Genomic DNA, 136,450 nt, shown 5'->3' with positions numbered 1-136,450 from the left:
AACATATGGCCAAAGTTTACAGCAAAACTGGGCAATAATGTACACTGGGTGCCCAACATACAAGCCAGTAAGAACAAACCACCAACAGCCCCCAGAGGCTTGCATGGAGTCAGCACCTCTGCAGGAAAACAAGGAAGCAGTAGACCCAAGAACTCACTGGGAAGTAGGGCAGGTAATTCAGGACGGCAAGTGGGAGGAGGCAGCATTTTTTCTCACTCTCACAGTAGATGAATGTTAGGGGTCCATCATAAGCAGGAAGGTTCCATTTAAGACAGCAACACTAAATGTGGCACATGGCATAAGCAAAATTATACATATAGTCATTGAACCAGGGAAGACACTGGAGCGTCAGCTCCCGTGAACACTCAGCGCCCTCGGGGAGAGCAGGGACTTCCTTCCCCTCTCCTGGAGTGGCTTGCCAATGGAAGAGTGGCCCTCCAAGAGCTTCTTGCTCTCTCCTACTACTGAAGCGAAAACACCTTCATTCAGCTGCCTCATCCTAAAAATCCCTAGATCAGAGGTCTCCAGACCTGGACTTCATGTGTGGCTACCTGAAATCTCCAGCATTGCATTGCACTTCTCTGATTCTCCTTATTTGTTTGTTTTTGTACCAGGGATTGAACCCAGGGGCACTTAATCACTAAGCCACATTTTAATTTGTTTATTTTGAGACAGGATCTCACTAAATCGCTTAGGGCGTCACTAAGTTGCTGATGCTGGGCTTTTTTTTTTATCTTTTATTTGTAGATGAACACAACATCTCTATTCTGCTTATTTAGTTTTCTATGTGGTGCTGAGGATAGAACCCAGTGCCTCTTGCATGCTAGGCAAGCGCTCTACCACTGAGCCACAACCCCAGCCCGCTGAGGCTGGTTTTGAACTCGCAATCCTCCTGCCTCAGCCTCACAAGCCATTGGGATAAGAGGCATAAGCCACCTCACCCTTTGAAACGGGAATAATTTTAATGCGGCACTGTCCTATTTATCTTGAGAGACTGGGAGGGTGATCATTAGCGACCATGGGTGTGGAAGTGAGGGCGTCATGAGCGCTTTCCCGCTGTGATGATGAATTCAGATGGCCATTCTGTCCCTGCTGCTGTGGGATCCTAGGCAAGTCCCAGTTGGCCTCAGTTCTCCTCACCTGGAAAATGGTGTTCTGTATTATGGCGTTGCTCTAAGAGTGAAATGAATGACATGGGAAATGAGCTTAGTGGCCTCGGTGCCTGACGCTTCGCGAGCGCTCACTAAACGTTAACTGAGAATCGTTTAATGGTTTTCTTAATTAAAGCTCTAATACTATGAAGATTGTTGAATTCTCCTACGTTCTTCCCCCTCTAAGACGCCAGAGGGCGACATAGACAGCGGGACCCCCAGTCACTACACACCTGACGCAGCGCCTTCGTCGGCCACGCGGTGGCGCTAAGCCCCTGAATGTCTGTTTTCCCGCAGGTTTCGGGGAGCAGAGAGTTGACCCGGGAGAAGATGCGGGTAGAGGGGAGTCCTGGAAGACCAGGAGCCCTGATGGAAGGACCTGGGATCCCTGGGCTGAGTAGTTCAGGACACAGTAGGATCAGTGGACAATGAATGGTTCCTGCGGCCTTTATGAAAATGAGGGCTCCCCTTCCTCCCAGTCGGGTCTGCATCTTTCCCCGGGCCGGGGGGGGGGGGGGGGGGGGAGCGCGCTCCTCTGCTTGCTGCAGCTCATTCATCCGCGGCGCGGCACGCCGTTGCCATGGAGATGTGATGCAGACCGGGGGCGGGGGGAGGGAGGCCCCGGGTGACGTCCGCGCTCCTCGCAGCTCGTCTCCCGCGGCCTCCCAGTTCTTGCCTATTTTGGAAGAGAGCCGCAGCCCTTCTGCTGATGCGTGCGCGCTGGCGCCTTTTTAAGGCAACTGGCGGAGTGGTGGCTCCGCCAGAGCCCGGGAGCTGCCCCCGCCCCCGGCCGCGAGCTCGGGCAGGCGGGCCGGGAAGACCCCGGCGCCATCTCCCCCCACCCCCATCCTAGCGCCCTCCACCACTATGGGGACATTCAACCAAGGAGTGAGGAGGTCCTGCCCTTGCCCCTCGCCCTACCCCACCTCCCAAACAGGGGAGACTCCTGTAGGAACCTTGGAAGGACACAAGATGCCAGGCCTAGCGCGCTTGGGGATCCTCTGGACAAGGCCACAGTGACATCGGCAGGTGAGGATTTTGCTGCCCTCTGGGCGTCCCTTCAGCTTCCAGCCTTAGTCTTTTTCTCTTTGGACTCAGTCTAGAGACAGATTAGGATCTCAGGAAGGCTCAGTCCTCTTGTTAAACTGAAAGGGAAACTGAGGCTTAGAGGTTAGTGATTGACCAGGGTCAGGGGCCAGAGCCGAGGAGCCAAACAGCTCTGCCCAGCCCTGGCTGCCTCTTCCTCCCCGGCACAGCACAGATCCTAAGTGGGCGCCCTGGATCAATGATCACTCTGGACAAGCTTTTGGATCCCTCGGACTCCATGATCAACCATCCAAGTTGCTGCTTACAAATGTCTGCTTCCATTGAAGGTTTCCTGTAGTCATCAGCTTTCTGGAACTTTCTGAAATCAAACCTTTTTCAGAGTGCCGGCAAGTGCTGGTTGGCTTCGGAATGGAGATGTGGCCTGCTGAGCACTGGCAGGGCTCCCCAGAGCTATGTGGACCCAGGCCCTGGGACCCCCTGCCCGTTCCTGATGGCATCTGTACTCTCCCTCCAGCACCTGAGGAGGTGTTTGACAGGGACCCACCGAAGACAGCATGAAATGCTTGACAATTCCCAAGGAGCCGTGGAGCCGTGGAGGCTCCAGAAACTTCCAGGCCCCACTCTGCCACTCTGGTCCAGTATTGGGACCCAGAAGTGGATCAGATCCAGCCCAGCACTTGTGGGCTCCAAGTTTAGCAAAGGAGAGAGTTTCATGCTCTGGAACAGTTTGCCTTGGAGTCTTGAATGGCACTTCCCGGGAGGGCACAGACTTCAATGCACAGAAGGGGAAACTGAGGCAGCCCTCAGAAAGACACAATTTGCCAAGGTCACACGGCAAATCATTGTGTTTTTTTCCTGAGGCTAGGACCCACAACTTTGCATTCTGGCCCCAGGCTCTTTCTCTGAACTTTAACCCCAGAGGCCAGCCTTTGAGACATGTACAAGGTCACCGTATTATGAGCCAAAGACCTGGTTCAGAATCCACCTCCCCCAAGTATGACTGTGTCACTTGGGTCACTTCACTGTCTGCACTAGGCCTCTGTCCCCCAAGACAGATGGCCTCTAAATAGCCCTGGCTCTAATTGTGGCTGGCTATAGGTCACTGCCGAGGGGGCTTTCTCCCACCACTGACGCTAAGAAATGCTGGAGATGGTGGTTGCTTCAGCCACAGGCTGTGCGGGCCACTCTGAGGATGACCTGGGGGTCAGCTTTGCACACTTCGGACCCCATCGGACCCCTCCAATGGTGAGTCCCCCGATGAACTTGGCACCAAACTGTGTGAATGGCCCTAGATAGGTTGGGTTTAAAGAATGGAAAAGCAGGTCAGTATTGTACTTGCTGCCTCCCGGTCTACGCGGGCCCGATCTCCAGGGACCTGAGGTGAGCCTGCTCATCCAGTGCTCAGAACTTGGTCCTCTGGGAGACTACAGACCCCAGGGGACATGGGCTCATGCCCATCGGAAACTGAGTCTCAGGGTTGGAGCATTCCCTTTCCAGATCCTGAAGGTGCTGGGCTAGGTGGGACCTGGCTCAGAGATTCCCAGCGTGACAGAGTGGGACCCCCGTCCATTTTGCAAATAGGGAAATGGAGGTCCAGAGAACAGGGGGGCTTGCATGATCCCCAGAGGACTGGTGGCAAAACGAGGACCAGAATCCATGTCTCCTGATCCTCCTGTCCAGAACCGCTCCTCTGCATCGGACACAATCTGCTGACATCCACGCTGAGCTCACCTCCTCTTTTTCCCAGAGCTTTGAATCCTTGGCAGAGGGCGCCTCTGCACACCCCTGTCAGGTCTGGGCGATCGGGAGCTTTCCCTTCAACCAGATGGTTCTTTCCTCCGAAGCTTCCTGGTGTCCCCTCCCCGCCTACCCGGTGCTCATTCCTTCCTGGTTCCAGAAACTGCTCCGTCAACAGGCCACTGCTGCTCTTCCCTTTTTGCTGTAGTTCGGCCAGCTCTGCAGTTCTGGCACTCTTGGGGTGCAGATCCTCATCCTCCCTTGATTGAGGTCTCTCCTTGATTGCTCCGTGGGCTCCCCTCCTGCCTGTGGCCCAGGCCTACTCTTCACCTCTGATCCTCTGACCCTTATTCCCCATCCGTCTTTCCTGGGGTCCCCTGGACCATGCCCTGCAGACACCCTCCATGCTGGCCCAGGGCCAGTGGAAATAAGCAGCCCACACCTCAGAGGGGTGCTGTGAGGTTTATGGAGTTGGTACCTGCACCAGGTAAATAAGGCGCAGGAACATGCTGCGACGGTGAGTGCTCACATCTCCAGGTGCGCTCAGGTGAGATCATGGAAAGTCTCGAAGCTGGAGCCTGTGGCAGCCCAGGCAGCTGTGAATAGAAGGGGAGAGAGGAGAAGCAGCAGGAGGGGCTTTTGGTATGGGGCAGCAGTAGCTGGGATCCTGTGGGTTTCACCTGGGGGAGAGCATGTTCAGGTTGGCTTCTAGAGAACTAGCCAGGGGGCTCAGTTGCTGAATCCTGAAGGGTGTGTTGGGCTGAGCTGATTCTCCATCCCTGGACTTGGGGAGCACTATGGGGGGCACTGATGCCCAGGCCCAAGCCCTCAGGGTCACTTACCCTGTGTCCTTTGGCTTTCCCAGGACCCCACTGTCATCTCTGTCCTTTCTGCTGCAGCCCCCAGCGGGACCTACTCCATGTAGTTATCTCAGACCAAGCCCGGGACAGTGTGGCGAGGGCCGGCAGGTGCCAGCCCCTGCACCACTCTTGCTGAACCAGTCCAGGTTGGCTCTGCAGAATCTTGCTCAGAATCACATTTTTCAAGTTAACATCATAACAATACACGTTCCATCATCCAACACATGTTTTGCTCCTTTTCTATACATCAGGCTGTTCTCTAAGTGAGCTCACTGACTTCCTGCATCAAGCCCTCGACGCCAGTGCCATTGTTCTCCTCACATCCCTGCTGAACAGGAGGTAAACTGAGACACAAGAGGTTTCGTCACTTAGTTAAGTGTCTCAGACACTCAGCCCAGAGCCTGGTGCAGCCTCTGCCCCTTCTGCCTTGGGTCCTTCAGCCAGCCTCTCCTCTCCACGTAGACCATATCAACCCCTACTGCCTTCTGATGGCCCTTCAGACAGCCAAAGATGCCAACTCACCCTCTTAAGGTCCTCTCTTCTCTGAGATAAATATCTGCAGTCTTCCATCTTTTAGACTTTTTTTAAAAAAATAAATATTTATGTGCTTCTTGCTTCATGCCGGGGAGTTGATGGTGAGCAGAGCAGACCATTCCCTCCAGGTGGCTACAGAAGATCAGCTCACCTCTGGAAAACAGTGCAAAGTTACTATGGCAACAAGAGCTGGGAGAGGTGCAGGGTGCCTAGGAACCTGTGACTGAGGATTTGGCTTAGGAAAATCAGGGAAGGCTTTCTGGAGGAGGTGATGTTTGAGGTGAGACATCAGGAAAATGAGATGAACCAGGCCCAGGGGATGGCAAATGCCACCCCCACAGAGGGCAGAGAATATGCAAAGACAGCTCCTGGAGGGCAGCAGGGCAGCAGGGCCCAGGCTGGAAGAAACTGCCTGGAAGAAACTGGAGACGCAGATATGGCAGGCTGCAGACTTGGGGGAGGTCTGGGTCCCTCCTCAAAGGTCCTGGCCGTGCCTCTGCTCAAGGCTGGGCATCTCAGTACCGTCCCAGCACAGCTGGAGCCACACCTGGTCCACACAGGGGCTGCCCTCTGTGAACACACCCTTGACCTCCTTCGTGGCTGCCTGTCACTGTAGAGAGCCTTTTTCATGAGGCTGCACTCCCGGTCCCTCCCACCAAGCCCCCTGCCCAGCACAGCCCGGTCAGCCAGACACTCGCCCCCCAGCAGCTTGGCTCAAACATCTCCCACATGCCCCCCAACACCTTGCACACCTGCTTCACAGCAGTCTCCCCTCGACGGTGAGATGGGGTCCGCTCTCCCTCACCAGCTTGGAGGCTCCATAAGCTCAAGGCCAGGCCCGTTTCACCTTGTCACATCACCACAGAGGCTGCCCCCACTCAGCCCTCAGGGAGCACCTGTGACCTCCTCACCGGGCCCCTCTCCATGTCCGGCCAGTGCCAGGTGCTGGGGATATGGAAAGCAGCCGTAGATGCTGGTGGGGATGCAGTCAGGTGAACAGGGGACGACACTGCAGCGTGTGGGAGGCATGGGGTCCCTGCTGTGAACTGGTTTGGGTTTTGTTCTTGGTTTTGAGGGCCCATCTTCCTTCTCTTCTGGGCACAGGTGCCGCTCCTCCCTCTACTCCCGAGTCCTCCCCTCTCAGCCTTGCCCGAAGGTCAGCATCTTTTCCCACTGGGCTCCGCTCACCCCCTGCCACCCTTTGTATGGCTCCAGGTCCCTCATGGTCCCCGCTCAGCCTGCTCCCGGTCCCTGACCATTTCAATGCGTGTTTGCCGCACCCTCCCTCTTCACACGAGATTTGTTGATTTCATAACCATAAATAGATAAAATGTTCTGAATGCTTCCTTCCATGTGCTAGTAGGATTGAGGGAGTGATAGCATCATGAAAAGGCCTTAGGAGACAGAGAACAGCCTGCCAGGAGGCGCCGGAGACAGCCACCAGAGAACCAGCTCCACAGGAGGTTTATGTTTTCCCTTCACAGACATGGGGCCTGGGGAGCGGGCTAGAAGACCTGTCAGAAGACCTTTGCAAGGATTCAAATCCACCAATTCAAAAGAAAAATCTAACAAGACTGATCCAGTTAAAGATAAAACAGAAAAAAGAGAAGTGGGGAAACCTGGCTTCTAATTCTGGATCTATCTCCTTCTAGCTGTGTGACTCTGGACAAGTTATTTGACCTCTCTGAGCAGGTGTGCGGAGATTCTTCCCCTGGGTTAGTTTAGAGGCTTCAGAAGGCCTGGGATCCCACACTGCTGTCATTTTCCTTTCTGACAATAACTTGATCACCAATGTGGGATAAATCCCTCTTCCCGAAATGCAGTCCTGAGGGCTGGAGTTGGGACAGGGTGGAATGCAGTACCCTGCCTCTTCAATACCAGCTCCAGTTCATGTTGCCATGGGAACAGATGGGGAGCACCACTCCAGCCTGGGGAAGCCTCATCTGCACACCCACAAAGGGGGCTAGGCGTTGATGGGAGCCTATCCCATAGGGCTTCCCAACCTCTCCTCCCGCAACATGTACATAAGGAGCATTACTTCTCCAGGAACTTGGAAGAGTAAAGGGAGAGGAAATGATGGTTTGGTAAGCTCCAGGTTCAGAGAGTTTTCTGGGTGAGAAAGAGGGAAAAAGTGGAGATCTTCTTGGGTGAGCTCACCTTCTACTCTAAGGATGGCCAACTTTTTCTGTAATGAGTCAGATAGTAAATATTTGGGGTTTTGGGGGCGTATGGTCTGTGTTGCAGCTACTCAGCCCCGCCATTGTGGTGTGAAAACAGCCACAGACAATAGGCAAATGAATGGATGTGACTGTGTTCCAATAAACCTTTATTGACATAAAGACCAAATGGGTCAATCTGGCATTTGGGCCATAGTGTCTAGGCTCCTGGTGTTCCACAGGGTGCAAGAGAATAAGCCTGGGTTGGGAAGTAGGAGCTGGGCTTAAGGTGCAGCATTGCCAGTGCCTGCTGTGTGACTTTGATTAAGTCATCGTCCACCTCTGATCCCTACTTTTATCATCTCTCAAATTAGCATAGTAATATGAGTCAGATTGGTCATGAGAGGTTGTCTAACAGATCAGTGACACTCTAAGAGTTTTCTTCCCTCTCCTCCATCACTTTGAGTAGAGTTGCACCCGTTGCCCACTCCACCCCCACCTGGCCATGCCCCTGCCTGCGAGGGTGGGGGCAGCCTGCCAGAGCGGGAGGTGTCTCTCACCAGAGTCAGATTCCTAGTCTTCCTTCCCAACCCCCAGCCCCGAGTGGCCCCATTTCTGCAGCAAGTCTAGCACAGGAAGAAACGAGGAATCCCTTCTCTCCATCTCCCAGCCATTTGGCAGGAGGCAACGGTTCACTTGAAGGAGCGATGTGGCTGCAGTGGCTGGTAGCCAGGGCTTGGAGAAGGCCTCTGAGATTCAGGCTGGGGCTGGAGTCAGGAGAGATGAGCTTCTGTGCTCCCCTAGAACATTCCTCTATGGCCCCAGTTTCCCTGGGGCTCAAATTAAACAGCCACAGCTGGAATCTAGGGAAGGGCACCGCCAGTGGTCTGGCGGATCTTGAGCTTGTCCACCTGTCTGTCCTGGTGCTGGCCTCCTTGCTAAACTTTTCATCCTCCCTGAAGCCCATCAAGTGATTCATTCATGTCCCTTCTCTCACTTTCTGTTCCTCTTCTCCCCCTCCTTGTCTTCCCTTCATCCTTTCTTTTCTTTCTCATGGACATATTTATCCAGAGAAAGACAAGATATATGCAGACAGCCCTCTGTCAAGATCTTTGCCCCAAATCTTCAGAAAACTGCCCAGGAGTCCCCATGCTCCGCCGAAGAACCAGATTTCCCCCCCCACCTTCCAACTCCTTCCCAGGAGTCATTCTCCTGGAAATCTCTGGAAATGGTACACCTCTTCTGTAATGGAGGTTGAGGTGTGATGTCCCCCTAGGTTCCCAATAAAGCTATGCAAGACAGAAGCAAGGAATCCTGTGGCCTGTTCTTGCTATAAAAAGGCCTTTTTCGGAAAAAATAATAAAGAAAGGAATCAGCCAATCCCTCCTCGATGCCATCACCTCTTCTTGGTGATTTTTCGGGGAAGGAGTGGGCGGGTTGCCATGGCAACAGATGCGAGCTCTGCTCAGTAAGGAAGGGACCTTGATATTTTTTTCTCTCATTCTCTCAGTTGTGTGTCTGTGTGTGTGTGTCTCTGTGTGTGTATGTGCGTGCTACACATGACTGTGCCCACACCAGGAATTTTTTTTAAGAACTAAAGAAAGCCCTTCTCTTCTCTCAGCTCCCCAAATATGGAGTGATGGAAAACCACTTACTCCTGCAGGCCAGGAAGGATCAGGATGGTTCCAGAGAAAGGGGAGTGTTCCCATGGGGCTGCCTTCCTCCATGTTTTTACTAGAAACTGCCTGTGACAAAGAGACCTTTGCACATGGTTGGGGGCTAAGGACTGGAAAGAAGGGAAGATGCTGGGTGGGGAGAAGAGAGCAAAGGATAAATGGTGCAAGAGACCAACAAGGGACATCAGAGAGAGCAACCAAGGTATACTGAGCCTAGGGATGCATGCAAGTCCACACACACCCTCAGATGCTAAGAGAGGGGACAGAGCAGACTCAGAGAGGGACACAAACACACACGGAGACACACAGGAAACTGTAAAAATAAATATACACAGGCACAAACATATAACTACAAGCAATATAGGAAGGTGGAGAGTTTTTGAAAAGATGCACATCGATGCAAGCCTAGGAAAATACACAAACGCACAGAGATAGACACACAGCTACAAAGACACATGCATACACATAGATACAGACCTACAGACATGTTTGGACAGACATGTTCAGATGCAGACACACAGGGATGTACAATCTCAATCTAGTGAGCAAACATTCATTCATATTCTCTCTCTCTCTCTCTCTCTCTCTCTCTCTCTCTCTCACTCACTCACTCACTCACACACACACACACACACACACACACACTCCCTCTCTTAAATTGCCCAAGCATCCTCCAGTAATAGTGCATAACTGGGGTTGCTGGTGCTCATCCAATAGGTTTGGCTAGGAGGCTCTCGCTCCCCCTCCCCCATTCTTTCTACATATTCACCCGAAGCCCCTCTCCCAATTCACTCCCTTGCCCACTTTCCAATAGCCCATGGGCTGTGATGCCCCCTCACAGGCTCCCAATTCTTAGTCTGTTCTGCTGCTGCTGCTGCTGCCTGCCGCTTGGGGGGAGAGTGGGTGACTCAGCCAGGCCAGGATGACTCACACTGACAGTATTTTTAGCAGCGGCCAGGAGCTCTCTAGCGTGCCAGCCGCCCCCCTCCTCCTGCTTGCTATTTCTGAACCGTCACTGGTGATATAAATAGCTCCTCTCCCACGGCCTGAAGCTGCTGCCAAGCTATTTTTGGTTCTGCACAGTTAAAAATAGTTTCACGGAGGTGGGAGGCAAGAGGAGTGGGAGCTGGCCTAGGGAGCGGAGACATCCAGAGCTTCTCAACTTGAATCACAGTGGGCGAACTAGGAGGAGCCCTCCTCCGCCCCCTCCCGTGTCCCTTTCTAGACCCTTCTTGCTTTCTAAAGCGCTTTCTCTCCAGCCCATTCTCCTGGAAAAATCCAAGGACTCTTCCCTCAAGCCCAATTCTCCTCCCTTGTTTACTCAACTCCCAGAGCCCAGGAATCTTGGCCCTTAGAGACCCCCACCCATTTACTCTCATAGAAGAAGGGGTCAGCTAAAGGGGGCTTCACCCTGAGGCCTGTGTGGACGCGAGCCCTGCTTCGCTGTTCCAGGTGGCCATAATCTGACTCTGTGGCAATGATTTCAGCACCGTGGACAGCGGTCAGGGCACCGTTCTTTCCTTGTGAATCTGCTCCTCCAACTGCTGCAGACTAGCGGGACCCAGTCAACAGACAGACCCCTCTTGTTACGGAGGAGCGCCACGAATGTCTCCCAGCCAGGACCTAAAACAACAGTAGGTGAAGAAAACAGGAGGCCTGCCCTGGGTTTTCATATGGAAAGGGAGTCCAAAGATAAGGGGAACAGAAGCTGGAGTGAGGGGTGAGTGGGGACATTGGTAGTTAGAGATGAAAAATGCAACCGAGACATACATCCTGAAGGGACCACCTCTCCATCATTCAGGCCCACAGAGTTGGAGACAGACTCCTGCACACCATTCCCCCACCTCAATTGTGCCACTGACCCTAGGACGGTTTGTGTGATGGCCCAATCTCTGCCAAAATAGCACAAGACCATCAGGACAGGGTCTCCACAGCCACAGACCCCTCTTCTAGGACATCCTTATCCTCAGTTGCCTCTTCTTCCTCCCATGCTGCCTGTCTTGCTACCACCCATTTCGATGAGGACTGGGAGTTTCTTGACCCCAAACATTTCTTCTTGGTGTCAAAGTTCATATCCACCCTTCCTGTGTGACTCTCTACAATCAGGCCAACCCCTCTCCCTCAATTTTCATGTGGTTTCATTTCCAGTATTCCATATACCCCCCCTTCTCCCCCAAATAACTTTTCAGATAAAAATGTCTTCTAGACCACTCCCTGTTCCCTTTATGGGATCCTGGGGTAAGAGGCAACCTATTTCCCCAGTGGACAGCAGTCATGTGGGGTGAATAGAGAAAGAAGATAGTAGGGATATAAAGCAAAGAAAGGCCACACGATGTGGACACGACCTGAGAACGAAAAAAAGACAGACGTGATGGAACAGAAGGGGAACCTTAGGGGGCTAGGGGGCGCATAAACCTAGAACAGGCTACCTAGCATGCAATAAGATTTTAAAAACTGAGGGTTGGGGGGTGGAGAGTTGAAGATGGAGAGACAGCAAGGAAGCTTAGAGCTGAAGCTGGGGAGAGGGTTGCAGGGAGGCGTGGAGGAGAGCCCGGCCGAGTTTAAGGGTCCCTGGTAGGTGCTGCAGTCGCGGAGGACCCAGTGCGGCCCCCTCACTTCCCCGCAGCCTCCCCCTCTTCCCTGCCGGAGCAGCGGGGGGGAGCTCGCGGAGCTGCGCGGAGGCCGCCAGGCCCCGCCCGCCGCGGCGGCTGCGGCAGAGGATTCCTGTCCTAATATGGAGCTGGGATTCCCCCGGCCCCGCCCCCGCCCCCCGGCCCGTGGGAGCGATCGAGGCTCCCCGCGGGCGGGGTAACCGCTCGCTTTGGGGGCCGGCAATGCGGCGGGGGGTTGGGGAGGCCCCTGGGTGAAGACCGCACTGTGCCCTGGGTCCCTGCCTCAGTTTCCCCCCATCAGCGACTAAGGTTAATTGATCGACAGAGAAACGAAGATTCATTGCAGACTGCAGCGGTGGTATTTCTAGTCTCGGCTGTGGGAAAATAGGACCAAGGCCGGACTCCACTGGCGCCTTTCCCACAGGACCCCCACCTTTCCATCCCATCCTAGGGACTTAGACCCCCGTGTAACTACCCCTGATAAATCGCCAAGGCGGAGGCTTGGGAAGGGGAAGGGAATATTAGTATATTAATTCTTTGAAAACGGACAAGGGAATCCCAGACTGAATAGACCCCAGGAAGGAATCCCAGGTGTGACCTATCCCCCAAAGGCCAGGGAAAGTCCGTGCCCTCCCACTTGTATGACCTTGACCTTTGCCTGGCAAATGATGAGGGGGATTTGCCAATGACCCCGTTCCTCCCCATTCCTTTATCTCCTTAAAATTCGCTGTCGGCATCAGCCCCTTCTTGCCCTCTACGCTCTCTTGCAGGGGTCTTCAGACCGCCCTGTCCTGTGCCCTGTCCCTTCCCCCAACACACTGGGAAACCTGAGTCCCCACACCCCCGTTTCAGGCTTTTCTAAGGCAGCGCCAGGCTCTGCTCAGCTCCCGCCAGCCGCGGCCCCCTCCGCAGCCTGTCTTCTCCCCCTTCTCCCGGCCCCCCTCCCGCTCTTGTTCAACGTCATGGGATGACGTTGGAAGCCGGGGAGGGAGGAGGAGCGCCCCCCCTCCCCAGTTAGCGGCTCCCGCTGCAGCTTGCTTAGCCCAGCCTCCCGCTTTCCCGCCCCCCCCCGTCTCTAAAACGAGCCCCCCACGCCTGGCAGGAGCTATATAAGGCGGAACGAGGCAGGCGAGGGGGGCAGCGCAGCCGAGCGGAGCCCAGGAGAGGAGAGAGAGCGCGAGAGCCGGAGCGAGAGACTGGGAAGCCAGGAGGAGGAAGCCGCCGGTGCGTCGGGACAGGAACGCAGGTGTTCGGAGCGCCGGAGCTGGAGCTCCACAGCCGGCAGTCATGTACCGCTCCACCAAGGGCGCCTCCAAGGCGCGCCGCGACCAGATCAACGCCGAGATCCGGAATCTCAAGGAGCTGCTACCGCTGGCCGAAGCGGACAAGGTCCGGCTGTCCTACCTGCACATTATGAGTCTTGCCTGCATCTACACTCGCAAGGGTGTCTTCTTCGCTGGAGGTGAGCAACCTGGGGCTAGCTACGGAGACCCAAACTGGCGGGCACCGGGGACAGTGGATCTGAGGGAACTCGCTGGGACTGCTGCATGTCTAAGGCAGCATGTTGGCGAGCTAAGGAGAGAAGGGACTGGAGGGACTCGGAGGACTCGGGACTTCCTACTTCTCTTCCTGAGCTCTGTCGTCCAGACCTCACTTTAGTTTGGGATGAGGGTTAGAGAGCCTGAATGGTGTCCCTAGAACCAAATTTAGGGAAGGAGAAAAGCCAGGTCAGAGCACCCCGGGAATCCGGTGAGGGAAGCCTGGGAAGTTGTAGGGACGGAGACGCCAAAGCCTAGAGGAAGGGCAGCTGCAGTTTGCCACTCTGAAGGGCTCTACTGATGGCTCTGGGGCGCTGTCCGCGGTGCTGACCGCAACGATTGCATGTGAGGCGCTGTCTGCGGTGCTGAACCCAAGTCCACTTGGGAGCTCTGTCCACGGTGCTGACATCCAGGGCCGCTGAGGCTCCGGGACCCGCTCAGAAGCGTGAGGGCTCGCTGGCTGGGGAGTTCCAGCAACAGGTCCGCTGGCCAAAAGCTGCGGACAGCGGGTCAACAGGTGTTTGCAGAGGCAGGCTATGAGAAATTCCTCTGGCTTCTCTGAAACTCACCGAGCCTTCCTCACTTCTGCTTTGCGTTCCAGTCGTATCTTGACTCACCATGTCTTCTCATCCCACAGGCACTCCTCTGGCTGGCCCCACAGGGCTTCTCTCAGCTCAAGAGCTTGAAGACATCGTAGCAGCACTGCCTGGATTTCTGCTTGTTTTTACAGCTGAGGGGAAGTTGCTATACCTGTCTGAGAGTGTGAGCGAGCATCTGGGACACTCGATGGTGAGTACTGAGAGTGTCTTCAGCTCAGACTTGGGGTGTGAATTATGTACAATGAGCTTTCTACTCCTGAGAAACTGAGAGTTATCAGAGAGGGAGGGATCCTGCACTGGAAGATGCTATGGGCCAAAGATTGTCTCTTGCTGTCTTCACTAATAGTCATCTTTCTTTCCTTCAGGTGGACTTGGTTGCCCAGGGTGACAGTATCTACGACATCATTGACCCAGCTGACCACCTCACTGTGCGTCAGCAACTCACCCTGCCCTCTGCTCTGGACACTGGTAAGAACTGCCTTCTTCCTTCAGTCCAGTCTCCCTCTGCTCCCCTGTTCCACCCCATTGACCATCTTTCTCAGCCACCCACACTCTTAATATTTTTTTTCCTTATCCATCTAGATCGTCTCTTCCGTTGCCACTTCAACACCTCCAAATCTCTTCGGCGCCAGAGCGCAGGCAACAAACTGGTGCTTATTCGAGGCCGATTCCATGCTCACCCACCTGGGGCCTACTGGGCAGGAAATCCTGTGTTCACTGCCTTCTGTGCCCCACTGGAGCCAAGACCCCGCCCTGGCCCTGGCCCTGGCCCTGGCCCTGGCCCTGCCTCACTCTTCCTGGCCATGTTCCAGAGCCGGCATGCTAAAGACCTCGCCCTACTGGACATATCTGAGAGGTAAGCGCAGAGTTCTCAAACCTCAGGAGGAAGGCAGGCCAGAGATGATGGGACCCTAGATTCTGGAGTCAGGGGCAGGGAAGATGGGATTTAGTGGGCAGAGAACCTGGGAGGGAGTGAGGTGCATGTGTTCCAAGCAAGGAAAACACAAAGTTGAACTCACCCTTTCCACTTTCCCAGTGTCCTAATCTACCTGGGCTTTGAGCGCAGTGAACTGCTCTGTAAATCATGGTATGGACTGCTGCACCCTGAGGACCTGGCCCATGCTTCTGCTCAACACTACCGCCTATGTGAGTGTCCAGAGAGGCTGGGGACAAGACAGGGAGCTGGGAAAGGGGATAGGAGACCAGACCAATAATGGACTATGGTCAAGGCTGATGTTGGGGAGGTACCAGAGTAAACCTCAGGGTGAAGGGTCAAGGCGAGAATAGAACCAAGCTGGGGAACTCTGAGTGTCAAGGTCAAGGTGGGGAGTGAGAGGTGCAGGTTAGGGTAGTCAGAAAAGAAGTTGTTGGGCTCCTTCAATTCAGTGGAGAAATGAGCAAGGTGGGAGTTTAGGTGGTGTCACCTGGTGGGTATCCTAACCCTGCATCTCTTCTTTCTCCCCAGTGGCTGAGAGTGGAGATATTCAAGCAGAGATGGTCGTGAGACTCCAGGCCAAGAATGGAGGCTGGGCGTGGATTTACTGCCTATTATACTCAGAAGGTCCAGAAGGCCCTATCACTGCCAATAACTACCCAATCAGGTGAGCTGCAAAGACAGGGCCCTGGGGGGCAGCCAAGGTCTGTATGGAAGAGATGCAAATCAGAGAACGGCTCTGGGAATGGACACCAAACCCTTATGGCTGCCTCTTCTCTTCTCCAGTGACTCGGAAGCCTGGAGCCTCCGCCAGCAGCTGAACTCTGAAGATACCCAGGCAGCTTATGTCTTGGGCACCCCGACTATGCTGCCCTCATTTCCTGAGAACATCCTCTCCCAGGAGCAGTGTTCTAACCCACTCTTTACCCCACCCCTGGGGGCTCCCAGAAGCACTGGTTTCCCAAACACTCCTGGACTAGGTGTTGTCTCAGCATCAGAAGAGCTTCCTCGACCACCTAAAGAGCTGGATTTCAGTTATCTGCCATTCCCTTCTGGGCCTGAGCCTTCTCTCCATGCAGAACTGAGCAAAGATCTTGTGTGTACCCCACCCTACACACCCCACCAGCCAGGAGGCTGTGCCTTCCTCTTCAGCCTCCATGAGCCCTTCCAGACCCATCTGCCTGCCCCATCCAGCTCACTCCAAGAACAGCTGACTCCAAACACTGCAACCTTCTCTGATCAGTTGACACCCAGCAGCGCTACCTTCCCAGATCCACTAACCAGCCCACTCCCAGGCCAGTTGACCGAAACCTCAGCCAGAAGCTATGAAGACCAACTGACTCCCTGCACCTCTACCTTCCCAGACCAGCTGCTTCCCAGCACTGCCACCTTCCCAGAGCCTCTGAGCAGCCCTTCCCATGAGCAGCTGACTCCTCCCAGCACAGCATTCCAAGCACCCCTGAACAGCCCCAGCCAAACTTTCCCAGAGCAGCTGAGTCCCAATCCCACCAAGACTTACTTCGCCCAGGAGGGATGCAGTTTTCTCTATGAGAAGTTGCCCCCAAGTCCTAGCAGCCCTGGTAATGGGGACTGCACACTCCTGGCCCTGGCTCAGCTCCGGGGCCCCTTGTCTGTGGACGTCCCCCTGGTGCCTGAAGGCCTGCTCACACCAGAGGCCTCTCCAGTCAAGCAGAGTTTCTTCCACTACTCTGAGAAGGAGCAAAATGAGATTGACCGTCTCATCCAGCAGATCAGCCAGTTGGCTCAGGGCATGGACAGGCCCTTCTCAGCTGAGGCTGGCACTGGGGGACTGGAGCCACTTGGAGGACTGGAGCCCCTGGACTCCAACCTGTCCCTGTCGGGGGCCGGCCCCCCTGTGCTCAGCCTGGACCTGAAACCCTGGAAATGCCAGGAGCTGGACTTTCTGGCTGACCCTGATAACATATTCCTGGAAGAGACGCCCGTGGAAGACATCTTCATGGATCTCTCTACTCCAGACCCCAATGGGGATTGGGATTCAGGGGATCCTGAGGCAGAGGGCCCGGGAGGGGCCCCATCGCCTTGCAACAACCTGTCCCCAGAAGACCACAGCTTCCTGGAGGACCTGGCCACCTATGAAACCGCCTTTGAGACAGGTGTCTCAGCATTCCCCTACGATGGGTTTACTGATGAGTTGCATCAACTCCAGAGCCAAGCTCAAGACAGCTTCCATGAAGGTGAGTGCAGCCCAAAATATCAAGAATACGTCCCTGTCCTTCCAATGAGATTCAGGGTAGGCTTGGGGGAATCCGTTCCCCTCTCTATATATTAATTTTGCTAAAGGTACCAGCGAGAGTAAGAAAAAAACATTAAAATATTAATATGTAAGTTTTTGATCAGTGATGTGGCAGGCAGGGCCTGGGGATTGATGGCTGTAGAATCCTTTGGGAAGGTGTATGCTTCCTAACTCGGAGATGCCACCCCAGTTTACAAGTGAAGACAATCAGTGTCCCAGAGTAAAGAAACTGTCCTTAGGCCACATAAACATGGCTGAAAATTGATTCGAGTTCTGTCGATTGAGTTCTATCCCTAAAGGGGATGCCGAACAACAGTTTGTAGAAATTGAGGAAAGAAAGAGGATGAGGCTGAGCCCCTGGCTCCATCACTGTTAGTTCCCTGCTATGGCCCCATCATTTCCAAAACTACAACCACAGTTTCACGCCATCTGGACAAATTTCCTCTTGTCTGCTGAGCTTAGATGATTTGGTCATTGAGCCAACATATTTGACACCCATCCTATATACCAACGCTGTGCCACACTCTCAACCCTAGGATGCTCTTTTCTAATAGGCCTGACTGACTCTCTCCCTCCCTCTCTCTCTCTCTCTCTCTACAGATGGAAGTGGAGGGGAACCAACGTTTTGAATAAGTCTGTGACTTAACGTCGTCAAGTATGGCATATTGTCATCAAGACGTGGAGCCGCTCTCCACCCCCCCGGGACTGTTGGGGGGATTCTGGGGGCCAGAGGGGGATATATCTAATTTCCCAGGCCCTGAGAGATTTGGGGGGGTGGTGGGAGGGCAAGGGAGGGGAGCTTCTTTTTAAACTCAAGAGACTTCGAGCGATCCCAGTTTCCATTTCAATCTGTATTCACTCGTAGTGAGTTTCCTTGAATGCGATTTCAAGCGGAGAATGGGGGAGTCTCACTTCCCCCCGCGCTGCCCCATGGGCCTGGGCCAGTTCTCCACTCCTAGGGGCCAAGCCACCCCTGGGCCTTCGTGGGGGAAAGGCAGGGCCCACCTGGGCCAGCCTGTGCCCTGAGGGGCTCTTGACACCCACGTAGAATTCTCTACACACCAGTAACGGGATTTCAATTCCGATGGACTCCGCCGCCCTGGCGGCCCTTCCTGTGACTTTTGCGCCCCGCGCCTGGGGTGGGGGGTGCGAAGAGACGCTACGTTCCTTTCCGATGGAGGAAGGCAGACCTGCCGTCACACGTGTGCTTGCACGAACGCGTGTACCTGGTGCGGGATCACCCGGCCGCCAGACCGCCTGGGCCTGCCCAGACGGCCACCTCGTGGTGCTGTGGTGACTTTGTAGCCAACTTTATAATAAAGTCCAGTTTGCCTTTTTGGTAATTCCAGTGTCATGACTGCTGTGAAAAAGGAAGGATGGGGAGTGAGAAAGTGGGGGGCTGGGGAAACCTGGGGTCAGGATATAAACTCTGGACCTGCTTGGGCCCTGCATTTCTCCATGCGTGCATACCGCCGTGGCCCTCTAATCTGCATGTATCCTGTGGCACCTGCAGTGCCAGGACCTGGAGCATTGGATGAAGCACACGCCACTCCCTGCCCTTGAGGTGCTTGGTGTCCCATCCTAGAGGATATTGGGTTCTCCTACCTGCTCCAAGCCTAGTGTTCACAGAGTGGGAGCCAACAAAGGGCCTGGGATAACCTGGGGATTCAGCCTGGCCTTGGTCCTAGACGTGGTTTTGACACTTTTGAACACGAGTTCTTTCTTCTCCTGGGCTTGTGTGCAAAGTGACATCCTTGTGAGACACTGGAAACGACAACCACCTCTGTTATCCTTTCATAGGGCTTTTGTCCAGCAAACACCTCCACATCCCTCAGTCACAGCAATAGGTCTTCTTTTCACTGAAAAGAAACCGAGGCTCATAGGCTAAAAGCAATTTGCCCCCACAGTTGCTGAGAGGCGAAGGTGGGCAACATACCCACATCAACCTCATCCCAGCCCTGGGTTTATTTTCTCTGCTTCCAAAGCCAGAGAACCACTGTCTCAAATTATCCCATCCCAGGTTTCCCAAGAAGGGCTGGCTTGGACTGGAGCAGGGGCCTCTCCGCCAAGCGCAGGATAAGAAACCCCTTCCTTTTGTCCCTTCTAGGTCTGTAAGCAGAGGGGAGCAGAACTCAATGGATCAAGAGAAGAAAGTTTCAAACATGCTGTTTTCCTCTAAGCTTGAAGGCCCCAAAGCCACAGGGTATAGCTGATGAGGGTCAAATGAAAATTAGGAGACAGAAAGACTTGGATTCAAATCTCAGCTACACCCATTATTTGCTAAGTGGGTCCCAAACCCCAGTTTCTTCACGGGTGAAGTGAGGTGATGAAAGATTCTTGTCTCCCAAAGATACTCTTAGGACTGGATGGGCTCTCTCTTGAAGCAGATAAACACAGGAAAAACTTAGTTGTTGAGTTAAACCAGAAGACAATGGCAATCTGAAGGCCTACAGAAGCCTCTTTCTCAAGGAAAGAAATATGACTCTAAGCTCCACACAGGGCAGGATTTCAGGAGCTGGGAAGACATCCATGAGAAATCCCCTAACCTTCCTCTCATTCCAAAACCTCTGGCTCTGGGGCCAGGTTCTCCAGAGGATCCCTTAGGTCCTAGGGACCTGTCACCCCTTTCCCTCCTTGGATGGGTCCTTGGGTATAACAGGAGGGTGGAGTCTTGCCCTCTACCTTTCTTGTACATCTGTTCTCCATCTTGGACAAAAGAACTGTATTGTCAGCCCAGAGAGGATCCTCTCTTAACTCTGCTCTATCCCTAGCACCAAGCACAGGCCAGCCCATAGCAGGTACACAGGAAAGTATTCTGAGAAGACAATTTCTGAAGATCTGTCCAAGGGTTTGAGTTGAAAATGCCAATTTCTGCTAGAGAAGTATTGTTCCTAAGTTCCCAGAGAACAAAGAGCTATAACTTTTAGCTTGGAATCTTAAGTGATCATGATCCAAGACACATTGGTGTTACATCTGAAAACTGACCTGGTCATTAAAAACAAGAAAAGTTGGAGGAGTTATCAAAGCCTAGAGGAACCTAAGAAAACATTATGAGGGAATGTAACATGGTATACTGAGGGAGAGAAAGTGTGCGAGTTAGCAAGGAAATCTGAATAAAGTCTGGAATTTTTTTAAATTTGTAGATGGACACAATACCTTTATTTTATTTATTTACTTTTTATGTGGTACTGAGGACCAAACCCAGTGCCTCACACTTGCTAGGCAAGTGCTCCACTACTTGCCCCAAGTCTGGAATTCTTGTTAATAAAAATGTGTCAGTATTGGCTCATCACTGTGACAAGTGTACCATATCAGATGTTAATAATAGGGGAATCTGGGTGTGGAGTGTCAGGGAGAACTCTGCTATTATCACAACTTCTCTGTAAGTCTAAATCTCTTCTCAAACAAAACGTTTTTGAAATGAAAATTTTGTGTGTATGAAAAAAAGAAACACTACCCTGGCATTTGGTGATAGTAGAGAATCTGTTCTGAGGAGAAGACTCCACGTTCACATCAAGAGATCCAGCCCACCTGGGCCAGAGCAGGAAAAAGATGAGGAGAACCAATGGCGCCACCTGCTGGAAGAAGCACCTGCTGCTGTTCCTTGTTGACTGGTCCCAGTGTCAGAGCACCAATTCCATCTTAGAACAGATGGGAAAACTGAGGCTGAGGGCCAGGAAAGGACTTGCCCAATGGCACTCCTAGAGAGGCTAAAGAAACCATATCTGACCCTGGGGGTAACTGCTGTCCTGGGAGCAGAATGAATAAGAAAAGGCTCAAGTTTGGGGTCATGAAGACTGAGCTCAAATCATAGCTCTGCCCTCTCATTTTCTCATGTGACACCCGTGTGTGCCAGGAGCCGGGAAACCGAAGACAGACACAGTCATAGAGCTCATACCCAGGTTGTGGGAAAACACAGCGAAAAGTAAAATGTCTAAAAGGAGAGGGCAGCATGTGGGGAAGAAAGAACCCGGGCCGAGTTCCGTGGTAGAATAACCAGTTCAAATGGGAGTGAGGTGACATTGAACTGAGACCCGGAAGACAAGAAAGAGGAAGAAGGTGCCAATCAAAGGAAAGTGGGAGGAAGGGCATTAAACAAGAGTGGATTTGACCTGTTTAAAGAATAGAAAGGAAGTCAGTGCCTGGATCACAGCAAGCAGGAGAAGTGATCAGAGGAGAGGAGAACTGTCGCTCCACGTTCAGGAGGAGTCCCGCCAAACCTCCTGCTCCTTTGTTGCAATTTCCACGGTTGTTAACTATTACTTTTGTATGTATGTGAATAATTGTCGTTAAACTTCCACCTCTGAAGGCAAGACCTGTGTCCATCACATTGACAACTATGTCCTCAGTACTGGTGGCTCTGAACATGCAAGCTCAGACAAACTGTTAGACAAACAACATTCATTAGAGCAGGGCATAGTGGTACATGCCTGTAATTGCAGCGCTCTGGAGGCTGAGGCAGGAGGATCATGAATTCAAAGCCAGTCTCAGCAACTTAACAAGACCCTAAGCAACTTAAGTGAGACCCTGGGGAATGTGGCTCGGTGGTTAAGCACCCCGGGTTCAATTCCCAGTACTAATAAACAAATATTCATTATAAGTAGTTTGTAATTTTTTGAAAATGCAATCAATAAAATACCCAACAGTTGAAGACTTAGTTAAATAAATTATGGTCACCAAGAAGACAGGATACAACAGGGCTGGGATTGTGGCTCAGAGGTGGAGTGCTCACCTAGCACTGGTGGGGCCCGGGTTCGATCCTCAGCACCACATAAAAATAAAGGCATTGTGTTGTGTCCATCTACACCTAAAAAATATTTTTTTTTTTAAAAGAAGAAAACAGGATACAAGCCTTCACTGAAATTGTTTTGGTGACAGAGCATGGTGGAGCGTGCCTATAGTCCTCAAACTTAGAAGGCTGAAACTGGAGTGTTCAAGGCCAATCTGGGCAACATAGGGAAAAAAAAAGAAGGCTGGTCCTGGTGGCTCACTCCTATAATCCCAGCAATGTGGGAGTCTGAGACAAGAGGATCACAAATTCAAGTCCAGCCTAGGAAACAGCAAGACTCTGTCTAAAAAAAAAAAAAAAAAAAAAAAACAACTGGGTGGGGGGCGGGGGGGAGGTGTTAGGGTTGTAGCTCAGTGGTAGAGTGCTTGCCTAGCACATGTGAGGCAGGGATTTGATTTTTAACACCACACAAAAATAAGTAAATTTTAAAAAGATACTGTGTCCATCTACAACTAAATAGATTATATATATATATATATATATATATATATATATATATATATATATATATATATATATATATATATAAATAACCTGGGGATGTAGCTCATTAGTAGAGTACCTTTGAGTTCAATTCCCAGTGACAAAGTTTGAGAAAGATAATTAGTAATGAGACATGTTCTAAATAATTGCTAAGTTAAAAGTAGACTACAGAGCTGGGGTTGTGGCTCAGCAGTAGAGTGCTCATCTAACATGTGTGAGGCCCTGGGTTCGATCCTCAGCACCACATAAAGATAAATAAATAAAGGTATTGTATCCATCTACAATTTAAAAATATATTTTTTTTAAAAAGTAGACTATAAGATGGGCACAGTGGTACACGTCTGTAATCTCAGCAGCTTGGGAGGCTGAGGCAGGAGGATCACAAATTCAAAGCCAGCCTCAGCAACTTAGGGAGACCCTGTCTCAAAAAATAAAATGGGCTGGGGATGTGGCTAGTGGTTAAGTGCCTTGGGTTCAATCTCTGGTACAAAAAAAAAGTTGACTACAGCTGGCTGTGACTATGGGCCCCTTTTTTGGTTGCTTTTTGTAGTGCTGTGGATGGAACCCAGGGCCTCCGGTATGCTAGGCAAGCACACTACCACTGAGCTATGACCCTAGCTTCCAATCTGTTTTAAATATTTTTTAGTTGTATTGGACACAGTGGGGACAAGTGCATGGAGGACTGTATACATGGCATATGTTAAGGGCGTCTGAGTGGCAGGCCATTCCCCTCTGCTTAGTGCATGAGCGGCAGACCGCTTACCCCTTAGGCACAGCCCTGGGTGTGGGGCCATGGGTTGCAGTCCCTGTGCTTGCTCCATGGCCCACTCCTCCACTGGCCGCTGCAAGGGCAGTTAACAGACATTGCATTGGTGGCTGCCTGTAATCAGCTTAGCTACTGCCTGAGTAAATACACGTGGTAACTGCGCAATCAGACCTGCTTCCTGCTTGGTCTCCGGAGGTCTTGATTAGTGACTCCACAGCCACACTCTCCTCCATCCTGTTCCATGGACCTCCTCGCTGGACAAGAGAGCCCTCGCAGGACACATACCTTCACTTTATTTATTTTTATGTGGTGCCAAGGATCGAACCAAGGACCTCACATGTGCTAGGTGAGCACTCTGTAGGCTGAGCCACAACTCCAGTCCTCCAATCTGTTTTTTAAAAAACCTTACATATAAACAAAAATGCAGAGAAAAAAGCTAAAAAACATGACATCAAGTTATTGGCAGTAGTAGTATCTGGATGGTGGGATTATAGATTTTAATTTTCTTAAAGGTGTTTTTCTATACTTAACCAGTTTTCTCAGTGTGGACACAGCACATGCAGATGCCCAGTAAGTGCACATTTTTCCCTCCATTCCTCTTAGGACAAGAATTCTTGACATTCTGAATAACAGGGAAAATGGGGCCAAGGGCTTCCCAAGGATTTCTGGGGCAAGTACCTACTGAAGCTTTGATTCTTTTGCAGGTCTACAGTGGGAACCTGCACTAGTTCATGTTAACCTAGTTCAGAAGCTTGGGAGAGGGCTGGGTGTAGCTCAGTGGTAGCACACTGGCTTTACATGCTGGGTTTCCTACTCAGCATTGCAAAAAATAGACAAAATTCAGCTAAACAGAGGGGTTGCGAGTAGCCTCAGGAACTGGGGCGCTGAATGTAGTAACCCTGCCTGAGGCTGTGATCTGAAATCTCCCACAGGGTTGTTTCTGTTGAGGTAGCATTCCCTGAGAGATGAGACGTCTAATCGAAAATAAGCAATACTCTCGAGTCCTAGCATCCATGAACCCCCACTACCATACCCATCCTCTCCCCTCTGGGGAGGGAACAAAGACAAGATTGATTTAGTTAGTGGTCCTGAGGATTGAACCCAGAGCCCCACATGCCAGGCTACGGCCCTTCTACTGAGCTTCAGCTCCATGCCTGAACACAGGATTTCTTTTTTCTTTCTTTCTTTTTTTGTGGACACAACATCTTTATTTTATTTTTATGTGGTCCTGAGGATCGAACCCAGTGCCCCGTGCATGCCAGGCGAGCGCGCTACCGATTGAGCCACATCCCCAGCCCCATGAACACAGGATTTCTAATCGGAAGGCCTGGCTTTGGCTCCTGCCTCTAGCACCACCTCAGAACCTGACTGCCATGGTTTATTGCCCAAAGGTTCGCCAGCTGGAGGAGTGATTGACTGTGGCAGGATTAAGTGGTAGAAGCATTAAGAGGTGGAGCTTAGCCAAAGATAAGTAGGTGACAGGGCTCCACTCTCATGAATATATCAATGCTGATCTCTAGGAGAGAAGGGGTTGTCATACAGTGAGGCCAGCCCATGTGCTCGGTCCCTTCTGCATGTGTTTCCCTTCCTACTTGGCCATGTTGTGTCGCATCCAAGAGGGCCCTCACTAGACCCCAATGCCAAGTTGTTTGGACTTTACAGCCACCAAAATCATGAGCCAAATAAACCTCTCTTCTTTATAAAGTACTCAGACTCACATATTTTGTTGTAACAACATAAAAAAGACTAAGACACTGGGCAGGTTACTTTGCTTGGCTGAACCCCAGTATAGGCATCTGAGGGGCCTATCTACCTCACGGAGCAGCTTGCATTAATCCATGTTGATTACTCAGGGATGGGGTACAGCTCAGTGATAGAGAACATGCTTAGCATGAATAAGACCCTGGGTTCCATCCTCAGCACTACTAACAAATAATTAAATAAAAAGTGCTCGTCTCCTTCCCTAGGGTCCCAAGGCAGAAACTAACAGTGTGTGCCAACAAAAGATGTTTATTAGGGATTGATCCCTTGATATGGCCAGATATGTAAAAACACACATCATTTGAAGTCAGGAAAACACACATGTTGGTGTGACCTCCCTTCCCTCTGGCTCCCTTTCAGCTGCTTCCTTCAGACTCCTCAAGTACAGAGGGCAGGGGTCACTTCTTGGCAGCTTCTGCCTGGGCTGCCAAATCTGCCTCTTTCTGAGCAGCCAGAAATTCAGCTCGCTCCTTCTGGAAGGCTGCCAGTTCTTCCGCACTGAGGCTGCAGGTGAAGAAAGACAGATGGTTGATAAGTAGCCAGTCATAGGTGGGAGCTCTCAAGGGTTCCCATTGCAGAGCCCAGCTGGGCCTGGCCCCTTTTCTCTCCTGGACTTCCCAGCCTCCACACCACTGCTCATCTGCTTCTTCTGCCAGGAATGCCACCCATACTCCTGTACCCCCATCCTTTTATCTCCTTCTTAAAGCCCTCTTCATCCTGTGAGGCCTTGGCTATGCACTAGCCCAGATTAGCTGGCCCTTTCTCTGTGTGCCCAGTGATAGAGAACATGCTTAGCATGGATAAGACCTGGGTTCCATCCTCAGCACTACTAACAAATCATTAAATAAAAAGTGCTTGTCTCCTTTCCTAGGGTCCCAAGGCAGAAACTGACAGTGGGTCCCTGAGGGGGACCCAATCTATTCTTCTCTGCTCCCCAAAAAAGTAAAGTTTTGAAATAAGCTGAGTCTATCTCTGTTCCAGGATCAATCCCACTCCTAGGAGAAAAGTGTCGGCCTTGGTGGGGCATGACGCGCACAGCAGGAGACTGCCCAGAGCTCAGGCTGCTCTTGTCCCTGCTGTGGTCTGGGCCAGACACCTCCCACCCAATGCCTACCTCCAGAAAGTAAGTCCTCAGATCACCAGAAGACCCCTGAGAGGACCCCTGTTAGCCTCAGAATCAAGTCTGAATGTGGGACAACAAAGACTGGTCCCTCCCTCTGACCATGTCCCAACTGCTGCTAAGACTACATTCCCACAAGGCAATAATCTTTGCTTCACTCTCTTACCTTCTACCTTTCATAGGGATCTTTCCACTTCTTGGGTCATATGCCCCCAGCGCTTGCCCTCTTTTTCCTGGACTCTGCTCAGATGTCACCTCCCCACAAAAGTCCTCACTGACACACCAGGCAACACAGGAGCCCTCCTCTCTGCTCTCTGGGCATCCATTGTTGCTTTACCAGCAGTGACCATCTAGCAGCCTAATGCCCTATTGTGGTTCTGCCTCTGGACTCTGAGCTCCTGAGGGTGGGCCAACCACAACTCTCCATTAACGTCAAGAGCTATGTCTAATACACAAAGCGTGTTCCAAATGATGCATGAGGACTCAACCCAGACCCAAGAACCTAAGGTCCTTGAAGTCAAAAGCTGACTCACTACAATGGACCCTCTTAGCTGGGACCCCAAATCAAGAGCTTTCTGTTTCCTCTCTTCACACCACACCTCTCAGGACACTCACTCCTTCACCACGCGGATGCCCAGGGATCGGGCAGAGCCAACAATGGAGCGGACGACAGAGGACAGGTGTACATCCTGTAGGGCGAAGGCATCATCCTGGGCTTTGACCCGGGCAATCTCATATATGTGCTTCAAAGACACCAAGCCTGCCACCTCTTTCCCTGGAGGAAGGAACAAGCTCTTCAGGTGTTATTGCTTTCTTCTCTAGAGCCCCCAGTATCTCAGGTGCCCACTCTGGCCCTCACCAGTCTGCCGGGCCCCCTTCTCAATCCCAGCAGCTGCCTTCAAGAAGTAGGAAACAGTGGGTTGTCCAATCTTGATTTCAAATGTCCTGTCGGGCTTAACAGAGAAAAAGAAACATGATAATGTCTTTTTTGTGTGCTCAGGCCCAGGGAACTTTTAATGTCCTATTTCTCCCTCTTCTCGGTGTCTAACAGACCACAAAGCTATAGGGCAAAATAAATCTGCAAGAAACATCCCTGTCGACTCTATTTCAAGCCCAACCTCTGCTCTGGAAGCCCCAGTGATGGAGGGACAAGGGGAAGGACTGCAAAATGGCAGGACCAGGCAGGTTCTGAAAAAAGATGGTCTAAGCCTGGCTTGGTGGGGCACCCCTATAATCCCAGCTAGAACAGAGAGGTTGAGGTAGGAAGGTTGCAAGTTCAGGGCCGGCCTCTACAACTTGGGGGAACTCTGTCTCAAAATTAAAAAGACCAAGGGACTGGGGGGGTGTCGCTCAGTGGTACTTGCTTGCCTAGCTCGCCTGAGGCCGTGGGTTCAATCCCGGGTACCAGAGAAAAGAAGAAAAAATGTCTTCACTGTGTGAGCGGGGACACTGCAGCCCGGTGATGGGAGAGTCTGAGCCAAGCCAGGGCCAGAGCAGCAACCCGGGTGACCAGGGCCAGAGCAGCAACCCAGGTGACCAGGCCGTGGTGACAGAAGAACGTGTGGGGGGGGCGGGGGGAGGCGGCGGTGATGAGAAGGAAACCAGGGACGAGTCCGCTCTCCGCACCTTCACAAAAATCTTCGTGGGCAGGGGAATGCCTTCTATGATGTCCTTCGTCCTCTCGTTGAACTCCTTGCAGAACTGGTTGATAGAAACGCCCCGCTGCATGGGAAGCGCGACAGTCAGGGTCACCTCGCCCTCCCTACCGCGGGCGCCCACCTTCCCCCCTCCCAGGTCCGGTCCGCGGGTCCAGTCGGGGCGGGACGGCTCATGTGCACTGCCACCTGGTCCCCACGGCGCGCGGCGCCAGGCGGGGAAGGCGGGGGCCGGAGAGCTGCCAGCTGACAGGGCACAGCGCCTGCCGGGGGAGAGGTGGAGAGGTGGGCTTCGAGCCGAGGTCTCCGGGTGGCAGAGCCCGCGTACTAGCTCGCGCCCTCCCGCCTCCCACGCCGGGCTGCCGCCGCTGCTGCACCTGACCCAGGATGGGGCCGAGAGGGGGCCCGGGCATGGCCTGGCCTGCCCGCACGATGGTCCGGATCACGCCGCTGGCCTCGGGCTTCTTGAGGGCCCGAGTGGCGCGGCTCAGCTTCGACATGATGCGGGGCTTTCGGCCTTAGTTCACCTCAGGGTAGCACCAAGAGTGGTGCTATGGGCGCTGCCATCTTGGGCCAGAGATCAAGGGTCCTCACGTTAGGCGAGGGCAAGGGAGGCCACGAAGGGCGCCTTGTTTCAATCCTACCATTCTCCAACCAAGAAGAGAGGCAGGGTTGAGGAAAGAAGGAGCTTAACTTTCCGCCTTCAAAGAGAACAACACGAAGGGTTTCAATACACACGATTTCCCAGGAGCGCGCACAGGCACTGCCTTGGACAGCCAAGCAGGAGAGCGGGACCTCGATACTCGCACAGCATTGTGGGTATGGTAGTTTGAGCCCTTATGCAAGGCCTGCGATTTGCTACGCGCTAGCGCACCATCTGCTGAACAGAGTGATAATCCTAGGGTTTGAAATGAACCTGGAGCCCGTGGGTTATTGGGAGTGGTAGTTTTTATTCTGTCAAGTGTTTCCTAAGGCCATGTGGATACTAGTAGAGACCCTGGAAGCAACCCCGCTGGTTGCTCCTCTTGCTGGCTGTAACTGGTACTGTTTCCTCCCCTGTACAATGGTCACTAAACGCGTAGCACCTATCAGAATTGTTTTGAGGACTGACTTTGCAAAGTGCATTAGAACAGTGCCTGGGACCTACAAGGCATGTGCTGTTATTCTCTGTAAAATAAGGACAAAACTTTCCTAAAGTTATTGTGAAGCTTAATGGGCCCAGAACCTTCGATACATCACCTGTGACCAATGAAATAAGACAGTATTTTGTATCATTTATTTTTTTTCTGAGCATTTACTATATGACAGGCACACTGTCAAGTTCTTTAAGGGCATTATTATCTCATTTAACTCTCACGACAACATGTAGTAAATACTTTTACAAATGAGAAGGTGGAGACACACACACACACACACACACACAAAGGCTCCAAACACACCTTAGCCTGTTTCCCTGCCAGGGTGGGAAACTAACGTTGGGGTTATCAGATTACAGACCTTGTGCTGTTAACCACAACTCTATACTGGCTCATCTCATAAAATGAAAGAATCCACATGAAACCACGCTATAAACTGTGAGACATATAAATTTTTTATTATGAATTCTTGTTGGATTTACACTAATTAAATGTGGTGGTCCCTGCCTCTGAAGTCCATCAAAGGCTTCATAACGCTCAGCCTCATTAGTCATATGGAAGTAGGCTAGAAAAAATAAGGATAGGTAGAAAGGAGACCACAGAAGCCTTTGACTCTTAGAATATCATAAGTCTAAGTGATTAATGGCTACATAAAATGCTAGCTTAAACATGCTAGTCTGTCCTTTAGACTAAATAAAGTAATGGGAAAATATTGCTAGAGACTTATGATGTGGTTATCAACTTGAAATCCTGAAAGAATCAGACCATTGTGACCCCATCTGTGCTCCCTGAGTGGGAGAGTGGAGCCCACCAGGCCGACATCACCCCCCTTTACTCTCACATTCACTATTTACAGCTTCCTTTAAAATGAAGAGCCCTCAACCCCAGAAGTGTGTCTCACTCTTGACTGCCCACACTTTCTCCCTTTGCTTTCATTCCTAAATGAATCTTGTTTTCCTTGTTTGTGCCTCTTTTGATGTGTCCTGAAATTCCTTTCTGTGCCTTAAGTCAAGAATCTGTCAGGGCTGATCTGGGGTCTCTTTGTCTTTTCTGCACACCCCTATCTAGTGGCAGTTTCAGGACTCTGGAACAAAGCGGTCTCTTTGATTTACTAGCAGTAAAACCTTAAGGAAGATAATTTACTTCCCTGTGCTTCAATTTCCATTCTAGGAAAATGCACTACAGTAGTTCGGACAGGAAATCAATTAGTTGAGGTAAGGCTCTTAGAAGAGGATCGTGAAGGGAAAGCTAGAAAGAGAGACGGAGACCAGGCAGAGATCCACACGAGAGTTTGTCAGAGCTGACAAATAAAGTGCATCTCTCTATAGTGGAGAGAGACAAAGAAGGCTTGGATTCTGGGACTTTTATGAGGCAGGCTCAGGAATCTGAGCTGAGAGAGTCCTAATGCAGGTGGTTAGGGGCTGGGTCGGTATGAGAGAATGGTGAGCCTTTCTTAGGCCCTTGGGTGGGAGAGTGAAACTTTTTCCTTACAATGGCAGCTGTCACTTAAGGTGGCCATCCAGATGCCAAGCAAGGACCTTATATGCCCACCCCCGTTTTTTGTTTTTTATTGTGCCCTTAGGGAACAGGAATATAGGTCAATCTTCTGTAACTGCTTCCTGCTGGGAAGGGGCAGCATTTGAATCCTTCATTTGGGGACTAGATGTCACTGAAATGATGACAGAGGTTGAGTGGTGGTGGAATGCTGTCCCCCGTGCCCCAATTTTTGGTGAGGGATTGGTATTCCTGTAACAAAAGCTGGTTTATAGTTTGACTAGAGTTTTTTTGGATCTGGTCTTGAACAAATCTAATGACGCAAGGGGGCAAGCATTAACAGAAGACCTATGACAAGAAGGGTCAGGAGAGGAAGTGCCCACTGGAGAAGGGAGTTACTGAACTGCCATCCTTCAGCAGAGGACAGCTGTTGTTTCTGATGTTCAAGGTCCTGTTGGAGATGTTTTATCTTGTCCTTTTCTGTACCAGATTGATTTTTCTGTACCAATTCTGCAGAACCACAGCAGCTCAAGGATCAAGCTGGGACTGCAGGGTTAGTATGGTGTGAGCAAGTTGCTGTAAGTCTCCTAGAAATTGGAATGATAATCCCTGGTAGTGGTCCCCCTGGGAGGTGAGTGCAGAACGAGGGAGGAGGGCAAAAATGAAGAAGGGAAGGGCGGTACTCATGGTTCTGCGTGTCCTGGTGGTCCTCAGAGACCGAAGGAAGATTGGGGGTTCCGGCCTTGGAGGAACACAGCTTGAGAGGGCCTGTGGGTGTCACCTGCCCCATGAACTCCCTCCTGAAGGAAGGAGGAGTTATCTGTGAACCGGGTGCATGTTGCCTGGAGCAAGGGGCCTTTGGGGAAGGATGTGGAAGGATCTCCTCCAGAGTTCCAATGCTTGAATGGGTGAGAGGAGGAGAGGTGGGAGAGTCCTGAGGAGTGGGGAGGAGAGTAGCAGGGGTTAAAGGTGAGCACATGTGGAAATAAGACTGGGATCTTCCACCAGGGACACCTGTAGAGATCAAAGGTGACGGGGGTAAGGAATGTAAGCCCTGTAGATGAGGAGTTCCTTTTGGTGATGAGGAGCCAGGATGGTGAGTAGGGCTCCAAAGGTGAGTTTCTTTGACTCATTAATGAGTAGAGAGGCTGTGGCCAACATTTGTAGGTAAGGGTCCCATCCCCCAACAGTAGGGTCACAGGGGCAAAGGTTGGCCCTAGCATGTGTCTGAGTACCCTAGAGCAAATCCCTGCTTTTTAGCCACGTAAAGGTGAAATGGGCGTGTGACATCAGGGAGATGGAGAGAGAGAGAAAAAGTTTCGAAGTCATTCTTTTGTGTTGTAGCCAAGGGAAAATATTAAACCACGACGCAAAGAAAAGACCTCCGACTCCAATTTTAAATCAAATTAAAGCAAGCTTGTAATTCCGACTAGCCGGGACAGTCTCTCTCCCGAAATCCGTGGGATAGAAGACAGATCTCCATGTCTCTAGGAGCACAGTTTTATAGCACAAGAAGTTGCAAAAAGGGGGGTGTCTTGAGAACTTACAGATGACAGGATTCTAACAAGCATAATTCAAAGGCGGGTGGTAGGTTAGTGGTCTAAATGGTTCAGCACTTAGGGAATAAATTTGAATCCCAACATCAGAATTTATGAGGTGCCATTAGGGTTTCAGAGAGGGTTGTTATCTAGTCAGGGAAAGCCAGGCACAGTGAGTTCAAGGCACAGGCAGGCATTCCAAGCAAGTTTAAAACATCAAAATACGGCAAGGCCAAATAGAAATCCTAATATTTTACAGAAAACAGAAATGAATCTTTTATAACTTTTGACAACATGGCTCCTGATCTTAAGAGGGAATTAGGCTGGGTTTATCAGAAAAGTTAAATTGACACTTTTTTTTTTTTTTTAAGTCTTAGGCCTCTTATCCAGCCTGCTGAGTCTGTCCTCCTTTATATTTCAATATTAGCTTCAGTGTGGCCTTGGCCAGGGAGATGCTGCCAAGGGCTTTACAATGTACTATGCTGACAGAATAAGAGGTGAGGGTTCTGGGTCCCTTGTTTGTCCAGAGCTTTAGTAGCAAGTAGAAGCTGGGCGGGGGAGCAAGAGGAGCCAAGGGAATGCTTAGAGTGGAGAAAGGAGAAAGCATGCACATAAGGGATTTCCTTCCATTTTTCTGAGCACTCCAAAAAGTTATGAGGATTCCATAAAACATTGAGATAGTCAGGAGCCAAACGGAATAGGGCTAAGTGGGCGAGGAGGCAGCCGAGAGGTGAGTCAGACGGGATTCTGGACTGGGAGTTCTCTGTGGTGAGTCGGAGGGCTGGAGTGGCTAGAGGCAGGCGTCCCCAGCTCTAGGCCAACAGAGTGAGAGAGAGGACAGTAGTTAAAAGGGTCTTCACCACACAATTTACTGGTCCCAGGGTCGAAGCCTTTCTGGGACTGAGAGAAGGGAGTTGTCACCGCCACTTCTCTAGTGCCAGGCTTTGCCTGTTGAGAGTCTTGGTTGCCTGGACAGGGCTCTGCTGAGGAGCCAAGAACCAAGAGAGTGAACTCGCCAAGGGGAAGGGATGGGAAGGTTGAGAATCTTGGTGCTGGACCAAGATCTAAGTTAACTTTTGTTTCTAGAGAGGAGACTTGTCACTGCTATCTCTAGGGAGTAGACATGCAAGGAGTAGGGGAGGAGAAGGGCGAAGTCACTTACCCAAATGGGGCCAGTATGTGGATGAAGAAGGAGCCACTAGGTAAATGGAAGAAGGTGTGTGGTAATTGTCCTGGGCCCTCAGGCCAGGATCCCAAAGCAGCTCAGAACCCCGGAGGGGAGAGCAAAGCTGATGGGAGAATATGACCAAGTCACTGGCACCAGTGAAAGAAAAGTAGCACAGGACTAATCACACACACACACCTGGGATAAGAGCAGCAGCAAGGAGGGAGAGCAGGTATTGTGACTGGGCCAGAAAATAGAGGGGGTCTTGAGACGGATGTGAATGGGCTCATGGTGTGAGGCGATGGAAGGACTTGAAACATCCCAGACAGTAGGTCCACCTCCAGAGTGGGTAATGAGAGGCACTGGTAGACGGAACAGGGGATGTAAGGGTGAGGACCAGGGAGCGGCAGGCAAGTCTGGATGGAAGCGTATTTGAGGGGAGAGGGAAGCATAGCCCCCAACTTTATGAGGATGGCCCTTCAAATAAGGGGAACAGGGCCCTGTGTATTGCCCAAAAAGGAGTGGGTAAAAATTAGCCAAAAGCGCAAACCAGGCTAGGTGTCTGTAAGGGTTGGTAGGTTTACCCTCTACCCCGACAATAGAGGTCATAGAACAAGTGGTAGGCCCCCAGAGCCCCTTGAGGACTGAATATGTAGCCCTGGTGTCCAGGAGGAAGGAGACAGGCCTACCTGAAATACGCAGAGTTACCCCGGGTTCCCGTGGAGTGATGGTCGTGGTCGGGTGATGGGGACCTGGGCCTCATCAATCCTCTGCAGCCAGTCCTAAGAGTTGGAAAGTGGAACCAGAAGGGCTAGATGGCCGGGGCCTGCTATGGGCTCAGGGACAGTCAACGGCCCAGTGTCCCTCCTGATGGCATTTAGGGCACGGCCCCAGAGGCTTATGAGCCTTAGGACACGTACAAGCTCAGTGACCCATCTGACCACATTTAAAACAGGGTCCGGGCCCAAGGGACCCTTCTGCAGGCCAGTGGAACCAGGGACAGATGCTGCAGCCGGACAGATGGCATAGGTGAGCATCTGATATTTTTGCTTCCAGGCCTTCTTATTTCTCCGGTTATATACCTTAAAGGCCACTTCCAGAACCTCTCTTGAGGAGTTAGGGACCCCCTGTCAAGGCACCTTAGTTTGGCCTTAATTCGGGGGAAACTCTAGAGAAAAACAGGTCATTAGTAGTTGTCTCCCATCTGGAGTCTCGGGGTCCAGGTTGGTATTTTTAGATCGTCCTTGGTCAGGGCGTCTGAAAATGCTGAAGGGTTTTCATTCTTATCTTGGATGATTTCCTGGAGCCTTTCATAATTGCTAGCCTTATGGGCTGCCTTTCTCAGTCCTGACATGAGGCAAGTAATGAGTTGGTTTCTACTAGGTACTCTTCCAGGAAGATTATAATCCCAACGGGGGTCCCCATCAGAGACCACTTCAGTGCCAATCAGATGGGCAGGGGAGGTCTGATGTACCTCATCACACAATTTCTAGCTTGCTCCCAAACTTGTCTGCACTCCTCAGGCAGGAGGGTGTTAGACAAGATCATATGGACATCGTGGAAGGTCAAATCATATGATTGGGTTAGATATTGAAACTCTTTGATATATGTGGTGGGACTTGAAGTATAGGACCCAAGCCACTTTTCTATCTGTGAAAGATCTGACAAAGAGAAAGGCCCATGAACCCGGATTACACCATCTACCCCAGCCACCTCACATACAGGATGCAGAGATGTGGGTTGGGCAACAGCAGCCTGTGAGCATGTGGCAGGAGGAGAGAAGGGTGGAAGGGTTGAGGGGACATTTGCTGTGGTGGCTTCATCAGGAAGAGAATTGTGGTATGGTGGGGGCTCATCCGCTGGGAGGAGGAGGAGTCCTGGGTAGGATCTTCTGTCCCTTTGGAAGCAGGTGTAGGGGAGGTGAGAGCTAAAAGGACTTGTACTGTAGAGCAAGAGTTGCACAGAGAGAGAGGAGAAGGCCTGAACGTAGGATATCTCTTTCCATTTTCCTGAACGCTCACAATAGTTGAAAAGATCCCTGATAACATTGGGATCTAGAGTGCAGTTAAATGGCCATTTAGAGTCATTATCCAAAGAATATTGAGGCCAGATCTGATTGCACAAGGGGATAAGTTTTGGGGGGTTTAGTTCTGGGTGAGAGAGAGCTCAAAACCCAGGGCCCAAATATAAAACCACCTATAGACTCTGTGGGCGGTAGGGATCAGCCACAGCTGTGAAAGCTGTGGCTGGGGTGTCCCTAACCACACAGTAACTCTGGGAATGCTGGACATTTCAACGGTCATTTTCCAGGACCTATAGGTCATTTAGGTCGACTGGAGACGGGGCATTTGGCAGAATGGAGGGCCTGGTCCCATGATGGAATTTGGATCAGGGCCCCAGGATGCTCAGTGACCCTCAAAGAGGGGAGCAGGCACACCAGGGAGCCCAATCCCAGGTTTCCACACCAAAATGAAGGGAAAGTGAGGAACAAGAGATGGATAACTAAGAAATGAAAGACAGACCAGGCAGAGATCCACATAAGAGTTTATTTGTCAGAGCTGACAAATAAAGGCCTTCTCTCTACAGGAGAGAGAGGCAATTCAGGCTTGGGTTCCGGGACTTTTATAGGGAATCAGAGCCGGGCAGGTCCTAATGTGGATGGTTAGATGTTGGGTTGGTATGAGGGAGTGGTAAGCCTTTCTCAGAAACACCTTTGTCTGGGAAAGCAAAACGTTTTCCTTAAAATGGTGGCTGTCACTTAAGATGGCCATCTAGATGTTAAGTGCTATGATTTGAATTTGGCTTGCCCCTTCCCAAATTCAAGTAAATGCTAAATGACCATTTTAACAGTACAAAGAGGTGGGACCTGTAAGAGGTGATTAGGCAGGAGCACTCTGCCCTCATGATGGATTAAAGCCATTGTCACAGGAGTAGATTCCTTATAAATGGATGAATTCAGCCCTTTTGCTCTCTCTTGCTCTTCTGCCTCCGCTTTGGGATGACACAGCAAGAGGGCCCTTGTCAGATATTGGCCCCTTGATCTCAGACTTCCCCACCTCCAGAACTGCAAGGAATATATCTCTGCCCTTTAGAAATTACTCAGTCTCGGGCTGGGGAGGTAGTTCTGTGGTAGAGCACTGGTCTAGCGTTGTGAGGTTTTAGCACCACAGCAACAACAGATTTTGCCCAGTCGCAGGGATGCTATTATTGCAGACCCGATTGGACCACACCTGAGAAAGTGGGCCAATTCAGGATTTGAACCCAGACCATCTGGCTCTAGGATCCATGTACCTTACTACTGCTATGGTTTGAAGATGATTCATTCATTCATACAAGTGTTTACTCCCCAAACTTAAGTTAATGGTACTAAGAGTGTGGACTCTTAATCTGACTATGGTGTTCAGAGGTGGGACCTTCAGAAAATTATTAGAGTAGATTAGGCCATTAGGGTAGAGCCCTCATGACTGAATGCTGGTGGTTTTATAAGGAGAGGGAGAAAAACTACATGGACACCCAGAGACTCACATTCCCACCCAACATGTGATTCAGCAGCCACAGGGCCCCTCACCAGAGCCCAAGTCATGCTGTTTGGACTTATAGCCTCCAAAACTACAAGCTAAATAAACCTCTTTTCTTTATAAAGTAGACTGTCTCAGGGATTCTGTTATAAGAATGAAAATCTGACTAATATAATTTCTCCCTGGGATGTCTCAAAAATCAACAGAATTTAGGGCTTAATGGGTAATTTGTGGGGGAAGGGGAGAGAGGCATGGGTGATACCCAGAATTCTGGCATGGACACTTTGGGCAAATGAATAGCAAAAAGACATTATAGTGTCAGGAACACAGGAAATATAGGTTTAGGTAGAGAGTGATGAATCAGGTGAGGTGACTTTCAATAGAGGTTCTGGTCTGGGAGAGAAGCCTGGGCTGCAGACAGGAATGTGGCCTCTGTGGATGAGTGACTGGCAGTGTCGGAGGAAGGACCAGGAGTGAGACTGACCAGGGCAGGGAGAAGAGGTGAGAAGAGAACCCAGCCTGGGAAGAGTGAAGAGAAGAGAGGAAAGAGTGACCAGGGAAAACCGAGAAGGAGCAGCCACCCAGCCAGGAAGCCTGGGAGAGCGAGGCCTCCTGAAGCTGGAGGAGAAGTGGGAGGATGGGAAAGTGGGGACCAGGTGAACACTGAACCGAGAGCCCCAGGAAATGAAGCCTGGGCAACACGTTTGCAAGGAGGGGCGTGTAGACCCCTTGCACACACAGTCTAAAAACCCACTGAGCTTCTGGGAGGAGGAAAGAGGGCCATGGGGTGCCGGGAGACAGAGACCAGAGGCCCCGCCGGGAAGCCTGGCTACTGCTGCCTCCCAGATGGGCCCATGGATCCCAGAAAAGTCATTAATAATGACCGGGGCTCAGTGGGTGGCTGGTCTCCTCCCCCGGGGTTCCAGCAAGACCCTGGGGAGGGACAACCTGTGAAGTGATCGTGGGAGGCTCAGCAGAAAGATGTGTACACTTTGAGGGACACATGGAGATGGGAGAAGCCACCCTGCAGCGAAAGGCTGAAGAGGCAGAGCTGTCTCCTCCACGGGGACCTGTGTGAACAGACAGCGTCGGGTGCCAGCAGCAGCCTGCCGGGAAAGGCAGAGGAACTCCAGTGGAAACAGAATCACCAGCCAAGGAAACAGAATCAGAGCTGAGTTAGAGAAAAATAAAACCCTGCATCTTACAGGAATCTCGGACTGAGATTTGCATCCATCACAAACAATGGTTATCCGCATGCCTGGGACCCTGGGAACCCCCAGAAGGAGCATGGGAGAAGCGATGGAGAAGCAGGGAGGCCCAGGGGAGAAGAGGGGGACTCCCTTCTACCTTCACTGGGGACATGGAGAACCAGGGTCCTGGAATTGCCCACGTGTTATTGGCCCATCCCCCATATTCTACCTGTTGCCAAGTCCTGCCCATGGAGTCCCCACAGCTCCCACCCATATTCCCATCCCCAGCGAGGTCCACGTTCTGCCTCTCTCAGCACGAACACACACACACACACACACACACACACACACACACACACACACGCACCTGTGTGAACAAATAGCACTGGGTACCAGCTGTGTGGCCTTGGGTCAGTCTCTTTACTTCTCTGTACTTCATTTTTCTCAACTGAGAAATGAAAATAACAAATATATTATTTTCTCACACAAGGAAGGGTGATTAGCTTGGGCTTGGATCGGGGCATATTTAGGTAAATGCCCTCCAAAAGTTAAAAGATCCAAATTTAAATTCCAAAGTGCAGCTTCTAAGTCAGGCCCAGTGGCAAGTGCCTGTAGTCCCAGCTACTCAGAAGGCTGAGGTGGGAGGATCTCCTGAGGTCAAACTCAGCCTGGGCAACAGAGTGTGACCCTGTCTTAAAAACAAAAACAAAACAAAAAACAGAAAAAGACAAAGTACAGTTTCTACCAAATGCATATGGCTTCTGTGTGGTAACCTGCAGGGCAGAACTCTAGAAACCGGAGAGGGGCGATGGGCGATTAAGAAAGATACACAAGGGGCTGGGGCTGGGGCTCAGCGGTAGTGCACTTGCCTAGCATGCACCACATACAAATAAATAAAATAAAAGTCCATCAACAACTAAAAAAAAATTTTTTTAAAAGACACACAAGGGGCACTAGCACATGTGAGGCACTGGGTTCGATCCTCAGCACCACATAAAAATAAATTAATTAATTAAATAAAGGTATTGTGACCATCTACAACTAATATATATACACACACATATATACATATATGTATATATATATACACATACATACACATATATGTATATTTAAAAATAAAATAAAAAAGAAAGACACACAAACTCTTCTAGAGAAAAATCTGGGACCAGATGGGACAACACTGACCTCTGATGGAGAAATAGTAACCCAGAGCTAGCTCAGCACATTTATTATAAAGAGTCTCACAATCAGTAATTCAAAACTATAGGGGCATTGTTCTTTGTGCACTAAAAGTTACAGAACTAGAAACAGTTTTGTAGCTTTTCTACTGTTGCAGTGTTAGAAAACCCTGTTATTATCCTGCTGCACCCAGGAAGCCCACTGTCCAGAGTTTCTGCAAAGCAGGCAGGCTTGAAGGTCGTAGTACTTGCAAGATATTATGGTTATTTTGTAGGTTCAGAATTCTCTATCGCCGGCAGGTGATGTCTGAGCTCAAGGTCAAGACTGTTATTATTTCATACCTTTGCACAGAAATTCCTCAGGCAGGGCTTTATCATAGCTCCTGGGAAATCTGTCCTGTACCTTTGCATAGAAAGTTCCCAGAGCAAAGAGTAGCCACAGCTCTGAGGTCTCAAAGACCATAATCCAAGTCATCGCTCTCCACACTGTTGCACCATTAGAAAACTGAAAAATTGTGACTTGGACCTCTCCAAGTTGGGCTCCATCTATGTGGAGCAATTGCACTGACTACACTCACCCTCATGAGAATATAGCCTTCGTTCTACAGATGGCTCTTGATCATTTATTTACCTCTCTGGTTAGATCAGGTCATTTTTCAAACTAGGATCCTGACCCTAGTGGTTTGTGAAATTGATTTTGTGGGTTCAACCAGCATTTCAATGGAATGGAATAGAAATTGGCAAAATACATCACAGAAAGAGGTGAACCGTCTCATGAAACCTGTTTCCTTGTACATGTGTCTGGGTGTGGGCACAATTGTTAAATGTCTTTCTTAACAAGGATCACAGCCAAAACAAAAACAAAAAACACAACACATCTGCAGTAGCCCATGTGACCCTTAAAAATGATGTCCATCATACCTTGGTCATTTCCAAATTCCCAGCAGACAGAGGGTGGTTGGCCAGCCCAGCTCAGGTTAGCACACACACTCCATTCAGTGTGGCCATGGAATGTGTCACAGAGATAAGCATAATTCTGGGATGAATCCCTGGAAATTGGGGAGGAAACGTTTCATTGGGATGCCCCAAAGCAGATACTTAACAACATTATTGATGAAGAGATAAAGAAATAAGTAAATCAGGAGGCTATCAGGATTTGAAGTTCTAGGGACCCTCTTGGTCCTCCCTCACCCTGGCCATGGCCATTCCAGCCTCACCTGCCCCTCCTCATCTTGGCCTTTCAGCTCAAGCGAGACCCTGACCAAATTACATCATGTCAGGGCTTGATGAAACCAGCTTATCTTATTTTTGATGCTTTTATTATAAAATGTGGTTTAAAAAGAGCTCAATACAGCATACATGCACAGCTTAGCAAGCTGTCCTAAAACAAGCACCCATGTCACCATCACTAAAACAACAGCACCTGGAATAGTGCCCTGGAAGCCCTGTGTGTCTTCCCATCCGAGTCCACCACCCTGATTTCCAGGGACTCTCTTAATTTTACTGCCCAGCTGTGCATCCTGAGCTAGCTTAGCATTGGCTATTTGTTGTTGTTGTTGTTGTTCCCAGGGATTGAACTCAGGGGCACTTAATAACTGATCCCCAGCCCTTTTTTGTATTTTATTTAGAGACAGGGTCTCACTGAGTTGCTTAGGACCTCGCTAACTTGGTGAGGCTGGCTTTGAACTCACAATCCTCCTGCCTCAGCCTCCTGGGCCACTGGGATTACAGGTATGGGCCACTGCACCAGGCTAGCATTGGCTGTTCTTGACCTTGATAAAGAGGAAATCAGTGGATGAACTCTGCTATTTGTCTTCTTTTACTTCTGTTATTTTTTCTTTCCAATTCTTGTTTTTGTAATATGTACCTTGAGATATAACTTATATATCATACAATTCACCTGATGCCAGACACAGGCACTCTGGCTTGATGACCGTAGAAACGAAAAGAAGTCAGGCAAGAGGACATGCAGGCACGGCATTTCTTAGGGCTTCTCTTTGAGAAGAGGGACACCGAACACTGACAGGAGAGTGTCCAGCTGGGTCCCTAAACAGAAGGAGAGAGTTTTATTCATGTGGAAGGTCTGTTTACAAGAGGAGCCCGGGGTTTAGGAATCAGGTACATTTCAAAGGTGTGCTTTTCTTTTCCTGGGAGGGCACTTTAACTCGGGCGATCCTGGAGCCACATGCTCATTTTCCATACCAATGTAGTAGCCTCTGGAATAAATGTCTCTGTCTTGTGGTGAAGGTGAGGTGCTGTACCTGTTAAGGGGGCACACAGGTGGGAAATGCAAGAGAACACAAATCATAGCAAGTGATATGTTAGGAGTCCTGGGAATTTGTCATTTTGATGACTCTTCGACAGTTTATGTTGTTTTCCAGGGGTAGTCATGACAAGGGCATCCTGCCCTGATGATGCACCTGGTCTCCGAAGCGATGAGGTTGTGTGAGAGGAAAGGGGAAGAGACCTACCAAGCTTTTAATAACTAGCAAGCTATGAATTAAAGTGAGGGAGCACGGAAAAAAAAAATGCTCTCTCTCAGTGACTGTCAGACCATGAGTTAACGTACCCAGAGTGCATTTGCCCTCTGTCCCTTTTTCGTTTCCACCCATTTACAATGTACGACTGGTTTAAGCATACTCACAGATATAGTCCATCACCACCTCAGCCAGTTCTGGAACATTCTTACCACCTCACAAAGAAACGAATGCTGTCACCAAGCACAAGCCCGAGGAAGTTTCCAGAAGTGCACCAAATTTTACCCAGACCTTACAGGTTCTTGACTCTGTCACAGAAAAGAATTCAAGGATGTGTCAGGGATGAGGAGCAGAGAGAGAGATGTACTCCAAAGGGGAAGTGTGAAGTGGAGAACGGGTGATCGGAGGTCCTCTGTGACTGGCTTCTTTCACTTCACCTGGTGCTCTCAAGGTTGTAGTATTTCCAATCCGGGTCTGTGCTGCTTGCCGCTCAGAGGCCGATATTTGGGAGAGGAGAATTGGTAGGAAGGAATCAGGTTTGTTCAAGGGCCATGTCTGGAGAAGATGCAGGGACTGCCACCCTGAGGAGTCCAGCAGGGGTCTCCAGCTCCTCTTCCCCGTCCCCCTTTCTCTCCAGCAAATGTGCCCGCCTACAATTTAGCCTTTATCCCCAGAGTCCATCAATCTCCCCCACCAATTGCCTTTCACCACAACCTTCACTGCTTTTTTATACCTTGATTTTATTGATTTATTTTTCAATATGGTGCTGAGGATTGAAGCCAGTGCCTCCCACCAGCTGGGCAAGCGCTCTACCACTGAGCCTCAACCCCAGTTCACCTCTACCGTTTTTAAGAGAACCCTTAGACTTGAACTTCTCTACAACCTGTTGTAAAGGAGGTCAGATCTTTGGGGAGAGATTTGGTACTCTCTCTTTTACCAGCCATTTTCTGTGCACAGGGGAAATTCCTGAGCCAGAGCTGTGGTGCCGGCAGGAACGATGGTGTCAGAGGGACCTTCTCCCTGATGCCTCTACCCAAAGAGCTGAGTATCGATAGAGAAGGGGTGCAGCAGCCTCAGGTGTCCTCAGTTCCCTCTCTACCCCTCAGTGGAATCCCCCACTCCACATGCTGGGGCAACGGGCAACAGGCAACTGTACCCCGAGATTCTCAGGAGTGCTATGCCCAAGGTTAAGCACCCATTTCACAGCTATATTCACCAAGAACTTAATCTCAACAACAGGTAGCTGGGGCAGGGTGAGAAGTGTTGATGTCGTGCTCCTCCTGGAAAGACGGGCCTCACCTGGAGCCGAGGGGACAGGAAGCCAGTTGTTCTTAGCTGCCCCAGCCTGGAACGCAGTTTTCATCTCCTCCATCTTGCTGAGCTGAGGGTGTGGATCTTGATTTAAATACCACTGTAGGCTCTTAGGACCATGTCCAGAGGTGAGAGCTCAATGTTGTTTTAAGATCGTCCATATTCTTGTCCTCAGCTACAGTTCACTCATTTTCACTGGTTCATTATATTAATAAACATTGTGTTTGTTCTTGTCATTTAAAGACTAATAAGGGCATTGGTGTACAACCAGAGATATGAAAAATTGTGCCCTATACGTGTAATATGAATTGTAATGCATTCTATTGTCATATATAGCAAATTGAAATTTAAAAAATGAAAAAGAATCAGAACCAATTAAATAAGAAAGATTTTTCTAAAAACAACAACAACAAAAAAAAAAGACTGATAAGGGCATTGGATGACTTACAATCTACAGAGAAACCACTTTAAGTTAGGTGCTCATCTTATAGTCCAGATGTGAAAGAAGTGGGAAAGGGCCTATCTGGTCCCACACTTCATCAGGTGATCAGGTTTGTCATGGCTTAAATACAAGGTGACCCCCAGAAGCTCATGGGTAAAACAATGCAAGAATGTTCAGAGGTGAAATGATTAGAGTATGAGAGCTTTAACCTAATCAGTGGATTAATCCACTAATATGGATTAACTGGGAGACAACTGTAGGCAATTAGGGTGTGGCTGGAGGAAGTAGGTCACTAAGGGCACTTCGGGGATTATGTTTTGTCCCTGGTGAGCACAGTGCTCTCCCCTCCTCTCTCTGCTTCCTGGTTGCCACATCCTGAGCTGCTTCCCTCCACACTGCCCCCACGTGATGTTCTTCTCACCTCAGCCCAGAGCAATGGAGTTGGCTGACCAGTGGACTGAATCTCTGAAACTCTTAGCCAAAATAAACTTTTCCTCCTCTAGGTTGTTTGTGTCAGGTATTTTGGTCACAGCTATGCAAAGCTGACTAAAAGAGGCAGGTTGTTTTGGTGGCATGTGATGGCTGGAAATTCTTTCACATTCCTCTCATCCAGGGGTGAGGTCTGAGTCCTCCTCTTGAACCTAGGCAGGCATATGATTATTTTGAGCAATAGAGCAGAAGAGACATTAGGTGACATTGTGGCTTTCATGGGTCATTTGTTTTGGAGATCCCAGCTGCCATGTTGCAGGAGCACTCATGCAGCCCTCTGGGGAGGTCCACGTGGACAAGGGTCAAGGCCTCCTGACAACAGCAGAAGGTGAGTGGATGAGCCTCCTTGGAATTGGATCCTCTGGCCTCTCTCCTACAACCCCATGAGAGATGGAGCCAAACCACCTAGCTAAAGTGCTCTCCAGTTCTTGATCCTTAGAAACTGCGAGATTATAAATGCTTAATTTTTTTAACCTGTGTGGTTTAGGGTAGTTTGTTACTCGGCAAAACTAATATAGATTTGGTGCTAGGAGTGAGGTCAATAACAAATGACATAAAATGTGGAGCAGCTGGGGGCTGGGGATGTGGCTCAAGCAGTAGCGCGCTCACCTGGCATGCGTGTGGCCCGGGTTCGATCCTCAGCACCACATACCAACAAAGATGTTGTGTCCGCCGAGAACTAAAAAATAAATATTAAAAAAATTCTCTCTCTCTCTCCTTTCCCACTCTCTCAAAAAAAAAAAAAATGTGGAGCAGCTTTGGAACTGGGTAGTAAGCAGAGCCTAGGAGAGTTTTGGATATAGTGTTGTTGTGGTGTGAACTGATCAATATAGTCAATAAGTCACAGACATAGGTTATAGATTATAGGAATAAGGTAAGATAAGCAACAGTAAGATATAATAAGATAAGCAACAGTAAGACATAAATTCATCAGGAGTAAACCTAAGTAATAGTAATAAAATCATGTAACTGTAAGACATAGGATTTAAGCCACAGGAAAAAGATATGCACAGTGAACGGTGATAAGTCAGCATGCCTGTGTAGTTATAGGAAAATATAGGCTGATAGGTTGATATAGATATATACAAGGTTAAATCAATATAGTTGTGAACAATTTTATTAGCTTGATCATGTAGACATAAGGCTTAGAGATATCAGTAGTAAAATAATGAGTAAATAAGATAACTATAAGCATCAAATAAGTTACCAGTACCGGGATAGTGGGCATGGAGTCACTGTGGCTATCTGAACAAAGAGTGTGGCCATAGGGACTCCACCTTGGCTGTTCTCGACTCCATCTTAGTTTTTCTGTTACTGTTCCTGTGAAGAGGAAACTGCAGGACCATTTCTGAGAAACAGAAATGAAAGCTGTCTTCTTTTAAAATAGTGTTTTTCTGTATTTTATACCCCACGAAATGTACCCAACTCAGGATATGATGGTGGTCATGGTGAGCTACATCCTGGGTTTGAGAACATTTATGGGTCTACATCAGGATATGGTTGTCTAACACTTGCTCAGATCTGAGATGCCGTTAACTAAGTTGTAAGCTAACTGCTTTTTTTTTTAGCTTCTGTAAATTGCTTGCTTGCATGATGCTGAGAAAAGCCCCTGAGTTTGTGGTTTTCATCCTTAAATTCCCAAGATACAGGCCAGAAAATTGCTGTTCTCCCACAGAGCATGAGTCTCTATAGGTGGGTGATAGTCCCTGGCTAGGTAAATCAGGTAAATAAAGTTCTCTTTTGTTTGAATTCGGACTTAGAGTGTTTTCTGAGGCGGCTCCCCATGAAAGTGTTAGCACAAGTCTGCAAAACCTGTATCACAAATAGCAGCTTAAAACAAAGGTAATTCCTTTTTTTTTTTTTTTTTTTTTTTTACAGGTATTGAACCCAGGGGTACTTAACCACTGAGCCACATCTCCAGCCCTTTTTTAATATTTTATTTAGAGACAGGGTCTTGCTGAGTTGCTTAGGGCCTTGCTAAATTGCTGAGGCTGGCTTTGAATTCGTGATCCTCCTACGTCAGTCTCCTGAGCCGCTGGGATTACAGGTGTATGCCACCGTACCTGGATACAAAGGTAATTCTTATTATGTCGGTTTCTATGAGAGCAGGAGTCCAGGTACAGCTGAGCAGGGTCCTCGGCTTAGGGTCTCATATGACTTCAGTTAAGGTGTTGGCTGAGGCTGTGGTCTTATCTGAGACTCCAATAGGGAAGGATCCACATTTGTTGGTAGATTCAATTCCTTGCAGCTCTAGGACTGAGAGCTTCCTACTCCCCCAATGGCTACTGGCTGGAAGTCATTCTCGGCAGATAGAGATCAACCCCAGTTCTTTCATACATCTTCCTCCCGCTACAGGCAGCCCACAAAATGGCAGTTTTGCTTATTCAGAGCTGGCAAAGGAGGGAGAGAGACTCCAGCAAGACAGATGCTATCCATTTATGAACATATTCGCATTACTATGTTCATGTAATCAGAAACGCCCATCACCTTTGCCATATACCATCAGTCAGAAGCAAGTCAAGGCCCTACCCACACTCTTTAAAACAAGGGTGTGAATACCAGGAGGTGAGGATCATGGATGCTGCCTTAAGAGTCTCGGCCAGTCTTAAAGATACTGTCAGTAGTCACCGGATGACCTTCGATAAGTCTGACAGTGAAGGCTAAAAGGAAAGTGAGAAAAATGTCCTTGGATCACAAACAAGGAGATCCTCATTACATATTGGCAGGAAGTTTAGCAACACTGTCACCTGTGGTAAAGTGGAAAGTAGAAAATGTACCTAATGAACTGCATGATCTAGTAAAGGAGATTGGCGGGTAAAATGTTGGAGGCACCACCTCATTTCTTCTTTTTCCTTAGAACAAAATGTGAGAGGTGAGATACAAACACAGATAGAGGCACTGTAATACCAAAGTACTAGGATGTGATGAGTTTGAAAATTCCCAGTCTAAAAAAGGAAAAAAAGACTCTCTAGCCAGCAACAACGTTAAAATTAAGAAACAGCTTTTGGGGAATGATCAAACACAGGACAGTGTCAGGAAAATATGCTATAAAGTTGAAGTCAAGGGTATGGCTATAAAATTTCCTACCAAGACCTTAGATGAAGGATTTCGGGCCCCTTAATGGTGTTTTCTATCAGCATAAGCCCAAGATAAAGAGGCATAACTCAAAGAGATTTGAGGGTTTAGTCTAATGAAGTGAACCCAATAAGATTCATAAAAATTACAAAGATTTTAAGAGAATCTTACAAGCTTAAACTGTAAAGGGCAGAGGCAGCATAAATGGAAAAGAGGTATTTGGATCCCCAGACTTCTATGGGTGAAAGGCAGACTGAGAAAACTAGTTAGTCACAAACACAGGCTATCTTTTTGGAAAAGGAACGACGACTTGGGGACAGAGCCAAGAGCCATGAATAATATTCTTAGGTCTTAATTGGAGTCTTAATAGAAGAACTGTTGCTTGTGTCCTGCAAGATTTCACAATTGCTATGCAATAGAGAGTCCTGCAAGTTTCTCATACTTTCCCTGTTGAACATAAGGCATCACTGCTATGATAACAGAGCAGTTATCCTGTGTCTGTCCCACATTGTTTGCTGGGAGTGTAGGGGATGTTAGTGGTGGAGCAGGCTGAACAAATGTTAGCTGCAAGGTGGGCTGAACACTCGCCCTCATCCACCTGGTTCCTTATTTGTTTGCCTCAAGTCTGAACACTCAACCCCCACCCATCTGGTGCAACAGAAACCCACATCTGGCTCCTGCCCGATTTGCCTGAGGGCAGAGGATGACACCCTACTGTTCCCAACAAGGCAGCTTGCAGACCCAGAGACCTCATTAGATTTTGGCTGTCCTGAGTTTGTGGTTTTCATCCTTAATTTCCCAAGACACAGGCCAGGAAATTGCTGTTCTCCCACAGAGCATCAGTCTCTATAGGTGGAGGACAGTCCCTGGCCAGGTAAATAAAGTCTTTTGTTTGAATTCAGACTTAGAGTGTTTCTGAGGCTGCTCCCCATGGGAACGTTAGCACAAGTCTGCAACTCTCTCTCTCTCTCTCTCTCTCTCTCTCTCTCTCTCTCTCTCTCTCTCTCTCTCATTCTTCTCTTGGTTTCTCTCTCTTGCGCTTTGCTCTCCCCATTCCCAACCCCACCCCGCTTTCCTCTCTCCTTCTCCCTCTCTTTCTTCTCTTTCCTCTCTCTCACTCTCTCTCAGCTTCCCTCTCCCTCTCTCTCTCTCCCTCTCTCCCCCTCTCTCTCTCTCACTTTGCTCTCTCCCCCCCTTTTTTCTTCTCTTTCCTCTCTCTCTCTCTCTCTCTCCTCTTCTCCCTTCCCTGGTAATCAGACACTGCCGCCATAAAGATCTCTTGGTTGCTCGAGTGTCTTGGTCACTCTCCTTTTAGGGGAAGATCTTTTCATCTACAGGTTTTCAGAAGACAAGGGAATGCTCTTGGGGCGCTGTATCTAAGGAACTGCACTGGGATGCCTCGTGCATACCTGGCCCAGCTGTCATGATGTGAGGACACTCAAGCATCCCAAAGAGAATCTTTGTGCCCCGGAATGGCTGACCTCCTGCCAACATGCACCCTCCCTTGAAAGGGATTTCTACAGCCTTAGTCAAGCTGTAGTCAAGTTCACATGACAACAGCTCTGACTGACCTCTGAATGCAGCCTGCCGAGTAACCCAAAGCCAGCTCCCAACTTTCAGCGATTCCCCAAAAACTGAGTAAGATAATAAATATTTATTATTTAAGCCACTAAGTTTTAGAGTAACTGGCCATGCACTAATAGATCACAAAGATGAAGTATTCTCAGAGCTATTTGGTCTAATCCTTCCAATGAGCCCAGGAGGGACATCAGGAATGTCGTATACTCAAGCCATCCATCCTTTCATTATAAAAGGCACAAAAAATGTGACTTTTATTACCTTCTAGAAGTCAGCAAACTTTTTTGGAAGGTACCAGAGAGTAACTATTTTAGACTTTGTGAGCCATTCTGTCCCTTTCCTAACTACTGAACTCTATGGGTGGCCTGAAAGCAGCCTCAGAGAACACAGAAACCAGAGAGTATGGCTGTGCACCTATAACAAAACAAAACAGGCCAGACTTGGTTTTGCCAGAGAGCTGGAGTTTGCTCGCACCTGCTCAATAACCAAACGTCATCTCTTTCAGTCATCACTGCACCTGTTGGGAAATGCTGTCATCTAGTAAGTTTCAGCTTTTCTTGGTCATTTCAGATTTAAACTCAGTCATCTTGAGTCTTCTGTCCTCCTCACTTCTCTTCTACCTGGAATGGTCTCTCTGATCTCAGGACACTTCTCTAGTGTCATAGCACTGAGAGCAGCCAGAGGACCGAGGACCAGTATCCCAGAAGCTAGCTGTCTTCTCTGCTAGCTTCTATTGAAATGACATTTTCATCCCTCTCTCCCGCCCTCCCTCCCTCCCTCTTACCCTATCCCTCCCCCTTCCTCTTCTTTCCTTCCTTTTCAGTACCAGGGGTCAAGCTCAGGGCCTCAATGCATGCTAGGCAAATGCTCTACCACTGAGTTACATCCCCACCCCTTTCTATCTTATTTTGAGATAGGGTCTTGCTAAGTTGCTGAGGCTGGCCTCAAATTTGCTATTCTCCTATCTTAGCCTCCCCAGTACCTAGGGTTACAGGCATGCACTGCTATGCCTAGCAAGATACCTCCATCTTGCTGACCTCTGTCAGTCAGTCCAAGTACCCTGAATCTCCCTCCTGTGAGCTGTGAGACCCCTTAGGACCTGCCAGCATCTCTCAGTTCTGCCCTTTTTGGACACAAAAATTCCAACACTCTTCCATGCCTGGTGGTCATAGCATAAAATAGACACACTGTGGGGCTGGGGTTATAACTCAGTGGTAGAGCGCTTGCCTCGCACTTGTGAGGTACTGGGTTTGATCCTCAGCACCACATAAAAAATAAATAAAGTAAAAAAAAAATAGACACACTGTGATTGTCACCCTAAGCCTAGGGCTTCCTGCAGAAGCTATACTGAGAAGTGAGGCCAAGTGTCCTCTACTCTGGATCCCCAAATCAATCTAAGGGTTCTCTCTCTCTCTCTCTCTCTCTCTCTCTCTCTCTCTTCCAACTCCACATGTCTACCTCCAGCAAAGGCTCAAGGACACAGCCCACCATCTTAGCCTTCCCCTCCTCACTCAAATCTCCCAGCCCAGAGTTTGCTACTGTTTCTCTTTGTTGTGTTTTTTTCAATATCCTTTCTCAATTAGCTTCTGAGATTCTTCCAGTCTTCAGATACTTGAACCCAAGAAACAGAAAAAATACAGTTTGTATCTTGTTCCTTTCTTTGTCCCTTCTTTTGAAGCTATAGGGAGAAGACCTAGATTGAAGACAGATAAAAAGGAGAGGCTACATGCAGAGAATTCAGAACAGTACCGCAAAATCATGCTCAAAATCTACTTGCTCAACAAGTAGGTATTACTAGTAGTATTGTTAAACTATAGATAGATAGATAGATAGATAGATAGATAGATAGATAGATAGATAGTTGTAGATGGACACAATGGTTATTTTTCTTCTTTTTATGAGGACGGAGCCTAGTGCCTCACAGATGCTAGGCAGTTGCTCTACCACTGAACTACAACCCTAGCCCCTAATATTATTATTATTCTCATTTTATGTATAAGGAAACTGAGGCCTGGAAAGATTAAGAAGCTGGAGTTCTTGGCACAAAGTGCTGGATTTAGAACCAGAAGCCAAGACTGGAACTTGGGCATCCCTGGCTGTTGGTAGTGTCCCAACTCTCCCTTCCTCTTCCCAACCTCAGCACTGTTCAGTGGTCAGGTGGACTCAGGCTCCTTGAGCTCCTGCCATACAACTCTAATCCCACCCAGTACTGTACCCTGGAAGAATCGAATGCCTCCTCCTTCATGAGTCTTGGCAATCTCTCCCAGACCTCCCTCACTGCAACTGGGATTCTGGTCCTTAGCTCCACCCTTGTTTGGCTGCATGACCTGGGCCCTCCCTGGGTCTCAATTTTCTCATCTGTAAACTGCGGATTATAATAGTAATTCAGTACATGGTCACTGAGGGCCTACTCTGGCAGGCAATGAGCTGGAGGATGAGGTTATACAAGAGACAAATACTGTAGGCATTCAGTGATGAAAGCTGCCCAGTGATGCAGGATTTGTCCTGCTAGTAGGGGCTTCTCAGAGAGTTTCTCTTTGATCAGTGAGTGCTTTTGTCCCTAAAGGATGTGCTGATAGGTACTTTCTTGTTTCATCAGGCTGCTGGGGCCCCAGAACAGTTGGCAAAGCAGTTGGTCTCTTTGCCTCCTATTTTTAGGTAGGGAAATTGGTAGGGTAAATGTGGTGAGGCCCAGGCTGTCTGGAAGATTGGGAGTCTTGCATGCAGCAAGTTGTCAGGGGTGGGGGACATTGGCAGATGTTCCCTCTCAGGAACAGATGAGATAATTCCTACTCATGCCTGATAATGGAAGTCAAAGGCTACCTCCTCAGTGTGTCTTCCTTGATTTCCACATAAAACACACACCTCAAAGATAACTTAATGGTCCCCCCTTTGGGCTTCTCCCAGCCCTTGCTTGTTCTTCCATACCAAGAGATACCGAAAAATAGGAGCCTCATCTGATGCAGATAAAGTTTCTCCTATAAGCCCTCATCCTAACATGAAATGTTAGAAATAGGTGTCCAGGGGCTGGGGATGTAGGAAACTTGCCTAGAATGCGGGAGGGCCTGGAGCCCATCTACCCGCCGCCCCCTCCAAAAAAAAAAAAAAAAAACAACTTAAAAATCTGGACTTCGGAGTCACTCATATAGCTGAAATCTCCCTCTTGGCCCCTTTCTAGCAAAATAGCCCAGAGCAAGTTATTTCTGTAAATTTGTTTCCTCCTCTGTAAAAATGAATGATTACCATGCCTGCCTCCCCAGAATTAAAGGCTTTTTTTGTTTTGTCTTGTTTTATTTTGTTTTTTTCTCAAAACTAGCACAAAGTGCCTTTTAGAGGGGTAAAAGAGGTCTCTTGGAAGCCCCAGACCTAGAGGGGCTGGCTGCATGCCCCCAAAGCTCTGCTTATCCTTTTGCTATCGCAGGCAGGGTGTACGTGGTGGCGGAAGAGGGGGCACGGTGTGTGCCTCTGGATACCCAGAGACCCAGAGCCAGCCCGAGGTCAAATCACTGAGAGAGAAAGTGGCCAAGCTGGGCTGGAAGACAGGTCTCTAACTCAGCGCAGCCGCTTTCCACTGCCTTTGCTGCCGACGCACACCCCGCCCTCCTTCTTCAGTATTTTCCTTCTCTCTGCTCCTCGCCCCCGCTAATTCTCCTCCTCTAATTCTGTGGCTTCCCCATATGGGAGGCGGGATCTCCGGGCAGGAGATGGGATGTCAGATCCCCCAGCCTAAAGCTAGGGAAAGGGGCCTTCAGACCAGGGATCTGGCTCTGCCTCACAGTGGGAGAAGACGTCAGGGTCTCTAGGAGAACCCCCGGAGTCCCCGGAAATGGGGGCGGAGTCTGGGGACCCCTAAATGGGGGAGGGGTCTCGTAGACTTTCAAGGAGTCCCTGAGCCAGCTGAGAGCGCGAGGGAGTCCCTCAGACAGCGGTGGGCGGGGCTTTCCTGTACCCTGGGCGGTGCCCGGGGCGTGGCCTCCAGAGGGGCGTGGTCTCCCGGTAAGGGGCGTTGCTCTGCCGACCAAGGCAAAGCTAGGCCGCAAGGGGCGGAGCCTTAGACAAGGAGGGGCTTCTGTGGGCGGGGCCAACGGGGCGGGGCCTCAACCCAGGGGGCGGAGCGTGGCAATTCGTGCTCGTCCCCCTCCCCGCGGCCCCGGGTGTCCCCGTGACGAGGCAGCGCGGAGCCGCCGCGGGCCGGGCCCATCCCGCCGCAGCGGCCCCGGGGCCGAGCAGGGACGAGGCGGGGAGGGAGCAGCGCAGAGCGGGGCCCGGAGAGCGGCCAGGTGAGGCCGCCGGGGCTGAGGGGGCGGGGGCTGCGCCGGGCGGGCGCGGGGGGCGTGTTTGCGTGTCTGGGTGACGGGGGAGTGGGTCCGAGGCCGCCGCCTGTGGCTGTTTGCGCGTCTTCTCGTCCCTGCAGTCGCGGGTCCGGGCTGGGCTCTGCGCCCGTCCGGGCTCTGCCGGTGGGCCCCGGGTGTGCAGGACTGTGCACGCACGCGTGTTTATGTGGAGGGGCCGCTGGCTGTGTATCTGCGTATGCGCTGGGCCGTCATTGTGCCCGCCCGGGGCGCCGGGCACCGGCCTGCCCCAGCGCAGTCCCTACAGCATAGGGATGTTTTCCAAACTGGCTGCCTGCGGAAGCAGCTCTGCTGCAGCCTGAGCCAGAGGGGGGAGCGCCGCCCCCACAGGCCTCCAGAGACCCAGAGGCCTGGGGACCGCTGACACCTGAGGGAGGGTGGGGGCGCGCACGCAGGAGAGTCGAGAGGCCTGCCCTCAGGGCGAGGTCAAGATGGGGAGACTGAGGCAGGTGGATGGTGAGGTGGAAGTAGGCAACAGGAGGAGAGGGGGAGGAGGGTGGGAAGAGAAATGGGAGGGGAAGGACAGTGCTGGGAGGACAGAGAGTCATTGAGAAACAGACAGACGGACAGAGGCCTAGACATGCAAAGAGGCAGAAAGATCATGATGAATAGATGGGTGCAAAGAACCTGACAGAGGGTAACTTAGAGGTCCTGAGGCTAAAATCTCAAGCCAGGAATTGAGTCTTAGACCAAGTTAAAGACCCCCAAGTCCTGGGTTTCCCTTCTTCCAAGAACATCCCAGACTGGGATCTTGGCCACCAACCAAGTTGTTCCATTTCTCTGGCCCCACCAAATATGCCGGACCTCTGACTCTGCCACCTCCCCCTCTTGTTTCCATTCTGCTCATCTCCCTCCCTGGTGTCCCAGCAACCCTTGGCAGTTTAGGGGAGGCAGAGGAGAATGGTTGCCATAACAATAGATGTGTGAAAGGTCACTCTGCCTTAGCCTAGGTGGCTTGCAGCAGACTGGAGCTGGGATTGAGGGGGACTGGGGTGGGAAGCTTCAAAGCTCTCTTCTTCTCTCTCACTCTGCTCAGAATGGTGCTGGAAGGAAACCCTGAAGTGGGGACCCCCCGAACCTCAGACCTCCAGCACCCCGGAAACAAGGACTCTTGCATCCTTTCTTCCAGTGAAGATGCACAGCCGGGCGAGGAGCCCATCAAGTATGGTGAACTCATCGTCCTGGGGTGAGCCTCCCTGGTCCGGGAGGGATGGGCACCTAGCAGCCAGAGGGAGGGCCCCAGCTCCCAATAAGTAGGGCCTTCTGCTGTTTTCCCTTGTTTCCTTCCCAGCTGAAAGACAAAATTGACTAAACTTACCTCAATTCATAAATATTATTTTATCTTCCTGTTTTCACGAATTCCTGAGACAGCCCACCCAAGTTTCTGATCATATGAGAAAAAGTAACAACTGCTGCCTTCTGCAAAGCACCTATGATGTGTTGTGTGGGGCAAAGAACTCTGGTTCTGCAACAAAACTGCTTGATTCCAATTCTGCCTCTGCAAGTTGCTGAACTCTCTGTGCCTCCATTTCCCATTCCCATTTTACAAACAGGGATGATAATATTCCCTGCCTCAGAGGGTTGTCAGAAGCAAGCAAGGAAAGAAGGAAGGAAGGAAGGAAGGAAAGAGATGATTTTTGTTAAGTATGTAGAACAGCGCCCGGCACGTATCAAGTGATCTGGGAGGCAGGCCTGTGCCAAGCCCTTTCATGGACATTATTTCATTTCAATCTTCACAAAGATGCTGTGAGGAAGGAGGTGAGGAAACCGAGGCTCAGAGAGGGGAAGTGACTGGCCCAAGGGCACACAGCTGGTAAGTGGCAGGGCTGGGATTTGGACCCAGGTCTTTCTTACTCTAGGTCTAGTGGACTGTCACTAAGCTACAGCTCACCCTCAAGCTACAGATGGGAAAACTGAAGCCAGGAGAGAGAAAGCAACTGGAATTGGTGGCTGGACAGACCTCATCTTTTTTTTTTTCCCCTGGTTTTGGCCTGACCTGAATTCCTGCACCTCCTTCACAGCTCTTGCCCTAGGCACAGATCTCTCTTTTTCTGCCCCAATCCATGTCTCCTTTTGGCCTCTCTCTGTCATCAGTCCAGAAGAAACTACTTGATAAGCTTTAACCTCATGATGATGATTATTAAGGAATAATGATGACTATTGCTTATTGACACATATGTATAATGGGCTTTTTTCCCCTTAAGAACAATAACAGCTAACAGTTATCAAGAGCTTGTTTTCTATGCCAAATTCTGTGTCAAGAATTTTCAAATGTTTTACCTCATTTAGTTTTTAAAATGAAACTACAAGGTAGGTTCTGAAAAATGGGCCATTAACCAGGACCACCTGAATCCTGAACCTGGGTCCTAAACCACCGCTGTCTAGACCACCCCTGAGCCCATGAGAAGAACTCCAAAGGGCAAAAGCAACGCCCCTCTTAGAGTGCTTGCATGAGCATAACAGCTGCTTCATGTCCCCAGGAAAGGCCTGGTTTTCCATCTGAGGGCAAGGCCACTGATGGGGGAGAATGTAGACCAATGAGATGGGCCCGTACCAGCATCTATTCTCTGCAAAGCAGGGAAGCCCCACGCTGGCTGTGCATCAAAGCCACTGGAAAGTGCATTGAAAACACACATTGATAGGCCCACCTTGTCAGAATCAGAATCAGAATCTCCATAGGTAGGGCCAGAGAATCTGGACTTTAAAAAACTCACCAGGAGATTCTGATTCAAGTGGTCCTTGTCTGTATATGGCAGCTAATCACCCATCACTTCCTGCTATATATGGCAGCTAATTGCCCATGACTGCCTTCAGAAATATAATTCTTAGCCTAGTGTTCAGGGCCCTTCTACCAACTTCATCATCCCCTGATAACACTTTACAACCCAAATGACCAATCCCTGATCTCACAAACCCTGCCAGCCTTGGGGCCTTGGCTTAGGTTGAGCCCTTCAACTAGAAGGACATCTGCGAGTCTGGAGTCAGGCAGACCTGAGCTCAAATCTGGACTTTTTAACTTATAGGCTGAGGCAAGTCAGTCTACCTCCCTGAGCCTCCAGTTCTCATATTCATAAAATGGAAAGAAAGACACTTGCCTGGCAGGACAATGCACAGATTCCATTAGGTAATTAAGAATGTGAAGGGCCAGGAACACAGAGGTAGCAGTATATGGCAGCCATCAAGGATCTGACTCACTCCATCTTTGCTTCTCACCATCATTTCCCCTGGACAAGAGCTGCAAAGGAAGGTGGCAACTTGACATGGAAGGGGATATGGAGGTAGTAGCGTTGTGGATCCATTCATCTCCTTCATTTGTTTTCTAGTATTAGTGTAATAAGTTATAGTTTGCTACAGGTGAATCCTTTCCATTTCTTCATGGCCTTATGTAGGTGTTCTTTCTCTCCAAAAACCTGATCCGAGGGCCAGAATTTCCTTCTGCCTTTGGACCTGGGGTACGCTTGGCTTGGGCCCAGAGGCATGTTGTCATGCCAGTTGATGCCTGGGTTCTTGAGAAGCTGGGGACCCCTCCACTGACAGCACAAAACTGATCATTGGATATATCATTTCTACAACCCCAGCATCCAGCACCTGTCCAGGCATGGCTCAGGCATCCAGGAACACTTGGTTAAATGAATGCAAGACACCCCCCACAACACACCTAACATGCCAATCTGCTGTTGTAGGGTCTTCTAGCTTTTGTTGCTTCCAGATCTTGTTTATGACGGTAGGACCTGCCTGGAGCTGGCAGTTTTCTTCAAGTCTTGCCAGGGGCTCACTTTCTCTTTCTTTCTCTCCTCCTACAACCCTTTCTTCTTAATCCCCACAACCACAGCTACAATGGGTGTCTGGCAAGTGGGGACAAGGGTCGTCGGCGAAGCCGCCTTGCACTGAGTCGCCGGCCACATGCCAATGGAGTGAAGCCAGATGTCATGCACCACATCTCTACACCCCTCGTCTCCAAGGCAAGCAGTTTATCCTAGCACCCTGTCCCAGGTCCAGGTCTTGGCCTGCCCACAGCCCCTGTGGAGCAGGGCAGTGCACTGTGCTGTCACTCACAGTGGCTACCAGAGAAATGATGATGGTGGGAAATCCTTTGTAGTGTGCGCAGGACTTTACAGTTTGCAAAATGTTTCCTTGACCACCAGACCTCATTTACTGGATGGAAAGGATCATTTTAGAGGAAGCCAAGGCTCCTAGAGTGGGATGTGATGGTTACACAACAGTAGCAAAGGGAAAGACTTGGCCCTGGAGGATGGGGTGGAAGTCAGCTCTGCTAGTTCCAGCTGTGCAGAACCAAGTCACTTCTCCCTGAGCTGCAGCTCCCTCAACTGTAAAATGGGAACCATAGTCCATCCTTGGGGTGGCTGCAGGAGCACCTGCTGAGCAGTCCCCTTGGCACAGGATGCAGCTCCCTTCCTCAGGGATCACTGCCAGGCCCTGAGCTCATTTCTGGCTCAGAAGGTTATATCTCTCATGGCCACATGCCCTGGGAGGTGACTTCTTTCTCCCTACCAGGCTCTGAGTAACCGAGGCCAGCACAGCATCTCATACACACTGTCCCGGAGCCACTCAGTTATAGTGGAGTACACGCATGACAGCGACACAGACATGTTCCAGGTATGCTCAACCCCTCCACCAGTCTCCTGGCCTCTGAGCTCTGCAGGCATTCCAAGGTGAGGCCACAGGGCTAAAGGCCATGGGAAGGTCCCTTATGGGTGGGGGGGTACAAGGCAGTGCTCTGTACTATGAAGAAGCAGGATGTCCTGGCAGGGGTTACCGGCTCTGCACTGGCATAGCAAGGCAGCTGCCATTTCAAGACACAGACATGTGATACCCAGAGTGGGGGCCATTTGGCTTCCGAGTCCAGAGGGCAGGTGGGCAGGTGTGAGAGTCCTCATGCCTGGGTTCAGATGCCAGCTCCGTCACTCGCCATGGGATGAATTTGGGCAAGAGTCCTTTAACCTCCTGGGCCTTGCTCTCCCTAACTGTAAGTGGTACTGATAATAACACTGAGGTATTCCTCTAGAATACTTAGCTTAGAGTCAATTCTTACTAAAAAGTCACCATTTGTTGTGAATATTGAATCCCTTCCATACCAGAGGTGCCACTTTTCCACTATTTTATAAGCAGACCAACTAGCTTTTATTGAGTGTGGAAGGGGGGAGGCAGAGAAGGAGAAGCTTCAAGCCATATCCAGTTGGACGTGGAGACCCTATCTGGGAGCCCGGAGTCCCCTCCTCTGGGTCTGGCAGCCTCGTTGTGTGGTGGCCTTGCACACAGAGCAGCTGCTGGGATGCTTGGGAGGGAAGCTGTGAGTCCAGCTGTGCGTGTGTAACCCCTGTGCTTGCCTTCCCCTCCCTTGCAGATTGGACGCTCCACAGAGAACATGATAGACTTTGTGGTAACAGACACATCCCCTGGAGGAGGGGCTGCAGAGGGCCCTTCTGCCCAGAGCACCATCTCCCGCTATGCCTGCCGCATCCTCTGTGACCGCAGGCCACCCTATACTGCCCGCATCTATGCCGCTGGCTTTGATGCCTCCAGCAACATCTTCCTTGGAGTGAGTGACCCCCAGGCAGGGACCAGCTCTTCATTAGAGAGTGAACTAAGGGGAGGCTGGGGAGGTGCCGTGCCCTGGAGAGATGGACCGACCCACAATCATCCTAACCATGACCCAGGGAGGGCTTACAGCCCACTCCATAGACAGCAGCCTGAGGCTTAGGGAGATCAGGTGGTGCCCAAGTCATGCTGGCCTGTCTGGGTTACCTCTGAACTTGGGGTACAGACGTAGCCCTCTGGTACACAGCCAGCTGGGGATACCCAGGGATGTGATTGGATCCCTCATGTGGTCCCAGGAGCGGGCAGCCAAATGGCGGACCCCCGATGGCCTGATGGATGGCCTGACCACCAATGGGGTCCTGGTGATGCACCCTGCGGGAGGCTTCTCAGAAGACTCGGCCCCAGGTGTCTGGAGGGAGATCTCCGTCTGCGGGAATGTGTACACACTGCGGGACAGTCGCTCAGCCCAGCAGCGGGGGAAGCTGGTAGGTGGCCCACTCCATCTCCCACACAGCCCTTCCCAGGCCTGCATAATCTGCCCATCCCCCTGCCCAAGGTGAAAGATGACTTGCTGTCCTCATGCCTGAGGGAGCCCCAGTGGGCTCCATCTAGAACCCCAGGAGTTCTTGGCGCATGCCACTTGTCCCACGGGCAGGAGCAGACCAGCATCCCCAGGTGTAGCCTGCATAGTCCTGAAGATCTGGGGGGTGATGAGAAGTGGAGCTGCACAGAGACACTGTGCAGTACCAAGAGCAGCAAGGCTACCAGCAGCTTAAAAAAAATCACACCCTCTTAGGAGGGTGACAATTGGCCCATGTGTGAGTAGTTTATAGCCTAGAGTGTTGGCAGTTTGTAGTGTGTCTGTCACATACAAACAGGTTTCACTTTATTATCCTCTCCCAGCGGGAAAGGGCCATTGGAGTAGTTCTGACAGTGCTGGCCACGTGGAAGCACCACGTGGCACAGAGCAGAGAAAGAAGGTTCAGAGCTGGGAGTGAGTCCTAGAGAGAGGTAGCATGTGGCCACTCAGGGCTCTTCCTGGGTTTCAGCATGCTGGCCAAGGAGATGAAGACCTCAGGGGAAAGCAGGGCTGATCTAGAGATGCTACTGGGAGAGTTGAGAAGCATCTTTTGTGTGTGTGTGTGTGTGTGTGTGTGTGTGTGTGTGTGTGTGGTGCTGGGGATTGAACCCATGGCTTTGTGCTTGTGGGGCAAACTATATCCCCAGCCCGATAAGCGTCATTTTAAAAATCTATGCACACAAACTATCCAGACACTTGTCGAGCTGTGTGCCAAGCTCTGGTCCAAGTACTTATGTTGATCAATTCATTTAATCTTCATGAGACCCACTTGAGATGGAGACCTGGAACCCACCTTGAGGATAAGGAGACTGAGACACAGAGAGGTTAAGCTACTCTCCTTAGAATACAGAGTTATTGAACCATGAGGTCACTCCAGAGTCCTTGCTGTTAACCATGACCCTGGGACAGCCGACTTGGCCTCAGTAGTAACATTCTGCACAAGAGGTGTTTTCTGCCTCTTCCATTATGGGATGGCTTTGGAAAAACCCTGTTTGGGTCCCGACCTCCTGGTTTGACCAGTGAGGACACCAAAGCCTATGCTGAGAGTGGGGGACAGCGAGTGCCTAGGGAGCCTCTGTCTGCCTTCCCACTCCCACATGACCTCCCAGCCTGCCCTGCTGACCCAGTGTGCCCTATCCAGAGAGTGTCAGTGGGATAGACAGAGGGCTTGTCTGGGGTGAGGCTGCCTGATGGTGGGCTGGGGCCTCTTAGGCTAAGGCCCTTCTGCTGCCTCTGGCAGGTGGAAAATGAATCCAACGTGCTGCAAGACGGCTCACTCATCGACCTGTGTGGGGCCACACTGCTGTGGCGCACTCCGGCAGGGCTGCTGCGGGCACCCACGCTGAAGCAGCTGGAGGCTCAGCGGCAGGAGGCCAATGCAGCACGGCCCCAGTGCCCAGTGGGCCTCAGCACCTTGGCCTTCCCCAGTCCAGCCCGCGGTCGCACAGCGCCTGACAAGCAGCAGCCCTGGGTCTACGTCCGCTGCGGTCATGTCCACGGCTACCACGGCTGGGGCTGCCGGCGGGAACGGGGCCCCCAGGAGCGCGAGTGTCCTCTCTGCCGCCTTGTGGGGCCCTATGTGCCCCTGTGGCTTGGCCAGGAGGCTGGCCTCTGCCTGGACCCTGGGCCGCCCAGCCACGCCTTTGCACCCTGCGGCCACGTCTGCTCTGAGAAGACTGCCCGCTACTGGGCCCAGACGCCGCTACCGCACGGCACCCATGCTTTCCATGCCGCCTGCCCCTTTTGTGGGGCCTGGCTTACGGGTGAACATGGCTGCGTCCGCCTCATTTTCCAGGGGCCACTGGACTAAGCTCCTGGGGCCTCTGCTGCCGTGCCCGCCTGCCCACCCAGGTCTCCCACCCCCTGCAGCCCAGATGGAGCTCTGCATGTGGGACTCTACCTGTTGGCACATTGCTCACTGGCTGGACACACTGGATGGGCTGTGACCTTCCCCTGAGCTCTGGTCCCCAGGGAGGTCCCCAAGATCTCTACCCTAGTCATACTGATGAGGGCTTTAGCACCAGTGCTATTCCAGGCTGATGGAGGGAGTCAGCCCCATGCCCCTGCCCTTCCAGGGGCATCCCACATCATGCCGCCTACACTGTGCCCTTGGGGGAGTGAAGGAGCTGTGGTTCCTGACCCCCAGCTTAGGCTGGCTGTGCCCTGAGCCTGCCAAGTCAGTAACAGGTATCTGTCCTTCCTGATGCTGCCCCGCCGGGTTCCCCTATAAACCTTGCTGCTCAGCTGCCCTGACAAATCCACGTGTCCCGCATGCACGCAGTGCCTCCAGCCCTGAGCAAGTACTAGGTGGGCAGCAGGCTGGTGCTGGCATGTGCTGATGCCCACCATAGGCTACAGTGTGTGCCAGGTGGGCTCTGGGGATGCAGAGATAATCATGTTCCCCACCTGGTGGATTTCACTATCTAGTGGAGGGTGGACCAAATTACCAAATGACAGAATTCTCAGGGCTGGGGAAGAATCACTGCTGGCCACAGGAAAGTGAATGAGGCAAGGGAACTCAGCCTCCATGGTGGCTTGGACTCCTCCAGGCCAATAGGATGGGGAGGGTGCTCTGCACAGTCTGTGTAGCCTAGGGGTAGGGAAACAGGGCTGAGTGAAAGATTCTAGAGGCTGGAGCATGGACTGCAGGGGCAGATGGGGGTAGAGCAGAGACGGGGCCAGGCTGATGGGAAGACGCTGGATGGAGGATTTGGATCCATATTTGTGGACAGCCAGGAGTCAACAAAGCAGAGAGAGGATTCTCGGCTCCAGAGCATTGGCTCTGACACAAGGGCTACTATCACTGAGTGCCCACGTGTGCCCCACACTGTGCTAACCATAATAACAACTGCATTCATTGAGCGCTCACCAGGCACCAGGCTCTGCTTCTCGGAGGTTTTGTTGTTTAATCTTCACACTAACCCAGGGAGGGAGGTTATTACCCTTTGCATTCACAGGGAGATGAAGGCACAAACTCCAAGTCACATAGCTAGAAAGTGGCCAAGCCAGGACTTGAACCCAGAGCTGTCCATTGGGGCAAAGGCTGCTCCTCTCCCTGACACTATGGCTTTCCTTCAGTGAGTGGGGCTAAACTGAATGTGGTTTTCAAGTCTGTCCCATCAAATGGCTAGAGAAGGAGTCAGTGGACATCCACTGTCCATGGCCTAGCCCCATGCAGGGTCCCAGCAATGAACAAGGCCCTTCCTTCTCAGCTCCCTGTCTGAGGAGAGACCTGCCCAAGCTAGTGTCAGAAGCTGGCAACCACAACCTGCTGGCCACCTGCACCCCAGGCCGATACAGTGGGCCATCAGCCAGGCTGGGGTGTTCTGAGCAAGAACTGAAGGCTTCTGAGAAGGTACAGGGAGTCTCTCTAGAGGAAGGGCAGAGTTGGGAGGGCAGATCAGGTGAGGGGAGCAGCATAGCAGGACAGGGAAAATGCTTGGTGACCAATGAGCGTGGTGTTCAGTGGGGCAGGAAAGAGGGATGGGGCTTTGGGTATCTGGACTAGGGTCTGGTGAGCCCTGGTGGCCGTGTCTGAGCTGGACCCCTTGTGCATCCTTATCACGGGTTACCTATTCTTGTGAACCAAGGATGGAGCTAGGGGTGTTGCTAGGGTTGCCCTCTGACCAACCAGGAAGTCAGGTAGAAGGACATTCTGGAAATATGAAAAAAGAAGGTTTTGAGTGCAGGCAGGACCTGGGTATTATCCCCAGTGCAGTAGAGAGTCCAGAGCCTTAGGAGTGCAGATTCTTGGTGGTGCACACCTGTAATCCCAACAACTCAGGAGGCTAAGGCAGGAAGATCTCAAGTTTGAGGCTACCCTGGGCAATTTAGCAAGACCCTGTCTCAAAAAATAAGAGCTGCTAAGGATGTAGCTCAGTGGTGGAGAGGCCCTGGGTTCAATCCCCAGAACTGCAAAAAGGAGGAGTGCAATTTCCCCTGGAGGGAACTTCTCAGGGCCACACAGCTGGTTAGGACCACAGAGACCAGACCTGGGCTATTGAGAGGACAGAGGGCATGCTTGCATGGTGAGAGGAGGGAGATGTGACTGCATCCTTGTTTCCTTGCTAAGTAATGCTTAGTTACCATGGGATGGAGGGCAGATAAGGACGCTGGAGTGGGTGTGGGAGCGTTTCAAACCATCCTACAGCAGTAGAAACACAATTCTCCCCAGTTGTTCCCTCTTCTGACCCTGTTGAGAACCAGGAAAGGGAAAAATCTGATTCCATTTTTGGTGGGGAGTTTCAAACTCTGGGAGGGAGAAAAGCTAGGGGCACTACCCTCAGTGCTGGGGAGAACTTGTAGGTATTGGCGGGAGGGGTCAGATGGCCTGGGACTTGCCCCAGCTATGCCCTTTGTCAGATCTTGGAGCCTCATTTAAATAGGATGACAGTCCCTTCCTCATCAAGTGGCTGTGAATGTCTGGAAGGCACTGGTGCCACAGTACATACTTAACACTGCTTCCTCACCTATCTCTTTGACATTCTCCAGGGGAAGGGCCAAGGCAGGGGATGAGCATGACTCCAGTGAGTAGACAGTTCTGTGTGAGTGTGGGTATGCATGTGTTTTTGGGACAGGTGGAAGGGACAGTGTGGTGGAAGGTCTGAATAAGACTAGGCCCTAGTTCAGGGATTCCTGAAAATATCTGTATGGCCTTAGGGAAGTCAATAATCCCCTTAGCTTCAGTCTTTCCATCTGTGCAGTGGTATCCTATCTCAGGGGTTTTGCAAGAATTAAATGAGATTCTCCATGGCAAACAACTGACAAAAGACCTCAATTAAGCGCTCTCATTAACCACAATCATAAAAATGGGAATTTTAAAGCTTGGTTGAGGGTCCTGTGTACCCGGCTCTTTAGCTTGCCTGAGCCCCCTGGTGGCCATGGACCACTTTACCTCCTATGTACATTCGACTTCACCTGAATCAATCCATTTTATAATCATTTTAAAAACAATGAGAATTGAGACCTGTGACTTTCCTATAGAAAAGATGACTTTTGTATGGTTATATACCCTTTTATTGAGCTCCTCCTTATAATGGCAATTGTCATCAGAGCCAATAGCTAGCAGCACTGTCATGCCAAGCAGAGCCTTGTGCATCTTTGTAAATGAGAAACTTGGCTCCTGTGATGGGCAGTTGCTGCTCTGGGCCTAGAAGCAGGTGTCACAAGGACAGAGTGCCAGATTTCAGACCCTCAAACACCCCATTTGCATGTACACAACTCTAGGGGGCAGTACTGCCCAGTCGACATTCACTGAAGCCTACAACATCCTAGAAGTGGTTTTTCAGTTAGCCCAGTTTTCCAGCTGATGAAGCCACAACTTGGTGAGATAAAGTGACCCACCTAAGGTCACAGAACCCTTAGGTGATAGAAACCGGATTTGACCTTAGGCCACCTGACTCCACCCCCCAGTCTGATCTTGAGCCTGTCACCAAGCTCCCCACTTGGCCCACGTCCAGCTCCAGGCACTTCTACATTCATGCCCCACCTAGGCCCAGGCTCCTGACGTGTAAGAGTGGACTTCCCACCGCCTCTGCACTGGGCTGCCTTCCGGGGTCACTGGAAGCTTTCTCATCTAGCGGACACCGGGCAAGCACCAAGAAACCGCCCGCCCCTTTCCGCCCTCGCCCTTTTGTATTGAGGAAACCGTGACTTGGAAATGTTTAGCGGCTCCCTCCAGGCCCACACCTGTGTGTGGCGGTGCAGTGAAGCACTCGGGAGCGTTTCTCGTGCCCCTGCGCTGGCAGGACCACCTGGGCGATTCCCCGGACCCAGAGTTCTGCGGTCTCCAAAGAGTCTCCCCGCCAGATCCCCGAGTCCAGTGAGGACCGGGGAGCCACATTACTCCCACTGGGCAGGTTTCCACCTGCAACACTGAGGTCGGGGGACGAAGGCGAAACCCCAAAGGGTGGGGTCCTGGTTGTGTGTGAGGTGAGGACCCTGATGCTCTCTGTCCATGACACGCTAGCCCCGCCCGGGCTCGGGGACCCTGTCTGCACGGACCAGGCCCCGGCCAGGTGGGGCACCGAAATGCTCAGCTCCGGCGCAAGCTTGGCCCACGGACAAAAGGCCAAGGCCGCAGGGCCAAGCGCACGACACCCTAGAGCCTGGGCGGGTGGGGGTGAGGGGAGCAGGCCGAAGGAGCTTGCCTCGGCGCGCCTATTGGCTGGTGCCGCCGCCCATCTTGACTCCGGGGCCAGAGAATTGGCTCGCAGGGGCGGGGTTTGCGGAGCTCCAATGAATGGGGGAGCCGGAAGCAGGAAGTGAGTTTGCGAACCGCGCAGTGCTGCAGGTGAGGAGCTGTGTCGGTTTCGGGGTCACGGTGTGTCATCCTCCGGGGACCTGAGCCAGGCTGGGTCGAGAGTAGGATCACTCCTTTTCTGCCCACCTTTCATTTACGCCTTCCAAATCCATTCCGGTCCCTAGGCCAAGGAAAGTCCCTGGAAGCAAAGAGTTAACATCTCTTTTGGAACCCGCGGGACGTGCTATTGGGGCGGAGCCTCGTGAGTGGGGTGGGGGGAGGCTAGAAACTCATTCTCAGTCGGGGAGGGGGTAGTGGAGAATGCCTTGGGCTGGGAGACCCCCAGATCCCAACGGGGCTGTGAGACCTTTGGTAAGTTGTTTGGCCGCGCCAGATTTCAGTTTTCCCCTATATACAATGGGCTCTGGACGTCTGTGACTTCCCTGGCCGAGCATGTGTCGAGGCAAGAGAACCAAAGTGCTGGGAGCCATGAGGGAGGAAAAGAGTTCATGGGAAGTCATTGCTGCTGTAGGTACATCCTGTCCAGGGCGACCTTATCTAATTTGGGTTGAGGTTGGGGTTATTATCATCCTCTTTTCAATAGGAGAAAAGAGAGATGCAGAAAAGAAACAATTGGCTGGGATCCTGTCGGGGTTGGGATCTGGGGCTTCCAGCTGGAAACCTGGCCCTCTGTCCTTCTGAACAATGGTGGTGGAGGGGGTAATTATTCTGAACAAGGAGGGTAGGTGGTCAGAGAAGGAGAGAAGATAGGGAGGAACCTGGACTGGAAGTCTAGCAATGAGGTTCTCTGATGCTGACCCCTCTGTAGTGTGATTAGGCAAGACTCCTGTCTGGGATTGTTTCTCCAGCTGTAAACTAGGTGGTTGGATTCAGACTTTGAGATTGAGGGACCAAAGGCTCGGTGTGGCTCAGTATGTACTTTATAATCTCCTTGGGGGAGTCACTAACCACTTCTGAGTCTCAGCATAGCTCATGAATACTGATCCACTAGTATTCCCTTCCTCCTGAGCTTTTGGGAGGCCAAAAGAACTCATGGGAGTTCAGAGCCAGGTGTGCTATTAGGGTGTGCTGAATGACAGATGTGATGATGGTTCCTTTAGGGCCCATGGCGGATACCCAGTACATCCTGCCCAATGACATCGGCGTATCTAGCCTGGACTGCCGCGAGGCCTTCCACCTGCTGTCACCCACAGAGCGCCTCTATGCCCACCACCTGTCCAGGGCCGCCTGGTACGGAGGCCTGGCTGTGCTGTTGCAGACCTCCCCTGAGGCCCCCTACATCTACACTCTCCTCAGCCGCCTCTTCCGCACCCAGGACCCTGACCAACTGCGCCAACATGCCCTGGCTGAAGGCCTTACCGAGGAGGAGTATCAGGTCAGTTCACCCAGGCCAGCCCTCATTTCCTGAGTGGCTTCTGGGTGTGAGGAACCAAGATGCAGGGAGAGGATTAAACCAAATGTTATAAACTCAGGAGCCTCCTCTCCTTGGAACCTCAGTCTTCTCATCTGTTAAAAAAAAAGTACAAATGGGTTGCCTTGATGTTGTAATGAATCACTTAGAACAGTGCCTACTTCAAGGTAAGTGATGGCTGCTCACTTATCTTGAGTAAGCAGCCATCACTTACCTTGAAGTAGGAAGGAGTCAAGGCTAGAAATCGGGCAGTCTGAGTTCTGAACCAGTTCTGGCAGTGGGCAAAATGTTCTGTCTGTCTTTTGGTTTTGTTTGTTTATAGATTTATTGGCCAAGTAATTCATGGATTCTTAGAGCATTGCAGCAATGCAAAAGGGCCCAGAATAAAACACAAAGATTGCTCTTTCTCATGCCTCTCCAGAGGTGACCACTATGGATGGTGTCTGTGTTTTGCATGCCTATACCTGTATGAGCACAGCTTTCACATCCTTATTTTCTCTTTCACATAAATGAGATCATGCTCTTTGTCATCTTCTGTGTACTGCTTTTTTCATGAATGCTGTGTCTTGGAGAACTTCCATGGGTACATATTAATCCACTTCTTTTTTTTTTTTTTTTTCCAGTATCAGGGATTGAACCCAGAGTCTTGTACATGCTAGGCAAGCTCTCTATCATTGAGCTATTTCCCTGCCCTTTTAATTTTTTGTTTTGAGATAATGTCTCTAAGTTACTCAGGCTGGCCTCAAAATTGCTATCCTCCTGCCTTAGCCTTCCAGGTAACTGGGAGTACAGGTGCATACCACTGCACCTGGCTACCTCATTCTTCTATTGGCTTTGAAGCATTCTACAACAGTGTACACTATAATCAATTTAGTCTTTTTTTTTAATTGCTGGACTTTTAGATTGTTCCTGGGTTTTCTTACAAACAGTGCCATGGTGAGCATTCTTGTGCACATGTGTGAGAAAGATCTATTTCTGGAGGCAGAATTGCGGGGTTGAAGGCTGTGTACATTTATTATCAACTGATTCTGTTAAGTTTTCCTAAAAAGCTTCTCTGAGTTATATTCCCACTAAGAATGAACAAGAATATAATCTGTTTTTCTATATATTAAATAAAGGGATTGGATTGCTTATCTCTGAACTGAGGTGCTGTTTCTTCTAGCTTTTTTGAACCTTGCATTTCCAGACTGTGTTCTTCTCATTAAAAGAGCTAGTCTGTGGGTATGCTTATAAATGGGAAGGTGCTACCCAATTGCTACTATTTTTAGTAGGATTCTTTTGTTTGTCAGTAGCAGAAACTCACCTCAAAGTAGCTTCAATGAAAGAATTACTGGTTCGCATAATTGCAAAGTCCAGAGGAAGCTTCAGGTATGGCTATATTCAGGGGCTCAGTGCTACCATCAGAGTGCAGTCTTCATCTCTCAGCTCTGCTTTCTTTCCTCACTCCAGCAGGGGCGCTTCAGGGTTTCCAGGTCTGATATAAGAGGAAACTGTTCACCAATGGCAAGTTTCCTGGTTAGAGCTTATTGGCCAGCTGAAGCCTTATGCTCATCCTTATAGATTTCTCTGACTGGCCAAGACAGCCTACATACGCACTGGAACTGGGGGAAAGGAGAATCCCCATAACCACCACCAGAAAAAGGAAGATTGAGTTCTTTGTGCTGAGAAAGTGAGACTAGATTGGGGCCAGCAAAGAAACATGGCCTAGAAAGATGTTTGAGGCTACCTGGCTTTGACAATTGATTCTTCCTGTGCCCGCTGCTTGACAGGTTGAAAGCTGAAAATAAGCTTTCTAGAGAAGGAGTTGGTGTTGGGACTAGGCTTTAAATGACACAAAGGCCATAAGTGGCTGAGAGGAAGCAAAGGTGGATGGGTGACTGGGTGTTCTTGAACTTTGGAAACCAGCATGGCTGGACCACAGGGATGTGAAATTGGTCTGTGAAAGTAACTTGGAGCCAGACTGGGGCTCCCCAGGCTCTGGGTCCTGCCCCTAGATTTCCCAGCCTCACCCATGCTGCCTGTACCACATGTGCTTGTCATGTCAGGTCTCAGGCAGGGACTTCCCTACAGTGGGAGGGCTGTGTGTCCCAGGTTTCCGATGTGATACCATCTCCCCCTCAGGCATTCCTGGTCTATGCTGCGGGGGTCTACTCCAATATGGGCAACTACAAATCCTTCGGCGACACCAAATTTGTTCCCAACCTGCCCAAGGTGAGCTGAAGGAGGTTTGGGAAAGGTGGGAAGCAGGGTGCCAGTGGGATGTACATGGCAAAGATAGCTAAAGGAGCCGCAGCTGGAGTCCAGGGCTGAGCAGAACCTTGGCCTTGTCTCTGCCACACTGTGTAACCCTGGGTGTCAGCCTTGCCCTGTGCTGCATACACATACAAAGGAAAAGCCTTGCATATCTGAGGGTCAAGGAAGAGCAGGGTGTGGAAGCATGAATGAGTAGGTGCTTGCAAGAATGGAGCCCACTGGTCATCACGGAGAACAGGGGAAGAGCCTGGGTCCAGGGCATCCCTTCTAGGGACTGTGAGGTTAGAGCCTTGTTGGGGCAGATGCAGCTCATACACTAGGGCTGGTCAGATCTTAATGCCTGTACAAGTCACCTGGTAATGTCAAAGTGCAGCATCCAACTTGGCAGATTTGTAGTGCACCTGAGGCTTGACACTTCTCAGGCCCAGCCAGCGCTGGACCCTGGACCACACTCTGAGGCAAAAGAGAGTGGGCGCAGGTGGGGGATCTGGAGGGCAGGTTTGAGGGGAGCATGATCAAGCCAGTGACCTCCTTTCCCCCACAGGAGAAGCTGGAACGTGTGATCCTGGGGAGTAAAGCCGCTCGGCAGCATCCAAAAGAAGTCAGGGACCTCTGGCAGACTTGCGGGGAGCTTATGTTCTCTCTAGAGCCGAGACTTCGGCACCTCGGACTGGGGAAGGAGGTGAGGCCTCAAATGCTTGGGCAAGTGGAGGGTGCCCTTGGGGTGAAGGGAAGGGCAGCTGACAGGAAGGCACTGGGCTCTGTCTCTCTCAGGCAAAGCTGCTCTCCACTGCAGGCCTGTTTGGTCATCTGTAAATTGGGAAGAAGGCTGGAGGGAATGCTTCCTGCATGTCCTCCCAGCTCTGATCTGCCAGGATGCTGTATGCAGGAGGAGGGAAGGAAAGAAAAGCTGGGAGGTGGAAGGCGCTGAGGATGGAGGCTGGGGAAGGAGGGCTCCCAGGCTGCCCACTTCTAGAGGCTGCTTGGGTTGCAGGGGAGAGGCTTGGCAGCCTGGGGGTGGGCCAGCTGTAGAAGTTGGGCAGAACTGCAGAAAGGCCCAAGATGACATCCATTTGTTTTACAATTTTTTTCTCCTGGAAAGAGAGCGGGGGGCAGGATAGAAGCTGCTGGGAAGAGGTGTAGGAAGACTGGGAGGCTGTCCCTGCAAGCCCCCCACTCCTGACCTTAGCAACTCCTCTTTCCCACCTTCCCCTTTTTTCCGACAGGGAATCACCACCTATTTCTCTGGGGATTGTACCATGGAGGATGCCAAGCTGGCTCAAGACTTTCTGGATTCCCAGGTTCGGGGATTGGGGACTCATCAATGGTGTGAGGGGGTCCTCCTGTCAGTCCCCTCATGACCGATGCCTGCCCTTGAGTCTCAGCTTGTACCCAGAGACACAGGCATGTCGGGTCCTTAAGGTGGAAAAGACTCAGACATCCTTGTCCTTGAGATCAGCCTGCACGAACCAAGAGGATGTCACCCAGATGTCCCAGATATGCCAGGCATGGAGCTGACCCTGCCCATGCCGGGTTACGGGGCCTGATGACAGCCTCGGGGCAGGATGAGATAAAACATCAGAGGTGTGCTTCTAAGCCTGGGCCCTGGACAAGCTGTGTGACCAGTCTGTGAAGGGCACCCACCTCGTGTAGCACTGGGTCAGCTGCAGCCATGCAGTGCCTGACACGTCCAGTCCATAACTAATAAAAACTGGTGCTCAGTGTAGGTAGCAGAGCAGGAGCTTCAGCCCCGGCCTGCCCGCCCGTACCTGCTCCCTGTCCATCTGACTCGACCAGATCCCTCGGCCTGTTTTGCCTCTCTGCCATCCCCCTACAGCCATCACTTTCCCTTCTCCCAGCCCCTTACCCTCTCTGGACCTTTTTCTCCCCTAAACCCCTGCCTTGTTTTTTTCTAGAACCTCAGTGCCTACAACACACGGCTCTTCAAGGATGTCGACCAGGAAGGGAAGCCCCGCTATGAGGTGCGGCTGGCTTCAGTGCTCAGCACAGGTGCGCTTAGGTCCCTTCCACTTTTCTCTGTAGCAACTCTGGATCCTGGTGGCTTAGACCACTAGCCAGGCCACTCCAGAGAAAGAGGGTCCTTCTGTCCCAGGAGTTTCTGCATGTAGCCGAGGAGTGGATCTAGTCTCTATTTGTGAACCAGTCCTTATAGGTGGGCAAGGAACAGGTCTCTGATGGGCTCTGCCTAGTTTCAAGCCCACCCATGAGCCAGGCAATGAGCTCTATCCCTCGCAGACCACCTGGCCAGGTGGTGGTAATACTAGGGGGATTCTGCTGTGAGGTGAAGGCAGATGTGATGTGGGTGGAAATGTCCAGACCCTGTGAGGACATTTTCTGGTCCTCCTTTACCTGCCCACATCCCCCAGCCTCCCTTCCCCCCGACACACTGTGCTGTAGCTGCGCTCCGCAGCGTCTGGTTCCTAAACCCCTCTCCAGGCCTTTGCACAACCTACCCAGAAGGCCCTCCAGGCCCTCCATGTTCACCGGGCCAGCTCCACTCATCCCCAAGGCAGGTGTGGATGTTACCTTTGCCAATACCTTGTCATCCCTCAGCCAAGTCTCTGCTGTCCCTTCTTGCATCCCAGGAGCCCCCAGTAATCCCCTGTTTTTCTGTTTCCCCCTCTTGACTATATGCCTCTGGGAGGAGGAATTGGGTGTTTCAGCCATCACTGTCTCTCCAGCACCTAGCATGTGACAGAAACTCAGGGACTCAGTGCAGGAATAAATGAGGACAAATGGGAATTTGCCTTCAGGTGGAGAGAGTGGTGAGAGCCACAGCAGGCTGATAGGGAAGCCAAGGGATCAGCGAGCAGTTTGGTTTGACTGGGGGAAAGGATATTGTCCAGGCAATGGAGGAGATCCTGCCAACAAAGAAGTTGGGCCTGTACTGCCACAAGATGCAGGATGGGACAGTGGTTGGGAGTGGCTCTGAGCTGGGGGTGTATCTCAGTGGTAGATCACTTGCCTAGCATACACAAAACCCTGGATTCCATTCCTAGCACCACACACAAAAAAAATTTTTTTAAAGAGTATGGCTCTGGAGCCAGTTTGCTTGAGTGTATCAGTTACTTATGGCTGTGTAACAAGCACCCCCAAAATGTAACCATACAAAACCACCTTTTTATGCTTATAGACTGCAGGTCTGGAGTTGGATGGAAGGTCCAGTAGTCTTCTCCTATCAATAGTTTCAAGTTATGTGGTTTCAGTTTACCACCCATGGTCACATGGCCTCAAATGTTGAAAGGAACATTTTCAGAAACAAACCATTTGCTGGGTGTGGTGGGTGCATGCCTATAATCCCAACATCTCAGGAGGCTGAGGCAGGAGGATTGCAGACCAGCCTCAGCAACTTAGTGAGACCTGTCTCAAAATAAAATATAAAAGGGGCTGAGGATGTAGTTTAGTGGTAAAGTGTCCCTGGGTTAAGTCCCTATTCCTCAAATAAATAAAACTATTTAGAAGTTTTAAGTAATTCTTATTATAGTATATTGTTGTTCTCTTTTATTATTAGTTATTGTTGCTAATCAGTTACCATGTTAACATGTTAACATTCATCATGGCAAAGCAAAATATATACAGGGTTCAGTTCTATCTTTAGTTTTAGGCATCCACTTGGAATGTGTCATCCACAAATAAGGAGGGACAATTGTAAATTTTACTGATGAGAGAAACAAAATACCACTGTGTATCCAGGCACAGTGGCATGTGCCTGTAATCCCAGCTGCTCAGGAGGCTAAGGCAGGAGGATCACAAGTTCAAGTTAGAGAGACCCAGTCTAAAAAATTTTTTTAAAAAGAATAGAGGGTGCAGCTTAGTGGGAAGGAGCCCTGGGCTCAGTCCCCAGTAATACAAATAACAACAGTGTGATAGTTTCCCTTGCTTCTGTAATGAGCTGCCACATATCATGGCACGAAACAACATAAATTCATTCCTGAACAGTTTTGGAGGTCTGGAGTCTAAGGTCAAGGCGTCAGCTGGGCTGTGCTCTTCTGGAGCCTGCAGGGGGGTGTTTCCTTGCTTTTTCCAGCGCATAGGAGGCTTCCTGCAGCTCCTGGCTTGTGGCCCCCTCCTCACTGCACCCCAGCTTAATTCTGTCTTCAAGCTTCTACTCCTGTCACCTTCTTGTCTCCCCACGAGGACCACTGTGATCAATTTTAGGATGTGACTCTTTCTAAATACAATCTGTCTCCCTGGGTTTGTATCCCTGCTCTGTCACTTGCTATCAACATGATTTTAGAAAACTTTATTAACTTCTCAGTGCCTAGGTTTCCCCATCTATAAAGTGGAGATGATAATTCCCGCTCCCCACCTGGGTTGGTATGAGGATTAAATAAGTTAACACATAGAAAGCACTTAGAATGTCACAGGTTATGTATTATTGTTATTATTTTAATTTTTTAAACAGATACAACTTTTTTTTATACCTTTATTTTATTTACCCATTTTTATGTGGTTCTGAGGATCAGACCCAGTGCCTCGCACATGCTAGGCAGGTGATCTACCACTGAGCCACAACCCCGGCCCAGTTATGGATTCTTTTTTTTCTTTTTTTTTTAAAGAGAGAGAGAGATTTTTTTAATATTTATTTTTCAGTTTTTGGTGGACACACATCTTTATTTTATTTTTATGTGGTGCTGAGGATCGAACCCAGTGCCCCGCGCATGCCAGGCGAGCGTGTTACCGCCTGAGCCACATTCCCAGCCCAGTTACGGATTCTTTTAAAATGAGAGTTCATGGTGATTCCTGCTGGCAGTAGGGAGTCATTGATGATCTTACTGTGAGAGCGCCATGATGAAGAGCCCGCGGAGTATTTTACATTGGCCTCCTCTCGCCGCCCTTCTTTCCTCAGATCCTGCTCTAGACTCCGAATTGACTTCCAAGCTGAAGAGCTACGAATTCCAGGGGAGCCACTTCCAGGTGACCCGGGGGGACTATGCCCCCCTCCTCCAGAAGGTGGTGGATCACCTGGAGAAAGCCAAGGTAGGCTGGCTGGGCTGAGGGCTTTGGGCTCAGGACCCCCTGGGCAGCAGATGGGACTTGGGGACAGGTGGGTGGTCTGAGGCTGACCAGCCCTGCTTACCCCCAGGCATATGCAGCCAACAGCCACCAGGAGCAGATGCTGGCCCAGTACATCGAAAGCTTCACCCAGGGCTCCATTGAGGCCCACAAGAGGGGCTCCCGCTTCTGGATCCAGGACAAAGGCCCCATCGTGGAGAGGTGAGGTGACCACCTACGCTGCCCTGCCCCTCCTGTCCACCCTCTTCCATCTGCGCCTCTCTCTCCTCCAGTTACATCGGGTTTATTGAGAGCTACCGAGACCCCTTTGGTTCCCGAGGAGAGTTTGAAGGTAACTTGTGGGGGTTGCCGGTGGTCAGGTTGGGATCCTTTCCCCCAAGGCCCAAGTTCATGTTTCTAAGTGTCCCCTTAGAGGTCTCCCCTCCCTGCCCAGGAGTAATAACAATAACAACAGCCTTGCAAAATAAAAACCATTTACCACATTCTGGCACTGTCTCAGGAAGCTCATCTATACAGATTCACCCAGATATTGTCATCTGTGAGGATTTTTCTCGGTGGGTGGTGAACCCAGGCACTCCGGCTCCAAGCCAGCTTGCTGTGCTGCCTCTGGTGTGTGGTCAGGGCAGGCTGCAGGCAGACAGACATGCATTCTGAGCAGGCTTTGCCCGTCACCATCTCTGTGACCTGGGACCATATAATGTGACCTGTGAGCCTCAGTGAGAGCATATATGCAGTCTGCTGTGCTCCACTGACTGTGAACCTGCCTGTGAGGCTGCCTCAGCCCCCTTCCCCATAACTCCTGGGGCCCCCCCTGTGCAGGGCAGGGCATCCAGCCTGAGGATTCGTAATTGCTGGGCTGGTATATCCTCTTCCTCCCCAGCCCTAAAGGGAAGTCTAGGCATCCAGCTGCCGAAGCCAGGGAGTAGCTCCAAGGAGGGAGCCCCGTTCCCACAGCCCACTGGGGCTTGTCTGTGAGCCACAGATCCAAGCGCAGGGGCCTGAGGGGGAAAAGGGTTCATGTACCTGCAGCTTTCCTACCCAGGGTTTGGTGCAGTAGGGGCCAGGTCTGTGTCACTGTCGTCCCTAGCAGCTCACAGAGCAGACATTAATGCGATGGCCACAGGGGTTGAATTGGGTGGTGTGGGATCCCTGCCAGGACTCTGCCAAACCTCCACCCTGTCCTGCCCTGCAGGATTTGTGGCCATGGTGAACAAGGCCATGAGTGCCAAGTTCGAGCGGCTGGTAGAGAGCGCAGAGCAGCTGCTGAAGGAGCTGCCCTGGCCACCGGCCTTCGAGAAGGACAAGTTCCTCACCCCAGACTTCACCTCCCTTGATGTCCTCACCTTCGCTGGCTCTGGCATCCCTGCTGGCATCAACATCCCCAACTGTGAGCTTCCTTGGTACCCCTAGCCACCAGGAGCCCATGGAGAGCCGCCCCTCCCCTCCACAAACGGCCCTGCCCTGTTCACCCTCCCGGCCACTCCTCGCCCCCGACACTCCTCGTCCATCTCTCTGGTCCCCTCCTGGCCTTCTCTTCCAGACGACGACCTGAGGCAGACCGAAGGCTTTAAGAACGTGTCCCTGGGGAACGTCCTGGCTGTGGCCTACGCCACACAACGGGAGAAGCTCACGTTCCTGGAGGAGGAGGACAAGGTGGGCGTCAGCAGCCCGAGGGGCGGGGCCGGCCTCACCTGGCCTGGCAGGTTCAGGAAGGCAGACAGCCCAGAGCTGTGGCAGGGACAGCACTCTGGTCGGAGCTTGGCCATCTCCCTGCCAGTGACTGGTGGCCCTGTGGAGCCTGTGTGCTTTCTGGTCATGACGAAGGCACCCCTCCCTCCTGGGTTGTTGCTACGTGGGGTCGGAGTGCACTCAGCCTCCTCCAAGCACACGCACCACGACGGGCCTTCTACCTGCAGGCCGGGTGGCCGTGGTGGGACGTGTGACAGCGGGGACTCTGCTTGCCTTGGCAGGACCTGTACACCCGCTGGAAGGGGCCCTCCTTTGATGTGCAGGTGGGGCTGCACGAGCTGCTGGGCCATGGCAGTGGCAAGCTCTTTGCCCAGGTGAGAAGGGTGCCACCCCGTGCCCGCAGGAGCCTCCCTCACCCCCACAACCCGACTCAGGGAAGGGAAGCTGCTCTTCCCTGGGGGGCTTTGGGGAAGAGGGCTCCTTAAGCAGGAAGAAAGACTCTGTCTTGTCTTCCCCAAGATGACAGGGGTCTCCAGAACAGTTCCATTGGTGGCCCTTGAACCAGGAAGAATTGCTGGGCTTGGGCTCAGGAACCCACCTTGAGGGTGTGACCTGGGCAGCTGCAGGGACAGAGGCTGGGAGGGTCAGCCTTGGGGCGGCGCCGAGGCTGCAGGACTGTCTTCACACGGCTGTTCCCCGAGCCAGTACCTTCCTAGATATTTTAGGGAGCCACTTCTCCCCAGAAATGTCCCAACCTGCCACTGTGGCCAGAGCCCTTGACACCCACTGGGGGAATATGGGAAAGACAGCGGAGGAAGCCGTGGGCCCAGCAGGGAGCCACACAGATGAGATGAGTCCTAGCACTGCGGTGTGCGGGCATCGGTGTGGTGCTCGAACTGCCACCCTGCTGCTCCCTGGCTCGCCTTTGTGAGCTGAGCCTTGGCCTGGGGACCCCAGAGCTGAAGATCCCCGCCTCCCTTACCCGTATTCCTGCAGGATGAGAAGGGAGTGTTCAACTTTGACCAGGAGACAGTGATCAATCCAGAGACGGGGGAGCAGGTGAGGACAGGCTCTGTGGAGCCCCACCTCTGTGGAGCCCAGGGTGCCGGGTGCGGGCAGGGTCAGGGCTTGACTCATGGCTCTCCTCCCAGATTCAGAGCTGGTACCGGAGTGGGGAGACCTGGGACAGCAAGTTCAGCACCATTGCCTCGAGCTACGAAGAGTGCCGGGCTGAGAGCGTGGGCCTCTACCTCTGCCTCAACCCCCAAGTGCTGGAGTAGGAGCAGTGGATGTGCAGGGGGTGCGGGTGCCGGCAGGGAGGGCAGGGCCGCCCTGACTGTGCCTGCTCCTTGCCCCTCCTCCCCAGGATCTTCGGCTTCCAGGGGGCTGATGCGGAAGACGTGATCTACGTGAACTGGCTCAACATGGTTCGGGCTGGGCTGCTGGCTCTGGAGTTCTACACCCCAGAGGCCTCCAGCTGGCGCCAGGTGGGACTGGGCCTCCCTGAGGAGGCAGACGGAGCCAAGCTCAGAGTTGTGGGTGCAGGGACAATGGTACTTGTGAGGCAGGTGGACAGGGTTTAATCCAGAGTCCACGGTTGGTGGGACAAGTCATGTCACTGCAGTGAGCTCTAGTGCCCCTGCCTGGGAGGTGGGAGGCACCGTCTCTCCCTGGCCACCTTTCAGGGTCAATCAAGTAGACATTTTTGCTGTCACTAACGGATGCCTGGCTGCTCCTGGCACAGTGCTCACGTGGTGCACTACTGAACTGTTGCCCCCATTTTCAGCCCCAGGAGGGAGGCAGTTTTATTACCTCACTGTAGAGATGAGGAATTCGAGGCACAAAGAGATCCATTAACTTGCTGCTAAGGAAGAGACAGGATTCAAATCCCCACAGTCCACCTCCAGAGCCATTAGATTCAAGTGCTCATTTTTAGCATGGGTTTTGGAAAAAGTAAATAATAGCAACTTTTTTACAAAATCAAGAAAGTGTGGTTTGAGGAGGCAGTTTTATGTTATCAAAAGTATATACATTTTAGAATCTGGAAACTGGGGTCTGAGTCCTGACCATTTATTTAACAGCTGTGTGTGACCCTGAGTAAGTCACTGTACCTATCTATAAGCTGGGGATAATGATGCCTATTTGGTCCTGCTGTTTAGCACAAATAAGATTGTGGAGCAGAAAGTGCTCAAGGTCCTGAAAGTGAGGGGCCTTCAGGGGTAGCTGCTGTCCTCAGAGGGTCTGGAGGAGCAGGTGGCATGTTGGGTGACATAGGGGACCAAGAATACCAGGTCCTACCTAGAAATAGTCTCCCTATCCCCCAGGGCAGCTTGCCCTCCCTGTGAGCAGAGAAGGAGAAAGAAGCATTTGAAGTGAGATCAGAAAAAAATTCAGAGGATCAGGGAGAAGAAAATGACAGTAATAATTGACAGTAAGCCCCTGGGGCACATTAGGCTTAGACCAAGCATTTGATATTGGCTACAGATGACCTCTTTCCCCCTGACCCTGGCAGGCTCACATGCAGGCCCGATTTGTGATCCTGCGGGTCTTGCTGGAGGCGGGCGAGGGACTTGTGACCGTCACTCCCACTACCGGTTCTGATGGCCGCCCAGATGCCCGGGTCCGCCTAGACCGCAGCAAGATCCGGTCTGTGGGCAGGCCTGCGCTGGAGCGGTTCCTGCGGAGACTGCAGGTGAGTGAAGGCCTCGTGCCTTGAAGCCCCCCCAACTTCTGCCCCATCTCCCCACACTGCTGACACCTCCTCACAGCCTCAAGGTTATTCCCTTAGTCATTCAGCAAGTGTCCCCCTGTGATCGGTTTCTCACTGTGGGGAGGCAAGGACAATGAAGCAAAAGAAAGTTAGAGATTAAAAATCATTAGATCCAAAACACAAGGCAGCATCTTGGGTTGGACCCTGGAATAGAAGAAGGACATTAGTGGGAAATCTAGATGGAGTTTAAGTTACTAGTAATTGACCAGCTATATAAGAGGTACCAAGAAGGGAAATTGCACTAGGGGCTTATGGGAGCTCACCGGACTATCCGTGCAACTTGGCAATAAGTCTTAAATCATTCCAAGTTCAAATTTATTGCTAATAACAAGCCATTAGATGAAAGAATCAAATCTACCAACCCCAAGACCAAACTGAGCTGCCACTGAGCATTGAATTGGCGTGAACTCCCTGGGAGCCCCTCTTAAGGACTGAGCCAGGTGGTTCTCTGTATTGGGAAAATTGTGCAGCATCATAGACAGTGTCCTCAGCAACAATTGTACAGAAATTATGGAATACAGGTGACTATATGTTATATCAGCCTCCATAACAGCTAAGGGCACAGCAGTGAGACAGCAGGCAGGGAAAGCTTTCAACCAGGGGTCTCAAATAGCCATATTTTTGACCCACCTCGTTTGATAAAATTTGGCAAAGGTATAAATCTATATTTCTGGCTTCTTGGAAACTACCATTCACAGGCTTAATTCCCACATGAGGAACTGCTAGGGGAGCTGAGCCACAGCCCAGGGCTGGACATGGTGTGGGCTCTCTGGTTGGCGTGGTCCTCACCATTCCCTATCACTCAGACGTCAGCCTTCTGTGTCCATGGGTTGTATGTCTGGATTCAACCAGCTGCACAGTGGAAATATTTGGGGGGAAAGTTGTGTATGTTCTGTCTTTTTTTTTCTTTTTTTTTTTTTGTCATTATTCCCTAAACATCTGTGTACACAGCATTTACATTTTCTTAGGTATGGCAAATAATTTGAGATTATTTATAATATATTCAAATGGGTGCCTAGGTTTGAGGCAAGTATCTGAAATAAGGGACTTGAGCATTCATGGATTTTGGTGTTCATGGAGGGTCTGAGACCAGGCCCTGTGGGCGAGGCCTCCACCTGCCTAAACCATTGGGTAGGACACTGTCTGCCTCCCCTTGGCATGTGTTGCCAGCTGTCCCATTTGAACTCCCAGAATCTACACATCAGCTTGATTGGTGGGTACTCAGCACCTTGTGGGTGTTAAGTGCTGTTAAGAGGGAGAGGTGAGCCTTTCCCCAGGGCTCCCAATTGGTTCTGTTTGCTCCACTGCTGGGAAACCCCGGGTTTCTAACCCCGGGTCTAAGGAGGCAGAGGCTGTCCAGGAGAGAGCCTAGCCTCAGGGCCTGTTTTGTCACTTGAGGATGGGCAGAACAAACAAGGGTCAGACTCACAAAATGTCAGATACTTGGCAAAGAACCAAATACAGCGCCTTGAAATAAACTAGATAATGACTGGAATTTAAAAAGACAGATTAACTAAGGCAGAATAAACAGGTTTTAGATTGAGCCGACTGTAAAAGAAATCATAAACCATGTGTAACAGAGAAACAAAGATAGGGAATTTAAGGGAGGCTAAGAGACATGGAGGAGAGTGTGAGAAATTCTAATGTACATCTAACTGAAGTTCCAAAGGAAAAGCAGAGAGAAGTGATAGAAGGAACATGAGAACAGATAATAGCTGAGAATAATCTAGAATTGATTAAAGACTTCAATTAATAAATCCAGAAAGCTAAAAAAAAACCCAGGAAGGACAAGTGAAGCCTCTACCTAGAAATATCATACATGATACAGAATATCAGAGACAGAGAAGACCCTCAAAACAGCTGAGGAATAAGACACACTACCTTAAAACAGTAATTAGACCTAGAGCTTCCATAGCTATCCAGGAAGCCAGAAGACAGTGGAACCGCGTCTGCCAAGTGCTGAGTAGATTACTGTCAGGACCCAGTAACTCGTCTTTTAAGAATAGGAGTGATTAGGCTGGGGTGTTGCTCAGTGGTTAGTGCTTGCCCAGCATTCACCAGGCCTTGGGTTCTGTCCCCAAAAGCAGCAAGAACAACGATGGATTAAAGATATTTTTAAACAAGCAAAAACAGTTTACCATTAACAAACAAAATACTAAATAAAATTTAGTAATAAAATTTCTATAGGACATGAGAAAAAAAGAAAAATCAGCTCCAGATACGAGGTTTGATAAACCTAAAAAAATGGTGTAATGCAGATAGTAATAAATACAAGGGTTTAAGTTACAATGTGAACTTTGTACATCAATACAAAGGTTCAATTCCTGGGGTTACAAAAGAGCATGAAATACTGGACCCCAGCATCATATACGCCATGGAATAGATACTCTTACAATCTGTTTATAATTTGGGAGAAGGATGAAAAGTTCCATCAATTTTATTAAATGCATTTGCTAAAATTTCTAGGGTAGACACTAAAATAATAGAGTATAATTCTAAAATTCATCTTAAAAGAAAACAAGAAAGGAGGGGAAAAATTATCAGACCTACCTATAATTTTATAGCAAAAAATAAATAAATAATGATAATAATTTGATTTAACCATGGGCAAAAGACCTAAACAGATATTTCTCCAAAGACAACATACACATGGCCCATCAGTGTATAAAAAGATGTTCAACCTCATCCGGTGTGGAGGTGCATGCCTATAATCCCAGCAGCTCAGGTCGCTGAGGCAGGAGGATTGCAAATTCAAAGCCAGCCTCAGCAAAAGCAAGGCTCTAAGCAAAAGCAAGACCCTGTCTCTAAATAAAATTAAAAAATAGGGCTGGGGATGTGGCTCAGTAGTCGAGTACCCCTGAGTTCAATCCCTCGTACCCTCCCTCAAAAAAAAAGTTGAGCATTCATGTACCCAACAGACCATCAATTCTAGAAAAACCTGCACATCTTCATCAGAAGAGGTACTAGGGGACTCACAGCAGCATTTAACAGCAAAAGCACGGATCAGCGCTAGGGTGTAGCTCAGTGATAGAGTGATGCTCACATGCAGGAGGCCCCAGGTTTTGTTGTTTTTTTTTTTTTTACCACCACCACAGCTGTTTATTAAGTGCTTGCCAGGCACTGTGCTAAAGCTTTACAGACATTGTTTCGGTTAATCCAACAACCCTGAGGTAGATATTTTCAGTGGCTCCCTACCCCCACCCCCATATATCATTAGAGTTGAGGAAACTGAGGCTGAGAGAGGTTAAGTAAATCAACTGAGGTCAAATTCAGCTAGTAAGTAGCAAAGCTAGTAATCTGAACACATCTGACTCCAAAACCCATGCTTTTAAACACTATGTTAGATTTTTCCCGTTGAAAGGAAAAGGGCACATGTTCCTTCTCAAAATATTAGAGCAGGTTTTTGGTGGGGAATGGGGAGTGTTTTTAACTCCCTAAATCAGCTCTTGGAGGAATGGAGAATAGTCTGGGGATAAGCTAACCACTGGGCCCCTTTCTCCTGTTTCCCCCCTCTAGGGCTGTTCTCATCTGACACCTCCCCATTCTTGACGCCAGACTACTCAATATGCTATTTTCCTTCCAGCAACCACTAAAATACCAAGGTCGGCCAAACTTGGTGACACTGGGCCAAAGACCTGAGAGAATTTAGGAAACATTCACAAAATGCCTCTCATCCCTGAACTGCTGGACCCTAAGGCACACAGATGCATTTAGATGGAAACACAAATTTCCTTTTTTTCCCAGCTTTCCAAGCCCAGCGCTATTCTGGGAATCTCCTGACCAATCTCTCCCACCCTTTAGGTCCATCCCCTAACCCATCCTGGAGGAAAGGAGGCCCCAGGTTTGATCCTAGCACCCCACACACCCACACACCCACTGCAGGAGAGATGAAGTCGTGTGTGTGTGCGTGTGAGACTTCCTGTGTGTGACACGGCAGTGAGGAGGAGGAGAATAGCTGCCTGGGAGAATAGCACAGATGAATCTGAAGCACGATGAAGCAGAAAAGTGAATCAGTGTGTACAGTTCAAAAAGAGGCAAATAGGTAATTCAAATTTGAATTTTATATTGAGTCAGCAAGAGAAATGAGCACAGAGTTGAGAACAGCTGTTTGCATAGATGGAGGAGGCCACGAGGCCACAGGTGCTGACAGGTGGGGGGGGACCAATTTTTTTATTATTATTTATTAGTTGACAATGGATTTTTTTACTTCATTTGTTTATTCATATGTGCTGCTGAGGATCAAACCCAGGGCCTCACACATGCTAGGCAAGCACTCTATCACTGAGCCTCAACCACAGTCCCAAGGGGGACCAACTCTTTTTTTTTTTTTTTTTTTTTTGAACATGTGGTTATTTCAAAGTATTAGGATGGAAAGACATTTTTCTTCATTATCAACAACTGCCATCAGAACTCTAACATGCTATTTACTGTTGTACCTCACAGATCATCAGCATAGGGGGACCAACTCTTAACGTGGGCTGTTTGGGCATATGGGCATCTGTTTCATTATTCTTTACTGTGTCATGTATATTTGAAATGTTTTATTAAAAAAGGTGTTGTGATGCCTACCTTGTCAAAACATCAAGTGAGAAACATTCTCCTTGGTTTAGTGGGCATTTACTATGTGCTAAGCACTTGAGCCATATTCGTCACTCACTCAACAACACTGTGAGAGTGCAGATTATTCCCCTTTAAAGATAATAACTCAGAGTGGTTTAGTAACTTATCCAAGGTTACACAGCCTGTGACAGATGAGTATTTTTGCAGATAGTCCATTTTGTACTGCTATAACAAAATGCCTGAGACTGGGTAATTTATAAAGAGTAGACAGTTATTTCTCACACTTCTAAATCTAGGAAGTCTGAGATCCAAGTATTAGCAGGTTCAGCATCTGGTGAGGACTACTCTCCTCTTCCAATGTGGTGTCCACTTGTTGCTGAATTCCCCGGACAGGAGGAACTGTGTTCTCACATGGTGGAAGGCAGAAAGGCCTGCTGATGCAGGAAGTTTCTTTTTTTATAAGGGCCAATCCCATTCACAGAGCCCTCATGGCCCAAGCACCTCTTAAAGGCCCCACCTCTTAATACCATCACATTAGCCATTAAGTGTTAACTCTGAATTCTGGACTCAACACGTTCAACCACAGCATGGACCCTTCAGGGCTGGGCACTGCCAGCCGTGGCCCCTGGCAGAGTCCTATGAACACAGGGGAGTGCCCATCCTAGACACCTGTTCCTTCCTTCCTACAGGTGCTGAAGTCCACCGGGGATGTGGCTGGAGGGAGGGCCCTGTATGAGGGTTATGCGGCGGTCACTGATGCGCCCCCCGAGTGCTTCCTCTCTCTCAGGGACACGGTGCTGCTGCGCAAGGAGTCACGGAAGCTGATTGTTCAGCCCAACACTCGCCTTGAAGGTAATGGACTTGGGGCTCCCTTGATGGGGACCCAGGGAAGGCTGTCTGGGGTGGTCCTTCCCCTGACAGATCTCAGCATTTACCACCAAACACACACACACACACACACACACACACACTCTCTCTCTCTCTCTCTCTCTCTCTCTCTCTCTCTCTCTCTCTCTCTCTCTCTCTCATGGTTATCAGCGGCAGCAGGTCTGAGGAAGGCTGGCAGAGCAGGGGTTCATGGGAAGGCCAGGCCAGTAGCTGGAGAATCGTGGCTGCTGGGTGCCAGATCAGGATGGGCAAGGAGCTGGGACTCTGTAGGCTGAGCAGAACCCAAAGGAGAACTTGGTAGTGTCCAGGATGAGGGTCAGCTCTGTCCTTCCTCTGCCTTCTCAATGACAGTTCCATTTTCAAAAGTCCCAGCTCTCCCTGCATGGTACTTGTGCCTTCTGTGCCCTTACATTTCTTTAACCTACTGAGCCCACTTCACCCTTGGCACCTCTTTACACACCGTTCCATGTTCTTGGCATGATAGTGCCAATCTGTGCCTGTCTGGTACGTTCAGGTCCCTGTTAAATGACACCTCCTGAGAGGCGCTTGCCCCACACTCTCAATATAAAGTAACCTACTCCCATCCCTCTCTATCCTTCAGCTTCATTTTCCTTCTGTGTCTATCATGATTGGACATTTTCTTGTCCGTCTCATCTCCAGAAGTGGTATACCCCTGCCCCTAGCGTGGGCCTGGCATGCAACAGCTACTCTCTATGGTCAAATGAAATGAATGAGTGAATCCTGCCGGCCCCATGGACAATATCATCATTGCTTTGATATGTCCACCCTGTGTTAGCCACCGAGGGGTGGAGACATGAAAGGTACCCAGGCCCTCCCCTTGAGTAGTTCACAGCCCATTAAGAATGATTAGGCATGGAGGTAATTATACAAGGGAAGCATTAACAAGTGCCCAGAAGATACCAACAGTGCACTGAACACATGGAGGAGAAAAGATCCCATCTGCCTTCAGAGAATCTGGGAAGGTTCTAGGGAGGAAGTGGTTAAACTAGACTGAAGAACAGGTTGGATTATCAAAGGTAATAATTGTGATGGTGAGGTGATAATGACGATAGCTAAATTTGGAGGACTCCTGGGTGCCAGGTACTGGGTGAAAACTTTCCATGAATTAACTCTCAACAACTCAGAAAGGAATGGTTATTATCCCCGTTTTTCAGCTGGAAACAAACAGACACACAAAGGGGATGCATACTGACCTGGGATCACACAGTTAGTGGGACACAGAGTCAGGACTTGGTCCATCTGAACCCATAACCTCCGCTTTTATCATGCACCTCAAGATGCTGTGGAGCGCACCAAGGTGCTGTGAGAGGCTAGAGCAGCTGAAGTGAGTTAGAGGGGAGTGCTTCCCCATGAGTACTCAGGGGACCCTCCGAACAAGCCCATTTCACAGGTGAGTGATCAGCTCAGATGCTGCTCTGCTGGTGGATAGCATTTGTGAGCACCCACTTGATGCACTATTGTATGTAATTCCTCAGCTCCTTGAGAGAAGAGGCACTATGCTCACCCCACTTTACAGATGAGGAAATTGAGACTTAGGGAAGTTGGGAAACTTGGCCGTGGTCTAGACAGGTATGAAGCCATTGCTGGACTGTAAGCCCCACGAGGCCAAGCACTATATCTGTTTCATCTAACACGGCACCTGGTGTTAATCTTAAGGATGAGAGGGGGGAGTTTCATTACTATTCTTCCTGTAATATTTCCTTCCCTGAAAGATGACTATGAGGACTAAGTTAGAAAATCAACTTAAATATTGAGCACAATTTGTGGCCCAAGAGAAGAGCTCAGTAAGAACTAGGAGCTCCTGTGACATCACTGTGATTGTACTTCTCTTAAGATCTTTCTGCTGCTATTTTCTCTGTGTCCATTCCCAGGCTCAGAAGTGCAGCTTCTGGAGTACGAGGCCTCAGCTGCTGGCCTCATCAGATCCTTCACAGAGCGCTTCCTAGAGGATGGACCTGAGTTGGAGGAGGTCCTCACCCGGCTGGCCACAGCTGATGCCCGGTTCTGGAAGAGCCCCAGTGAGGCCCAGTCTGGCCAGGCTTGAGAAGATTTGTGTGGCCCTGCCCCCCACTCCATCAAACCAGGACTACCAGTGGCCCTCCAATGTGTGTGTAGCTATGGGTCAGCGGAGGGGCAGGAGCTCAAACTTTGGTGCTACCTCATCTGAGGGTGGTGATGCTAACCCCTTCCGTTTGTCAGCACTTTCCAGTTTACCAAGTGCTTCTACTCTGTGATTTGAGCTGCACTGCCATGTATGGAGAGCATACGCAGGGCTTCTTGTCCTGTTTCCCAGATGAGGAACTGGTAGTTCAGTGACTGGTCTAGATCTTGCAGGTGGTGTGTGACAAAAAGCCAGGGCTCAAAATCTTCTCACCAAATCCAATGCTCTTCATGTATTACTTTTATAACCAGAAAAATAAATAATAGAAACAACCACCATCTTACAGTGTGCATGATTCCTCCTTTTTGCTGGGGGCAGGGACAATAGGATTGAAACCTAGGGAATGGGCAGGAGGGTAATTTTTGCCCTCCTTTCCACAACAGGATTTTGACATCATGAATAAACCAGGATGCACAGTCACACATAGGACAATTTTAGCAGCCCTCCTTTACTACGTTTCTTGCACTTTAAATTATTCTAGGAGCCTAAAAACTAGAAACTGGCACCTTGGGTCAGGATACTCCACGCTGTCCCTTAACCCTTGTGTTTAGTTTCCCGGAGCCTGAGCCTCTACAGAAAGGCAGCCTCTTCAACCAGGTTAACCTTGTTGGTGTTCAAAGCCTATCAGGGGCTCCTCTCCAGGCCTCGAAGCCAGAGACCCCTGTCCCTGCCCCAGAGATTGCAGGAACCAGAAGCCATAAAGCAAAATAAGAGAGATGAAGAGACTGTGCCTCAGTGCGTTGCACTAGCGTGAAAGCCAGTGCGTTCAGCATGGGGTCTCTAGGCTCTGGTCCAGAAAGCTTCTCCCCGGAACCCATGTACACGCGCTTCCCGGTGCCCGGGCGTGATTGGACGCTGCGCCGCGGGGGAGGCGGGGCCAGTTGCCTAGACGACGTCTGCGAAGATGGCTGCTGCGTCTTCACCCGATTCCGACAGCGGCCTAGCTGAGAGGTGAGGGCCCGGGTTCTCAAGGTGTCCTTTCCCACACGTGTAACTTGTGCCTTGGCCGCCGGACTCCGGGATCCTGCGGCTCTTGCGCAGCGCTGACAGTCCTGGAAGGACTCTTGGGAGAAGGGAAACCGTTGCCCTAGGAGTGCAAGTGTGAGCCGCAGGGACCGGGACCCAGGCGTTCAGAGCTCACTGCACTCCTCGGTCTCAGGCACTAACTAGCTCCCCCAAAGTTTCCTTACCCTCGCGTGAGACCCACTCCCCAATTCCGCCCCCCCATTTCCAGCAACGAGGCCAATTCGAAATGGCTGGACGCGCACTACGACCCCATGGCCAACATCCATACCTTTTCCGCCTGCCTGGGTGAGTCTCTGGAATCAGGAACCCCTGGTGCTAGGAGGGTGCGGGAGTAAGATTCCATGGCGAAGGATTTTGAGACTCTGATTAATGGTCTTTTTGTTTATTCCAGCCCTAGCAGATTTGCACGGGGACGGAGAGTACAAGGTAAACCAGTCACCTCAGCAGAGTTGGGGGTGGGGAAGTACCCCAAAGTGAGATTTATCCGTTGGCTCCAAAGAGATTTAGCATAATCTGGAATTCACATGTACAGTGAAGAATGCACTTTTAGGGCTAATTTTATTTTTGCTTCTAAAGTGAAAGAAACCTATTGATTTTCTAATCCAGATTGAAGAAGTTTGTAAAGCACAACAGAATGCTGTTGGGGATTCTACCAAGAACTGCTTTTTAATTTAGTTACCTTGACATGATTCTTTGCTGGAAAAGCAAATTCCTTAGCTGGGGGCAGACAATAAAGTCTAGAGGGAAGTGAGAGTTTTATGTTTATCAAGAGACCACTGATTTTAGGATTGGCCATGAGGTGATTTTTTTTTTTTTCCTGGAGGGGTCTTATGCATGCAAGGCAAGCACTCTATCAACTGAGCTCTATCCCCAGCCCTAAGTTGATAATGGGTTTATGGGGATTCGTTGTACAAGTTTCTCTACTTTTCTTTGTGATTGGGAATTTTCTATAATAAAAAGGTAAATTTAAATTTAATTTAAATACAAATATAATAAAAATACAAATAAATAAGTTTTTAGCCCAGTGGTAGAGCAATTGTGTATTATGTGCAAGGTCTTGGATGAAAGGGGGGAGACAAAAAGAGATGAATAATGAATGGATAAATAAAAACATCAGCTGCCAGCTATTTCTTACCAGGTTCTGTAATTCATTATCTCATTTGGTTTTCACCACTTGTATCATGAAGTACCTAGGTGTTCCCTGCTTGGCTGGAACGCCTCATACCCAGTCAGGAAGGTGCCCAATCGCGTGCGAGAACAGCTTCCCACAGGAAACCTGAGCTCTGAAAGGTTGATTAACTTTCCCAAAGGCACATGACTTGTAAGCCTGATGGCAAGTCCTTTGTTGGTATGAGGATAAAGAAATGAGCATTAGTAAAAAGGCCCAGCCCAAGAAGAGGGTCTTGGGAGAGATCTCTTGGACCCTGAGCCTGGAATGAGCAATTTTTTCCCTGCAGCTGGTGGTGGGAGATCTTGGCCCTGCTGGGAAGCATCCCCGTCTGAAGGTGCTCAAAGGACCAACAGTGCTGGCAGAAAACCCATTGCCTGCTCTGCCAGCTGCTGCTGCTGCCTTCCTCATGGAGGAACAACACGAGACCCGGACTCCAGCTCTGGCACTTGCTTCAGGCCCTTGTGTCTATATATATAAGAATCTTAGGCCCTACTTCAAGTTCAGTCTTCCCCCTTTATCTTTAAACCCTCTGGAACAAGACCTTTGGAACCAAGCTAAGGAGGTAAGCAACATTGGGCATGGGAACAAGAAGGCAAAGATGGCATAGGGTGAAGAGGGCCAGGCTCTGTGCTGGAAGAGTGGGCGCATAGGTGGGCCAGTGGTGGGAGGTTGGCCATAGTTCATCTCCAGCAGCATCAGTGGTGGCCCTTCTGGGTAAGGTGCTGGTTCAGTCCCTAAGCAGTTGCTCCCAGAGAGGCATTCAACCAGGGCTTTTGAAGAGCAGAACTCAGAGAATCCTCTGCATTAGCCACACTCTTGCCCATCTGTGGAGTGAGGGAAACCAAAGAAAGAAGTGGCCCACAAGAGGAAAGTAGGGCACTAGAAGCAGCGAGAGTAAGGGACTTTGAGGGAGGATAATGTGGGTGGCCTTGGCCCCAAGGCCGGATTCAAATCAAGGAAGTTGGGGTTCAGTGCAAGAAAGTTGGGAGGGAAGTAGAAAGGAAGAGGAACTCCTGGAAGTGTGGGCTCCCTGAGGACATGGGTGCTGGAGCTCACAGGCTCTTCTTTTTTCTCTTGCTGTCACAGGACCGGATAGACCCCTTGACCTTGAAAGAGATGCTGGAGGGCATCCGGTGAGAGCCCACCTCCCCCATGACCCCTCCCACCCCCACTCCTGCATCCCAGAGCTCTGACCCTTAGGGGCCATTCTTCTACCAAACCTGCCATACTGGCCACTCTTCTTGCAGGGAGAAGGCAGAGGTGCCTTTGTCTGTACAGTCACTCAGGTAAGGATCCTAGGAAGAGCCAAGGGAAGGGAGTGGCCATGGACTGGGCTGGGAAATGGACATACCACTTCTCTGTGTCCAGGTTTCTACATCTAGAGCTGAGTGAAATGGAGGCATTTGTGAACCAACACAAGTCCAAGACCATCAAGCGGCAGGTAACACTCCTTTCTTCCTTCCTTCCATCCATCTATCTGTCCTTTTCCACCCCCACTCTGGTATGGGTGCTCACCATTGAGCTGCATTCCCAGCCCTTTTTATTTTTTAGTTTTGAGACAGGGTCTTGCTGAGTTGCTCAGGCTGGCCTTGAATTTGTGATCCTCATGATTAGCTGGGGTTATAGATGTGTGCCACCATGCCTGGCACCCCCTTCTCTTTTTATTACCCTGTAAAAAATATTTACTTTTTTTTAAACCATATAACATCAGTGGCAAGTTCTACAACCAAACCAGACCAGTTTGAGTTTGCAGTTTCCTTTCCAGCCACACCACATATATAGAGTCATAAAACAGCAGTACCTTCTACATGTACAGTTAACAGTTACAGCTTTTAACACATAAATATATAATCTTATATAACTTGCATATAGCTTTTATTTTATTGAGGGTAAAGGTATTTTTGGAAAATAAGGAGAATTGCAAAGGGGAAATGTAAATGACTCTAATTTCACTAACCAGAGATTATTACTCTTACCATTTTGGAACATTTCCTTCACAAATAGTCCTATGCATTCTACTTCCCTTGAGTATGTAACATTAAATTTTGAACCTCGAATAATCTTCACGAACTCCCATTTTTAGGCCCAGGCACAGTGGTACACATCTGGAATCACAGCTACGTGGGAAGCTGAGGCAGGAAGATCACAAGTTTGAAGTCTCAGCATCTTAGCAAGATCTTGTTTCAAAATGAAAAGGTCTAAGGTGTAGTTCAGCAATAGAGCAACCCTGAGTTCCATCCCTAGTACTGCAAAAAAAAAAAAAAAAAAAACCTTTATTTTTAGTAGCTCTTGATTATTTCATTGGTTATTAGTTAGTTTATGTAGCCATTCCATCTGAACATTGGGCAAGAAATGCTTCCCTTTTATTCCCTCCATATTTTTCATGGGACCATCCACACCTGTAGAGGCCACCTTAACTGAATGTGCTGGTCAACACATGCTGCGCTATTAACCTGATCCTCAGTTCTCTGAGAATCATTGCTCATTCCTGCTTATCAACTGCTCAGGTCTTTAGTTATTAGCATCTTTGAGTACTCTTCAAACTGAGAAATGGATTAATTATCTGGAAGAGAAGGGGACAATTTTCCCAAGCATGTGTTATGGTTAAGTGACTGGGAACACTAATGTCCATCCATGTTTCTGTGACCTTTAATCCTGTGTGCTGAGAATGATCCCTATTTTTTGTTCTTAATGATGATCACACAGTGGACAGCTAATTTTTCCAAAGATAAATGTTTTGGTTCTGCTAATATTCATGTGAGAAATTCCTTAGAAAGTGAGCATCCTTTTTCTTATTTGTTGTCTAATTTTAATTACAAAAGAACATGTGTGGGCTGGGCATAGAGGCGCAGGCCTATAATTCCAGCAGTTCCGGAGGCCAAGGCAGGAGGATCTCAAGTTGAAAGCCAGCCTCAGCAAAAGCAAGGCACTAAGCAACTCAGTGAGACCCTGTCTCTAAATAAAAAGCAAAATTGGGCTGGGGATGTGGCTCAGTGGTCAAGTGACCCTGAGTTCAATCCCCTGTACAAAAAAAAAAAAAAATTGTCCATTGTAATCCTAAAAAACCCTCCATGATTTCATTGTCAGAGATAAACAGTCTTTGTATTTGAGGGCTTAACTTTTCAGCAGTTTTTTGTTGTTGTTTGAGACCATATCTCAAAATAAAATTTAGAAAGGGCTCTCTGGGTTCAATCCCCAGTACCATTTTTTTAAAAAAAAAGGAAGGGCTGGGGTTGTGGCTCAGCAGTAGAGCACTCGTTTAGCATGTGCAAGGCCCTGGGTTCAATCCTCAGTACCACATAAAAATAAATAAATAAAATAAAGGTCTTGTGTCCAACTACAACTAAAAAATAAATAGTTTTTTAAAAAGGAAAAAATCAGGATCATGATATGGAATCATATAATGTGCCCTTTTCACACTGAAGTATATGATCATTGTCTTTCCTTATATATAAAATCACAACCCAAGGCCTATGCATGGTAGGCAATCACTTTACCACTGAGCTAGACCCCCAGCCCTCTTCCAGCATGTTTATATATTTTAAATTGTGATTTTACAAACGTGACTTTACCTATTGTTTTTCTCTCCCATTAGAAGCATTCCCTATGTCATTGAATTTTTTAAAACATAATTTTTAGGAAACGTCCACGTTGATTTGATCACAGAGATAGCTCATAATTGACTTACTGTTTCCTTTTGTTGTTGTGAGGAAGTTAGGTTTGTTGCATAAACATGTTTGCACATAAATCTGTCATATCTCTGATGCTTCCTTGTCGTCCTCGTCCTCCTCTTTCTTTGCCTTCTTTCTTCCTTCCTGTGACATCAGGGATATCTGGGGGATGGTGTAGGATTCCTTGAGTGACCTCTAGAGTCCTTCTGCAGACAGTCATCACCACCATGATCACCTTGAAGAAAAACCTGGCCGATGAGGATGCCGTGTCATGCCTGGTGCTGGGCACTGAGAACAAAGAGATCCTAGTACTGGACCCTGAAGCCTTCACCATTTTGGCCAAGGTCAGTGTTGGGTCTGACTGACCCTAGGAACACCCAAGATCCAGGCTACAATCCCTCCCTTTTCTCCCACATGGTTCTGGGTAGGACACATTCACTGTAGAAAAATTAGAAACTATTGATAAACATGAAGAAAAAATATTTGAATTCATATCCCCAAATCCCACCACCCACAGAAATCTACTATTAAAATTTTGTCCAGATATAATAGCACCTGCCTTTAATCCCAGCAGCTCAGGAGGCTGTGGCAGGAGGATTGCAAGTTCAAGCCAGCCTCAGCAATTTAGTGAGGCTCAAAGCAACTTAGTGAGACCCTGTCTCAAAATAAAAATTAAAAAGGGCTAGGGATGGTTCCGTTGGTTAAGCACTCCTGGATTAAATCCCCAGTACCAAAAAAAGAAAGAAAGAAAAAAATTTGGAGGGCAAATATACTTCTGCCTGTGGTTGGAAAGCAGGAATTTTCTCCACTTTCTGGGTAAGGAAGCAGGTTGGAGACAGTTTCTTATATGGATATAGATATATAACTTTACATGTTTATAAAAAACAGGATCATGGTTGAGCATGGTGGAGCATGCCTATAATCCCAGCAACTCAGGAGGCTGAGGCAGAAGGATTGTAAGTTCAAGGCCAGCTTTAGCAACTTAGTGAGACCTTATCTCAAAATAATATATAGAAAGGGCTAGGGGTGTAGCTCAGTGGGAGAACATCCCAGGGTTCAATTCCCAGTCCCATTTTTAAAAAAGAAATTAAAAAAAACAGGATTATAATACAGGATCATGTAATGAGCTCCTTTCACATTGAAGTATATGATCAATTAAGGATATGGTCATATGATTAAAACCACATCAGCCTTTTTAAAGGCCACACATATCCATTATCTAGAGTAGCCTAATTTATTTAACCTGCCATCTGTGGTTGGGCACTTAAGTTGCTTTCATTTTTTTCACTACTAGGAACACCAGTGCAGTAGACATCCTTGCCCGAGCATCTTTGGGTGCTTGTAGAAATACTGCCCTTTGGCTAAACTTTATTCCTAGATGCAATAGAGTTTAGTCAAAGGGATAGACTAAAAGACTTTTGCTACATATTGCCATGTTTCCCTCCAGAAAAACTGTATGAGTCTAACCTGTGACCAGCAGGGAGCAAATGAGGAGACAGGGAGTTTTGACAAGGAAGGAGTTACTTGAGATAAGGAAGATTTTTAGATGACTCAAAGGAGTTACTTCAAACCAGGGAGGGGCTGGGGCTCTGAGAAAGCAGGATGTTTGAGCCTCTTCTTTGCAGATGAATCTTCCCAGCGTCCCAGTCTTCCTGGAGGTTTCTGGCCAGTTTGACGTAGAGTTCCGGCTTGCAGCTGCCTGTCGAAATGGGAACATCTATATCCTGAGAAGGTAGCCATGGCCTCCAGGCCAGAGGAATGTTGCAGAAACCTGGTTTTCTCAGGGGGTTGGCAAATGAACAAGGGGGCTTGGGGTCTCTGATATGGGAATGAAAAGAGCTGAGAGTTTTATAAAGGAGACTGAGCCCATGAGCACAGAGGGAATATCTGGAGGCTATGAGACAAGGCAAAAGCAAGAGCCTGGTGGGGTAGCCACAATAGGTGAGCAATGCAGTCAGAAAGCAAGGAAATAGAAAGTCTCTTGTATTTGTTATATCAATTTATAGTGTATGTGACACTTCCTTATGCATTAGTTTGATATTTCATGCAACATTTTTAAATTCCTGAAATATTTATTGAGCACCTACCATTTATTAAGCACTGTGCAAGGAATTGGGGCTATGCTCATAAACAAAACACTATAAATATGGTCCCTTCCTTCATGCAAGAGGCATGTGTTAAAGTCAACAAACCAAGATATTCCAAATTGGATGAGTGTAATGGAGGAAAAATGCAGGCTTACTGGGAAAAAGTACCATAGTTAAGGTGATCAGGAATGTCCATCCAGGGGTGTATGAACCAGTTGCTCAAAAATGTGAGGAAAACTGGGCCTGGTGGCATGTACCTGGAGTCCTGGCTACTTGACAGGAAGATGGCTGAGTCTAGGAGTTCAAGACCAGTCTGGGCAACAGAGTGAGGCCCAATCTCAAAAAAAAAAAAAAAAAAGATTAAAAATTACTCTGCTGGCCAGAGAGTAACTAGAAAGAGGCCCAGAGACCAGTGGGCTGCCAGTCTTCAGATGGGCCATGATGTTGACTTGGACTTGGTGATAGGGAAACGTAGGACTTTGCTTGTGGTTGAAAGCAGGAATTTTCCCCACTTTCTGGATAAGAGAAGCAGGTTGGAAGGACAGGAAACTGGCTTCTACCCAGAGCAAACTCTACATCTTTTTCTTATAAATTGGTAAACTGCCCAAGTCTACTAGCACTGGCTAGACAGTCTAAAATAAGCTCAGTGAAAGCTCTGTGAAATATCAAGCTATCATATAGGTCACCAGAGTAAGGGCAGGAGGGAACAGGGTAGAGAACTCACATGATGTTTTCCAAAGTCACACATCTACTAACGCAGGAGAGGTGGAAACAATCCCCTGGGCATCTGCTCTGGGGCCAAGGTTCCTCTGAGGTTAGGCTGGTTAGGCTGTGGGGCTTAGAAGGAGAAGAGTCAGCCAGGGATTGGAGAAGAGCTTTCTCTGGGGCAGTATAAATGTGTCTTTACTCCACAGAGACTCCAAGCGCCCCAAGTACTGCATTGAGCTGAGTTCCCAGCCTGTGGGGCTTGTCCGGGTACACAAGATCCTGGTGGTGGGCAGCACCCAAGATAGTCTACACGGCTTTACTCACAAGGTGTGGCCTCTGGCAAGCCCCAGCCCTTTCACACATGTCCACCCCAGTCCCCCTGGCTGGAAAGACCTCCTGGCTTCTCCTTCCCCACAACTTCAAGCCACTTCTTCTTCCTACTCCAATCCCTGAGCCTCCGAAGACTCTGTGTTCCCTGCCAGGGTAAGAAATTGTGGACTGTGCAGATGCCTGCCGCCATCCTGACCATGAACCTCCTAGAGCAGCGTTCCCGGGGTCTGCAGGCTGTCATGGCAGGGCTGGCCAATGGAGAGGTCCGTATTTACCGTGACAAGGCTCTGCTCAACATCATCCGCACCCCGGTGAGTCCCACCCTGGCTTCAGCGTCTGTTATTGATCCCTCCTTGCCCCAATCTCACTTGTGAATATTTTTAGCTGCCTCTCCTAACCGTATATGAAGCATTTCAGAAACATTTTTCAAGCACTTTATATGTACAAGTCACCATTTAGGGTGGGGGGGTGTGAAATGATGTTTTCAGGGAGCTCACAACCTACGGGAACAACCAGCACTCCAGACGCAGCATGTGAACACACAAGGCGGCCTGCAGCAGAGCAAAGGCTGGAAAAGCAGAGAGGAGGCCAGTGACCAGGGGAAGGAAGGGGAAAGGTAGACAGGACAAAACTCATGGGACACTTCACAGAGCAAATGGCCACTCACCTGGTAAATTAGTTTGCTAAGTTGACAAATGGAGGGAGAATATTCCAGACGGGGCATCATGAACAAAGGTTGAGAGTCATGAAGCACTCTGATGGAAGAATCCAGGCGGTTTGATGGGGTTTGGAACAGAGATTTTTATACTCTCATGAGTCATTAAATCAATTTAGTGGATTACAATCAGCAACATTTTAAAAAATAGGATAGAAATTTCAGAGTGTATCACATGTGAAACCATTATGTGTGGGTATAAATTATCCTGGGTCTCACTGTAAAATCTGAAAGCAACAGGTTTGGGCCTTCAGGTGCTGTGAGGGCAGGTGGCTGGGAGAAGTACAGAGGAGAAAACTGGTGGATGAGGCAGGTTGGAGTCTGATGTCAAAGGCCTAAATGTTCTGATAAGGAGGACAGGACATAAGCCATTGGAGGTTGGTTTTCACAAGCGCAACAGACACAGCATTACGAAGGACAGAGTGGGGTCAACAATAGGCTGGAGGACTGATTAGGAGACTACCCCAGAAGTCAGGGCCAGTGGTGTTTGGTCTGGAACTGTGGCCATGGCAGTGAGGTTGGAGAGGAGATGGGAAATAAGTATTTTGGTGGCAGCATTGCCCCCAGGCCTCTCCTCACCTCTCACCTGTTTTATCCAGGGTTTTCCTCATCTTCTCCATCTTGCTTTTCTCTCCAAGATGTTCCTCAGCTTAACTCTGATGTTCCCATGTAGGATGCAGTGACCAGCCTTTGTTTTGGCCGCTATGGGCGGGAAGACAACACCCTTGTCATGACTACTCGAGGTGAGAAGACTCAGTTCTGTCAAGGACATTGGCATTGGCATTGGAATGAAGGGGACAGGCTGGAGAAAGAGGAGAGAAGGAGGTGAAACACAAACAGACCCAAGTATGGAAAGATGGGCCTGCAGACACATCCTGTCAGGGTCTGAGTTGCCATTCAGACAGCTTATTAGTACTTGGATGCTGCTGCCCAGAGGCCAGGCTTGGGTCGGGTCGGGTCTCCACAGCAAGTATTGTAGTACCTGCCACAGTGCTAGGAATGTCTCAGTACTCCACAAGGAGCTGCTGGGTGAATTAATGGTAGAACACTATTGAGACATATTGCATTCCTTCCAGAGTCTTGTCAGAAAGACAGACCTGTATAGAAATGGCTCTCTATTAAGTTGGTTATTTTGGGCAGAGAGAATGGGAATGTCGAATAGAACTGGGAAGGACAGATCGGTTTCTGTCTGTTCACTTCCTTAGGTGGTGGCCTGATAATTAAGATCCTGAAGCGCACAGCAGTGTTTGTGGAGAGCACAGGCGAGGTGGGCCCCCCACCAGCCCAAGCCACAAAACTTAATGTGCCCCGAAAGACTCGGCTCTATGTGGATCAGACACTGAGAGAACGGGAGGCTGGCACTGGTAAGACTCCCCCTCTTTCTCCTCCTCCATTGTTCCCAACAGCAAAAAGTGGGTGGATGGTTCTCAGGTACCCTAGGCAGTCAGGGGGACCTCTGCCAACCCAACAAGTCTCATACCTCTACAAGTCAGGAACAGCATGGGAGGTGCACCTACCTACATATCATCGTTGCTTAAGGGATAGGTGCCTTTAAAAGTTGGAGGGCCAGCGGTCACTTCTAGCTGCAAGTATTCTCAGAGTAGAAACTAATGAGATTTTCTGCTTGTTCAACTTTCCCTTTTCATTCTTTCATTACAGGATCATGCCAAGCCTTGTGCCAGGTTCCTTAAAGTAGGCTAGTCCTACATAAGGAGACTTCATGTTGTATGACAGGAATAGGAGTTTCTGTGCGCTGTTGACACACATAAGGCAATAAGAAATATTTGCCTGGGAAACAATAAAACCTTTAGAGAGAGGTGACATTGACTTAATGCCAAAAGATAATTACAAGTCCACCAGACAGTGGGAAGGGAAAGGCAATTTAGGCAGAGTCTGGGATAGAAGCTCAGGGCTCTGACCTGGATTTAAGACAGCATCTGCCATGTAGCTGTAAGGCCAGGAGGCCGAGTGGCCACGGGTAGCTGGGGAGGCAGGTTGGAGCCAGTTCCCAAAGGGCCAGGAATGCAAAACTACATTCAAATGTGTGTTTAGGGCATGGGGAACTGGCAAAGAGGTCAAGTAAAAAAGAGCAGTAACTCTTCCTGCTAAGTTTTTTAAAGGGATCTTGGTCTCAGTTTGAAGGACAAAATGGAGGATAGAGAAAAGAGCAGGCTTTTATAACCTAGAACATGTAAGTGATAATGTAGCAGAAACATAAGTAGGGAGTTGTGAAAGGTAACCAGATGTGAAGTATTTAAAAATCACAATCTTTTGTATATACCAATAATATCCAATTGGCAAACATAATGGAAAAAGTTTCCATTTAAAATAGTAAAGAAATCCCTAGAAACAAATGTTACAAGAAAATGTACAAAGCCTAATAAAGAAAATTATAAAACTGTCTTCAAAAACATGAGAGGCCACCTGAATGGATAGACTCACCAAATCTCAGGGTGGAAGACACACTGGTAAAACTGTCAATCCTTCTAGAATTAATCTAGAAATAGCAGAGTTACAGAAAAAATTCCCATGGGGTTCATTTTAAGGACTTGATCATTTGATTCTAAGAGTAAATCTGAGAACTTTGGGGGGATAAAAATGAAGGAACTTACCCTATAAGATTGCAAATCAACTACAAAACTATAGGAGTTGATGGTGCTGATGTGGAAGGAGACATTTAGGAACATTCTGGAAGTTCAGAAAAGGCCTTGTATGTGTGGTGTGGCAAGTCAGTATGTGTTAAAGGTGTCATTTCAGATTAGTGGGGAAAGGCACAACTGTACAAACACCATGATTAGAGTTAGGCACAGCACATACACAAAGTCCCAGCTACTCTGGAGGCCAAGGTGGGAGGATTGCTTGAGCCCAGGAATTAGAGGCCAGCCTGGACCGCATATAGAGACCCTGTTTCTTAAAAAAACAAAGTACAAGTAGGAAAACTTGCTTCTAAGGGAATTATATGAAACACAAAAGTTAATTCTGGTTAGGTTAAAAATAAATTGGGGCTGGGGTTGTGGCTCAGTAGTAGAGTGCTTGCCTCACTTGTGAGAGGCACTGGGCTTGAGTCTCAACACCAGGTATAAATAAATGAATAAAATAAAGGTCCATCAACAACTAAAAAAAAAAAAAAAAAAGTTTAAAATAAATAAATTGTGAACTGGGGATGTGGCTCAAGTGGTAGCACACTCGCCTGGCATGTGTGAGGCACTGTGTTCAATTCTCAACACCACATAAAGATAAAATAAAGATATTGTGTCAACCTAAAACTAAAAAATAAATAAATGAATAAATAAATAAATTGAAAAAGTACTAGAGGAAAAAGGAAAGATGAATAAGTGGGATAACATAAAGATGCAAAACTTCCAAATGGCAAAAGGCACCTCACACAAAAGAGAAAAGCAAAAACAGACCAAGATGTTGGGTCTGGACAGAGGAGGACTGGCAGGAGCAGGGACGGGGGACTCTGGGGGCAAGCTGAGGAAGAGTTAATTACCTGCTCTTACCAAAGGGTTAGGGTGAGGGGTAAATCAAGGTGGCCTGGGGGACGGTGATGCAGTAACTCGGGGAGGATAGTGAGGCTGGCTTCCACAGTGTTGAACTTGAGGTGTTATAGGCACCCAGGGAGAGATGACCATGGGGCAGTTAAGCAGCTGCAGGCCTAGATGCCCAGATGCTGTTGGAGACAACACACAATGTGGAGGGACATGGGAATAACAAGGTCCCAGTTCATAGGGGCCAGCAGCTGTTGCACTTTGGGATGGTCAGAGCCAAGACAGGCCCTGGGTTGTCCAGGGGACAAAGGAAAGTAAGAGAATGAGCCAAGGCCCAGAATCCAGGAAACACTAGCCTTTAGAGCTGAACAGAAGGAGACTAAGATGTGCAGACAGCAAGGTGGTGGGAGAACCAATGGAGAGGAATTAGGGCATAGTCCACAGCTGGGTCACCAAAAGGCTGGGCTTGGCCTCAGTCCTTCCTGTCCCACATTCCCAGCCTCTGCAGGTCCTGCCCACTGCATCTATCTCACACCCTCCCCACAGCAGCCTCCCTCCAGCCTCAGCCTTCATATCCTCTTCATAGCCATGCACCGGAGCTTCCAGACAGACCTCTACCTGCTGCGCCTCCGGGCAGCCCGCGCCTACGTGCAGGCCCTTGAGTCCAGCCTGAGCCCCGTGTCGGCCACAGCCTGGGAACCACTCAAGCTGCATGCTGTGGTGAGCACCCAGGTGTGGGCGCATCAGGGCCAGAGGGCAGAGGTCAGGAGGGCCACCCAGTTAAGCCTCCAGAGCCAATGCCATGGAGTAAGCCCCAGGCTCCCTTTCTCCCTCTATATCCTCCTGGGAGAGCTGCCTTCACCATCTTGCTTCTTGTACTGCCCTCTTCTATGGCTGGCCACAGAAGGAGACTTCCTCTTCAGCCCCCTGGTTCTGTGTTGTGCTCCTAGACATGGGACAGGGAGCACAGAGTGTCACCTTGGAACATTTCTTCCCAGGAGCCTCAAGGGATCTAATGGCATAGAGTAGAACACTGTTTGCTTCAGTAGCCATAGGACCGCCTGGTACAGGGAAGGGCCAGCCTGGTCTGGCCATAGGCAGTATGCCTGGGTGTGAGGGAGGAGAAGCCCACACATGCCCAAATTTGAGTGACCACAAGGCTGCAGCCAGCTCTCAGTTGGTCCCTATGTGTATTGTCTGCTCTACCCAGGTTTCTATTCACTTAGTTCCTAAAGAGAGTGGATAGATATAGAGGAGGAAGGGGTGACAGAGGAACTCAGGGTGCGAGGGAGAAAATCTCATTTACCAGGACAAGGGTGGGAGGTAGAACAGGCCTGGGGAGCGGGCAGGAGCAGCAGTAAAGACAGGAGGGAGCTGGGCCATGAGCCTGGCTGGCTTTGCCTCCAACTTGCTAGGTGGTCTCATCGAGGCCCTCTCCTCTCCAGGCCTCTGCAGCCCCGTCTTCTTCTGTGCATTTTGATGAAGGCAGATAGATAAAGCACGAGAGCAGTTGTTGGGGTAACTTGAGGACACTGATGAAGAAGCAGACAGGGCCAGGCTCCTGGATTCAGTGCCCAAGGCCCTCGGTCCTGAGGGCCTTTTCCACCCATCCCCACAGGTCCAGGGCCTGGGGCCCACCTTCAAGCTCACGCTTCATCTGCAGAACACCTCAACAGTCCGCCCTGTGACAGGGCTGCTGATCTGCTTCCTGTACAACGAGGCACTCTATGCCCTGCCTCGGGCCTTCTTCAAGGTACTAGATCTCCCCTTAACCCCGCCCACAACCCGCCCTGAGTCATGGGGTTCAATAGGTTAGGGCAGGATCTTGATTAGATGCTCACCAGTCCCCAGTAGGTCAAGGTAAGGGAATGGCCAGTGGCTAGTAGGTGGCCAACAGACCAACTCAGCCAGACACCAGGTGGGCATCTGGAAGGAGCACCAGGCCTTGCCTTTGCCACCTTTTTCCCAGTCTAACAGGCCTGGGTGGTAGGGAATAGCAGAGCCTGAGTCCTACCTACCTGTCCAACATTGTTGGTGGCCAAGAAGCCCCACCCTGCTTCCCAGCTGCTCCTGCTACCAAAGGGATCGTCTCTACTCCAGAGAGTGTCATCACAGAGCAAAGGGTCTGCTTTTCCCCCACAGCTCAGGTTAGAAGGAGAAGAAACTTAAAACTCTGGAATGTAGAAGAAACAGCCCTGGCCTTGGTAGGAATCTAGGTTTAACCACAGACCCATCATGTGGCCCTGGAGCATTGGCTTCCCAGCACTGCACCATGGCCTGGCCCACCCTGAGGAATCCTGAGACACAGCTGATGGCAGGCACAAGCACATTTTGTGATCTGCCAACTAGTAGCTGGGCATTCTCTGTCTCCAAACCTAGGTCCCCTTGCTGGTGCCAGGGCTCAGCTACCCGCTGGAGACCTTTGTGGAGAGTCTCAGTAACAAGGGCATCTCAGACATCATCAAGGTAAACCATCCACTGGTACTTCTTGGAAGGTGGGACCGTGGGGAGGTCAGTAAGGGTGAGTATGGACAAGGCCCTCAGGGGCTGCAGGGTGGAGCTATGGTAACTGCACAGTTGAGGCCTCCCCGCCTCCCTATCCCTTCAGCAGAGCCCTAGTGGTCAGTGCAGACAAGCAGGCTTGGCCTTTGAAGGGAACAGAGAGCAGGGGTCCAGGTGTATGCCCCAACTCCATGGCACCTCCTCCATAGGTACTGGTGCTCCGGGAAGGCCAGAGTGCACCCCTGCTGAGTGCCTACATCAACATGCCTGTGAGTGAGGGGCTGGAAGCTGCCTGAGCCCTGGGCCAGTGTTCAGGCTCCTGCCGAATGGAGTCAGCAAGATCCATCAGCCACTTTCACTGAGCTGGGCGGGTTGGGCCACTCCCCATGCAGCAGTGTGCTGAGGCGCCAGCTTCTCACTCCTCTCCTGAGCACCCCCTGCTCAACACTCCTGCCATGGGGCTATAGCAGCAGCCAGTGAGTATAAGAAGGCCTGGCTCCTGTCTCAGAACATGCCCTGGTATTGTTCCAGAGGCAGCTTCTGCTGCCCACTGCCTCCCAATACTTCCCAGAAACCTCACTCAGTCCCAAGGAAGAGTTCTGAGCTGTCGAGATGAAAAAAGGACACTGACTGTTTTTCTTTTCCACTTCCTTCTGGCACCCCACTCACCTCCTGCAGCAGGCCAAGGCCAGAATTGGATGAGAGCCTGGCCTGAGAAGTCAGAGGCTTTTCTTGGGTGAGACTGAGCCCCCTGTCAGCCTGGGGTTCCACTTTCTGTTCAGCAACCCACCGAAGGAATAGCCATCTCCCCATAGGGCACCTTTACAAACGCTTGGACCCTGCCACCACCTCAGGGCTCCAAGAACCCCACCAGCAGGTTGCCAGAGGAAGAAGTGGCACAGGAGGGCAGAGGGTGCCCATGTGCACTCCCAGAGACCACACAGCATCTGCTTCTGACCTGGGTGCTCCTGCTCAGAAAGAGCATCTGTGGAAAGGAAAGTGGAATTAGGTAGAGCAGAGGCAGGCAGCACCAGAAGAGGCATTTCTGGGATTAGGGGAAGGGCTGGGGAGACAGAAGCCCTAAAGTGCCCATCAGACTGCCCTTCTGTGCCTGGGAGTCCAAATCAGCCCTGAGGGTGGAAAGTTCCCTGGGCAGCAGCCAGAGCAAGAGAATTGGCTGGCACAGAAGTGAGGCTGGAGATTAAGCAAAGGCTCAATTTAGATCTAAATGCTCAGAACCCTCAAGCCCCTCATGCCTGCTGAGTCCCTGGGCAGTCTTGCCAGTGCTCCTCACAGGCCACAGGAGTCACCTGGGAGCCAGCAGCCTTGCTCTTGGGAACCTACATCTTTCCCCTTCTGACCAGGTGTGGCCACAGCTCAGGCTTGCAGGAAGTAACAAGATTCCTCTGTGTTTCTGGTCTCCCCTCATGTAAAATGAGGCAGTTTCTGAACTGTTTTTAGCTCTGACACCCCATGGGCTTTGCACCGCCTCTGGCAGAAAGGAGGAGTTGGCCCAGAAAAGTGATATTGGACAGGAACAACTGCACAGCTTTTGCCCTCAAGTCCAAGGTCTCTACCAGGCATGGTGGCCCACACCTGTAATCCCAGCAACTTGGGAGGCTGAGGCAGGAAGATCACAAGTTCAAGGCCAGCCTTAGCAACTTGGTGAGACTTTGTCTCAAAATGATAAAGGGCTGGGGATGTGACACAGTTTATGCACCCTGGGTTCAATCCTGAGTACCCCCCCCACAAAAAAAGAGAAGAACAAGGACTTCAAACTGGTTGCCACTGTCTGCCTCTCTGCCCAAGACACAGGGTGGACCCCGCCCTTCCAAGGAATGCATCTGGAGCCAGGTTAAGAGGCCACCGGTTTGGGCCAAAGAAAGAGCCTTCTCCCTTCTCCCCACTGCCCAGCAGACCACCTGGTCAGGATGGTGAAGGGTTTCTAGATCAAGCCAGCTGAGGCACAGTGGAAATAGCAGAGGTAAAGAAATGAAAAGATGTGGAACGGAGGGTGTCACTGTCACTCTAGTCTCAACCTGCAGAACCTGGAGGTGGAAGGGCCTGTCCAAGGGGGTAATGAGCCCATCATTGGAGCTGTGTGCACGGGGTGTGGGCTGTCATGGGGCAGAGTCATGCATTGGCCAGAAGACCTTATAGTCCCTTTTACCCAGGTCATACTGTGAACTACACTACGAACTGTGTGAACTCAAAACAAAAATATCTGATCTGTTTTTTTTTTTTTTTCATATCTGTTCATTATGATGAAAGGAGAGACCTGTTTGGCACCTGATGTGAGTTTTATAATACTATCCTATTAAATATGTGGGGGTCTGGGGATGTGGCTCAGTGGTAGAGCACTTGCCTAACACGTGTAATGCCCTGGGTTCGATTCTCAGCATGGCATATAAATAAATAAAGGTTTAAAAAGAGAGAGAGAGAAATATATGGAACAGGGGGCTGGGCTGCAGCTCAGTGACAGAGACTTGCCTAGCACGTGTGTGGCACTGGGTTCAATCCTCTGTACCACATAAAAATAAATGAATAAAATAAAGGTATTTGTCTAAAAACAATTTAAAATTTGCCTAAAAAAAACAATTTAAAAAAGAAAAAAGAAATATATGGAACCAAGTACTATGGCCTATGCCTGTATGACTCAGGAAACTATGGCAGAATAACAAATTCAAGGCCTGCCTGGGCTACTTAGTCCTGTCTCAAAAAAAAAAAAAAAAAAAAAAAGACTAGGAATGCAGCTCAATGGTAGGGCCCTTGCCTAAAGTGTGTGAGGCACTGAGTTCAATCCCTAGTACTGCAAAAAAGAAAACAAAACAAATTTTATATATATAGGCTGGGGATGTAGCTCAAGTGGTAGCGCGCCTGCCTGGCATGCACAAAGCACTGTGTTCGATCCTTAACACCACATAAAAATAAAATAAAGATATTGTGTCCACCTAAAACTAAAAAAATAAATATTTTTTAAAAATTTATATACATATATATATATATATACACACACACACACGTGTGTGTGTGTGTGTGTAAATATATAAAGTCTACCATCTGGACAAGTGCACATAAAGCAACATAAAGCAAGAAACAGTGTATGGTCCCCAGTGTACACACTAGCAAGGGCTCCAGGAAAATTGTGTACATTAGGGATAGGCAAAGTTTATGTCTTCTTTCTTAATATTTATTTTAAAACATGTCTCCACTTAGTAATATGGAGTTAGGCATTTTATAACAAGAAAATAGCCTCTCATTCTCTTGAACTGCCCCCAGCAACAATCACTTCAATTTTATATATATATATATAATTGTTGATAGACCTTTATTTTATTTGTGTATGGTGCCGAGAATCAAACCCAGTACTTTACATATGCCAGGCAAGTGAGCCCCAACTTCAATTATTTTTAAAATATGCTTGTACTATTCTTGATTGATTTATCAATCTCAGACACTACCTGTTGACTCCCTATTGTAGCAGATGAGTATTTAGCTCTCTTGAGACAGCACCTCTCCTTCATCTTTAGTTTTTAGGCAAATCAATACTCACTATCAAGATTGCCATTTATATTACCATGTGAAAATCATTCACTGCAAAGCCAAAATTTGGGCTAATACCCCAGCACTGGGAAAAAAAATTGGGGCTATAAATCGCCTTTTTTGAAACTTTTTTTTATTTTTCATAGAATTAGTAGTTGCCCTTTTTTCTTTTTAATTTGCTTAGCTTTCTAATATACCAATTGCTAATTCTTCTCCAGCCAGTCTGATGATTCCTCTTTCTTTTGTACACTTCTCTTCCTTCCCAGAGGACTCTTTGCTCTCCAGGAGAATTCACTTTGCCCCTCTCCAGGGCTAAATTCCTGACTCCAGGGGTCCATATCTTCTTAGTTCACCCTCATTTGGTGGAATGTATCCATGGGTACCTTCTTTAAAAAGTCACTGGAGTTAAAATTTATAATTCAATGCCTGTCTAAACATTTCTTTCTTTAATGCACATGTGATAATTCGGCTGGATCACAGAATCCTCAGTTGGAGGTCACCTTCCTACAGGCAGTGCTCCTGTATTCTAGCTTCCATGCCATTCTCCTCCTAGTTGTCTTTTCCTCTGAGATTCTGAATGTCATGACATACCTCATCCTGTCCTTATTGTTTGTTTTGCCACTGAGTGGAGATAGATGTGCATCTTTTGTTCCAGGAAATTGTATTACTGCTGTACCATGGGTGATTTCCTCCCCTCGATTTCTCTGTTCTCTCTGGAATGACAGTTAAGCCCAGCATCTGATAAATGATCATCCCAGAGAGGACAGGATTGAGCCTGAATTTCTTCTCTATTCTCAGACTATTGTTTTGTTTTCTGAGAGCTTTGTTGTCTTCTCTGAATTTTTCAAAATGTTTGTTGCCTTAATTCTCAATTCTTTGTTCTCCATTTAGTCCTGACTGTGGCTCCCCCCGCCCCACCCAGTGCTGGGGATTGAACACAGGACCTCATGCATGCTAGGTAACTGAGCCACACCCAGCCCACAACCTTGGTATCTTTTCAAAGATGAATTTTCTTTTCTCTCTCTGAAATTATCTATAGTATTTTATCAGCATTTCCCGAGTTTCAGTTTTTTGGGGGGTTTCTCTTGAGCTCACATGCTCAGAATAATCTACAAATTAACCACCCTCTCCTTCCTCATGCCAGAATCAGCAAGGGAAAATGCCTGTTTCCAAGCTGGGTAGGAAGGTATAGGAAAACTCCTCTGAGAATTTGGTAGTGGGATGCAATCTGTGGCCTTGAGCATGCTAGGCAAGTGCTCTACCTCTGAGTTACACTCCCAGCCACTCCTGAATTTTTTAACCCCAAAGTAGCCTCTGAAAAAGAGTTTGCAACGTGGATTGACAATACTTGGGTTGTACTAAGAATACTAACTAAAAATTTAAAGTTGTGTAGGACTGGTCATCTGGCAACTAACAAACACATTTCTTCTCTGGAGGAATTTATGTTTAACCAAACCTCAGAACAAATCCCACTGATAAAATTCCAAAAAATAGGGCTGTGGCTGTGGTTCAGTGGTAGAGGGCTTGCCTAGCATGTGTGAGGCCCTGGGTTCAATCCTCAGCACCACATAAAAATAAAGGCATTGTGTCCATCTACAACTAAATATTAAAAAAAAATCCAAGATATAGGAACTTATAGTCAAAAGAAAATTGTAAGGGCATGAGACATCATTGACCAAGAACCAGCATAAGCAATAGCCAGAGAAACCTGCCAAGACTTAAGGTATAGGGATATAAAATGTTTTAATTTTTTTCTTTATGTCTTTGTTTTCAATGCACTTAAAAGAAAAAAAAAATCCCTAAACCTGGAACAGAAAGCAAAAGAATATATAAAATGAACAAGGTGATTTAAAAAAGAACCAAGTAGAACTTCAAAAAATGAAAAATTATTCCATATGTAAAACTCAGTGGATGAATTGTTACAACCACTTTATGGAAAAAAAAAATAACAGCCAGGTGCAGTTGTGCAAGGTTGTAGTCCCAGCTTCTCTAGAAAATGAAGCCAGAGAAAGATCTCTTAATTGCCTGAACAACATAATAAGGCCTTGTCTCTTAAACAACAAAAAAAATCAATAGACTGATTTAGCAGCTGAAGACAGACTTACCTATAAGACAGTTCTCTAGAGATTCTCCAGGATGTCCAGAAAAAAGGAAAATATGAGTTATTAAGAAATCAGAAGGATGGAGTAGGGAGGTCTGATAAGAGTTCCAATAGGGACAGAAAATATCTGAGGATGTAACGACTGAGAAGGTTGTGGAACTGATGAATGACCAATTCATAGAATTAGAAAACCCAACAACTCTTTTGGTACAGGGGATTGGACTCAGGGTCACTGTGCCACATCCCCAGCCCTATTTTGTTTTTATTTAGACAGGGTCTCACGGAGTTGCTTAGTGCCTCGCTGTTGCTGAGGCTGGCTTTGAAATCGCAGTCATCCTGCCTCAGCCTCCCAAGCTGCTGGGATTACAAGCATGCTCCACCATGCCCGGCTAACAACTCTCATTTGGACAAATGAAAAAATTAACACATGGGCACATCACAGTAAAACCTCAGAAGACAAAAAAACAACAACAAAAAAGCAATTGGAGCCAATTGTGATGGCTCAAGAGGCTGAGTTAGGAAGATCACAGCTTCAAAGCCAGCCTTAGCAAAAGCGAGGTGCTGCGCAATGCAGTGGGACCCTGTCTCTAAATAAAAAACAAAATAAGGCTGGGGATGTGGCTCGGTGGTCAGTGCCCCTGAGTTCAATCCCCAGTAAAAAGCAATTGGAGCCAGGCACAACCCTTATCTGTTATCCCAGCCACTGGGAAGACTGAGGCAGGAAGATCACAAATTCAAGGCCAGCACTTAGAGATCCTGTCTCAAATGAATTTTTAAAAAGGGCCAGAGATATGACTCAGAGGTGGAGCACACCTGGGTTCAATCCCCAGTACTTAAAAAAGAAAGAAATTCTTCAAAGGAATAACAATAACCAAAAAATAGATAACTTATTTAACAACAACAATTGAGACTAAGAGACAACAGAATAATATCTAAAATATATTGGAATAACTATTAGTGTAGATTTTTACTGCAGCAAAAAAACTTTAAATAAAGTACTACAAAAGGTATAATCCAGGGCTGGGGATATAGCTCAGTTGGTAGAGTGCTTGCCTTGCGTGCATAAGGCCCTGGGTTCAGTCCCCAGCACGCACACACACAAAAAAGGTATGTATAATCCTAGCAACTTGAGAGGTTGATGCAGCAGGACTGTGAGTTCAAAACCAGCCTCAGCATCTTAGTGAGGCACTGCCTCTAGATAAAATATAAACAAGGGTTAGGGAGGACTGGGGTTGTGGCTCAGTAGTAGAGCGTTTGCTTTGCACTTGTGAGGCACTGAGTTTGATCCTCAGCACCACATAAAAATAAAGAAAAAATAAATGCAACAAAAAATACATCTTTGTGAGAAAAAGTATAAGTTTATTTTAAACATCCAATGAAGCGATACACCATATTCACAAACTGGAAAATTCAATTTTATATAGCCACCAGTTTTCCCCAAACTGATCTATACAGTTAGTGGAGTTCCATTCATGATCTCAAAGAGGTATTTACTGATTTAACTTGACAATCTGATTCTAAGCTTTCTAAGGGAGGACAAGGGCTCTTGGTGGATGACTCCCAAAGGACACAGGGTAGATAAAATGGCCAGTGGAATAAAATACAAAAATTAGTCATGGCATTCAGAAGATCACTATGCAACAAGGAAAGAGGGCATCCCACAGCTACATGCAACAGTTTAGATACATCTCAGAAACATAATATTGAGAGAAAGGCAAGTCATGTAAAATTCAAAAACATGTAACTAAAAAGCCAAGCAAGGAATGATCAAGACAGGACCCTGTGTCTACCCCCGCCCCCCAGGAAGGGGACTAAGAAGGAAATAGTGATTTTTTTTTCTCTGACAGGTATGTGGGGTGCTATATAAATATGCTCTTGCATTTCTTCACTATTAAGTAAAAACATGAAAACCAGATATTCTGGAGGGCGAGGAATGAGATGCAGAGGAGGAAAGGCAGATCTGCCAATGTTTTAAGTTCAGCACAGAATGCCAGGCACACCAGGCTCCTAAACTCTTTTACAAAGTAGCAACAGAACATGCCTCCTGAGCAAAGCAATGACCACTGTGGGCACAGGCAAAGGCTGTCAGGCAGTGGACTCTTCTGGGGGTCCAGGGAGGACCTGCCATGTCATAGGAGGACCCCAGCATTATCTGTGGACTTTTGGTCCAGCCCTCCTCCCCTCCTTCCCACCCCTAGTGCTCCAGAGATCAGAGCTTCTCTGTTCTAGTTTCTCCTGCAAATAACCCACCCCAGCAGGGTAGCATGTGGCTGCAAGGGGTGGATGGGGCTGGCAGGGAGGGCACCCAGCAGCTCCTGATACTGACTTGGCATTGATCTCCACTGTTGGCCCAAAGCCTCACCTCACCTTCCATCGTTCTGGTGAATTCTTGAACCCCACCAGGGCTTTGGGGGCATTTGGCTTGCCTCTCCACCCCTCCCTTTGGGAAAACGTAATTTCGATTTCTAGTTCTCTGCATAAGACAGTGAACAAGCCTCCAACCACCTTCCATCTTTCAAAATGTCAGATTCTTTGGTCTACTACCGTCTGTCTGTTTCCACCTTGTAAACTTATCTTCTTTTTATTTCTTTACTATCATCTTAGTGATACTCTGTCAGTAAACATTGATCAGCTTGTGTGTTGAAGCTACCACATTAACGAGCAGCTCCCAAGAGGCCACCGAGCAGCACAGGCCTGTGCCCTCAGGTCACCCTTCATGGGCAGTAACACTCCAGCTGATTCTTTGCCTAGATTTTTCTCCCACTCACTTCCTTTGGCTGTGCAAGGGTGAAGGCAACAGTACAAAGACCTGGGTTCCCATTCTGCTTCCTCCATTTACTACCCCATTGACTTGACATGGCAACCAACAGCTTTACACACAGAACAAGAACCCAGCCACTGAGCTATGTCCCAGCCAAGAGCTTTCATGAAACTGCTGTTGCAGAAATGGCCTGAAATATTATGTGCTGATCCTGGAAAACATGTTTAGATTCTACCACCCCTACCCCACCAAGGAGAAAGGACACCTAGGCCCCTCAGACACCTAGTTTTTTGGTGATTTTCAGGCATGACAGTCAGAGGAACCAGAAACAGCAGCCAGGGTAACAAAGTGAGGGACCAGAAATCCAGCAAAGATGGAGGGAGGTCAAGGACCAGGTGGGTATCTTATTAGCCTGGCAGAGAGGCAGCCAAGCATCCTGGGCAGCCTCTTGCCAGACCCATCTCTGCAACCATCTTCCCAAAGAGGCAGAGATGGAGTGGCCCGAGCCCTGGGCAGGGTGTCCAGGCTGGGCAGGAGCAAAGCCAAGGAAGGGGTTGAGGTTACCCACTGCTGACTTTAAGGGCCAGAAACGAAGGAGTTATCAGCTCACCTCCTGCTCCCTTCTGCCCACTTCAGTTCTAACTCCCACTGAAGTCAAGAAGCCATGAGTCCCACATCAGCTGTGGTGTGAAAGGTGATCCCATCCCCAGGCAGTGGGGAGGCCAGGAAGGGCCAGAGCCAGACAAGAGCCCAACGGGGCCCCAGAGCTGCCTGCAGGTTGTGGCAGGGGCCCAGGTCATAGGAATGCTGGCCTCGAGCCCATTCCCACGTGGTCTGGCCCCGCAACAGCAGCATCCCATGGAAGAGCAGCCCAGCCCCACACAGCAGCGCACCTGCTACACACGTGTCCATCACGAAGGCCAGGGTGAACTGGGCCAGAGACACTCTGCCTGCAGGGACAAGCAGAAAGAGTCAGGGGCCAAAGTCTGGCCCAGCCCTCCCAAAGCCCAGCTCCGGCCCACCCTCCACCCCTACCCTCCACCACAAAGCAGGCCTCATTTCTCTGTTCTGTCCAGCCTGTGCTGGGAACCAGGCAGATGGCCGCTGCCTGCATGTGATGTTTATCCACGCATCACAAAACTTGTAAACACCATGGGGAGGAGATGGCCTCTTGGCTCTCAGACATCAAACTGATCTTGTCTCAGTTAATTACAGCTGTCATCTGTATCTTAACAGAAAAGAACAACCTTTTACTATCTTGGCCACAGCAAGCAAGAAGTACTTGCTGCATAAAGAACAAGAGAAGCTAGACACAAAAGGTCATGTGTCCTGTAATCTCTGTCTGCAATGTCCTGAACAGGCAAATCCACAGAAACAGAAAGCAGCTTAGTGGTTGTCGAGGATGGGGATGGGGGAAGAGGGGCGGCTGCTTAAGGGGTTCTTTTTAGGGTGAAAATGCTCTGAAATCAGTGACAATGGTGGCACTGTGTTCACCGTGAATACACTATAAAAGACACCAAATTGTAAAATGGCTAAAATTATTAATTTTACTTCAATAAAAGAGAGCCTGAAACAGAAGAGATGGAGGGCAAACATACTGAGGGGGCAGGGGAAACGGGTTTTTTCTATTTTGATAAATTGGAGAGAACAATTTGTTTGCAGGTTCCAAGGCAGGCAAAGGTGCCATGAGACCGGTAGGTCTGCACTCTGCAAGCTCAGAAAGAAACCCAGGCTGGACAAGCAGATCTGTGAGTAGTGAGGACCTGGGGGTCTCCCAGGACCCCAGGAGTGGCTGGAACTGCCAGAGTATGTGAAGTGAGAAGACGATGTCACCAAGACCTGAAAGTGGGAGGGTCCTTGGGCATCAGATAAAAGAGAGCCCAAGCCAGGTGCAGCAGTGTGCCTGTAGTCCCAGGTGTCTAAGACGCTCAGGAAGGAGGATCACTTGAACCCAAGAATTTGAGACCAGCCTGGACAACATAGTAAGACCCTGTCTCTAAAGAAAAAAGGGGAACCATAAAGGAAGGTAGGAAGGCCCAAGTTGGAGGCACCAATGAGACCAAGGGCAGAACTTGTCAAGGATGGGGCACTCAGCAGTTTTTTAGTCTGAACAGTCTCTTAAAGCAGAAATGAACTAGAAAAGTCCTGTGGCTTTGTGGCGACAGAGTCTGGGTCTGTGGCAGTATCAGAGGACAGCTGGGGTCAGAAGTTAGGTCAAAGCAGTTGGAAGAATAAGGGAAAAGCAGCTGTGAGTCTAAGGAAGTCCTTCTGGAAGGTGCATGAGGACCAAAGAGCCCAGAGGACATGTGGAGCAAAAGGTCTGTACAAGGTGAGAAAACCCAAAGGAAGCCAGTGGAGGGAGTGGGGTGCAGGGCAGGGATGGGACACCATGGAGTGGGCTCAGGGAGGTCTCTGAACAGGTAGGGCACAGGCCTGAGGAGCTAGGGGCAGTCAGACGGGCTTGAAGAGCTGAAGACAGGGCGATTTGGGATGTAGCATCTGATGTCCTGTTCTCTCTGTGATGGCCCCGGGGACAGGAGAGCTGCAGTTGTTGGGAGAGCAGGCATATGAGAAAACAGGATGGCCAGGCACAGGTACAAGCCTGTTGAGGTCAGCAGCCATAGACATGGTATGGTACCAACCTGCCACAGAGGACATGTATCTCTGGCAACTCTCAGAAGCCAGGGCCAGGAAGGTACAGTGCAAGGACGCTGCCGTGTTGGCAGGAGACTGGTGAAAACTGAGGGCTCTAAGCTGTGCGTGGGGCAGTGAAGAGGGGATGCAGCAGAGGGAGAGAAAGGTGACAGCCAGGAGCCAGCAGGGCCCAGAAGGTCCTGGAGCAGGAGTTACAGAGTGCAAGGGTGAGAGATGGAGCAAAGGAGAGGAATGGAAGGCAAAGAGGGATGACGATGGGTGGCTTTGGAAGTGACACATTTGGCATCCTGACAAGGACTGCAGTTTGGACGTGGGAATAGGAAAAGGAAGTAAAGCAAAGGTCAAGAACCTGAGTCCTTTGCAGACCTTCAGATGCTCTTGATGTCAAAGGGCCCAGGGCTGACAGAGAGATGGGAAGCTGAGGCCAAGTACTCAATGACGAGTAGTGAAGAGAGGAGGCTGCGGAGACCACAGGGAGGAGCAACTGGAACACGGGAGTCTCAGTGGAGGCAGGGGGCAACAAGGAGGGTGTAGGAGGGCTGGTCAGGGAGCTGATGTGGGCAGAAGATTCTGACAGTGGACCTCTGGAGGTCCCTGGGGCGGAGCTGGGCTTGGAGTGGATGAGGAGGCACAGCGACTTCTCAGAGTGATCAGGAGATTTCTAACTGCAGAGCAAGGTTACAGAGAATCCTAAAAAGGTCAGGAAGGATTCAGGAGAGAAAGCCCACAGCATTCTAGCCAGGAGGGAACAAAGACTGGAAGATCAGGGGTGGGGTGGGGCTTTTATCTTGGTGGTGTCGGAACATGCATGTCATCTAAAACACAGCATCTCAAAAGCCTCCTGCTCCTAGTCTTCCCTCCCAATTCCCAATGACTAGGTTTTCCACTGCCTGAATCTTTCACTGGCTCCCTACTGCCCCCTCAAATCAGAGCCATCTCCACACCAGCATTCAGGGCCCTCCACCCTCCGGTCCTGGCCTACTGTCCCAGCCTTAATTCTCACAATTCTCAAGATGCCTTTGCTCTTCTTGGGGGCCTTTGCTCTTGTAGTTGCTATCACCTGAGTGCCCACCTCCCACCACCCAACCACCCCTATGGGCTCCCACTGCTCTTTCCTCCTCTGCCAACAAGTCCTGCAATCCTTCCTGATTCTCTCAACAGAACTATCCCTTGTCTTGGGGCACTGTTGAGTGCCACCCTGCCTTTACCTCCATAAATGACAGAAAACCAACAGGAAATCCCACCTCCCACCAAAACAGCCTTTACTTCCTGACCCAATACCTTCCTGAAGCAAGGCAGAGGCACCTAGGCTCCCCACCTGTGAGCAGCATGAGCCAGGGCAGCAGGAGGAGGGCAGCAGTATGGAGAAGTGAGTGGGCCCGTAGCAGAGCTGACAGGGCAGGGCCCAGCAGCACGGAGATGTGGAGCAGGACACCAGCACCATGCAGCAGCAGGCACAGGAAAGGCCGGTAGTTGCGGAAGCCCACGCAGCGGCCCAGCAGACGGCAGTGGTGGTCCCGGCGCAGGATGCAGATGCGGCAGGCAGAGCAATGCCCACTGCGTGGTGGCACCTGGCTCTGGCACTGGTAGCAGTAACTGCAGGGAAGGAACCACAGGGTCAGTGCCCCAGATCATGCCCAGGTCAGCCCATCCTGGGGAAGCAGAACAGAGCCACCCCTCACCAAGCCTCAGGTTCCTCTAAGCCTAAGGGTCTTCACAGGTAAATGCAGGCCCAACAAGACTCCCAGACCCCTCCAGTGCTACCACCGCACTGCCAGCTCTGACCTCTCTGCCCTCGTAATACCCAAAAGCATACTTCTCACTTCCTTCACCTTGGTCCATATCACCATGAACTGTCCTCTGGATTACTGCAGTAGCTTCTTGACTGGTCTCCCAGATCCTCCCCTTCTCTTCCCTTCTAGTGTAGTCTCACCCCAGCTGCTAGACTCACCCTTTTAAAGCTTAAGTCATGCCCCTCCTCTGCTCAAAACCCTCCAATGGTTCTCTATTTCTTTTCTCCTCAAAAGCATTGCCTTACATCTCTGTCATCTCTTCCCCTCTCACTGCACTCCAGCCACTCTGGCCTTACTGCTGTGCCTGAAACATGCTAGCCATACAACTACCCCAAAGCCTTTGCATGGTTCTGTTTCCTCTGCCTGAAACACTCTATCCTCAAATTCCTACACAGCTAATTCTTCATTTCCTTCAAGGCTTCACTCAAATGAGATCCACCTTGGGCTGGGGATGTGGCTCAAGCGGTAGCGCGCTCGCCTGGCGTGCGTGCGGCCCGGGTTCGATCCTCAGCACCACATACAAACAAAGATGTCCCCCGAAAACTAAAAAATAAATATTAAAAAATTCTCTCTCTCTCTCTCCCACTCTTTCTTAAAAAAAAAAAAATGAGATCCACCTTGACAAACTATGTATTTTTTAACTTCACTTGTTAATCGTAAATTGTAGCTATATATATTTAAGGTGTACAAAGTGTTGTTATGACTTCTAATACAATGCAGAATAATTAAATCAGGGTAATTGACAAAACCATCACCTCACTTACTTTTTGTAATGAGAACTACCACTTAAAACTGAAACTTGCACTCCCTTTACCCTGCTCTAATTCTTGTTTCCACATCAGCACCGTCTAACATTTTTATAATTTGCTTACTTATTGTGCCTGTAGTTCATTATCTGCCCCTCCCCCAAGTGATCGATTCCTGGAGGTTGAGAATCTGAAAAGTACCTTCCACCCAGGAGGTGTTCAGTACGTATTTGAGTAAATAAGCAGTACTTATTTTGGTTCTTCCACGCCAGATCTTACAGAGTTATCCGGCTCTAACAACCCGCCTGCTAAAGTAATCTGGTTCTAACCCCCAGGTCGTGGAGCCCCTCCCCTGTCCGAGGCTCCCGTTTCTGCCCCCAGACCCCGCACCCCACTCACGCCCAGCCCTGGCCCAGACCGCGGCCGGCCAGCATCACGCCCCGGATGCTGGGGTCCGAGCGCAGGAACAGCCCCACGTTGCCCAGCAGGTTAAGCAGCTGGAAGGCGGCCAGCGCCAGCTGCAAGGCCCGAGCCAGGGGTCCCAGCGGGGGCGGCCCGGGACCCAGCACCAGCACGTAGGCCAGCTCCAGGCTCACGACAGCGGCCCACAGCGCCGTGAGCACGAGAGGCAGCCGCGCGGGCGCTCCCTCAGCGCTCCCCGCCGCCCAGGGCTGCCCCATGGTCCGGACCCACCAGTCGCGGGATCCCGAGGACCCGGAGCTTCCGTGTTGGGGCGGAGATAGCAGCAGACGGACGTCTGCTACGGCCAATAGAAATCGGAAGGAGAGCCGTGAGCGCGCGACTCAAAGGGACCGGCCGCAGATGCCGAGAGCTGATTGGTTGGGCCAATGCTCGGAATCTGGTTGGCGCTAGAGTCCAGGTGACACCGCGGAGTCGTCGCCCCGCCCGCCCGCGGAGGCTCCGCCCCTCCATCAGAAGCCCCGCCTCTGGTGAGTGGCCGGTGTGCGGGGAGGGTTGGCTTGCAGCCGCCGAGGCGTCGGGGTTTCCCGGCTCAGCACATTCTCCCCCACCTCCCACGGCCGCCCCGATATTAATAGCCCTGCCTAGGCCCATCCAGCTGGCTCCGAGCCCCTCCCCATGCTCGGTGTCTCCCTTCCTCACCCCAGAAAACATTCAAGACAGCTCGTCGCCTCCGTGTTTCTGACTGTGAAATGGGGATAGGGCTCTGTTTTCTACCCTCGTAGTGCAGGAAGATGGTCAGGACGAAACCTGGAGGGCAGCCTTTAGGGTGATCTGCAGCCACTGTTAGTTTGGTCATCTCGGTTCTGCGGATGAGGAATCAGAGAACCGACGGCTTTCGCTAAGTCACACAGCGCCCAAGCTGTGAAACTGGAACGCGAATCCCGGATCTCCGCCACGAGATCTTCCTCTGCACCCCTCAACTCCGCAGTCCCTGGCTCCAGAGCAACCTCTGGTCTCATCTGGACCCAAGCGTCCTCGCCCCTATCCGGCTCCACCCTCCTCCCCCATATTTAGTGCGAATCCGATCCGGGGCTGGGCCGGGACCTACTTAACGGGGCCCGGTTGTCCGGGAACGCGCGGAGCGGAGCCAGGAGCCCAAGCAAGATGATGATGGTTATGCAGCCCGAGGGTCTGGGGGCCGGGGAGGGGCCCTTCGCGGGCGGCGGGGGCGGCGAGTACATGGAACAGGAGGAGGACTGGGACCGCGACCTGCTGCTGGACCCGGCCTGGGAGAAGCAGCAGCGGAAAGTGAGTGCTCACCCATTTCCCAACGGCAAAACTGAGGCCTGGGAGGCTAGGCGGCTTGTCCTGGGCATCTCACAGGTCCGGGCAGAGCCTGCGTTTAACCCAGACTGCCGCTCCCCAGCCCAGGCTCTGCCCCGCAGCCCCCTGCTGTCCGCAGAGCTGGAAGAGAAGCCTGGGAGCCCTCATGAGGGGCTTAGGATGTCAGGAAGTGTTCCTGGGCTACCCGTACTCCCCACCCCAGGGCTCATTTCCCTGGGCCCACTGCCTCATTTCTGGGGCAAAGATCTGTTTGGGCAAAGCGCAGGGCATCCAAGTTGAGGGTGGGGGTTCACAAAGGATAATCATTCTTCCCAGCCCACCCCACACTCTAAATATTCCCAGGTTCCACCCCGAGTGGAACAAGCTAGGCACAGTAGGGACTGGGGAGCAAGGCTTCTCAGACCCCACCCTACCCTCTCCTCTGTATCCTACCCAGGGCCGGGTCCATGGTCATTCTATCTCGTGACAGTTGAAGAAAGTTAGGCTCAGAAAAGAACTAGGGTAGGCCCCAAATCATACACTGTCAGAAAACAGGCACCCCAGTCTGAGGATCTTTATCCCTTGCCCCTCCCCCACCCCTTCACAAGATACCCCTTCCACCACCGGGCCCTGAGTCTGCTGAAAAGGCCACCAGGTCGGGAGGAGGGGAGCCCTGGGTCCCCTTACAGGTCCCCTTGTGCAGTAACCTGACTCTCCAGCCAGATGGGCACTTTGTGCTGAGGCAGCGCCTTGGGGGAGCTTAACAGGGGCACATGGCAGGTGCTGCCCAGACTCAGCCTTGTAGGGAGGGCACTTGGGTACCCTCCCTCCCTGAACTGTTTTCACTCCCAGACTTTCCCTACTGGAGGGGGCAGGACACCTGGGTTCCCTAAAGAGAAAATGATCCCAGCTGGAATGAGAAAAATTTGAGAAGTGGTGGCCAGGGATGGCCTGCTGAGTGTTTGACAATAGCACAGGACTCCAGGAAAGGGCAGGGCACTGGGCTGCTCTGTGGAAATTCCACAGGGTCTGAGAATCCCAGAATTTAGAATCAGAGCATTTCCACTGGGTTAGAAGACAGGAGTTGACCCCAGGGGTCAAGAGACTTAGCTGACTAGGCTGGGATGCCCTGGGTGACACTTTTCCCCCCAGGCCCCCCCTGCACCTGTCTCTAAGCATGGCTGTGGTCCCTGGGTTGGCAGTCTCCTGGTGATGTCATCCCTGCCCCTGGCTCCAGCTGCCAACTGCTCTGAAACAACTATCCCCCCTCTAACCACCCAGGCCTCTCCCAGATCCAGGTCCACATACCCCTCATATGACACATGCCAGTTTGTATCTTGCCTTTGTCACTTAAAATATCAGGAACATCCTTTCATCCCAACTTACAGCCACCCACCTCACCATTCATCCAACAGCTGCCCAGGGTGGATGCTGTCTAAATCAATCAGCAGCCCCTGGAACAGGACATTTTGACCTTTTCTTTCGTGTCCAATATTATTTATTACGAGATTGTAATAAACACCTTGCAGTCAGCTTTAGCCCTGCCCCATCCCTGCTCCTGAATGCTCCTTTTCCCACAGGTGACTCCTCCATCCAGGGGCTTCCCCCACAGTCTCAGAGCACTCCTGCTTCCTCCCTCCTGATTTCTCTTCTTTCAGCCTCACCCCAAACATTTATGTTTGATAAATATTTTTTGGGGAAATCCTACTGTATGTTTTAGATACCAGGATTCTACAAGAGACAAAACAAAGCCCCTGCCTCTATCTCACCCACCTGATCCTATCTCATCCTCCTCACTGACACCCTGCATCTGATGCCCTTGATCCTTTTCTCCCTCTACTCTGCCAAGCCATTGTATCTACTCTGCAAACAAAACAAGCTTTCTGAAACACAGTTCTGTCTACCTTCCTCCTGCCTGAAGCTTTGCTGGCTCCCTGTGACTCTCAGGATCAAGTTCAAACTCTCCAGCTTAGCACCCAAGATCACGCATGACCTGGCCCTTGCCATCCCTCCGGCCTGCCTCTCACCACTGATACCCCAACACCCCCAGCTTCATTCCAGTAGTGCCCAGAAAGTTGCAGTCCCACAAATAGCAACTGTTTCTCATGGCGCACTTGCCTGGGTGGTAGCCCCTGCCTGGAGTGCCCTTGCCTGCCCTTCCCTGCCTAGGGAGCTCCTGCTCTTCCATCTCAGCTCAGATCAAATGTGAGCCTCTCCCAAGAGGCCCTCACCTGATTTGGACAGCCCCTCCCAGAGATTCCTCAGTGTGTCTATCCCAGCACTCCTCAGACCTACGTGATTGTCATTAAGAGTCACGTTTGGTGTCATCCAGATCTGCTTGTCCCTCTGCCCTATCCAGACTCAGAACATCCAGACTCCAGGGTTAGAAGGACCTGCAAAAAGAACAAATACCCTTTTAGTGCTTAGGCCACCATGGAATAGTACTGCCTATGTTCGCACTCCCTTAGCAGTGACAGCACCATATTTGTAAATGTATCAATTTGTAGCAATGACAGCCTCTTCCAGGTCCAGCTCCCAGGATCTCTGAAAACTGGATGAGGGAAAGAATTTCCAGGGCCATCTTTCAGGAATGTCTGCTTTGTGGTGTGGAAATGCTCAGAATTCCAGAATCCTGCCATATTGGGGGAAGGACCCATGAGTCTGAGACATCATGAGTCTGACCCATTAATACGCAGAGTCTAGGGCTGGGGATGTGGCTCAAGCGGTAGGGCGCTCGCCTGGCATGCGTGTGGCCCGGGTTTGATCCTCGGCACCACAGACAAACAAAGATGTTGTGTCTGCCGAAAACTAAAAAATAAATAAAAATTCTCTCTCTCTTTCTGAAAAAAAAAAAAAATACACAGAGACTAAACCCCAGAGAGGACAAGGGCTGACCCCGGATTATGGAGAGTGAGTAGCTCAGCTGGGATTGGAGCCCAATTGTGGACAATGATAGCAGCATTCAGGGGCCAAAGGTTTGATAGATTGCAAAATATAAATATTTATTGCACTAGGCGCCAGGTCACCTCCACCCCAACACACACACAGCTGTGTACCACCCCATATCAGATGGAGGTTGATACTGGTGTCAGGAAGGAGGTGGCTCTGGAAGCCAGGTCAGGCTGGGCCTGAGTGCTCAGTGGATCCTCTATAACCTGCATAGCGCTTGCACACTCAGAGTCTCCCTGGAGGCCAGTCCACAACCCTTGGGGTCCTGGTATGTTTCCATCTGGAACTTCTGACATGAGAGAGACCGTATCTCCCTGGGCTGGCCCCTGAACTTCAGAGGTACTCCTACTTTGGATTGTGTGAAATATTTCTGAGCTCTCTTCTAGTGCTTAAGACTGGGCAAGGCTGGAGTGGACCCCAAGTCTGACTCCACTTCTTCCCTTCCAGAACAACTAAAGCTCAGAGAGGGCAGTGGCAGGGGGGACTAGTCCAGGATGCACAGCAAGTCAGTGGCCAAGCCAGGACTTGAATCCAAGGCTCAGGGCTTTGAGATCTAGCCTAAGGAGCCAGGAGTGTGTCTCAGGTCCCTATACCCAGTCCTAGGGTCCGAGCACTGTCTTCTCCCCCAGACCTTCACTGCCTGGTGCAACTCACATCTGCGCAAAGCGGGCACCCAGATCGAGAACATCGAGGAGGACTTCCGAAATGGCCTCAAGCTCATGCTGCTCCTGGAGGTCATTTCAGGTGAGGGTGAAGATGTGTGTATAGGGACCTCACACACAGGGCAGTCTGGGGAATTGGAGAATGATGGCAATGGAGTGCTGGAGGGGAGCTGGAGTGAGGGGAACTTGGGGACAGTGTTTACTGCTGCTTCTCATGACTTTGACCCTTGACCTGTGCTCTTACACTCAGGAGAGAGGCTCCCCAGGCCAGACAAAGGCAAGATGCGCTTCCACAAAATCGCCAATGTCAACAAGGCCCTGGACTTCATTGCCAGCAAGGGAGTTAAGCTGGTGTCTATCGGTGCTGAGGGTGAGGAGGGGCCAGGGCAGGGCATGGGGGCTCCCTGGGACATCAACAGGTCACCTCTGTGAGCCTCCGTTTCCTCATTTTAACAATGGGCATACTCATCCCTGCCTCAGAAGAGAGACTGAGGAGCAGATCTACCCAAAGTACTGGCACAGCACCTGGTGCCCAGTAGGTGTTCAGCTAATCATTTTAAAATAGGAATAAGTGTTTGTGAAGTGCCTGCTAAGGGCTCACCCACTAGGTGTCCGTTCTGGGGTGCAGAGCAAGAAACAGAGCAAGAATGCTCTGAGGCCTGGACAAACAGGCTTTGAGTACCAGCCAGAACTGTCCCCTCACTTCCTCCGTGCAGAGATCGTCGACGGGAACCTGAAGATGACCCTGGGCATGATCTGGACCATCATCCTCCGCTTCGCCATCCAGGACATCTCAGTGGAAGGTGAGTGGTGGGGGAGGAGGCTGGGGAAAGGACTGGCCCAGACCTTTTCCAACTAATGCTCTCACCTACCACTTTACCATCCAGAAACCTCGGCCAAGGAAGGCTTGCTCCTGTGGTGCCAGCGGAAGACAGCCCCGTACCGCAATGTCAACGTGCAGAACTTCCACACCAGGTGTGTCAGCGGGTCTGCGCTGGGGCAGGGGGATGTCCACCCTGATCAGTGAGGGCACAGAGCTGTTCCCTTACTCCGCCTCAAGCCCCAGGGAATAAGGGGTCACAGCCAAGTTCCTGGAGCATAGCATTACTGTCTAAACATAGAAGGACTGCTAAATGTTGAATTGAGTAGAACCGAATTCAGGAGGATCACAGAGGATTCCTGAGCCTTTAAGAATCCCAGAAGGGCATTCCAGCCAGAGGGAAGCTGGAGGCCAAACACATCCAGAAATTGGTGTGTTCTATCAAAGGGCTTGTGAGGGAACTTGGAGGAGCTAGGAGGAGATGGTCTGAGTCTGGGACCTTACACCCAAGCTAAGGAGTGTGTGCTTTACTCCATGTTATACTTGAGGCTGTCTTGTGGGGCACTCCTGGGCCTTGACTTGAGCCAGGCCTGACACCCACTTCTCTGTCCAGCTGGAAGGATGGCCTGGCCCTCTGTGCTCTCATCCACCGACACCGGCCTGACCTCATTGACTATGCCAAACTGCGCAAGGTGGGCTTCTGCTGCCCCAACCCTGGCCCTTGATCTCTGCCCTCAGCTGGCCTTTCAGCTCTTCCCTTCTCACCCACCTAGGATGACCCTATTGGCAACCTGAACACTGCCTTTGAAGTGGCGGAGAAATACCTGGACATCCCAAAGATGCTGGATGCGGAAGGTAAGAGCAAGCCCCACCCAGGCAAAGCCTCCTCTTACTCATGAGCAGGCACAGTCCAACTTCTGTCCTGCCCCTGTTTGTCCCTCCTGTGCCTAACCACCAACTCTCTGGTCACAGTGCTCCTGCCACCATCCCCTTCCATCTTGTCCCCTGCCCTCTCCTGCCTTTCCTCTATGGAATGGCTCCACCCTCATATCTCAGTTCCCTGGATTATCTGAGATAATCTAGGTCCTCCAACCTGGTAGCTCCTCTGGAGCACATCCTGCCTTTGTGCCCAGTGCCTAAGCAAGCCATTTAGTCAGTGAAGCAGCAGACATTTCCTGAGCACCTGCTGTGTGTCGTGCCCTGGCTGTGTCGGCACTGATGGAGAACTGGTTCTGGCCATGGACTGAGAGAAAGACTGGCAGACAGAGCTATAAGGTGGTTAGGGGTACCAGGCACTGTGGACTGGTTCCTTAGGAGGGCCACAGTGTCTGTTCACTCACCCAGGCTTTGGGGAGGAAGAAAATGCTGGCCTTGGGGGAGCTGGATGCTAGTGACTAGATGTCACTGCCCCTCACATCTGAGGGGTTCTATGCCTGGCACTTGTCTGACATACTAGGGTTCAATCCCCATTCTCCACTGGTGGCTTTGGTCAACATACACCCTATTGCCCTCCCCAGACATCGTGAACACTCCAAAGCCAGACGAGAAGGCCATCATGACCTATGTTTCCTGCTTCTACCATGCCTTTGCAGGGGCTGAGCAGGTGAGTGGGCATCGCTGCTGCCCCAGGGGCACTGCTGCCTAGGCTGGGCTTGCAGACCCAGAGGCCCAACCTGGGCAGCAGCCCAACATTTGGCAGTGCCAGATGGTGTAGGTGGGAGTGCACTGTCCCAGCTGTACCCACTTGGTCTTTAGGGAGCTCAGGAGCAAAGGCCTCTGACCTGGAAGCACCCTCTCCACCTAAGAGATGTGCACCCCTCCTCCTTCCCCCAATTTGCCTGGCCCAGGTTCTTAAGAGTCTTACAGAGGGAGGCTGGGTTGGGGCATCCAAGGCAGTTTGTCTTATGCCAGCCCTACTGCCTACCCCTACCACAGGCAGAGACAGCTGCCAACAGGATCTGCAAGGTGCTGGCCGTGAACCAGGAAAATGAGAAGCTGATGGAAGAGTATGAGAAGCTGGCCAGCGAGGTGAGGCTGGCCCAGAGCCGCTCCCACTGTGCTCTGCCCACCTTGGCTCTGCTCAACCCTCACTAACCCCAGCATGGGCCTGCAGACCTTCCCTCTTCTCAGAGTAGTCCTGGCCTCTCCCCAGCCTCTTCCTGCTCTTTGCGACCCATCACCTGCCCTTCTGACTACCCAGGCTCCTGGTTAGTCACGGATTCACTCCTTATTCATGGATCGATTCCCTTGAATTTAGCAGCTACATGGCCCTTAGTTCTGTGCCAACATGATCCTGGCCCCTAGACTCAGAAGTTAAGCATCCTGGGGCTGGCGGTGTAACTCAGTGGTAGAGCACTTGTCTGACATACTAGGGTTCAATCCCCAGTACTTCAAAACATAAAGACATAAGAAATTAACCACTCTGCTCCTTTCCTGATCAGGAGGGACAGACTGACCCAGAGTTGTGAAAGTTGCCCCCAGGAGGTCTGGCCCTCTGGCCAGTCTCTGAGTGGGTGGAGAGGGGTGAGTGACCTGGGGGCAGTTCTGCTCAGAGCTCTCAGCTTTGCCCCTGCCTGGCCCTGGCAGCTGTTGGAGTGGATCCGCCGCACTGTCCCATGGCTGGAGAACCGTGTGGGCGAGCCCAGCATGAGTGCCATGCAGCGTAAGTTGGAGGACTTTCGGGACTACCGGCGCCTGCACAAACCGCCCCGAGTTCAGGAGAAGTGCCAGCTGGAGATCAACTTCAACACGCTGCAGACCAAGTTGCGGCTGAGCCACCGACCCGCCTTCATGCCCTCCGAGGGCAAGCTGGTCTCGGTGAGCCAGGCAGGAGTGGAGGTGGTCCCAGCCCTGTTCCCATGCCCTGGGTGACAGTGGGCTCTGTATCCCTATCTGTACAATGGGTGAACTTCAATGGAGGGCACTTCTGCCTGCCCCTCAGGACATTGCCAATGCGTGGCGAGGGCTGGAGCAAGTGGAAAAGGGCTATGAGGACTGGCTGCTGTCTGAGATCCGGCGCCTACAGCGCCTTCAGCATCTGGCGGAGAAGTTCCAGCAGAAGGCTTCTCTGCATGAAGCCTGGACCCGGGGTAGGTACCCCTCATGGGGCTTAGCCTCTCCTGGAGTGGAGTGCTAGCAAAATGCACAGGACTAGGGTCCAAGCCCTGCAGGGAAGCCAGAGACCAGATTTCTAGTACCACCTTGACTTGCCACAGTGCAACCTTAGCCCCTTTTTGGACTACATAATCTATAAATTCAGGACCTTTCCCCCTTTCTAGGCTTAGGCCCTCTGTAGGTCTCTGATTGTCACTTACCATTGTATTTCTATATGTAGCAGGTGTCTGAAGATGAGTTGGTCCTGAACTCTAATATCACTTGTCATATTCAAAATATTGCATGCCTCAAATATATCACTCTGGATAAAATCATTCATTCAGGGGCTGGGGTAGAGTGCTTGCCTAGCACATGTGAGGCACTGGGTTCAATCCTTAGCACCATATAGAAATAAATTTTAAAAATTAATTTTAAAAATCATTCATTTACTATTCTGTCAAGAGATTTAAATCCTACAAATGAATGGGTCCTGCCTAGCAATAATGAATAAACACTCAAAAGGGATTTTGGACATAATGAATAACAATCATTTAGAGTAAGAATTTCTTAAAATTACAGCTAGCTGTGTGACCTGGGAAGTCATTTATCACATCCTCTGCAAAACACACAGGCACTCAATAAAGCGTCCTACCACTATTATGCTTACATTGATTTTTAATTGCAAAATTATAATTATCACTCACAAAACACTTTTCAACAAATACTCATTAAGAGCCTACCAAGTGCCAGGCACTGTGCCAGGCCCTGGGGAAACAGTGGTGAGCAAAGAAATCAGGTCAGAGGCTTAAGGGGCTCACAGAGTTCTTGAGCGCTAGTTGGAGACCAAATAGTTTCAAAACTGTGCCAAGAATTAGCCTGGACATTTCTGGGTCATTACGGCCATGCCATGGATCAGGGGCTTCACTTTATCGCTGCGGGGTTTCAGAGCAAACCCCCAGGGTAGCCCAGCAGGTGTCATCACCTGCCCTCACAACCCAGCCGAAAGCCCCTGTTCCTCCCGCGGCCGACTCTGGGTGACCGGAGCCTGGCCTCTCTCGGAGCAGGGAAGGAGGACATGTTGAACCAGCGCGACTACGAGTCGGCTTCGCTGCAGGAGGTGCGCGCGTTGCTTCGGCGCCACGAGGCCTTTGAGAGCGACCTGGCAGCGCACCAGGACCGCGTGGAGCACATCGCTGCGCTGGCCCAGGAACTCAAGTAGGCGTGACCCGCTGCTGGCCCCGCCCCACTCCTCTGCCCTCCAGAAGACCCTCAGGTTCTCCCGGGTTTGTTAACCTGTGATACCAGTGTCGTCCTTCCCTTGTCGCCACTAGCTCCGCCCCTCCCGGAACCCCGTCCGGCGCCGCTCTGCTGCCCCCACATCCACCCCAGCGCTCTATCTGCCCGCAGGAACTGGAACTCCCTCTGGGAACGCCCCGCTTTATCCCTCACCTATCCTGGCTCCCTTCACCAGGGCACAGGGGCCAGCCCCAGGAGGGCAGTCAGTGGAAAATCAAGGCCAGGGTCTGGCCCCACACTCATCCCCTTTCTCACTCCAGTGAGCTGGACTACCATGACGCGGCCTCAGTGAACAGCCGCTGCCAGGCCATCTGCGACCAGTGGGACAACTTGGGCACGCTGACCCAGAAGAGGAGGGATGCGCTAGAGGTGGGGGCTGGGGCCAGGGAGCTGGAGCCAGGCAGAGGCCACCCCTGCTAGCCAGGTGCTGACAGCTGTCCCCTGGACCCCTAGCGGATGGAGAAGCTCCTGGAAACCATCGACCAGCTGCAGCTGGAGTTTGCAAGGAGGGCAGCTCCCTTCAACAACTGGCTGGATGGGGCAGTGGAGGACCTGCAGGATGTGTGGCTGGTGCACTCTGTGGAGGAAACCCAGGTGGGTGGGGCACCGGTGCGATAACAGGAAAGTGGCCCCAAAGCTGCCTCTTGGGGAGTGGGAATGGGAGGAAAACTCCAGTTTTAGAGTGCTGGACTAGGTTGCTGGGTTCCCGGACCAGCCGCTGGACTGTTGGCTGGCCTGGAGCACTCTGCTGCTCTTTCTGGTGCCTGCGGTAAATGGGAGATACTGATTGATCCTTCTCATGACCCCAAGAGCCTGCTGACAGCTCACGAGCAATTCAAGGCAACACTGCCTGAGGCTGACCGAGAGCGAGGTGCCATCCTGGGCATCCAGGGCGAGATCCAGAAGATCTGCCAAACGTACGGGCTTCGGCCCAAGTCTACCAACCCTTATATCACCCTCAGCCCCCAGGACATCAACAACAAGTGGGACATGGTCAGTACCCCACATGCCCTACCCTGCCCACCCCACCTGTACATTCTAACCACCCTGTGACCTCACCTGACCCAAGATATGGGGAATAAAGCCCACCTCCAGATCTGGGGATCTGCCACAGATTCTCTGAAAAGGCATCTTGCCTATTGTGGTCTCATCCGTAAAAATACCAACAGCAACAGCAACAGCACCTCCCATCAGAACTGATGTGCAGAATTCAATTGAATGACATCTTTCATAAAAGCCCTATTTTAGAGATGAGGAAACCAAAGCCCACACAGGTTGAGAGCTTGCCCACATAGTCTAATTCAGCTCACAGCAACAGGGGCTGAGGTTTGAGCCCTTCAAAGCCATTTCTGGCCCCCAGAGCTGGTCTTGGCACAACCACCCTCCTTCCCAGGTTCGAAAGTTGGTGCCCAGCCGTGACCAGACACTGCAGGAGGAGCTGGCCCGGCAGCAGGTGAATGAGAGGCTCCGGCGACAGTTTGCTGCCCAGGCCAATGCCGTAGGACCTTGGATCCAGGCAAAGGTGGAGGTAAGGGCTTGGAGAGTAGGGCCAACCTGGGGCATAGGCCAGGGCTGGGCCACAGGGCATTGGAATCCTTCATCCCACCTGAATACCCTTGCAGGAGGTGGGTCGGCTGGCAGCAGGGCTGGCTGGCTCTCTGGAGGAACAGATGGCAGGACTGCGGCAGCAGGAGCAAAACATCATCAACTACAAGAGCAACATCGACCGTCTGGAGGGTGACCACCAGCTGCTGCAAGAGAGCCTGGTCTTTGACAATAAGCACACTGTCTACAGCATGGAGGTGGGGACCTACCCTCTGGGGAGAGACAGGCAGATTAGCTGAGGAAGCCTAAGTGATCAAGAAGGCCCCCCATGTACCCACGGGGATACTGAGACTCAACGATGGGAAGTGACCTGTTTAGAGTCACAAAGCATCCTACTGCCAGGCCAGGATTTGTTATGGCTAGCCAATCAATACTTAACACATAATAAATCATCACACTTGAAGATAGTATTAGTGGTCACTCACTGTCCCAGATGGGGACACTGGCTCAGTGAGGGGGAGAACTTGCCCAGGGTCACACAGTGGGACCAGTGTGGAACTAGAGCAGTGGCCAAACACTGGCTGCCCACTGATTGGCCCATCTCCCTTTCTCTAGCACATCCGTGTGGGCTGGGAGCAGCTGCTCACCTCCATCGCCCGCACCATCAATGAGGTAGAGAACCAGGTACTGACCCGAGACGCCAAGGGCCTGAGCCAGGAGCAGCTTAATGAGTTCCGGGCATCCTTCAACCACTTTGACCGGGTCAGCAGGGGCCCAGCCCATCAGGGTAAGACATCTGGGGACTGATGGAACTTGGGAGCCAAGGCTAACATCCACTCACCCACTACAGAAGCGGAATGGGATGATGGAGCCTGATGACTTTCGAGCCTGCCTCATCTCCATGGGGTATGACCTGGTGAGTGCTCCAGCCTCTTCCCAGGAGTGCCATAATTGACCACCCCCATTTGAACCACCTGCTGTGTGCCCCCATCATCTCCTCTATGCCTCACCACACCTACATGAGGCTGAGGCTATCAAAGACTCAGAAAGGTAAATTAACTTGGACCTGGTTCTGCCGTTACCCCAAGGTCTAAGCTTGTACTGTTTTTACCTTTGAGAAACAGCATTATAGAGGGTTGTGGCCCCAGAAAAAAAGTCAGGATCAATGAGTAACAAGGGCAGGAAGCAGGTTTCAGAATGGAACAGAGGACTTCTGATCGAGGTCTTTTGGAGGAAAGGAGCTGGGGGAAACCTATTTGATCAAGAGGACCCCAGTTCTGCTGGAGTCCTGCAAAGGGGTTGTGCAAGCCATGGCTGGACAGTCCCCAGAAAGGGACTCTGGGAGCCCTCCTGGCTTTGGCACCATGGGCCTGGAGCCTGCCTGTCTTTCTACAGGGTGAAGTGGAGTTTGCGCGCATCATGACCATGGTGGACCCCAACGCAGCTGGGGTTGTGACCTTCCAGGCTTTCATTGACTTCATGACCCGAGAGACAGCTGAAACAGACACAGCTGAGCAAGTTGTAGCCTCCTTCAAGATCCTGGCAGGAGACAAGGTGAGCCCTGAGTGGTGGGGGGCTGGCGGGCTGGGGCAGGGCACGGGACCCAGGGGCCCTCAATGCTGCTTCTCCCCCAGAACTACATCACCCCCGAGGAGCTGAGGCGGGAGCTCCCAGCTGAGCAGGCTGAGTACTGCATCCGCCGGATGGTGCCCTACAAGGGAACTGGTGCTCCAGCCGGAGCCCTGGACTACGTGGCCTTTTCTAGTGCGCTGTATGGGGAAAGCGACCTCTGACCTTAGCCCTGCAGTTCTTGAGAAAAGAAAAGAGGGTGTTCCCTGTGGCTCATCCCATCCATCCGCCAGTCAGGCCCTCAGAGATCAGCCAGCCAAGTACTTCTGAATAAAGATCCCGTGGGCTTCTCTCCATCTCTTTTTGGTTCCTGAAGCAGAAACTGTCTTCTGGATCCCAGGCAGAACTAGCTATCCCTCCTTGACCTTTCAGGGGTCCCCCCATTCCTCCTTGCCCCAGGGACCAAGCATCCACAACACTGGGGACCAGGACATCTCTTTATTGCTGTTAGAGAAGGGTGGGTTACAAGTTTCCTGGATGTGGAAGGGGACAGTGTCCCCAAATCCAGGGAGACCAGAATATGTATAGCATCAGACAGAGGAAAACCAGGACAGGAAGTCAGAACCTGGTGAGGACAGAGCTGGATTTAAGATGAGAATATTTTCATTCTGTACCTTACCGGAGCCCCTTGCTCCAGCTGTGGCTGACATGAAAGCATCCTTCACTCCAGTATCCTCCCAGCTACCACAATCCAACAAAGATGCAACTGGGGAACTTCAGGGTGGGAGGGGGATAAAGTGGGGGCTCAGTGCCCCTTGCTCACCCTGAGGTACCCAGTGCCCACCCCTCAGACAACTGTGCCTGCTGGGGAGGAGCCTGCATGTGCGGGTCAGGCTGGGAAGGCCACTCTGGTCAGCACCAGGTCCTGCACCATGGACTCTTCAGTTCACCACCGCCGAGCTGGCCATGGTGTTCACACCACAAGCCCCGGACCCTCGATGCAAGTAATAGTAACCCTGGGGGAGAGGATGCTTGATGAGGGTGTGCCCAGCAGAACAGGGGCTAAAGAGCAAGGGCCACATGGGCAAGACTCACCTCCTCACCCCAGTCAGTGCCCCAGCTGTTCTTGATGGCCCAGAAAGGAACCTGAGAGCCTAGGGAGCAGTACAGAGCACAGGGGTCAAGGACTCAATCCTCATCCATGCCTCAAGCACTTTATTACCTTCAAATACATGCAGTGGGCCTACTGTGTGTGCAGTGCTAGGAAAAGAGCAAAAAGCAAGAAACGCCAGCCTACCACTCTCATGGAGACCTGCTGCAGCTCTGAGGCACAAGAAGAGCACTTGCCACCTGCCTCTAGCATAATGTCACCCTCCCCAGCTTTCCCATTCATAGAGGGCATGGATGATCCCCTGAGGCTGTGTGGGTGACAGTGTTCCTAGGCTTTCCCCTGATTTCCCCCTCAGAGGCCTGGGATGCTGACATCCAACCATCTGTGGCCTGGGATGGATGGACAGTCAGTCAGCGAAACTCACGGTTGCCGTAGCCCACAAGCAGCACAGCGTGGTCAATGAGCCAAGGGCTGCAGAGGGGCCGGAGTGGGTGGGCGATTCCATGGCGGTAGAACTGGGGAGGGAAAATAAGGAGTAAGAGGCCAACTCTGAGGAGAAGGGAGAGGTGGGCAGGAGATGGAGCAAGGGCTGTGGGGCAGGGCCTTACCTGCATGCCAAAGGCATTGATGGCTACAGAGATAGGGCCCCTCTTGGCCAGCCAGGCCGCCAGCTCTGGGAGAGGGAGGGATAGCGTCAGTGGGCACAAGGACCCTGCTCAGCAAGCCTGCACCACCCCCGCCCCTCACTCACTTTGCTCATTCTGGCTCAGCTCCACTGAGTCATTGATGTAGACCCTGGCCTTCTCTTCCGAGAACCTGCAGGTCTGCATGTGGCCCCGGTAGCTGTAGTCATCCTCTGTCTCCAGCCCTCCTGGGGGTGGCAGGGAGAGTGGACTCCACTTATGCTCCCAACCAGAAGTGCATCGAGCCCCGTACATACCAGATCCCACGTTCTTCACCCACCCTGGGCTACAGGCCCCCCCTTCCCTCTGAGAACTCTCCTCATGCTAGAGGTGACACTACTGGGAGGCAGGGAGGACAGAGCAGCAGTAACCAGCAAGAAAGGTGGCAGAGACAAACTCAACTCCCAGTTCTTCCTCCTGCTGAGGGCTCGTCCAGGCCCTCCTGGGACTCATCTGATTTTCCTGTCCTGCTCTGAGAGTCCCCTCTAATCTGGTCTACGCCCTGCCAGACTCCCAGACTAGTCTCTGTCCAGCCCTTTATCTTTCTGTGACTGCAGCTCAGTTCTACTGAACTGAACTGCCACTTAGTTCCACACCTCTCAGGTGTGAGGTAGGTGTCTTGCACTTGGTTTAGCAGCCTTTTAGAAATCCAGACCTCTAAGTGGCAAAACCACCAAGACCCCCTGCTCACCACGACACACCTTCACATACATTTCCCCACTTGACATTTAGGGGACTCCTACCAGGTAGGCCTGGCTCATTTTTCATATGAGGCGGCTGAGGCTCTGACAACTGACTGCCCAAGGTCTTCTGACAATCAGGGTTGGCATTAAGACCTGAACCCAGTTTTAAGTGACTCTCACACTCATGTCTCCCTACCACCCCATAAACTGACTTCTTTTTGAAGAAGTAGCACTTCCTGCCCCTCCTGACGCCATTAATGCATACCCAAATTCTTTATGGCCTCATAGGCGTTGGAGGGCAAGCCACCCATGCATGCTTTGTCCATCTTGTCACAGTCCAAGAGCTCTAGGAGACAGAAGGCTGGTCCGGAGGAGCCCTCTGGAGGGGCTGGGCTGGGGACAGGGAGGTGAAACGGGATGCTCACCCTGCTCTGAGAGGGAGAGCAGGGTTCCCTGGTTCAGGAACCACTGGCCCTCCACATTGCCTGTGACTGAGAAGGCCCAGCAGGAGCCACACATGCCCTGTAAGAGATGGGCAATGTCAGGGCCAGATCCCTTCCCCAGCCTCCATGCCGAGTACACGTCTCACCCTCATTTCTAGGGCTCCAACCTGGTCTTTGACTTTGGTGACGGCTCCCTTCTTCCTCCAGTCCCATTCGGGTGGGGCGGGGTCACTCACGGTCTTGGTTAATTGCATCTTCTTGATAGACTCCTCTTTTAAAAGGGGATTCAGATAGATGGTGTTGAACTCCTCCTCTGTGGGCAGTGCATGGAGGGAAAAAATATTTGAAATCAGCTCTGACCAGACGCCCTGGGGCAGGCCCTCTTCCACGCTTTATGAAGGCTCTGGCTACCATCCCTACCTGTGAGGTCACTGAACTTGGTGACCCCATATTGAGCTGTGCCCCGGTCTAGGGCCTGGATCTTCTGTGCTCGCACCATGTTTCTGACAAAGATAGACATTCGCCACTTGGCTTCTGAGGATCAAAGAGGAGGTGAGGAGGAGCTCAGAACCCAGGCAGATCATAAAAGGAAGAGTGATGGGGCTAAGGCACAGGGATTTCCCAGGGAGAAGGTGTAATCTAAATCAGGTCTGAAGCTCTTTTGGAGAAGGACAGAGCCCTGGGGCAGGTGGAAGAGGTGGAGCCACACCTATCAGCAGTGGAATGAAAGGTGAGATCAACTTTCAGGCCAAACTGGAGTGCTGACTTCCCAGGTGTGAGGCAGTAACTGAAACAGGGTCTCAAGAGCATCACCCAGGGGAGGCCATGGGCAAGGCTACGGTGCACCCAGCAGAGAAAATCTAGTGTCCACTCCATTCTATCCTTTCCAGAGAGAGGGAGGCCCCTGGTTTCTGACCAGGAAAATAAGATCGGAAAATGATACAGTTACTTGGGGTGACTGCCCAGTCTTGGATTAGAACTCGGGTCTAATCCAAGAGATGTATAGCTTCTTGTGTCCCCCTCCCCAACATCATGGCACAAAGTGGGGGGAAGGCCCTGATCTGACAGGGACAGGAACAACCAATATGATCAGGGATTTGGAGGCTAGGTCCTCACCCTCCTTGGTTTCATAAGTCCGGTTATAGGTGGCAACAAAATTCTTGAAAAGTGAAGTCATCTTCATGGAAAACTCCTGGAAAGGCAGAGTGTCTTTACAAGGACTTCAGCCCAACCGAAGAGCCCTACTCCAGGTAAAGGGAGAAGGGGCATAAGGCGCAGCTGGCCTCAGATATGGCCTCCTCACCTGGGGTGGGAGATCCTTGCTGAACAGTGGAAAGACGGGGTTCAAAGTCTCATTTATATCATCTGGATAAGGTTGGAATATAAAGGAAATTAAGACTGTACCCTCAGTGAAATCTGATGTGGGCTAACCCAGCCTCCCTGGGGTATCTCAGCACCTGTAACCTTGGTATCCACGGGGCCACAGTCCCGCCGCAGCAGCATGTGTCTTCCCAACTCATTCAGGATTGCAAAACTGCAGAGCTAATGGGAGAGGGAGAAGACAGTCTGGGGACTGGGATGGGAACAAGGTTCCAGACAAGAGAAGCTGGCTCCTCAGATGAGGACCACCCCCAAGGCAATCACCCCTGCAGTGCGTGCAGGGTGAGGCATAGCCACCCCAATATCACCCTTTCCAAGCATCTTGATTTCCAGTCCTGGGAGCTTGGGCAGTGACTCAGGGCAGGGGAGCTGCTGCCCCAGATCCTAGCCTCTTGACCTGACCCATCGCTCCCAACTTTTGCTTGACTGAACCTGGTGTCGGCAACTGTAGGAGCCCCATCACTCACCAGGGTTTTCTTGGACACAGGGAGCTGGCACACAGTGGGGTCGTTGCAGGGCGGCTCCTCCAGGGTGGCCTCCAGGGTGTACAGGGTACCCCCACCCTCCTGGATGGAGGAGCGGATGAGGCGGGCACAACCAGCCTTCTTGTCCCTCCTTTCAGCCCACAGCCCCACCCGTGCCACCCTGCCCGTTCCCAGTCTCCCGAGGTTCGATTCTCCACCGTCCAGGCCCCCGTCCCACGTCTAGGCCAAAGTTCCCCCATCCCTCGGACCAGGCCCGGCGCCCCGCCGCCCGCGCGTCCTCACCCGGCGGACGCGCCCGCGGACTGCCGCCAGCACCGCCCGCGACCCCGCAGCCCGGCCGCGGTTGTACATCCTGAGCGCGAAGCGGGCGGGCGCCAGCAGCTCCGGGGCCGGCGGCTCCCAGGCCTGCGCGCCCGCGGCCCGCGGCTCGGCGGGGGCAGGAGCCACGCCCGGGAGCAGCCACAGCAGCCACAGCAGCCGCAGCCAGGGCGCCATGGCGAGGGCGAAGCCGGCGGCCCGGACGCACGGACCCACGGAGGAGCAGACCAACCGACCCCGCCAGACCCACGGACTGAGCCGCCGGCGCCTCTCCCCACCGCTCCCCCGGTCTGGGGGCCAATGGGCGCCGGCCCCGGGCGCCTGCGCGCTCGCTTATTTACGAGAGGCACGTGGGCGAGGGGGGCAGGTGGGGGTGGACAGGGCGAGGACGCTGGCCTGAGGATAAAAGCGACGTTTATTGCCCCTTATTCTATGTTAGGCACTGTGCGCCCCAGCCCTTTATCTTCATGGCAATCCTGTGAAGTAGGTGCTGTGTCCGGCTCACAGGTGAGGACAGAGAGGCTCACAGAAAAGAAGGGTCACTCAGACGTCTGATAGAGCTGAACTTGAGCTTGGGAGTTGGCTCCACAGCCTAGGATCGCGGCTTATTCACCACTTGGAGGCCTCTCTTCACATCCGCGAAATGGCCGGTTATATCCTGGGTTGTGGCAGTGAGTCGGGCTGTCGCAGTCCTCTGAGCTTTCTGCCACCACCAAAGCAGTGTGTAGGGTGGGACCATTTCTATAAGCCTCAACTGCAGTGCGGGGGGGGGGGGGGAGCTACCAAGGGGAGCGTAAAAGCAGATAAGAAACAATAGAATAGAGGGGAAAACATCTGTGTGTGTGTGTGTGTGTGTGTGTGTGAGCAATAATCAGAGATGCGTGCTATGGCAAGCCACAGGAACCCCCTCACACACACAACACACCACAAGAACTAAAGGTAAGGGAGGCTTTTATTATTAAAATGGAGATATTCACACAGACTGGATGGATACAGAATCCATTGGTCTTGGATTCTGGAGGTAGAAATTTTGGAGTCAGCTCATTGGTGGGGAAGCCATCTCTGGGAGCATCTGGTCTGAATTGTTGCGGTTAAAGATGCTAAACTTTGTTGCAGGAATCCATGCATACGTGTGGGGCGTGCAAAGCAAAGGATTCTGATTTTTTTTTTTTTTTTTTTAATCCTAAGGGCAGTTCTTTCTATAGGCGAAGTGCGAGCTCTCCCTTCCCCCGCCTCTTTCACGCTTTCCTGGCTCTCCTGAATTTGCCTGGGTCTGACATGAGCAATTTCATCTTAGGATCAGCAGTTTTCACAGGACAGGCATACACAGATGCATTAGGTCTAGTGCTCTGTTCCCAGAGCTCACAGTCTAGGGGACAGACAAAAGAGAAAAGGTCATTTTCCTGCTAGATGTTCCCAGTTGGACGAAGGGAAACAGGGAAGAGAGAGTTTGGGGGAATTGGGGAAATCATAAAAGGGTGTGGGAGAGATGTTATTGAAGATCTCATACGAACCTGAGTTTGTACAGTGAGAGAGGATTAGAGAAACAAGCGCACATTCCAGCTGCTCAGAAATTAGTGCTCCTGGCTGTCAGCTGAGGTCTCAGAGGGGAGGATCTAAGGGAGCCCAGCAGATGTTCATTTCCTGCCTGCTTGTGCCCTCCTCTGGGATAAGCTTTTGGGGGCTCCCCTTGTCTCTTACAGGAGACATTCCCGGGTCCTACAGGTAGCTTCTATTCCCAGCAGCTTATTTCACTTAGCATATAATGTTTTCCAATTCCATCCAGGTTGCTACAAATGACAGAATTTCTTCCTTTTTAAGGCTGAATAATATTCTACATTTTCTTTATTCCTTCATCCATCAATGGATAGTTAACTGTTTTAAAGTCCGCTTACCACACTTGTACACACTTCATCTCCTGAAAGGTCTGAAGCTGAATAAATTAAAAGCCTTCGTGGGAAACAGTCTGATGTCTGTAACTTAAGCTACTGTGAATCATGGTGCAATGAACACAGGCATGAGGACAAGTTGAAATCCTGATTTCAGGTTTTTGGGTAAATACCCAGAAGTGGAATTGTAAAATGCCAGACACTTTTAGTTCTCAGTTTGGAAATCATTTCCTCAGGAAGGCATTCCTAAACTCACCAACCACTGGCTCTGCTCAATGCCATTGCCCCCTACTCCCAGATTCCCAGTCATCTTGAACTTCCTCCTACTCTGGACTGCAATTTCCTGTTTCCCATCCTCCACTCCAAGGATGGTTTTTGGGCGGGGCCCTTGTCACTCACTGCTCTTCCTTCAGCACAGCACATGACACATCAAATACCTGCTTAATAAGTGTTTGTCAGATGAATGAATGACCCCTTTGTTGTAGGGACAGATGAGGCAAGGCACAGAAGATAGCAGGAAACAGTTTTATTTGGCTGCAGCCAGGTTCAGGGGGCACAGCTTTTGCTGTAATGAATCAATCCCCTGAACCACGAGTTCAGGGAGTTTCAGAGTTTTATACCCAGCGTGTAAGGGGAGGGACTCAGAAG

General features: G+C 50.5%; 8 protein-coding genes, 2 long non-coding RNA genes and 1 other non-coding gene across 23 annotated transcripts; 5 read left to right on the top strand and 6 right to left on the bottom strand.

Annotated features, from left to right (window-relative positions):
* The first annotated feature begins 1,781 nt into the window (after positions 1–1,781).
* Positions 1,782–18,462, top strand: Npas4 (neuronal PAS domain protein 4). 4 transcript variants are annotated; one of them, XM_078045542.1, is made up of 9 exons: positions 1,782–3,443; positions 5,047–13,235; positions 13,949–14,100; positions 14,276–14,378; positions 14,493–14,766; positions 14,947–15,056; positions 15,376–15,511; positions 15,631–17,060; positions 17,720–18,462. In XM_078045542.1, exons 2-9 carry the CDS (start codon positions 13,061–13,063, stop codon positions 17,746–17,748), a joined length of 2,409 nt encoding a protein of 802 aa, XP_077901668.1. In that variant the 5' UTR covers positions 1,782–3,443; positions 5,047–13,060; the 3' UTR covers positions 17,749–18,462. The 4 variants fall into 4 exon arrangements, with proteins under 4 accessions (XP_077901668.1, XP_077901666.1, XP_077901667.1 ...); XM_078045540.1 differs by having other exon boundaries at positions 4,801–13,235; XM_078045541.1 differs by lacking the exon at positions 1,782–3,443 and adding an exon at positions 3,462–4,941.
* Positions 18,463–25,151: 6,689 nt separating this feature from the next.
* Mrpl11 (mitochondrial ribosomal protein L11) lies at positions 25,152–28,298 on the bottom strand. Its single transcript, XM_078045539.1, has 5 exons — positions 28,071–28,298; positions 27,665–27,760; positions 26,898–26,991; positions 26,654–26,813; positions 25,152–25,422 (listed from the first exon to the last, which is right to left on the bottom strand). Exons 1-5 carry the CDS (start codon positions 28,191–28,193, stop codon positions 25,317–25,319), a joined length of 579 nt encoding a protein of 192 aa, XP_077901665.1. The 5' UTR covers positions 28,194–28,298; the 3' UTR covers positions 25,152–25,316.
* Positions 28,299–52,398: 24,100 nt separating this feature from the next.
* Peli3 (pellino E3 ubiquitin protein ligase family member 3) lies at positions 52,399–61,646 on the top strand. Of its 3 annotated transcripts, none has more exons than XM_005333382.5 (8): positions 52,400–52,567; positions 53,676–53,825; positions 54,381–54,452; positions 56,472–56,601; positions 57,155–57,256; positions 58,005–58,199; positions 58,495–58,683; positions 60,019–61,646. In XM_005333382.5, the coding sequence occupies exons 2-8, from the start codon at positions 53,677–53,679 to the stop codon at positions 60,586–60,588; spliced, it is 1,407 nt and encodes a 468-aa protein (XP_005333439.1). In that variant the 5' UTR covers positions 52,400–52,567; position 53,676; the 3' UTR covers positions 60,589–61,646. The 3 variants fall into 3 exon arrangements, with proteins under 3 accessions (XP_005333440.1, XP_005333439.1, XP_040140001.1); XM_040284067.2 differs by lacking the exon at positions 52,400–52,567 and adding an exon at positions 52,671–52,744; XM_005333383.5 differs by lacking the exon at positions 54,381–54,452 and having other exon boundaries at positions 52,399–52,567.
* Positions 61,647–64,960: 3,314 nt separating this feature from the next.
* Dpp3 (dipeptidyl peptidase 3) lies at positions 64,961–86,108 on the top strand. 4 transcript variants are annotated; one of them, XM_005333380.4, is made up of 18 exons: positions 64,961–65,070; positions 66,141–66,415; positions 68,573–68,662; positions 69,249–69,386; positions 69,931–70,005; positions 70,621–70,714; positions 73,575–73,705; positions 73,812–73,942; positions 74,014–74,072; positions 74,934–75,128; positions 75,282–75,394; positions 75,712–75,804; positions 76,427–76,489; positions 76,582–76,706; positions 76,797–76,917; positions 77,943–78,122; positions 83,450–83,612; positions 85,541–86,108. In XM_005333380.4, exons 2-18 carry the CDS (start codon positions 66,146–66,148, stop codon positions 85,711–85,713), a joined length of 2,214 nt encoding a protein of 737 aa, XP_005333437.2. In that variant the 5' UTR covers positions 64,961–65,070; positions 66,141–66,145; the 3' UTR covers positions 85,714–86,108. The 4 variants fall into 4 exon arrangements, with proteins under 4 accessions (XP_005333437.2, XP_021587438.2, XP_013217491.2 ...); XM_021731763.3 differs by lacking the exon at positions 64,961–65,070 and adding an exon at positions 65,077–65,100; XM_013362037.4 differs by lacking the exon at positions 64,961–65,070 and adding an exon at positions 65,119–65,281.
* On the bottom strand, positions 82,600–82,673 carry LOC120890134 (small nucleolar RNA SNORD28). Its single transcript, XR_005734384.1, has one exon. It is a non-coding gene; the product is annotated as a small nucleolar RNA SNORD28 (small nucleolar RNA).
* A 151-nt stretch (positions 86,109–86,259) lies between the features above and the next one.
* On the bottom strand, positions 86,260–88,318 carry LOC144376969 (uncharacterized). The gene is made up of 2 exons (XR_013437409.1): positions 87,125–88,318; positions 86,260–86,893 (listed from the first exon to the last, which is right to left on the bottom strand). It is a non-coding gene; the product is annotated as an uncharacterized LOC144376969 (long non-coding RNA).
* Bbs1 (Bardet-Biedl syndrome 1) lies at positions 86,654–114,952 on the top strand. 4 transcript variants are annotated; one of them, XM_040284066.2, is made up of 18 exons: positions 86,654–86,781; positions 87,065–87,141; positions 87,248–87,282; positions 88,314–88,589; positions 89,114–89,160; positions 89,275–89,313; positions 89,396–89,468; positions 91,911–92,042; positions 93,324–93,430; positions 94,700–94,820; positions 94,976–95,134; positions 96,212–96,281; positions 96,744–96,902; positions 99,616–99,749; positions 100,648–100,782; positions 101,409–101,495; positions 103,803–103,825; positions 111,599–114,952. In XM_040284066.2, exons 1-18 carry the CDS (start codon positions 86,735–86,737, stop codon positions 111,690–111,692), a joined length of 1,815 nt encoding a protein of 604 aa, XP_040140000.1. In that variant the 5' UTR covers positions 86,654–86,734; the 3' UTR covers positions 111,693–114,952. The 4 variants fall into 4 exon arrangements, with proteins under 4 accessions (XP_040140000.1, XP_040139998.1, XP_005333435.1 ...); XM_040284064.2 differs by having other exon boundaries at positions 99,529–99,749; XM_005333378.5 differs by lacking the exon at positions 111,599–114,952 and having other exon boundaries at positions 101,741–103,961.
* On the bottom strand, positions 89,874–91,918 carry LOC120889524 (uncharacterized). The gene is made up of 2 exons (XR_005733431.2): positions 91,716–91,918; positions 89,874–90,273 (listed from the first exon to the last, which is right to left on the bottom strand). It is a non-coding gene; the product is annotated as an uncharacterized LOC120889524 (long non-coding RNA).
* On the bottom strand, positions 108,514–115,884 carry Zdhhc24 (zDHHC palmitoyltransferase 24). The gene is made up of 3 exons (XM_005333377.5): positions 115,530–115,884; positions 113,910–114,187; positions 108,514–110,886 (listed from the first exon to the last, which is right to left on the bottom strand). Exons 1-3 carry the CDS (start codon positions 115,808–115,810, stop codon positions 110,591–110,593), a joined length of 855 nt encoding a protein of 284 aa, XP_005333434.1. The 5' UTR covers positions 115,811–115,884; the 3' UTR covers positions 108,514–110,590.
* Positions 115,885–116,606: 722 nt separating this feature from the next.
* Positions 116,607–129,166, top strand: Actn3 (actinin alpha 3). Of its 2 annotated transcripts, none has more exons than XM_078045537.1 (21): positions 116,607–116,861; positions 120,455–120,569; positions 120,738–120,857; positions 121,204–121,290; positions 121,375–121,462; positions 121,921–121,999; positions 122,081–122,162; positions 122,825–122,910; positions 123,243–123,335; positions 123,894–124,124; positions 124,249–124,396; positions 125,465–125,615; positions 125,957–126,065; positions 126,150–126,290; positions 126,507–126,689; positions 127,090–127,224; positions 127,319–127,498; positions 127,857–128,003; positions 128,092–128,157; positions 128,550–128,795; positions 128,876–129,166. In XM_078045537.1, exons 1-21 carry the CDS (start codon positions 116,718–116,720, stop codon positions 129,032–129,034), a joined length of 2,790 nt encoding a protein of 929 aa, XP_077901663.1. In that variant the 5' UTR covers positions 116,607–116,717; the 3' UTR covers positions 129,035–129,166. The 2 variants fall into 2 exon arrangements, with proteins under 2 accessions (XP_077901663.1, XP_005333432.1); XM_005333375.5 differs by having other exon boundaries at positions 116,609–116,861; positions 128,637–128,795.
* A 127-nt stretch (positions 129,167–129,293) lies between these two features.
* On the bottom strand, positions 129,294–134,209 carry Ctsf (cathepsin F). The gene is made up of 14 exons (XM_078045538.1): positions 133,878–134,209; positions 133,578–133,676; positions 133,188–133,272; positions 133,034–133,095; positions 132,847–132,922; positions 132,151–132,264; positions 131,898–132,043; positions 131,713–131,809; positions 131,553–131,633; positions 130,673–130,792; positions 130,530–130,594; positions 130,346–130,436; positions 129,906–129,964; positions 129,294–129,826 (listed from the first exon to the last, which is right to left on the bottom strand). The coding sequence occupies exons 1-14, from the start codon at positions 134,088–134,090 to the stop codon at positions 129,752–129,754; spliced, it is 1,383 nt and encodes a 460-aa protein (XP_077901664.1). The 5' UTR covers positions 134,091–134,209; the 3' UTR covers positions 129,294–129,751.
* Positions 134,210–136,450: the final 2,241 nt, after the last annotated feature.

This window comes from Ictidomys tridecemlineatus, chromosome 4 (assembly GCF_052094955.1).
Source record: "Ictidomys tridecemlineatus isolate mIctTri1 chromosome 4, mIctTri1.hap1, whole genome shotgun sequence".
Classification (NCBI taxonomy): domain Eukaryota; kingdom Metazoa; phylum Chordata; class Mammalia; order Rodentia; family Sciuridae; genus Ictidomys; species Ictidomys tridecemlineatus.
This window is presented reverse-complemented; position numbering and strand designations above follow the sequence as displayed.

Excerpts from the sequence above, each read along its gene's own strand:
- Bbs1 (XM_040284064.2), top strand. The coding sequence starts at position 86,735 with ATGGCTGCTGCGTCTTCACCCGATTCCGACAGCGGCCTAGCTGAGAG. Across the intron at positions 89,314-89,395 it reads TTGTCTGTACAGTCACTCAG|GTTTCTACATCTAGAGCTGA; the intron begins GTAAGGATCCTA and ends CTCTGTGTCCAG. Across the intron at positions 96,282-96,743 it reads CCTTGTCATGACTACTCGAG|GTGGTGGCCTGATAATTAAG; the intron begins GTGAGAAGACTC and ends TCACTTCCTTAG.
- Zdhhc24 (XM_005333377.5), bottom strand. The coding sequence starts at position 115,810 with ATGGGGCAGCCCTGGGCGGCGGGGAGCGCTGAGGGAGCGCCCGCGCGG. Across the intron at positions 114,188-115,529 it reads GGTCTGGGCCAGGGCTGGGC|TTACTGCTACCAGTGCCAGA; the intron begins GTGAGTGGGGTG and ends CCTTCCCTGCAG. Across the intron at positions 110,887-113,909 it reads CTGGCTCATGCTGCTCACAG|GCAGAGTGTCTCTGGCCCAG; the intron begins GTGGGGAGCCTA and ends TTGTCCCTGCAG.
- Peli3 (XM_005333382.5), top strand. The coding sequence starts at position 53,677 with ATGGTGCTGGAAGGAAACCCTGAAGTGGGGACCCCCCGAACCTCAGAC. Across the intron at positions 54,453-56,471 it reads GGCCCAAGGGCACACAGCTG|CTACAATGGGTGTCTGGCAA; the intron begins GTAAGTGGCAGG and ends CCACAACCACAG. Across the intron at positions 58,684-60,018 it reads CCCAGCAGCGGGGGAAGCTG|GTGGAAAATGAATCCAACGT; the intron begins GTAGGTGGCCCA and ends TGCCTCTGGCAG.
- Dpp3 (XM_005333380.4), top strand. The coding sequence starts at position 66,146 with ATGGCGGATACCCAGTACATCCTGCCCAATGACATCGGCGTATCTAGC. Across the intron at positions 73,943-74,013 it reads AAAGGCCCCATCGTGGAGAG|TTACATCGGGTTTATTGAGA; the intron begins GTGAGGTGACCA and ends TCTCTCCTCCAG. Across the intron at positions 75,129-75,281 it reads TGGCATCAACATCCCCAACT|ACGACGACCTGAGGCAGACC; the intron begins GTGAGCTTCCTT and ends CTTCTCTTCCAG.
- Npas4 (XM_078045542.1), top strand. The coding sequence starts at position 13,061 with ATGTACCGCTCCACCAAGGGCGCCTCCAAGGCGCGCCGCGACCAGATC. Across the intron at positions 14,101-14,275 it reads AGCATCTGGGACACTCGATG|GTGGACTTGGTTGCCCAGGG; the intron begins GTGAGTACTGAG and ends TCTTTCCTTCAG. Across the intron at positions 14,767-14,946 it reads CTACTGGACATATCTGAGAG|TGTCCTAATCTACCTGGGCT; the intron begins GTAAGCGCAGAG and ends CCACTTTCCCAG.
- Ctsf (XM_078045538.1), bottom strand. The coding sequence starts at position 134,090 with ATGGCGCCCTGGCTGCGGCTGCTGTGGCTGCTGTGGCTGCTCCCGGGC. Across the intron at positions 130,595-130,672 it reads GCTGAGCCAGAATGAGCAAA|AGCTGGCGGCCTGGCTGGCC; the intron begins GTGAGTGAGGGG and ends TCCCTCTCCCAG. Across the intron at positions 129,827-129,905 it reads GCACTGACTGGGGTGAGGAG|GGTTACTATTACTTGCATCG; the intron begins GTGAGTCTTGCC and ends CCTCTCCCCCAG.
- Actn3 (XM_078045537.1), top strand. The coding sequence starts at position 116,718 with ATGATGATGGTTATGCAGCCCGAGGGTCTGGGGGCCGGGGAGGGGCCC. Across the intron at positions 125,616-125,956 it reads GCGCTGGCCCAGGAACTCAA|TGAGCTGGACTACCATGACG; the intron begins GTAGGCGTGACC and ends TTCTCACTCCAG. Across the intron at positions 126,690-127,089 it reads TCAACAACAAGTGGGACATG|GTTCGAAAGTTGGTGCCCAG; the intron begins GTCAGTACCCCA and ends CCTCCTTCCCAG.
- Mrpl11 (XM_078045539.1), bottom strand. The coding sequence starts at position 28,193 with ATGTCGAAGCTGAGCCGCGCCACTCGGGCCCTCAAGAAGCCCGAGGCC. Across the intron at positions 26,992-27,664 it reads CCACGAAGATTTTTGTGAAG|CCCGACAGGACATTTGAAAT; the intron begins GTGCGGAGAGCG and ends TTCTCTGTTAAG. Across the intron at positions 25,423-26,653 it reads GGCATCCGCGTGGTGAAGGA|CCTCAGTGCGGAAGAACTGG; the intron begins GTGAGTGTCCTG and ends CTTCACCTGCAG.